This window comes from Oryza sativa, chromosome 6 (genome assembly GCF_034140825.1).
Source record: "Oryza sativa Japonica Group chromosome 6, ASM3414082v1".
In the NCBI taxonomy this organism is placed as follows: Eukaryota; Viridiplantae; Streptophyta; class Magnoliopsida; order Poales; family Poaceae; genus Oryza; species Oryza sativa.
The window spans coordinates 31,174,335-31,303,593 of NC_089040.1; the positions used below are offsets into that span (position 1 = coordinate 31,174,335).

General features: G+C 42.6%; 21 protein-coding genes and 1 long non-coding RNA gene across 33 annotated transcripts in view; 11 read left to right on the forward strand and 11 right to left on the reverse strand.

Moving 5' to 3' along the window:
* LOC4342059 (CDPK-related kinase 3) overlaps nucleotides 1–3,144 on the forward strand; it is a 6,668-nt gene extending 3,524 nt beyond the window's left edge. Inside the window, exons 5-11 of the mRNA XM_015788742.2 lie at nucleotides 8–86; nucleotides 419–715; nucleotides 825–934; nucleotides 1,611–1,715; nucleotides 1,846–1,908; nucleotides 2,411–2,578; nucleotides 2,756–3,144. Coding sequence (XP_015644228.1) covers nucleotides 8–86; nucleotides 419–715; nucleotides 825–934; nucleotides 1,611–1,715; nucleotides 1,846–1,908; nucleotides 2,411–2,578; nucleotides 2,756–2,893 — 960 coding nt within the window. The 3' untranslated portion in view covers nucleotides 2,894–3,144. The remainder of the gene's footprint in view (nucleotides 1–7; nucleotides 87–418; nucleotides 716–824; nucleotides 935–1,610; nucleotides 1,716–1,845; nucleotides 1,909–2,410; nucleotides 2,579–2,755) is intronic.
* A 6,348-nt stretch (nucleotides 3,145–9,492) lies between these two features.
* On the reverse strand, nucleotides 9,493–10,412 carry LOC4342060 (auxin-responsive protein SAUR32). Its single transcript, XM_015785936.3, has one exon. It carries the CDS (start codon nucleotides 10,234–10,236, stop codon nucleotides 9,811–9,813), a length of 426 nt encoding a protein of 141 aa, XP_015641422.1. The 5' UTR covers nucleotides 10,237–10,412; the 3' UTR covers nucleotides 9,493–9,810.
* An 11,029-nt stretch (nucleotides 10,413–21,441) lies between these two features.
* On the reverse strand, nucleotides 21,442–22,583 carry LOC9269319 (uncharacterized). The gene is made up of 2 exons (XR_001546508.3): nucleotides 21,700–22,583; nucleotides 21,442–21,577 (listed from the first exon to the last, which is right to left on the reverse strand). It is a non-coding gene; the product is annotated as an uncharacterized lncRNA (long non-coding RNA).
* A 4,853-nt stretch (nucleotides 22,584–27,436) lies between these two features.
* On the forward strand, nucleotides 27,437–30,994 carry LOC4342062 (uncharacterized). Of its 2 annotated transcripts, XM_015787193.2 has the most exons (6): nucleotides 27,437–27,837; nucleotides 27,926–28,226; nucleotides 28,317–28,475; nucleotides 29,812–30,107; nucleotides 30,430–30,567; nucleotides 30,675–30,994. In XM_015787193.2, the coding sequence occupies exons 1-6, from the start codon at nucleotides 27,640–27,642 to the stop codon at nucleotides 30,681–30,683; spliced, it is 1,101 nt and encodes a 366-aa protein (XP_015642679.1). In that variant the 5' UTR covers nucleotides 27,437–27,639; the 3' UTR covers nucleotides 30,684–30,994. The 2 variants fall into 2 exon arrangements, with proteins under 2 accessions (XP_015642679.1, XP_015642678.1); XM_015787192.3 differs by having other exon boundaries at nucleotides 30,430–30,994.
* LOC4342063 (ras-related protein RABA3) lies at nucleotides 30,963–32,849 on the reverse strand. The gene is made up of 2 exons (XM_015787200.3): nucleotides 32,797–32,849; nucleotides 30,963–31,937 (listed from the first exon to the last, which is right to left on the reverse strand). The coding sequence occupies exon 2, from the start codon at nucleotides 31,929–31,931 to the stop codon at nucleotides 31,254–31,256; it is 678 nt and encodes a 225-aa protein (XP_015642686.1). The 5' UTR covers nucleotides 31,932–31,937; nucleotides 32,797–32,849; the 3' UTR covers nucleotides 30,963–31,253.
* On the reverse strand, nucleotides 32,650–41,455 carry LOC107278395 (uncharacterized). Of its 5 annotated transcripts, none has more exons than XM_015787206.3 (3): nucleotides 41,250–41,455; nucleotides 41,005–41,147; nucleotides 32,650–32,854 (listed from the first exon to the last, which is right to left on the reverse strand). In XM_015787206.3, the coding sequence occupies exons 1-2, from the start codon at nucleotides 41,321–41,323 to the stop codon at nucleotides 41,009–41,011; spliced, it is 213 nt and encodes a 70-aa protein (XP_015642692.1). In that variant the 5' UTR covers nucleotides 41,324–41,455; the 3' UTR covers nucleotides 32,650–32,854; nucleotides 41,005–41,008. The 5 variants fall into 5 exon arrangements, with proteins under 5 accessions (XP_015642692.1, XP_066167587.1, XP_015642697.1 ...); XM_066311490.1 differs by lacking the exon at nucleotides 32,650–32,854 and adding an exon at nucleotides 34,322–34,340; XM_015787211.3 differs by lacking the exon at nucleotides 32,650–32,854 and adding an exon at nucleotides 37,839–38,254.
* Nucleotides 33,409–34,252, reverse strand: LOC4342064 (uncharacterized). Its single transcript, XM_015787203.3, has one exon. The coding sequence runs from the start codon at nucleotides 34,201–34,203 to the stop codon at nucleotides 33,685–33,687; it is 519 nt and encodes a 172-aa protein (XP_015642689.1). The 5' UTR covers nucleotides 34,204–34,252; the 3' UTR covers nucleotides 33,409–33,684.
* LOC4342065 (FCS-Like Zinc finger 1) lies at nucleotides 35,441–36,464 on the forward strand. Its single transcript, XM_015787204.3, has 2 exons — nucleotides 35,441–35,836; nucleotides 35,945–36,464. Exons 1-2 carry the CDS (start codon nucleotides 35,643–35,645, stop codon nucleotides 36,159–36,161), a joined length of 411 nt encoding a protein of 136 aa, XP_015642690.1. The 5' UTR covers nucleotides 35,441–35,642; the 3' UTR covers nucleotides 36,162–36,464.
* Nucleotides 41,456–41,834: 379 nt separating the features above from the next.
* On the reverse strand, nucleotides 41,835–45,076 carry LOC4342066 (probable serine/threonine-protein kinase PBL19). 4 transcript variants are annotated; one of them, XM_066311489.1, is made up of 5 exons: nucleotides 45,034–45,076; nucleotides 44,209–44,552; nucleotides 43,134–43,397; nucleotides 42,509–42,631; nucleotides 41,835–42,410 (listed from the first exon to the last, which is right to left on the reverse strand). In XM_066311489.1, exons 2-5 carry the CDS (start codon nucleotides 44,548–44,550, stop codon nucleotides 41,994–41,996), a joined length of 1,146 nt encoding a protein of 381 aa, XP_066167586.1. In that variant the 5' UTR covers nucleotides 44,551–44,552; nucleotides 45,034–45,076; the 3' UTR covers nucleotides 41,835–41,993. The 4 variants fall into 4 exon arrangements, with proteins under 4 accessions (XP_066167586.1, XP_015642683.1, XP_066167585.1 ...); XM_015787197.3 differs by having other exon boundaries at nucleotides 44,209–44,574; XM_066311488.1 differs by having other exon boundaries at nucleotides 44,209–44,593.
* A 2,912-nt stretch (nucleotides 45,077–47,988) lies between these two features.
* LOC4342067 (vacuolar protein sorting 38) lies at nucleotides 47,989–52,030 on the forward strand. 2 transcript variants are annotated; one of them, XR_001546652.3, is made up of 6 exons: nucleotides 47,989–48,430; nucleotides 48,808–49,014; nucleotides 49,402–49,588; nucleotides 50,352–50,512; nucleotides 50,794–51,020; nucleotides 51,677–52,030. XR_001546652.3 is itself a non-coding variant. In XM_015787194.2 (6 exons), exons 1-6 carry the CDS (start codon nucleotides 48,170–48,172, stop codon nucleotides 51,791–51,793), a joined length of 1,164 nt encoding a protein of 387 aa, XP_015642680.1. In that variant the 5' UTR covers nucleotides 47,989–48,169; the 3' UTR covers nucleotides 51,794–52,030. The 2 variants fall into 2 exon arrangements, 1 of the variants encoding a protein (XP_015642680.1); XM_015787194.2 differs by having other exon boundaries at nucleotides 50,790–51,020.
* Nucleotides 52,031–52,696: 666 nt separating this feature from the next.
* LOC9267986 (novel plant SNARE 11) lies at nucleotides 52,697–56,196 on the reverse strand. The gene is made up of 10 exons (XM_015787198.2): nucleotides 55,825–56,196; nucleotides 55,444–55,536; nucleotides 55,064–55,157; nucleotides 54,930–54,967; nucleotides 54,664–54,752; nucleotides 54,433–54,512; nucleotides 53,985–54,041; nucleotides 53,802–53,894; nucleotides 53,639–53,713; nucleotides 52,697–53,072 (listed from the first exon to the last, which is right to left on the reverse strand). Exons 1-10 carry the CDS (start codon nucleotides 55,896–55,898, stop codon nucleotides 52,980–52,982), a joined length of 786 nt encoding a protein of 261 aa, XP_015642684.1. The 5' UTR covers nucleotides 55,899–56,196; the 3' UTR covers nucleotides 52,697–52,979.
* A 1,547-nt stretch (nucleotides 56,197–57,743) lies between these two features.
* LOC4342069 (uncharacterized) lies at nucleotides 57,744–58,805 on the forward strand. The gene has a single exon (NM_001421915.1). The coding sequence runs from the start codon at nucleotides 57,780–57,782 to the stop codon at nucleotides 58,359–58,361; it is 582 nt and encodes a 193-aa protein (NP_001408844.1). The 5' UTR covers nucleotides 57,744–57,779; the 3' UTR covers nucleotides 58,362–58,805.
* A 243-nt stretch (nucleotides 58,806–59,048) lies between these two features.
* On the reverse strand, nucleotides 59,049–61,657 carry LOC4342070 (endoglucanase 18-like). Its single transcript, NM_001421909.1, has 6 exons — nucleotides 61,156–61,657; nucleotides 60,792–61,075; nucleotides 60,276–60,710; nucleotides 60,016–60,160; nucleotides 59,728–59,894; nucleotides 59,049–59,581 (listed from the first exon to the last, which is right to left on the reverse strand). The coding sequence occupies exons 1-6, from the start codon at nucleotides 61,349–61,351 to the stop codon at nucleotides 59,252–59,254; spliced, it is 1,557 nt and encodes a 518-aa protein (NP_001408838.1). The 5' UTR covers nucleotides 61,352–61,657; the 3' UTR covers nucleotides 59,049–59,251.
* Nucleotides 61,658–62,322: 665 nt separating this feature from the next.
* Nucleotides 62,323–65,706, forward strand: LOC4342071 (uncharacterized). 2 transcript variants are annotated; one of them, NR_185470.1, is made up of 4 exons: nucleotides 62,323–62,508; nucleotides 62,653–63,506; nucleotides 64,976–65,210; nucleotides 65,332–65,706. NR_185470.1 is itself a non-coding variant. In NM_001421914.1 (3 exons), exons 2-3 carry the CDS (start codon nucleotides 62,659–62,661, stop codon nucleotides 65,145–65,147), a joined length of 1,020 nt encoding a protein of 339 aa, NP_001408843.1. In that variant the 5' UTR covers nucleotides 62,323–62,508; nucleotides 62,653–62,658; the 3' UTR covers nucleotides 65,148–65,222. The 2 variants fall into 2 exon arrangements, 1 of the variants encoding a protein (NP_001408843.1); NM_001421914.1 differs by lacking the exon at nucleotides 65,332–65,706 and having other exon boundaries at nucleotides 64,976–65,222.
* Nucleotides 65,707–66,087: 381 nt separating this feature from the next.
* On the forward strand, nucleotides 66,088–69,529 carry LOC4342072 (translocon-associated protein subunit alpha). Its single transcript, XM_015787837.2, has 8 exons — nucleotides 66,088–66,224; nucleotides 66,915–67,076; nucleotides 67,362–67,412; nucleotides 68,085–68,173; nucleotides 68,528–68,605; nucleotides 68,707–68,910; nucleotides 68,997–69,068; nucleotides 69,158–69,529. Exons 1-8 carry the CDS (start codon nucleotides 66,152–66,154, stop codon nucleotides 69,200–69,202), a joined length of 774 nt encoding a protein of 257 aa, XP_015643323.1. The 5' UTR covers nucleotides 66,088–66,151; the 3' UTR covers nucleotides 69,203–69,529.
* Nucleotides 69,530–71,354: 1,825 nt separating this feature from the next.
* On the reverse strand, nucleotides 71,355–76,347 carry LOC4342073 (uncharacterized). The gene is made up of 14 exons (XM_015785700.3): nucleotides 76,118–76,347; nucleotides 75,959–76,046; nucleotides 75,710–75,890; nucleotides 75,363–75,453; nucleotides 75,065–75,100; nucleotides 74,885–74,983; nucleotides 73,716–73,846; nucleotides 73,500–73,548; nucleotides 72,962–73,051; nucleotides 72,834–72,887; nucleotides 72,579–72,644; nucleotides 72,005–72,102; nucleotides 71,848–71,925; nucleotides 71,355–71,744 (listed from the first exon to the last, which is right to left on the reverse strand). The coding sequence occupies exons 1-13, from the start codon at nucleotides 76,229–76,231 to the stop codon at nucleotides 71,856–71,858; spliced, it is 1,167 nt and encodes a 388-aa protein (XP_015641186.1). The 5' UTR covers nucleotides 76,232–76,347; the 3' UTR covers nucleotides 71,355–71,744; nucleotides 71,848–71,855.
* Nucleotides 76,348–78,022: 1,675 nt separating this feature from the next.
* On the reverse strand, nucleotides 78,023–81,897 carry LOC4342074 (probable magnesium transporter NIPA6). Its single transcript, XM_015786195.3, has 9 exons — nucleotides 81,550–81,897; nucleotides 80,754–80,810; nucleotides 80,579–80,669; nucleotides 80,313–80,473; nucleotides 80,089–80,216; nucleotides 79,876–80,013; nucleotides 79,561–79,653; nucleotides 79,356–79,473; nucleotides 78,023–78,478 (listed from the first exon to the last, which is right to left on the reverse strand). The coding sequence occupies exons 1-9, from the start codon at nucleotides 81,671–81,673 to the stop codon at nucleotides 78,354–78,356; spliced, it is 1,035 nt and encodes a 344-aa protein (XP_015641681.1). The 5' UTR covers nucleotides 81,674–81,897; the 3' UTR covers nucleotides 78,023–78,353.
* Nucleotides 81,898–82,648: 751 nt separating this feature from the next.
* On the forward strand, nucleotides 82,649–89,393 carry LOC136357052 (uncharacterized). The gene is made up of 4 exons (XM_066311782.1): nucleotides 82,649–82,663; nucleotides 82,891–84,992; nucleotides 85,121–89,015; nucleotides 89,376–89,393. Exons 1-4 carry the CDS (start codon nucleotides 82,649–82,651, stop codon nucleotides 89,391–89,393), a joined length of 6,030 nt encoding a protein of 2,009 aa, XP_066167879.1.
* Nucleotides 89,394–96,307: 6,914 nt separating this feature from the next.
* On the reverse strand, nucleotides 96,308–97,928 carry LOC136357053 (uncharacterized). Its single transcript, XM_066311783.1, has one exon. The coding sequence runs from the start codon at nucleotides 97,926–97,928 to the stop codon at nucleotides 96,321–96,323; it is 1,608 nt and encodes a 535-aa protein (XP_066167880.1). The 3' UTR covers nucleotides 96,308–96,320.
* A 5,714-nt stretch (nucleotides 97,929–103,642) lies between these two features.
* On the forward strand, nucleotides 103,643–109,507 carry LOC4342075 (protein PSK SIMULATOR 1). Of its 2 annotated transcripts, none has more exons than XM_015787770.3 (12): nucleotides 103,643–104,050; nucleotides 105,715–106,028; nucleotides 106,123–106,215; nucleotides 106,320–106,410; nucleotides 106,687–106,780; nucleotides 107,057–107,151; nucleotides 107,328–107,397; nucleotides 107,478–107,587; nucleotides 108,041–108,157; nucleotides 108,462–108,538; nucleotides 108,634–108,678; nucleotides 108,803–109,507. In XM_015787770.3, exons 1-12 carry the CDS (start codon nucleotides 103,889–103,891, stop codon nucleotides 109,326–109,328), a joined length of 1,794 nt encoding a protein of 597 aa, XP_015643256.1. In that variant the 5' UTR covers nucleotides 103,643–103,888; the 3' UTR covers nucleotides 109,329–109,507. The 2 variants fall into 2 exon arrangements, with proteins under 2 accessions (XP_015643256.1, XP_015643257.1); XM_015787771.3 differs by having other exon boundaries at nucleotides 107,487–107,587.
* A 1,743-nt stretch (nucleotides 109,508–111,250) lies between these two features.
* Nucleotides 111,251–113,763, forward strand: LOC4342076 (chaperone protein dnaJ 11, chloroplastic). Its single transcript, XM_015787773.3, has one exon. It carries the CDS (start codon nucleotides 112,731–112,733, stop codon nucleotides 113,130–113,132), a length of 402 nt encoding a protein of 133 aa, XP_015643259.1. The 5' UTR covers nucleotides 111,251–112,730; the 3' UTR covers nucleotides 113,133–113,763.
* A 1,013-nt stretch (nucleotides 113,764–114,776) lies between these two features.
* Nucleotides 114,777–117,542, forward strand: LOC9269346 (pathogenesis-related thaumatin-like protein 3.5). Its single transcript, XM_015787772.3, has 3 exons — nucleotides 114,777–115,127; nucleotides 115,329–116,073; nucleotides 117,195–117,542. The coding sequence occupies exons 1-3, from the start codon at nucleotides 115,073–115,075 to the stop codon at nucleotides 117,349–117,351; spliced, it is 957 nt and encodes a 318-aa protein (XP_015643258.1). The 5' UTR covers nucleotides 114,777–115,072; the 3' UTR covers nucleotides 117,352–117,542.
* The last annotated feature ends 11,717 nt before the right edge of the window (nucleotides 117,543–129,259 follow it).

Sequence of the window (129,259 nt, forward strand, 5' to 3'; positions counted from 1 at the left end):
TGTCCAGAATTTCCTTTTCACAACCAGGGATGAAAATGCTCCCATGAAGTTGATTGATTTTGGTCTCTCTGATTTCATTAGACCAGGTAATAAACTAGTCTTCATCTTTGTGTGTACTAACATGCATTCCGTATTAGGTATGGCTTGTGGATAATCTTGATTTATATAGACTACCTTGGCTTGTTGTTCATGCCTATTGTTTACATTCTGTGCTGTGGCATCCTGTCCTGGGCTAATTCATTTTACGTTAATCTGAGTTATCTATATTCCAGGTTGACAATGCATCATTCATTTTTTGTGGCTTGTGTCCTGATGCTTTTAATGAACTTTGGCTAACTATTTTTCTCTTCACTGTTGCTTGGTATTTCATTAGCTGACCAGACACCTTGTTCTTTGTATTTTGTGCTATATAATGCAGATGAAAGGCTTAATGATATTGTTGGAAGTGCATATTATGTTGCCCCAGAGGTTTTACACAGATCATATAGTATGGAAGCAGACATTTGGAGTATAGGTGTCATAACGTACATTCTGCTCTGTGGCAGTCGGCCATTCTGGGCACGAACAGAATCAGGAATATTCCGATCTGTGTTGAGAGCTGATCCCAACTTTGATGATTCACCGTGGCCTACAGTATCAGCTGAAGCTAAGGATTTTGTGAAGAGATTTCTGAACAAAGATTACCGCAAAAGAATGACCGCTGTTCAAGCACTGAGTAAGTTGTCAACATTATTATCTATAACTGTTGTGTAGTATGGCACTAGTTGTTTTATTTCTCTATCATAAATCGTATATGAGAGGATGACACTTGTTTTCTTTGGCAGCTCATCCTTGGTTGCGAGATGAACAAAGGCAGATCCCGCTGGACATACTCATCTTCAGATTAATTAAGCAATACCTCCGCGCTACACCTCTTAAACGGTTGGCATTAAAGGTTCGTTATAGATTATCATGATCTTCTCTGCATCTGTAATTATTATTTTGATGTTTCACTGATTTTACTGATATGTACTCTGGCTAATAAATTTGCATGGACTGGCTAAATGTTTTGTTATATGCACAAGATCATGGCTGGCTGGCTGTATGTAAGATGCAAGGGCCTAGTTTGGTTAGGACTGCATATCTTATCTCTTGCAAAATAATTGTCAGCATCATCGGTGCATATGTTATATACTATTGTCAGGTTGTTAGGGATGTTCATATATTAAGGAGCTGTCAAGTTCCCAAGTTAGTCTCCCTAGACTAATTTGGGAGAAAAATAATAAAATGATAAAAATAAAAGATGAAGGCTGTGTTAACTATTAACTCTGCCAAGTGGAAAAACTGAATATGCTTGCAGTATCATTCCTATGTGTGGTATAAAGCGTGTGGATCCCTTTCCTGTCCTTACATGTGCTTTGGCTAAGCTTTTACTGATAGTCAAGTTGTGTCTTTCGTTTATGGCCTTGCATTTTTCCATGTGTTACTGTGGGGGTGGTATCAATTAGTGGACATGGTTTTGCTCAAACTTGTGCGTTAAAAGTCCTTGTTATAAATTTGCTGATGCCAGCAAATTGTGGTGCAACTCAACCATATATTTGTTTATTACTGAAATCTGAGTACTGTCACAGGCACTATCCAAGGCTTTAAGGGAAGATGAACTTTTGTATCTCAAACTGCAGTTTAAACTGCTCGAACCTAGAGATGGGTTTGTATCACTTGACAACTTTCGGACGGTGAGTTTACCATATTATTTCTGACTACCTCATTGAGATAAAGGCACACATGACACTTGTCATCCAATGTGCATTACATTACCTGTAAGTAAATCATAGTTTTAACCTCTTAATTCACTATCTTATTCAGGCACTAACGCGATATTTAACTGATGCTATGAAGGAATCGAGGGTTCTTGAATTTTTGCATGCGGTAAGGAAATTTCACCGACGACTTTAAGTACTAGGAGAATGTTCAATTTGTATTGACCTATATTCAAAGTACAAGATCATGCAAAGTTACCAGAGAGCATAATTTCCAGTTGTCAAGCAAAGGCTCATTTGGCATGCTGGATGGCTGTTTATCTTGTACATGTAGTAGAAATTAACCATATTTTGATTGATATTGACCATAATGTGATTAATTTGTGATGCACAACAAGAGTTGTACTATCACCCTTCTATGGTACCTGCTTAAATATTTATATTACTATACGAATTCCATCATTACCTTTAATGCTGAAAGCCATATACTGAATTTTTTTGTTGCAAAGCCATACAACCAAAGCTATTATGATGAACTGATGGCCATTATTGCTTTGTTTGTTTCTTTTCTAACTCCTTGCATCCTGTGTTTTTTTTTAATTTCTTAAAATACATCTCATTGGTGGTTGAAGTTGCTGATCTCAGTGTTGTGTATATTGATTCTATCCCAGTTGGAACCACTTGCATACAGAAGAATGGACTTTGAAGAGTTCTGTGCCGCAGCAATCAGTCCTTACCAGCTTGAGGCACTGGAAAGGTGGGAGGAGATTGCTGGAACAGCTTTCCAGCAATTTGAACAAGAGGGCAACCGAGTCATATCAGTTGAGGAATTAGCACAGGTATTTATGATGATTTCCATGATCCCATCTGACACCACAGCTGCCTTAGTTGGTAGGGTAATGTTTGTGTGGATAATATTGTTGCAATTTCACTACCATGGTTTGTGGGATCCATGGAGAAGTAACATTTTTTCTCGTAACTATAACGGTTACCCTGACCAACCTTTCTCTGTACAGGAATTAAATCTTGCTCCAACTCATTACTCCATCGTTCAAGACTGGATCAGAAAATCCGATGGCAAGCTAAACTTTCTCGGGTTTACCAAATTTTTACATGGTGTCACAATAAGGGGCTCAAATACAAGACGGCATTAAGCGATTTGCAAAAGAAAATGTATTCTTTTCTCTTCTAATTTTAAAGCCGCTCATTATGTGACCCTGATTGATGTTTTCCCCTCCTGCTCCTATCCCTCTGGTCAATATGATCATTATTCTTGTTCGTGCTGCTGTCGGCTGTTGTCATCATAGTTTTTTGTAGAGAATACATGTAAAGATCTTTTGTAATGAATCGAATGATATGTTTGTTCAAGAAATATAGTGTCATGTTGTTCTTTTTTGCCCAGTAATTTCAGACCTTCCTACAAAATACAAATCATTTGTCCATGAATGCATCATTGTCGATACATTTGTTAGCTGAATCTTCTCTCTTAAGCTGTCATTCTTCATATTCTGTTGCAAACGAGCCATGGTGCAGACTGCAGAGCCCAAAGGGAGATTCTTCTATGGCCGTATTGCAGCATTGCAAATGGGCCTGAAGATGGCAAAGCGAAGTGCACCAACTCTTAGGGCTGTTCATATTGAAACCAAAATAAATCTAACCAAATTTTGGTAAGTTGTCAATATTATCAAAATTTTGTCAGGATTTCTTATGTATTTACTAAATTTTAGCAAGAAATTTAATGTATGTATATTTTTAGCAACTTTACAAAAAATGGTATGGTTTGAAATGACATAAATCTGAACAGCCCCTTAACCACTTTAGTTAGATCAAGCTTCAATCAACAATACTCTGTCTGGATATATTTTTTAACATAAAATTAAAATTATTATATTCGTATTCAAAAGTACTTACTTATATTATGCTTTTGTATCACATAAATACTTGTAATTATGTTTTTTTATCACACAAATAATATCATAATGGACTAATTATCGATCAAATTGTATTCTAATGAAATAAAATACGTCCTATGTTTTGAAACCGGGGAGTACTTTCTTTCGGTAACTGGGTTGGCTCTTTGCGCTGAGAATACAAACCGCGACATTCGTTTGCGATGGGGGTAATTGTCTGAATCCTGAAGCTGCTGCTTAAGGCATCATCTCAGCAACGCCACGTTCGTGTGTGATCCTCCTCTGAATCTCTGACGAAGCACCTGGTTGCTACGAACTCCCTTCTGCTCATGGCACCATCTTCATCACACGCTCTGTCGTCAGTCAAAACTAAAACTGATGCTTACTATAGTATTCACTATTCAGATACTAATGACATCTCAAAGTTTTCTCCCATGGTGTCCAGTTCTACACGCAAAATTCTCGTCGTGCCAAACACGGTCTTGGAATCGGATTATCTCTGCAAGAACTCAGCTCCATCCACTGCACGCCATCGCCATCATCATCATCATCATCATCGCTGCGATCTCCAACCTGCAATGCCATTGGAGCAGAGAATTTTTTTTTTCTCTCTATGCTGCTCTCGCCATCGATCTTGCTGCTGCCTGTGTACTGACGAGATGAAGAAACAAGAACAAGTTTGCTGTCCTACTCATGGTGCTGTCACTGAGTACATATTCTCGTTTTCGCTTTCATGGGTTCCAGAAATCGACCGGAAATGGGATTAATTCTGCAACTTATTACTGTGTTTCCAGCTGGGAGATGGCTACACACACCCATCTCATCAGACTACGACGTACTCCCTCCGTCCTAAAAAAAAAAAGACAAACCCTAGTTTCCGTGTCCAACGTTTGACCGTCCGTCTTATTTGAAAAAAATATGAAAAAATTTAAAAGATAAGTCACGCATAAAGTATTAATCATGTTTTATCATCTACAACAATGAAAATACTAATTATAAAAAATTTTCATATAAGACAGATAGTCAAACGTTGACACGAAAACCTAGGGTTTGTTTTTTTTTTTTGGTACGGAGGGAGTAGGAGTACTTGTCTGTTCATCTTATATAGTATTATATAATTGAATTATACACCAAATTGCTTTCCCACTTACTCTGTTGCTGTCACCGTGAGCTGCAATGCCGCGTCAGATCGTGCTCGGTTCACTTGTAAATGTCAGACAGAGATGATCTCTCCTATCGATCGCGTCAAACTGATCATCACTCAAGCGAGAGAATTACAGTTAGAATCAGAATTACTCGATCGATCGGTGATGCTGCTTCAGTTGTTCATGAAGGAGCTCACTTCCTCTCGTTAATGAAACCATTTCGATGAGAAAAGAAACGGGCCGATTAATCAAAGATGGTCTGTTTTTAATGATGATTTCATTGTCATAAAAAAGATGTGGTCCTTTCAGGCTTCAGCCCACAGGAAACAAGATGCAAGTCTTTTGTTGTATTTTGTTCTTTCGAGTTGTTCTCCTCTCCCTCTCCTTCATCTGAACTTCTGAAATTTCTGAACCAGATTATGCACAGTAAAGCATACATATCCCAAATTCCTAGTCTAGAGGTCACAGTATATGATTGGTGCGTTGCTATCAATTGAAGTGATTATATCATCTACACCCTCCGTCGCAAAATAAGTTTATTTGTGGGTTTTTGTGTTCAATGTTTGACCGTCCGTCTTATTTGAAAAAATATAATTTTTTTTAAAAATGTAAGTCACACATAAAATACTATTCATGCATATTTTATAATCTAATAACAACAAAAGTACTAATCATAACTTTTTAAAAATAAGACGGACAATCAAACATTGAACAAAGAAACCTACAAATGAACTTATTTTGGGACAAAGGGTGTACTTAATGCCATCTCTTTCTTAAATAAAAATGATTATATCTAAATACTGTGCAAAAGTACCGTCGCTTGACAAGGTTGGCACGCATGATATTGCGACTTCTTCACAAGGTCAAAACTGAAAGAGAGAGAAAGATCGAACAACTGTACCAAATTCTGAAGCAAGATTCAAAAAATCTAACCACTTGTTTAGGTGATGATTACTCGCTTGGCGTTTGGATGAATATACTCTTGGGAATTCATACCAATCGCCAAATTGCGACCCTACCTCAGCTAAAAACTATGTCTAGTTCACATCTATGGAAATGGACCATATGAATCAGATAGCCTGAACCTACTAATTGGTTTGTAGACGCAGACAAAGAAGCTAGGTCATCAGCTTGGATGAACCAAGCAGCAATCGTTGAACTTGAAACTGAAGCCTCCAATTTCAACCCTACTTTATCTGCTTCAGAAACCAAAAAGAAAAAAGAGAGAGAAAAACTCATTCTTTATCAGCATTTTGCAAAGAATAGGTTACTGTTCATGATCACTGAATATATTTTTGTGCATGTATATACAGAGAATGACAGCATCTTTACAGGAGAATTAACTGATCGATTGATATTCTGCCATTAGGAACAGATAGTCCGTGTCCGTGCAATGGAACCGTCCTTGAACTGTACCTTATCAAACTTGTCTGACAGTGACGATGAAGAAACTTGTAAAGTAAAATGTTTGGTGATGATCAGATTGGATGAGAATTAATGCAACTAACGTGGATGAATACAAACCTGTCAATGAAACCCCGTCTTAATCAGGTCGACGTGGTAATGTCGACACGAGGGTGTTAGTGAGTCAGTCCGTTCATTTTCTTCTATCTATAGCTGACGCGTTGTTGAGTTCTTTAACACAATCATTCATGATAGATTGATATTTGATCAAGCTGGTCTTATAAATTGCCAACCACACACTAAATTAGATAGAAGGGACATCTTGAATTCAGCACTTTCCATCAAACTCTTCTGGACTGCAAGTCCATGAGACCATGACTAACTGCACAAGAGATTGAAACCTCATCTGAACTATTGTCATGGACTTACATTTTTATTTATTACGGTTGTTGATAAGGTACCGATGGGTGTCACGTTTTCTAGTGTTAGATATCGGAGGTACCAGCTTTTACACTAAAAATATTCTAGCTCCTCTCAAAGACCAAAAAAAGATGAAATTGTTCGGTTTTTATACAAACGGTGACAAATTCCCATACATGACTCAATTAAGCTGTCCTAAAGAATATATTGGAACCTCCTCTGAACTATTGTCATGGTCATGGACTTATAAAATTTGAGTCGAAAATTGTTCAGTTTTTATACAAGCCTGGAAAATTCAGAGATATTGCCTCAAAGTCAACATCCAGGTGGTGAAAGGAGAGGCAGTGGAGGCCATTCCAAGGCAGAGGCAAAGATTGCAAGGGAATGGAAGAGTCCAGAATGGAATCCATGGAATACTCCACTACACAAGATAGTCTCATCACGCATGGTACAATGCATTTGTCCTTTTTTTCAGGCAAAAACACAATGCATTTGTCTTGTTGTAAGAAAAAAACTATGGCCTTCGCTTTGTCCACCTGCTGCTTCTTTTGCCGTACACAAAAGGATGCTCTCCGTATCCCCTCCATCATCTCTACCACTGTTCATGCTTTGTACTAACACCATTGGCTGTTTCAATCATCTTTAGTTTTATTCTATTTCTCCCGATGTGTTGAACCCAATAATTGGTGATTTTTCGAAGGAAAAAGTAGTTGGTGCCGTCGATAAACCACTCGATTCGACTGTGTCTCATGTGCACTTCTAGAGGTCAATAAAACTATTGGCAAATATAGAGCATCCCTCTTTATTCTTTCATTTTAGATACGGCGAGATGGTATACTATTAGAGTATGTTCTTACTATATGAATTGATGATATTCTGTTCTCACCTTTTCTTAAAAGAAAATTCTTTCCTTACCTTGATCGCCCAAGAATGTTTTACTGTGAGTAGATGTTTGCTTATTTTACCTCTTATGAATAGGGAAAGAGAAGGCATGAAGAGAATATAGTACATAAAGAAAGGAAGAAACATATGGATGGATGACGAGGTCTTCATTGTCAGCTTGTTGACTTATTAGCCGCAACCAAAATTTGAATTTTGAAAGTTATTTTGGGTTTTTCTACCATATATAGTCTATTTTTCAGCCTTATTTTTAAAATTGCTAATAATATAAATATAAAAAAATCATAAATTATTTATGTTTGTCATTCATTTTTTGACAGCTTATTCAGCTATAGTTCAACCGGTCATAGCCTTAAATTTTGGGTTCAACATCATTCTAGTTCCTAATTTCACATGCTTAATCGATGATGAACACTAATGAATAATGAAGTGTAGCTTGTAGAATGACATCTCTGAGGACAAGTATGCTGCCACATCAATGGCCTAGGGTTTTAATAGCAGCTATGGAGAGATCCAAATCGAACACAACTTTCAAAAAGAAAAATCAAGCACGATTCTATTTCATTCTCCACATTACATGGAGTTCTGACCTACGCACACATACACATCTCTCTTTCCCTATTGATCACCAAAAGTGACCTACCACTAACTAGCTGCTAGTACTAGAGTATCAATTCTTGCTTAATTATTTGTGAAAACTTAATTTGGTGCCACTAGCTAGATCTGGATTGGATTTCTCCGAATTTCGGGAATGATCTGGATTGGATTTCTCCGAATTTCGGGAATGCTAAAAACTATACACCTCTCATAAACATGATGACCGCATAGCACTCTGATCAGTTTGATTTACTTTTACTTTTCACTGCACGTTGAGATGAAAAAAAAAATCTAATCTGGCATGTTCAGTGGATCATAATAAGAGGTAGTTTTGCAATTAACTAAAACATGTATCAATCCGTTATATTTTGGGATGGTGGGAGTAATTAGCAAGGGGAGAAAATCACCAAGAAAATAAATTAAACTAGATTATCTGTCTGAATCTTCTGAATGTGTACGGTACATGTGTGTGTGATCTGCAATGCTTCTCAGTTTCTCGTACTGCCTGTCCTTTTGGCCAAACAACGTGTCCTTTGCTTGTTCATATCCATCCCCTTCTCCATTTCCTACTGCGGCGCCGCCCTCCCTACTACCATCTCGAGATTCTTCTCTCACTCTCTCTCATCTCATCTCTGACAGTGCCAGGTCTATCTGCCACAAGAAGCTCTGACAACTGTTGCACTACTGCCTTCGTGATGAACGGATAATGGATTAAACCGGACGTTTTTCAAACTAAACAATATTACAAATCCATTTTCCAACTTCCTATAATAATTATCATAAATAAGCTATTTAGCCATTCGTTCATTCTCGGTTTCTGTTTCACCAACAACTTTCACCAACTAAAAACTCTGAATGTGTTGGAATGCATTGGGTAGTGCTGGCGCCTGTCGATCAGTAGGCGATTTATTGTCCTAGTAAGTTTTCTTTTAGAGAATAACGATGAGTAGCACTAACAGCTGGAGTAGCTAGCTTAGCACTAAGTAAATTCTGATGATTGTTGTTTAGTACTGAGAGTGGACAAAACCAAGAAAGTAAGCTAGAATCCTAGAAGAGATGAAAGAAAAAAAAAACAACATTTGCTATCTAGCTAGTTAGCTGGCCCTCTTTGTTCTTGTCTATGGAGCTAGGTTCTTTTTCTCCACTCTTTTGGAAGCCAACATATAGATAGACATGTTTAATTTGTTTCTGAAATTTCATATATTTTTTTCATCCCTATACCATATATGAATCTTGATCAACAACCATTAGGAAAAGGATGTTCTTTCTGAATAGAAAAAGGATGCTCTTTCTGAATAGAAAGAGAATACTACCAACCATATATATCATCTCAAAAAATTGAAAAAAAAACGGAATTCACAAATAAAGAAAAAGAAGAAAGGGAACATCTTTTGTTTTGATTGAACAGATCCTTTGATCTCCATTTTCATCATCATCATCATCACAATCTAACTTAACTAGGAGAGAGAGAGAGAGAGAGAGAGAGAGTCCTATAAGGATGAACAGAGAACAACCCGCAGCTGCATGACAGATCTGCTCATGCATGCATGATCCTTTTTGATCATCATCACAAACCATGACTAAATTCCTAACCAAAAGGAAATTAAAACCCTAAGTATTATTAATCCATCGATCTAAGAGAGAGAGAAGCTAGCCAAAGAAACACCATGCATCATCATCTGATGATCATCTCAATCAGGCCCTGAAGCAGGCGGCGATGTGGAAGTTGTTGTGGTGTCCCGACGAGCCGTGGCCGGAGAGGAGGCCGCCGGCGCCGGCGCCGCCGGCGCCATGGGAGCCGCCGTGGTGGTGCTTCTGGTGGTGGATGATGCCCTGGACGCGGCGGAAGTGGTCGACGCCGCAGGGGATGGTGATGGCGCCCTTCTGCTCGAACCCGAACTCCTCCTCGGCCTCCTTGAGGAGCCCCACGAACAGCGGGTGCTTCAGATAACCCACCGGCACCACGAACCTCTCTCCCTCCGCTCCTCCTCCGCCGCCGCCCACGCCGCCGGGCCCCACCACCCTCACCGCCATGCACCCCTTCGGCGGCATCCCTCCCCCCGCCGACGAGCCCCCCGCCGACGCCGATGACTGCTGCCTCTTCAGCAAGTGCACACCCATCCTTCTACCTATATAGATATGACTATATCTAATCGAAGAAACGCTAGCTTGGTCGATCGATCTCTAGCTCCGACGACGAGCAAGAACGCGCCGCCGTTAGAGCGGCGGGATCTCCATGGCGGCCGGTGAGGTGGCCTCGCTAGCTTGATGGTTTCTTGGCTCGAGGAGGAGTTGGTGGAGGAGGAGAGCGTAGGGTGCGCGTGTATATGAGGAGGCCGGTGACTGCGCCCTTTTGTTTCTATCTGTGAATTTTTTTTTTACTCTTTTTTACTATTTATGATTTATTGATTTCCTTTTTCTTCTACTGTTTCTTTTCCTGCAGCTGCTGATTTTCCTGGTGAGAAATAAATGTCATATCTCTCCCCATAAATATTACTCCACCATTTCAGGAGTGATATTAATTAATCCAGAAATAATTATTTATCTTAGCTTTCTCTTTGGGATGTTTAAAAGAAATGTGTTTTTTTTTTGTGTGTAGCTAGCTGTTGGAGATAGAGCAAGGCACTAACTCTACAGCTTTGTATTAGCTACAGCGGAGAGGGCATCTGATCCCTCCGTAGAGTGTAGCTGGCCAGTATGCCCTGGTGTTGCCTAGGCTTTGTGTGCTTACAAGTGTCAGTGAGAACACCATGTGTTTGAGATTTGAGAATGTGGTACCATACATATTAGAATTAGTTAGAATCAATTTACCATGTTGTATATTAACTCTATTATTCAAAGCAAAATATTTATATCTTTTTTTACTGTAGGTAATATCTATATCTTATAGCTTCGTTAATTCGAAGTAATTCATACATTTATTATACCCACCTACACCTACCTCGGCCTGGTAGTAACGGATATCTCTATCTCTCACTAGAGATGTTGCCGGTCAACTTTAGGAGACATCTGTGGTTCCTATAAACGACATAGGAAAGATAGAATTTCGTGTATGCTACTGTCACATATTACACCAAACGCTCGCTCATTGTATCTGTGCAGTCTCTCACAAACGACATAAGTAGTGATCTGGCAAGCATAAAAAAATTTAAAGCCTAGCAAAATACGCAATGGAAGTCTCTAGACGCCGATGACCAAGGTCGCAGGCCTTAAATCTATCCAAGGCGATAGAATACATGTGGTATACATATTGCTTGCAATCTGCATAACCCATGGTATATATACATGTTACATGCAACCAAAAGCTCATACCCGTGTGTAATTTACTATATTGCCTTGTTATATGGACTCATATGTTATCCAAAGAAAAATATGTAACATTATTTTGTTGTGGTAGGTAGATACTATTTTTATTTGCTTTGCATGGTTAATTCTAAGTAATATGAATATTCATTTTATATATCCATTATATTATCTCTATGTGTTGGTAGACAAATCATCAATAAACTTACAAAGATATTTACAGGTTATAGATGATGGAAGAAAGATAAGATTTCATGAGTGTTATCGTCATATATTACACCTAACACTCAACGTGTAGTGTGTGTATCCTCAACATAGGCGGTGATATGGCAAGCCCAAAATTTTATTAAAAACTACTAGAATATATACACAATATCTCTACTACCTTAATAGCGAAGTCGTCTTCCTTCTCTCCCCTCCTTCCACCGTGCACACGTGTAACATATGTACGTAATCACCAGATCCAATGTTTTATCTCCCAATCTATCACACTTATAGCCCATCTCTACTTACATGAGACTGACCTATTACAACTTATGAGCACGTTACTCCTAATCGTGAGTGTCTAAGAATACTGGTTGATAAGGTTACTAGGCTTAAGTCCGTCTCATGAGATGGTACATGGATCCAATGTACAGAAAATATATGTGTGATCCTCTGTATAACACCATGATGTAAGTGTTACATATGCAGCCATAAGCGCAGAATTTTATATTTGCAGTCTACTTTAACCATGTATGAGTGCACCACGGTCGTAGCAATAACTAGCAATATTCCTGGATGCATATATATTTTGGATATACATATAGAATATCATATCCTCTAGTTCTTCATGTAGATTGTTACATACTCTCTGTTTTTAATAGATTGTGTTGTTAATTTATATATATATATATATATATATATATATATATATATATATATATATATATATATATATATATATATATATATATATATATATATATATATATATATATATATATATATATATATATATATATATATATATATATATATATATATATATATATATATATATATATATATATATATATATATATATATATATATATATATATATATATATATATATATATATATATATATATATATATATATATATATATATATATATATATATATATATATATATATATATATATATATATATATATATATATATATATATATATATATATATATATATATATATATATATTTGACCATTCGTCATAATTATTATTACTTTTGTTAAGACTTAGTTTATTACTAAAGGTATTTTATGCATGACTTATATTTTATATATTCGCATAAATCTTTTGAATAAAACTGACGATCAAATATATGTCTAGAAATCAACGACGCCATCTTTTTAAAACTAGAGAAAGTATATATTTATAGCTAGCTGATAGTTAAATTATGTACATAGGTGACAAAGCAAATTACAATGCAGACTAGTTATGACCTATGACCATATATATATTGGCAATAATTGACCCATACAAAATTTGCTAGCTAACCTGCATGACTACAAATGATTGCATGTTTTTCTTGATTAATTCCACTCTAATGGCAGTCCATATGTTTACTCAGTAGGGACATGCAGATGCAGGCAGAGGAGGACGGAGCTGAAGCCACGGATTCGATCTCATCAACAAGTAAGGACAGCAAGGACAAATTGGAAAAGAAGCAGGTTTGTTATGTCCCGACACAATTAATGTTTTGGCACCGTTGATTTCTTTTTCTTCTTAAATGGCTTCTTTTGGGACTCAATGCATCATTTCCAACGGCTCGTGAACCGGCTGATGAAGGCTACCTTTGATTCTTTGATGTGGTAGAGGCTATATAGAGCACTAGCTAGCTGCAGTGCTTCTGCTACTTTCAACACTAATAATGAGCTTTATGTATTCGTTCTCTTCTGCCAATAAACTGTTGCATAATGCTAGTGCTAATCTAGCATCAATACAGAGCATATTAACTTGTCTTTGCCGACATAAGTATGAAATTTGTTCTTGTCGATAGGGACACCTTCTCCAACTCTCTGAATATAAACACTGCATCATGCAGGAAAACCTTTCAGACTCTGCACACAGGTAGTCCAAATTAGTTAGATGTTTGCTGTAACCATCAGTTCCTCCACAACAGAATGAAACTGTGAGAATATGATGCAGGATGATTTCAAATCATATTTTTGCATTTACTGAAAAAGAACTCCAAACTAGAAATACATTGAAGGAAAGATGGAATCCTGAATTGTACTGCAGGCCACCGTGCACACCAACAACCATTAGTATGGTCGGCTTGGAGGTCACTCACAATCACTTTGCTTTGCTTTGCTTTGGCTCCAATAATTTAGCCAAAGTTATCTGCATAGAGAAAGCTAAGGTTTTTCCATGGTGGGTGGTAGTCAAACATCCAGCCCTCCCCTCATGCGGCCTCCATTATTATAAAGCCTCAGTGACAACAAAATGGAATTATTCTCTTCAGGATGTGGACTTTGGAACTGTATAGCATAAAGTCTTTTTTGTCAATGCACACCTCTTTCGTTTGCGAAATTTGTCAAGTACAGAAAGTACACAGAGGACTACTATGGCCGGCTTACCGTACAGAATTCAGAAGAGGGATCAAAACAACGTTGCGTTTGTCTTCATGAAAGTAAATTGCAGGGATGCTAATTAAATTGTAATTGAGTGGTTATTACTTATGGATTGGCGAAACCGTGAAAATGAAATTTGCTCTCTGGTTATCTATAGCATATAAGATGCTTATTTTTACTGTAGCATATCCGGAAATATTTTTATCCCAATAATTCTGGCTGAAGATACAAATCTCTAAAGATGCTAGCAGCTTCTGAACTCAATCCATATCTGAATTCTGAAGATCTTGCTTGCACAGTACTACAATATACATCCCTAAAACTTTGGGGACAAAAATCTGCAGGCTTAATTTGAAAGATTGCCAGAAAGGACAATTGCGATATGGTAGCAAAAGGGAGATCAATCTAATAATGAGCAAGGGTATTAAGCATGGAATGGGACCTGACCATTGTCACCATGGATGGTGCCGGTCTTCGCCTTTGATCTGAACTTTGGAAATAATGGCTAGGAAAGCAAAAGCTCCCAGCCATCCATTTACCAACTAGCTAGCACACCAGTACTAGTACTGCATCTGCATCATGGCTGCCTGCCTAAGCTACTAGCTCAATCAAACTCTCAACAGTGACAATTCTTTACTTGATTATCTTTAGCCCATAATCCCTTGCTGGCTCCTCCAGTGGAGTATAGCCTGACGCGCGGATGCATTTCTGATACAGTGCAGGAACTGTTCCGATTGAGATTACGACACCTTTTCTCCTCCCCATGATCGTCGATTCGATTTATCTGGGGGAGTAGGGGAGATCTTTTTTGAACTAAAGGTCAATGCATAATTGGAGCACTTTGGGTGATGGATTTCGCATGAAAAAAAATATGATCATACATGATATCTCTGCATGATCAGGTGTGCATTCTTGTCTGACTAATATTGGATGGTTAATAAACCGTTGTAAAAACCTTGGAATTATTCCATCCTCTTTTGGACAGACACTGCAAATGGAACGTTGAGGTGTGGGATCATGATGATGCTATAGCTAATTAAGCATGTAGTAATTCAATCTCTCTATCAATTGTGGATCATATTTCAGAAGTTCAGAGAGGGTAGGGTACCTAACTACCTACTAGTAGAAGAAATGGTAACAAGTCTGAATCTCAAATCTGAATCAGTACCTTCTGTAGATCGGATTGCCCATTCTGAACTTGAAGCTTGGTGCATCGATCGATCATTTAGAGATCTGATTGACCTGTGTTCATTCAACAGAATCCAATTTTTTTTTTAGACTGGTCTGCAGAATCCAGATTTGAGCGAACGAAATCAAGAAACGTAAGAGCCTGAATGCAAACATGAGAAAATACTGGACGAGATCCGATTGATATTTCTCGAAAAAAAAAGGAAAAGATCGGAAGCAATGATGCATAGAGCTCCAGAGAAAGCGGCGACGGCGGCGCTCGGAGTGGCGCCGTTGCAAGTCACCCGTTGCGCTGACGGCTGGGACCCACGTGTCAGCGTTACCATGCCCACGCGGGTTCGGTGAGGAAAACTCCGACCTCCCCTGGATCTCTGTGAGACGTCCGATCAAGGATGTGCGGTAGAGATTAGATAGGAGACAAAATTTTCACATTGGTCCTTTGCGTATCATGAATTTCCGCCTTTTTCATATGGGCCTTGAAAATCGGGGTAACTCGATCCATTTACGAGGCATTTGGGCCTGAATGGTTAAACGGGCCAAATTTACTAAAGGCCTCAAGGGGATAGACAAGAAAACTAAGAACCCTTCGGATATTTTTTTTATCGCAAACGCGTAAAAGAATTGCACGTTAATATATTAGAAGAAAAAAGAGTTTTAGTTACACAATGCAATCAGGTTCAGATAAGGGCGGCATGCCCATGCCCATGCTCGTTAGGTTCTGATAAGTACGTAGACGAACATAACAGACACATTTTACAGACTAATTAACATGTATGCAAATCTGGTTTCATTTTTGTGTATATACACACACATTCTTTTTGGGCCGAAGTCTTTAGGTGGGCCGGATTAACTCAATGGCTAAATCGGAGAGCTAGATGGTGATCCGAGGGGATTAGGAGAAAAAAACTCCGACCCTTTGGATCTCAGTGAGACGTCCGATCAAGGATGTGCGGCACAGATTATCGCGTCAGTCCTTCCCTCTTCTTTTTAGCTGGGCCAGGCAAATCGATCCATACCACAAGGATTTTGGGCCCGAACGGTTAAATGGGCCGAATTTACTTCGGGGCTTCATTTCAAAACTGCCGAGATCAAGAGGTTCGGAAAATAAAACTCCGAACCCCCTTGCAGAAGAAAATCGGTCGCGTGTTTAAACATTGATCGGCTTCCGTTTGTAATTCGGCGAAAACATATTCGAGAAATCGAAGGCAAATGAATCCGAGAAATCTAAGGGGGTAGAAATCAAGCAAGGGAAAAGGATCAATATATACAATCTGCAGGAAATGGAGAACGCCATAGGGGATACGGAGACGAAAACTCCGAACCTATTTGGATAAACTGCAAATTTACGTATTTACATCAGCAAATCGTCTTACATTAATTAACGACGTCGGCACCATTTTCTGTAAGCCGTACATGTGCAAATTAATAAATCTAGTGTTACTGGATGCATCAACCAAATTAAGACAATCCCTTTTGCCTCTGATGATTAACAAGCTACAGGTAGCTAGCGATCTTTCTCTTTTTCTTTTTTTTTTGACACGTACGCTTGTGTTTAGAATTTTTTTATGGGCCGAACTAAAGTGGAGAAGACAAAATAAAATTAAAGAGCCTCTAAAAGAAATTGTAAGAGAAAATGGCAATTCATGGGGGTTCGGAGAAGAAAACTCCGACCCCTTTCGATCTTTTCATCTTTGGTACTTGTCATATACGGAGCGGTATATTCAGCAACACACTTACACACATACTGTATCTAATGATCGTATATATATATGTGTGGACTAATTGATCTGCAATTTAGTGCTGAAATATAAATACAATTCTAGATGTATGTATATCATCTCCGTAAGGCGCAGATTGAACTGTGCGAATCTGAAGCTGTGAAACTCTGAAGACGTGCAGTATATTTCATCAAGTTTTTCAGTACTCCAAACAGAAACGATCTACAAGTGCGGATTGATCATTTAGTATAAATTGGTTGCTTCTGCGGTTGCAAATTAAAGCACATTTGCTGGAGTGTATATGAATTGGATTGCTTCATGGGCCAGTTATTAAGAGCGTATGCAAATGCAAGCATAGGATATGCAAAACTAAAGCAGAAAAGGCTGGAGTAGCTGATGGATGCATGCATGCAACAGCCATGAACTGTGTTGGTGACATGAAAGAGGCAGCCAGATCAGTATGCATGGATATGGAAGCTGCTAGCTGTTGCATGCACACATCTTAAAAATTGGCTTCTGACATGAGTGTTGCTACTGCTTCCTTCTGCATCTCAGCATCTGCATGATACCTCATGTCAAGACTGCCATCAACGTACGCAGATAGTATGGCCCTGTTCAGATCTCATAGTAAAATTTTACACCATATCACATCGAATGATTGGACACGTGATATGTATAGAGTATTGGAGTATTAAATATAGACGAAAAAATAACTAATTACACAGATTGAATGTAAATTATGAGGCGAATCTTTTAAGCCTAATTACGCCATAGTTTAACAATGTGGTGCTATAGTAAACATTTACTAATGATGGATTAATTAGGCTTAATAAATTCGTCTCGCGGTTTACAGGTGGATTATATAATTTATTTTGTTATTAGTCTATGTTTAATACTTCAAATGTGTGTCTGTATATCCGATGTGACATGTCAAAACTTTACACCCCTAGATCTAAACACAGCTTGTATCGGAGTAATACTACTGCGTACTCAGGTGGTGTTTGGATCAGGGACACATCGGATGCTTGGACACTAATTAGAAGTATTAAACATAGACTAATAATAAAACTAATTGCATAAATGAGAGCTAATTCGTGAGACAAATTTTTTAAGCCTAATTAATCCATAATTAGCACATGTTTACTGTGGCATCAAATAGGCTAATCATGGATTAATTAGGCTTAATAGATTCGTCTCGCGAATTAGTCTATAGTTATGGAATGGATTTTCTGATTAGTGTTGCATGCATCATCCATATGTACTCCTACGCTACTCCCTCTAGAAACACAATATTAGGGATGAGTATTCATCCTCTGAATTGAACTTCTTTTAAGAGAGGGACTACTTCATTGGATTATTGATGTACGCTCCCTCCGTCCTTAAAAAAAACCGCACTATAAGTGAGCTTTTTTTTTCTCACGGAGGGGTAGATTATTTGCTCTACGCTTCTAAAAATATGTTTTCTAAAAAAAACTACTATGTTGGTTAGATCACTTATTATAAACTACTCCATCCGTTCCACATTAATTATATAAGATGCATTGTTTTTCTAAATTTGAATTTCTTTTATGTTAATTATAACTATAGAAAAATATAACAATATATATTTTCAACATCAAACAAACATACGTAAAGTTTAATAAAACTAATTAAGTTTGATTTTAGAAAAAGTTAAAGCAAAATGGAGGAAGTAGTTCATAAGTTTATTTTTAAAAATATTTAATATTTAGATTTCTTATAACCAACTAGATAATCCGCTATAACAATAATCCAGCGAATCATCTGTCAAAGAAAACCAAGTATTTTTCACGAACGCGTAAAATAATTACACGTAAATATAACTTAACAGATGCGTGTGGAATCCACTTGTTATCTGCAAATACAAATGCATACTCAATCAAACCAACTTGAGAAAACACCAGTCCTGTTGCTCATACATGCAGTAGTCAGTAGTCTTTTTTTTTTTAAGAATCACTATTCACACACGCACTTACTGCTGTCAACGTGTAGATGTACTTGTTTACAAAACAGAGAGGAGAAAGGTTACCAATTTAGATGTAATCATGTACTACACTATTATAATTGTAATTAAGTAGCTATGGCGACGCATGCAAAGGCATCTATTCACACGTGTGCCCTACTCAACGAGCTGTACATGCTTTGACTGGTCAGTGCTCACACGAGTCATTCTCTGCAATTAACGGAACCTCTCTTTGTCAGACGTAATAACCGGTTTTGTACACTTATATCGCTAATTATCACCTCTCTGAAATGAGAGATAGATGTGGATATATCTATAGACGCAATCAATATATATTAGATTAATTAGTTGGTTAATTTTTCTGATCGATTATATATACATCCTCCCTGGACTGAATGATTTAGCGTCCCTTTAATTGATTTCATATATAATTTGCAACTACACGTATTAGCTGGCTGTTATAGCTGCCTAGCTAGCATGCATGTATATATGGGGCTAATTAAAACACCACTCCTGATTCATATTATATTGCAATAGCTACAAAAGGGATTACCTTTTTTTTTATGAAGAACTATATACATGTTCACTAGTACAGCTAACAGTCTGAAGAAAAAAAGGAGAGCAAAACTGCCAACAGAGAGGCAAAAGGGAGGTTCCTTTTTCTGAAAACATTTGAACATGAGAGATCCTGAAAGAATTATAAAAAAGGAGTAATTAAAACTTAAGAGCTACTATAGCAATCAAAGACAATGTACAACATAACAAGAGAATCTTTAGGGATTTGGGATCACTGGAAACACCATTTTGTACATGCAGCACGCACTACATAACTCAATGTATGAGCATCTCGACACAAAAAATAATGGGTGTAGTACTGTATGGGGAAGCTAGAGCTCAAGGCTTCAAACAGGAAACAACTCAGAGTTGATACATAACAACAAGGTTTACACCAACACCAATGCACTGGTGTCAAATATACTCCCCTGCAGCTAGCTGATCGAGAATCAGCTAGCTAGTGCCCTGACAAACATATACTGTAGCTATATCGATAATATTTAAGTTTTCAGATTAATCAAAAGTCCGATGTTTACTTTTGATTAGTGTTCTAAGAATTGAATGAACAAAATTAAATCTCATCATCATGATCAGCATGAATGTAGCTTGCAAATTAATATAAAAAATCAATATGTAGTATATATATTGTCATAGAAATGCACATCTTATATATGAACTTGTTATTGTTTGGTAAGATCATGATCTCGTATATATGCACAACGAGAAGACATCCACTCGAGAGTTTAGAATAGTTTCCCGCAGTTCCATTTCATTTATTAGAAGGTAAAAATCTACGTGCCCTTTGCAGTATATTCTTTCTACAGCATTTATGGTAGCTACTGGATCATAAAGTAAACAGAAGAGAAAAAAAAAGGCACAGTAATTAACTACTTGGCCGGTTTAGCTGAAATTATATATAGTTACCACCAAAAATTAATAAAGATATATCTGCTCTGCTGATCTCAAACCCTTGTCATGATTTGACCATGAATGAAGAATAGAGTCCTACTCTGGTGCTTTCTACTCGGAGTAAAAAGTAATCTAGGCCCTTGATCATATTTAATTGTAGGGTTAAGATCTAGTTTTACTCCTACCAGAATTAGTGGAAGTGAAATGTGGAGGGGTGTTTTTGTCTAGGAAAAATAATTCGCGAAGGGGTATTATTGTTTTCCGATCCATAGATCGATCACCATGTCATCCTCGTCGGAGTTGGTCGTGCAAGATCTTAATCGATCCATGTAATCCATGAAACAACACAGTGATCGGAAACGGCAAGAAGACGAATGAGCCGAGACGACGCTGCCAAGCAAATGACATTGCGTGCGTGCGTGACGCTGCCGCCGAAGCCTAGGCTGGAATTTTTACTACCGCCAGAACTCCTGCTCAAGATCGTCACTTGCTCGGACGCCACCACACTCGTCCGCTCCCAGACGGACGATGCGACTGAGGAAGCGGACAAGGCGGCGACGGCGGGGAATACGGATGGCGACGGAGGGGGCGGACAAGGCGGCTAGGCCGGGGGAGGAATAGCGAGGTGACTGCGTGCAACGGAGTTCAGACCTGATACGATGCGAACAGAAGAAAACATCCCATGCCAAAATTACCCCTAAACGATATTAGGAGATTACTTACCTGCTCTTTAAAATAAACGGTCAAGATTATTCTACTTGGAGTAGAATACTGCAAGTAGATTGCACCGGAGCATTACTCTGAAGAATATGAATCTAGCTTGCCTTTTCTCTTGAACAGTGTGAATCAGTTATCGGAACAATTTATAGGCAATTAATTAATTAACCTCAGTGACCAAAGTATAAATGGAAATCTGCTAGCTACCTATTAATTCCCTTAAACTGGAATCAAATTAATATGTCCCAATGCAACATTATTTGGAGAGAGACAAAAATTGAAGGAGAAAAAGGTAAAGAATCCACGCACAGTGCAAAGAGTTGGTTTTTCTCTCTAGATCTACTCCAAGCAACAAATTAACAGGAAGTAAATATCCATATATTTCTCCCGGAGTGTACTACAGAGCATGATATATGTACTTCATGTTTCATTATCCTACCAGGCAAGGTAGAACATGAAGAAAAACGAAGATGAAAAATAGATCACCAAAAACTATAAAAAAAAAAGCATTTTTTAGATCAGTCAAGCTAGCTAAGAGTTGTGATACCCAAGCAAAGGTAAAGATCAGATGAACATACATATGAAAGAAGAAAGATTAAGCAAGGTATTTGTACCTGATGAATACAGACTAGCTAGTTCCAACCATGAAGGATAGGATCTGCATGGAACAAAGGCCTTTAATGATGACAGCCTTTTCCTCATCACCCTTCATCTCATCAAAGGCTAATTATTGCAGAGAGAGAAGAGAAGAGAAGAGATCCCAAGTAGCTCTGATAAGTGTGCAATTGTACAGTCATGCAGTCTTTCCCCCCATCATTACACCAATCTGCATCTCATGCAGTTCATGCCACCAAGATCTACTCCTCCTATCTATCCATCAGATGAAACAAAAAGCTGATTAGTTAAGCAATATTCAGTTAACTTACCCAGTTCATCAGATTTGGAAGAGGCAAAAGCAGGGGGTAATAAGCTAGCTCATGATCGATATGCATGGGAGCCCTTCTGTTTGGGGGGAATGAAGCCTGGTCCGAGATCTACAGACATCTACTCTCATCTCTTTGACTGATCTTTTTCTTAAGATCGATTTGAGAGATCAAAAGATCAAGCTAGGAGATCGAGAAAAGAAGATATCAAAAGAGAGAGAAATTAAAAGTAGCCCCGAGCCAGACAACATTCCCCTCAAAATGAAAAGGCTCCCTCTTTAGCTAGATAACTTTTGCTTGCTTGCTTGCTTGCTTGATCATATCTTTCTCTCAGCTTCTTCTACCTGCAGCATCTTCCTCACCTCACACCTCTATTTGACTCTCACTTTTTCTCTTGATATTTGTATCATTACTAGAATGAAACTAGCAGCAGCTAGAGCTTTCTGTGTAGGGATGAGTAGTGAGCATGCAGGAGAAGCCATGGTTTTCTGGTTCCAAATGGAGAGGGTGGAGATGCATATGGTTGCAGATGGAGCTAGGTAGAGGTGTCCAAAGCTAGTGTGGTGGCTGTGTCTGTGGCTGCTTGGGGAGGAGGGGATCAATGGTCTTTTAATTGGGGCAGTTAGAGTGGACCTCTGCCCACAAGAATTGCTATCTTCACCTACCCACCCCCAAGCCGGCCTACCATCCATGCATTTTCCATTCTACTTTCTCTTCTCTTGTCTACTATTCCATTATTTACAAACCTAATGTGTTGAAATTTACAACTGATGGAATTATTAATTAGGCATGTCTGAAATTGGATTTCTCATATGGATTTTGTAGGAACTAGAACTCCCTCAATAACACAATTAAAGAGATTTGTCAACACTATATATGACCCTATTCTTTTCTGATTATACCACTAGATTATCATGTGCATGCTTCCTAGCTCCAAATAATTAAACAGTGTGATTTTTTTTTGCAATTTTTTTCTTTAACAATATTTCTTAGATTTTTTTTAAAAAAATAACTTGTTGGCTTTCTAATCTTCCATTCGTTCGTTTGAGCCCTCGAATAATTGTGAAACACTTAATTTCATCTATAGTTCATCATCCATCATCACTTTCAAACATACACGAGATATATGATGCATGGATATATACCTTTGCCCACATGATCAATGGTGGTTTCTTGATTTTTAACTATAAGAAACATTTTATTTTTAAAAAGTCTTCAACATCAAGATTTGGTTTTAATTTTTCATAAAATGTTCTCCTAATAGCTTTAGAGCCAAATTTGTGAAAGTATTTTGAAATATGAATCTACCAGCATAGTTTTTATAAAGTAAATGTACTTTACAATTCGACGAATTATTGGTGAAAATCAATAAAGAATGACTTTCTACGATTAAAATATATATGTCTTATAAAACTCCATGAATGGAGCACTTACTTGAGACTAATCTTGAGTATGTATACCACTTGTAATTAAGAAAAGCCAAGAAAGAAATGTTATCACTATCGCCTGTTTGCATCAACCATAGGATTAGCTAGCTTAGAAGCTTGTGGTCATTTGTTTGGGGGATGGATGATTGCTGACCGCCACGCAATCGATGGTCAAGATTCAAAAAAGGCATCTCTACTCTACAGTCTACACATATAAACCTTTCCTAATCCTAGAGAAAAAGGCTATATGTAATCAGTGCACATTTTCAAGCTCTAACCCCATGCCTGACCCCCACCCTGTCAGACAGGCCAAGAAAAAGGTTTCAGAGGAAAAAAGATCACCATGAGGTCCATCCATGGCAGCAGCTAGCAAGAGAGAGGGAACATGCACCCATGACTCACATACTATACACTTGAGAAAGTTAGTGCAGCCTTTTCTTTTCATCCATTTCTCTAGCTTTTCATCCATCCCTCTACTGTTTCTTCAGAGTTGAGACACAAGTTTAAATGCAGAGTTTATGATGAAGGACATGATTGAGAGAGAGAGAGAGAGAGAGAGAGAGAGAGAGAGAGAGAGAGAAAGAGAAGAGTATTTGGGTGTGTTTGGGGGGGGGGGGGGGGGGGGCCGGCTGGGCCTGTGCCTGGTTGGAAAGAAGACGAAGCAGTAAAAGACAGGACGAGGAGGGGCAGGACGCCATGGCCATGGCCTGGCCTGGCCGGGTATTGCATGATCTTACTGCCAATTTTTCTCATGTTTTTTCTTTTGTACTCCAGAAATATATTCGTGGTTTCGTGGACCAAAAGGAGAGAAGACACACACATGGAGTAGTAAAGCGCAATCTCTATCGCTTTCTTCTCGGACGAGGCATGCAGATGCAGAGAAACGGGAATACGCAATGGCAAATGCAAAGCAAATTTGTTTTTCCGTCAGAGAGACTGATCGATCGATAAGTTGATGGATGTGACCACGACGCAGGACGAAGCCCCATGCCTGCGCTGCTGCGCCGGCTGGCCGGCCGGCGAGCTGGCCGCGGCGCCATTGCCACTTCAACGCATGCGACGCAGCCCCCCTGATGCAGATGCCAAGCTCGCTCTGATGCCAAACTGCCATACCTTGCACTGCTCACACACGAGCATATATATATACTGATATGTGTGCAGATAAATATATTCGTTTCAGAGCTAGCTATCTCCTCTCATGGCAGCATGCTGCAGATATATACAGTAGTATATTCATTCAGAGCTAGGCCAGCTGCTCTCACGAGTCACTCGTCCATCGATCTCCTTCTTCCCTTGCACTGGATGCCATGCATGCTGCTACGTGCTGCTGCTGCTGCTGCCACACTTTAATTTGCCTGAAATGTATGCATCGATCAGACTCAGTGCATGGATGGTTACAGGTGAATTTCTTGCATGCAGGAGGCTGTGTATGATCATAATGGAGTAGAATCTGTACTCCATTCGGCACCAGATTCTTGCTTTCGCCGCATCACGAACGCATGCATCGCTTGATACTAGTACCTCAGGAAAAAAAAACGGGCATTATATATGCTCTGCTGGCTGACTTGACAATTCCTTTTCAGTTTAGCAATGTTTCAGCTGCATGCGCTAGCTTCGTCTCAAAAGGAATGCAAAGACCCTGAAATAGATCGATCACAGACGTGTACTATATCAGAGAGGTTGCAATCCTACGCCCTATTAAAATCCGCGATAAATTAATTAAACAGTAGTTTAATTCTTCAGTTCTCAGCAGGAGTTGGGTTTCAGAGACTTTCAGTCTATATATCGTGTATAGCGAATTCCTTTACTGAAAATGTGACATTCTTGTTTTTCTTTCTTTCAGAAGAGAGAGCGTGGAATTAATATTGCAATTAATGATCATTACATACATGCATGCAAAACAAAACATGTTTTCAGAAAGCAGCAAAACCTGTTTTCAGAAAGCAACAATTAATATTAATTGATGGTGTTTATTTTCTCAAGAAATCAAGAGCTAGGCAGTTAATTGGCTGGCTGGCAATCAAAGGGTTAGCTAGCTAGATGGACGCAAATGATGGGGTTCTTCCCCTGGTCTGCTAGCTGTTTGTCCTTACATACATGACATCGAACTGCTTTTTTGGAGAGTGCATGTCGCATTGCATGGCCTGTCTGGGCGTCTGTCCGTTTTTATTCTCGATCGACCAATTGGCAAGATGATGATTTCCTCTCTTTTCTTCTTCTTCGTCTTCGCGAGTATCGAATGCAGTACGCGATCAGTAATGTCATATGTACTCTAGCTATAGCTAGCTTGAATGATTATATGATTCCATAACGGTTTGTGGTTAAAAGTTCAATTCAATTCGATCAGCATTGTACTGGACCAATTAATTAAGTAGACCAATAATCGCATATCGAATAAGCTACTAGCTAGGCAGTAGCTAGATATATATATATATGGGAAATTTGTACTACTCCCTTCGTCACATTTTAAGTGCAACTTTCCGTGCCCAACTTTAATCATCCATCTTATTTTAAAAAAATTATAGTTAGTATTTTTGTTGTTATGAGATAATAAAATATGAATAGTACTTTATATGTGACTTATGTTTTTCTAAATTTTTTTTAAAAAAAATAAATAAGACGGACGGTCAAAGTTATACACGGAAAATAATTATGGATAAACTTAAAATGGGACGAAGGGAGTCCTAACTAACTTAGGATTCTGTTTTTGTTGTTCTTTTCGTTCCTGTCCAGAAAATGTATATGCTGCTCTATCATGCTACTTATTGCTATGGCAGTAGCATGAGCTTTATGTTCCTAGTTCTCCAATGTTACACGCCACACAGATGCAGCATATGCTGTACGGCTGATTATGCTTGGCGTTTAATGGGCCGTTGCTGGCTAGGCCGGTGCAGTTGGAGATCAAACGGCCCAATCAGCCCATCGGGATGTCCTGGAGATGGCGTGAGCGGACATGGGCCTCTGTTTATTCGGTTGTACGGCCATATTGGGCCGACGTGGAGCACATCTGCATCTTTGTCGTCGGCCGGCCCAGTGTCATCTCTGACACTGTATTTTTTTTTCTCCCTTCAAAATCGCTCGAACTGATGTTATTCCTGTAGAAAATCTGAACTTGGGAGCATAATTTTCAAGTTTTATCCTTGCCAAATTTTTATAAGACCACAAACAAAATATACTCTGCACACCTCTATTATGTTACATGAGAGTAGTATTAGTAAGGACATAATACTCTATTCTCCTAAAATATATAGTAAATGTACAAAAATACTTGAATAGACTATTATATATGCATATAATACTACGAGTCTAAACTTTTGACTGTCCTATTCATAAAATAGAAGTATAAAATAAGAGAAAGACTTCAGAACGGTTTGTAACGGAATAGTTGATGTCAGCACGATATCGTAGATACCGATCTAATACATTCGATACCAAATATGATACCATATAGATATCAGATTCAATATGATGTAAGTTGTCTCGTTGAATTGTAATACTCCTTCCATCCACAAAAGTTACACATATTACTTTTAACACCAAGACTAAGGAGAAATTAAATCACCTTGAATGTTACAAAATTAAGGAGTGAATACAAGCATGCAACTAATAAGTATTTAGATGACTCCTTGGGTTCTAATAAAACATTTAATTTATCTCTTCATTTAAGTCTTGAATGCATAAAGACTACAAATAGGAACAACTTATTTGAAAAAAAAATCAAATGTGAAATAGGTGTAACTTTTGTGGATGGAGGGAGTACTACCATTTTGTTGTATTTCTGATAAAAAAAAGGATACATACAATTAATTAACTATTAATCTACCACGGAATAAGAGACCAAGTGTGATCTTCCTTCGAGAAAAAAAAGGACAGGTGTAATCGTAATCCAATCCAATGGCCCAAGGCGACTCGTTTCCGTGAAGGTTGAGGGGCGGCAAACAGACGAGAGACCAGAAGCATCGGAGGAGAGGCAAAGGCAACACAAACCCCTTCCCCAAGACGCCTTCCCGATAAACCGACTAATCCCCCTTCGTCTCTTCCTCTTCCTTTTCCTCTTTTCCCATCCCATCGATTCCCCTCCTCCCGCTCCGGCTCCGGCGGCCGCAGATCCATCCGGTGTGTGGGGGGAGAACCTCTCCCTCCTCCCTCCCTCGCCGCCGGCCGCCGCCCGCAGATTGGATTGGATTGGGTTGGATTGGATTGGATGAGGTCGTCGGAGTCGTCGCGGTTCGTGCAGGAGCTGGTGCTCTACGCCGCCAGCGCCGCCCTCAGCTGCCTCGTCCTCTTCGCCGGCCTCCGCCAGCTCGACCCCAACCGCGCCGCCTCCCAGAAGGCCCTCCAGCACAAGAAGGAGATCGCCAAGCGCCTCGGCCGCCCCCTCGTCTCCACCACCCCCTACGAGGTTCGATTGTTTCCACCCCCAATCCCCAATCCATCGATTCGATTCTAGGGTTCTCCTCTCTCACCTATGCAATCTCACTCTACCCTAGGATGTGATTGCTTGCGATGTCATCAACCCCGACCACATCGACGTCGAGTTCGATTCCATCGGCGGCCTCGACCACGTCAAGCAGGCGCTCTACGAGCTCGTCATCCTCCCCCTCCGCCGCCCCGAGCTCTTCACCTTCGGCAAGCTCCTCAGCCCGCAGAAGGGCGTCCTCCTCTACGGCCCCCCCGGCACCGGCAAGACCATGCTCGCCAAGGCCATCGCCAAGGAGTCAGGCGCCGTCTTCATCAATGTCAGGATTTCCAACCTCATGAGCAAGTGGTTCGGCGACGCCCAGAAGCTCGGTCAGCTCCGCGCGCAAATCCTTCGGTTTAACTGCCGCTCCTTTTCATTTGTTTGTTGTTATCGCTGCTGATTTATGAAACATCTTGCAGTGTCTGCTGTATTTAGTCTCGCACACAAGCTGCAGCCGGCTATTATCTTTATCGACGAGGTCGATAGTTTCTTGGGCCAGCGACGGACAACGGACCACGAAGCTATGACTAATATGAAGACTGAGTTCATGTCCCTCTGGGATGGCTTCACCACTGATCGTAAGTACACACTCTGCTTCAAACTTATACATGAACATATTCCATGTCCAAATTGCTAGTAACTATGCAAATATCCTATTCTCTTTATTATGTAATGATATACCTTTGCCACTTTGAATATTTGGGTTGGCGGCCACGAGGGTTGGTTCTAGAATTCCATGTTACTCGTTCTCTCAATATGCCCCTGATTCCCCACAACGCGGACTTATATCTACATTCGATTTTTATATTAGTAGATATAAGATATATCAAAAAGACCATGTATAGTCTGGAATACTGTTCAGTGTGCTCCATTACCTAAGAGAAAAAGTATGTTGCAACACACAAGTGCACTATGCAGCTCGCTTATGATGCCGCATGACATTCCACTGTGCATTGTGACATCGATATGCTATTTAGTTCGGGTTTCTTGCATCGCATATGGATTCTTGCTAAACAGTGCTGTCCAAAGCTTTACTTCCGTGTTGTATCAAACTTGAGCCCATTTCCAACCTATATATAAATTTATCTCTCATAACCTTCAATTTTATGCTCAAGTTTTCTTATGTTAGAATATCAACATGCTTAATGCTTTGTTACGTTGAAGTCTGAACAAATTCATATTTCATTGTTGGCATTCAGCACAGAATATTCTTCTTAAACCTTGCACATTAGTTCAAACATATGTAAGTTATGTAAGTTAATTGTTAGATAGGTTATCTTACAAACATACAATGATGTATTGTGCACAATATTGTTAATTGGGGTGATTTTTTATAAGAAAGTTTGAAAATCGCTGCCTGCAGGCACAGGTGGCAGTGGTTCATAAGGGGAAACAATTGTTACAATTTAGAATTTCGAACTGGAAGTTAGTACTAATAATTATTCCAGTTACCACATATCCCTGCTATTATGGGCATTGTTGTAATCTGATCAATTGCTTGTGATAACCATGCACCCAAAGTGGCAGACCGTTAGTGTATAGAGTTACCATGCAATCTGAATATAATGTCAAATTGGTGAAATCAACACATATAAACTTCAACGAAATTAATTGAGTTGGACCTTTTTCCAATCTTTTTAGCTTTTGTTTTTTTCTTGAAATAACTAATTATGTCTAAGCTGGACATGAGAAAACGATTTTTTTTTTACAATACACGGACCGTCACATGGCTTCTCTCTCAAGAAATAGAAATCGATGTATCAACTGTCGTAATTTGTTTTGATCATGTCTTATTATTTAGGGTGCCAGACATAGTCTCTTCAAACATAGGGAGCAACTTATTTTGTAACTAGCAAACAAGTTTCCTGGTTACTCCTGTGCAACATCTTATGATTTATTTATATGGCTTTGCAGAAAATGCCCGTGTTATGGTCCTTGCTGCTACTAACAGACCCTCTGAGCTAGATGAGGCTATCCTCAGGCGCTTTACTCAGATATTTGAAATTGGGATTCCTGTTCAGAGTGAAAGAAGCAAGATACTTAGGGTTGTATTGAAGGGAGAAAATGTCGAGCCTAACATTAATTACGATTACATCGCCGGTCTATGCGAGGGATTTACTGGATCAGACATTCTAGAACTGTGCAAGCAAGCAGCATTCTACCCTATCAGGGAGCTGTTGAACAATGAGAAAGATGGGCGAAAAGCAGATGTGAGTATTCATTCCTTCTTGTTGCTTACTGTGTTCACTGCTGATTTTTTTTAGTATTACTACCACCATTAATTAGTTCATTATTACTTCCTTTGGGTAATGTTTGTCTACACCAGTTGACCTTGCGAACGGCAAACCTCATGCATGAATCCACTTGTGCCAGCATAGCCGCTGATTCTGTTTAATTGGATTTCATGGTCAAATTTCATTTACAGTTTCTAGTTGGACTTTAATGATACAGTAATAACTGAAACAACATCAGATTGATTATTGCCCATTACATGTTGGTTCTGACTATCTTGCCTCCTGATTGCTGGTTCAGAAACCAAGACCCTTGAGGCAATCGGATCTGGAGAAAGCTTTATCAACGTCTAGAAAGGGGAAAAGGGCCGCGAATGGAACATCTACGGGGTTGCAGTCACCGGTGTGGATTCGGCCCTCTGATTCAGAAGACGATCAGGTACAGAGCGCAATTTTTGAGATATCTAAGCTGATGTCTCGAATAGTTCAGAACAGTCAGTCGGAACCGCAAGAGCCATCTTCACCTTAATCTAATCCTTTTGCTAGATCTCATGAAAATCCAAAGGAGTAAGCGCAGGCATTACCTCGATATCGTTAGGTTTTCTAATGCAGCTTGCAAGATTCAGGGTTTGTATGGATTCATTTAGCGTCGCGAGGCTGCGCTGGTTTTTGAAGTTAATGGCAGCTGGCAATGCTTTGCACTGATGTTATAAGTTAAATTCAGAATTATATGGCCCGAGTCAGGATTCTATGGTTCTGTGAAATTTGTTATCATCACCTTGTATTTTAATTTAATTAAACTACTTTAGGGTAGACTCTATACATAACGAAGAAAAGAAAGGCCCGCTTGCATGGTTTACAAACAATCTTGTTTTTTTGTCGGAGCACTCTGCTGTGACTTGAAATAGATACACGATGAGATGAAACTAACGCTTGCTTGTCACCCAAGAGCTGAATTAATATATACTTTTCCCTTCAATTATGTGTCTTGGAAACCAAGATGTCTCAGCTTCTGCAGTAAGATCTGTCATCCATGTATATTATGAACTTGCGATGATGATGATGATGTCAAGAGCATGAGTACTCTCTCGATGGCGATGAGCCGATGACGTCTAAAGTAAGTAATTAAGAGCATGAGCACCTGCTCACTCTCTTGATGGCGCTGGTCTCCATGATGGAGAGCTCGTCGGAGAGCGAGAGCTTGGTGCCCCTGAGCATGAGCGCGGCGTTGGCGTTGGCGGCGGCGTCGCCGTTGATGCCGTCCATCTCCAGCAGCGACCTCCGCGAGACGATGGCATGGATCTCCCGGAGGAGGCCGAGGAAGGCCTCCTCGACGTTGTCCCCGCTGAGCGCCGACGCCTCGGAGAAGAAGAGGCCCTGGTCCTCGGCGAAGGCGGCGGCCTCGTCGGCGGCGACGGCGCGGGCGTGGGAGAGGTCGGCCTTGTTGCCGATGAGCATGACGACGATGGAGTTGTCGGCGTGGGCGCGGAGGTCGTGGAGCCAGCGGGCGGCGTGGTGGAAGCTCCGGCGGCTGGTGACGTCGTAGACGAGCATGGCGCCGAGGGCGCCGCGGTAGTAGGCGCTGGTGACGGCGCGGTACCTCTCCTGCCCCGCGGTGTCCCAGATCTGGGCCTTCACCCGCTTCCCGCCGATCTCCACCGTCCGCGTCTGGAACTCGATGCCGATGGTCGACTTGGAGTCGATGAAGAACTCGTCCTTTGTGAACCGCCCCAGCAGCTGCGTCTTCCCCACCGCCGAGTCCCCGATCACCACCACCTTGAACACATAATCCTCCTCCTCCATCGATATCTATCAATGGACTAATCACTAGCTTGCTTAGCTTGATTGATTGATCAAAATATGCAAACTATGCACAGCTGAGCGAGGTATTGTGTGCTTATATGGAGCTGTACCTTTCTTCTGAGATCACGTATGCGGTATGCATGCGTTGATATTGATTGATTATTGTAGAGTAATTAAGATGCTGGCGTATGGAGATTGGAGATGTAGAGGAGAGTGGTTGATCTTGCTCCTACTGTGGATGTATATTGTCTTTCCATTAATTTCTTAATGGATTCGATCGGAGGCGGCAAATCAATTAACTTAACAAGATTGAAAAGATCAGTTCCTGTTGGCTGTCAGTCATGGGGGTTAATTACTAATTACTAATGGTAGACAGGTTGTGGCTCTCTTGCTCCTGTATATATGTACTCTCCCTTTCATCATTCATTTGTAGAGTACCTGAGTACGTGCTAATAGCTAAGCTAGTAGTGTGTCACAAGCAAAGGGAGCACTGCTGTTACTCTTTCAAGATTGATCGTTCCTTTCATGAACTTGCACTCGCGTACATACATATATCCATCAATTAGTGCTTGTAATGTGCTTCATGAATCATGCCTTATGTCAGTTTTCATAGGATCAATAGTGTATGAGCAGCGTATGTATACAACTAAAAGATACTCCATTTGTCAAGTCTTACAGAAGCACAAAAGTTAATCCAATGAAATCAGGGATATGCAGCTCATGCTACGCTACTGTATATATATATTCTTATAGCTCAACTGCTCAATCAATATGTAGTACATTGCAGAGATGGATTACGTGTGCGTTAACATCATTCAACTGCTCAATTAATATACAGTACAGGTTCTCAACTGCTACTACGTACCTTCCATCACGCTGCGGCAGTGTCAATCTCCCATGGCGTCTCACGTTCCTCTGCTTTCCTGTTTCAGTTGGTTGCACAACCACAACTTTATGACTCAATTATTCTATTGAGAATTATGAGTTTGGCATTATGCATAATGTGGCTAGTGCATCATCCAAACCAATATATGATTGTCCTTTTTATTATGTGAACTCATTTATAAACCCCAAGGCTGTGACAGATGAAACAGCTTGCTAGCTTCAAATTTTTTCTGTGCAATAAAGATCAAGGTCCCTGAATTATTTAGAGGTTGGCAGCGGTTTTGCAGCAGAAGAACTGCAGAACCACAGTACAACATACTCTCTCCGTCCCAAAATAAGTGCAGTTATGCACTATTCACATTCAACATTTGACCGTTCGTCTTATTTGAAAATTTTTTATAATTAGTATTTTTATTGCTATTAGATGATAAAACGTGAATAATATTTTACGTGTGACTAAATATTTTCAATTTTTTCACAAATTTTTCAAATAAGACGGACGGTCAAACGTTGGGCACAAATATCCACGGCTGTATTTATTTTGGAACGGAGGTAGTATTTAGAATTGAAGGTCATGGTACATGATGTATGATGATTCAGGAATAACATTATGTAAATTACTCCATTCGTTCTAAAATACATCAATCTAGAATTCGTAGCATTGAGATATATCCAATCCGATCCTAGATTACTATATTTTGGGACGTAGCATGTATGGCCCGACAAAAAAAAAAGAGTAGAGATTTAAGCTGATATTTTACTGAGAAATGAATTGGCAATATGCAAGTGTTGCAATGAACAAGCAGCAATTCTGAACATGCGAGGTTTAATTGCAGCGTAGCAGAGTCTGACAGAGTAATGTAATTCTTTAGTAAGAGGTGGCGGCGTGGGGGCGCGCGGGGAGGAGGAGGAGGCGGTCGCAGATGGCGACGAACTCGGCCATGACGTCGGCGACCATGGCGGCCTTGCCCTTGCCGACGAGCATCCTCACCAGCGCGACCACCCGCGAATCCTCAGCAACGTCGACGGCGGCGGCGGCGTCCGAGACGAGCAGCGCGCGCGCGTGGCGGGCGGCACTGGCCAGCGTCCCGGCTCGGAGCGACGCGTCGGCCAGCGCCGCCGCGTACCCCGTCGCCGCGCGGCTGGACGACAGGCGGTGCTGCTGATGAACGACAGGGGGAACTGGCGGCGCCGACGCCGCCGCGGCGCGCGCGCGTGTCCTGCTGCTGGGCCGCGCGGTCGTGACAGCTAGGCGCGCGCGCGGCTGCTGATGCTGCTTGGCCGAGGCGGCGGCGGCGGCGGAGGAGGCCGGGTTGAGATGGTGGAGCGCGCGCGAGGCGGGGAGCGGGAGCGCCCCGTGGAGGTGGAGGGAGACGGCGGCGTCCATGGCGGCGAGCCACGCGGGACACGGCGACGAAATGAGTGGCTTATCGCTTGGCTTGGCTAATCCTACTACGGCGTGATGTGTGGCTGTGATGCGATGGACCGGCCGGAGGAGTCGGAGACGCACACGTCACACGCTACCTGTATATGTGTGGACAAAATTTTCTTTAAAAATTTTATAGATGTAAAATATAGTCTATAATTATAATGTAATTGTATTATAAATTGCATATAACGTACTTATATGTAGCTTTTAAAAATTGTACGGCAAACCCACTATTTTCATGAAGCGAGCAGCCCTCACCCGTACGTACGGACACTATGATTTTTTTTTCCTTTCTCGCTTGCACGAATCTTAAAATGAATCTACGATTTAACGGATTAAATTATATGAAAGTTACCGTGTAATTACAATGATGCTATATATATTTACATATGACGAAGTTTTAACTATAGTAAAATCGAAATTGCAATTCAAATCGAAATTGAAATTGGAGCCCAAAACATACTAACCCAAATCTGGCCCAAAATGCGATCGCTACCAATGGTCTGGTCTGCGATCCAAATTTGGCCCAAAATGATAGCCGTGGCCCAACTTACGGCCCAAATCTGCGAATGCATCGCGCAGCGCTTCTCATGGGGCAGTGGAATCACATGGGCCTCTCTTTGTTGAATTATATGGGCCAAAAGATGGATCACTACATTTGGCCCAAAAAAACTGTAAATGCAGCGAGAGATGGTGATGGGCCCTGGTCGTACAAACGGATGCCGCATGAGAACGGCTATATGCCGTGCCCATGCCGCCTCGCTGGCCGATGTGGTACAAAACATTTTTCTATCGCAAGGATCAAAGGCAGAGTTTATAAAAGCTTAATTTGTCGTTAAGCACCTGCAGAGCTCGCATGACTGACCCAGAAAATACTTTAATAACACTGCTAATCAGTAATCTGGTTCCATTTTCCACGCACAGGAGAGTGATTACTTTTGCATTATTAATTGATGTTGTGATATTTATATGAATACATATATAAATGATATTTCTGCAAGTTGGGTGCAGTTGCAGAGTAGGTTAGTCCCCCCTAGGCCAAGGTCACTCGCACACATCCAGCCCCAGCCAATAGGTTCCAAGGGCCCATTTGCTACTCCACCCACGGTTTTCTCTCAAACCTTCGGCCCTCGAATCAGCTATGTGCCAAACAAAATGCTCATATATACCCATATATATGCACACATCTTTCATTGCATTTGGCCTCCATCTGCCAACAAACTCGCTAGCTACCAGGAGAGGACCATTAACGATTTAATACACTGACACACACACACATATGTGCAAGTTCGATCGATACAAGACAGGAAGAGATCACCATGTCTAGCTAGCTAAATTAATAAGCTAGCTAGAGCTGGTTGCATGGTTGATTAGCTACGACGTGCAGTTGATTAGAGATGGAAGAGATCGCCGGTGGTGGCTCGCCGCCGGCGATGGAGGAGGAGGAGAGGTATGTGGAGGTGGCGTCGAGGTTCTACCGCGTGAAGCCCGGTGCCGGCGGCGGCGGCGGCGGCCGCCGTCTCCACTTCCTCGAGTCGTGCTTCCTCTGCAAGAGCAGCATCGCCGGCGACCGCGACATCTTCATGTACAGGTAATTCAGTTCGCAAATCAATTGATATATATCCTTAATAAATTTCACAGAAATTTTGTGTGTTCAAAGTTCAACAAGGAATTGATCTTGATTAATTTGCATGTGTAGAGGGGATGCAGCGTTCTGCAGCGACGACTGCAGGCAGGAGCAGATGGACATGGACGAGGCGCTGCAGGCGGTGGCGCGCCGCCATCGCCTCCGTTCGTCGGCGGCGCCGGCTTCCGCCGAGGCAGCAGCGGCGGCGCCGGCGAGGTCTCCGATGATGCACCGCCGGCCGACCATCGCCAACTTCGCGGCACGCACTCCAGTGGCCGCCACCAGCTAGTGTTGTGTACTCCTATACTAACATGGTCGAGAGATGAATCTGCCGCTGCGTTCATGATCAACTGCATGCATGCACGCATCGCTCATCATCATCAAACGCCAAAGTTAAATTAAACAGTGTGGATTGGCATATATATATGTATGTAGCCTAGGTAGTTGTAGATCCATGGAATATTACATAGATCCGTGTTTTTTTGCCATCTTCATTTTGTTTGTTTTGTGGTTTTCACACGGTTCCATGTGTGATCAGTTGAGGCTAGCTACGGCCATGGATTGGTAAATTGTTAATTAGATTTTGGGATCAGATCTTGCATAGTTGCATATACATATGCAGGGTTTGTTAATTTCTCTTCTACACAAGAGATATTCAGATAGATGGAAGAGAGATCTGCAGGGATATGAAATTACCACTTAATTGCAGCAACAGCTACGGTGAGAGATTATCAGATGAATAACTGGACATGTTGTATGAACAACTTGTAATCTTGGACGTGGTCTGATCGATATGTGTGCAGATCATAGAGACTGTTTCATCCATGCATGTTACCAGGAGCAACTCCTAACTTGCATGTACTATTCGTTTTGTACATACTACTACAAATCATCAACTTAAATTTTGTATGCTACGAGAGATTATGAGATCAAGATTGCTCTTGTTTTCCTTAAGTTCTTGCTCTTCTCACTTTTCATTTCTTGATCAACTTAAGTACGATTATTATGCAACAAACTAAGGATGGAGATGGCACAGTACACTTGGCCTTCAAGTCCGGGCGATGCCAACTAACTTTATCATAGAACTATCGTACAACTTGGTCACTTTTTCTAAGGCTTATGTTGGAAGACTAGTCTCCACTCTACAGTCATGTTCTCTCCCGGACTTCACATCCAATTTGCCAGTGTTTTATGTCCTTACTTTCCCATGACTCATCATCGCACCAAGATATTTCTGCAATCAAGGTACTATTGGTACGAGATACCAAAGTTGCGTATATACGCATCATGTTGCCTTCATTTTGCAGCAAACTGATTAAGCAGAGAGCAATCTTGCATGTTCCAACCAGCCATTTCATGATCACGACTTGCATGTTCCAAAAAAAACTAAAACAGAGAGGACACTTTACGTCCCATCGCCTAGAGCAATCAATAACATGGGCAGAGGTAGAGTTGATGTCTTATCTAGCTAATTGCACTTTTTTTCTTCCCTTTGACATCATGTTTTATCCATCAGTTAGACTATTTAGCACGTCATTTTGGTTTTTTCCAAAGAAATCCTAGGAGAGTAATTTTCCAGTGTTTTGGCAGTCAACACAATAAATCATTGTGCCGGAAGAGATAATGGAACAAAACTAACACACGTTCATGATCCTATTACTTGCCCAGTTGCACTTTTGGGTTTTGACTAGAGAATTCCATGCACAAATTAGCAGCAAAATAATAGGTAAGTGGCACACCCATTTTGTACTCTCTTTTTTTTCTGGGGGCAACTGATTAATCTTATGCATAATCCAAAATAGTCTAATTCAAGACATCCTAGTAGCCAATGAGTGAAGACAATGAACTCTCAACAAACACACACAAAAGAAAGGAGAAGAAACCATATATTTACTGGAAGTCCCAGAAGCAGATACAACTAAACAAGGTTACGGAATGCGTCATGGTCTCATGGATGCTTCAGAGCTAGATCACAAATCGATGGGCCATTGACAATTTATATTTAGTGACATATGCGAATTCTGCATAGTGCCACGGCACTGGAGATTATTCCAAAAGATGTAGTGTGACTGCAAGAAAAGAGCAAAGTCAAGGGCCCATCCTGACATGAGCTCACCACCATGAGAAGGACAAGAGAGCCTATCAAGGTTGTATCAAGTGCTTGAAAAGGAGAGGACTGAAAGTGCACATCAATAGGGAGAGAGAGAGAGAGAGAAAGAGAGAGATTAAAGAGCAAGAGATTCCTCTACTGATAGCTATGTCCTCTTTATTCAAACCTTTTCTTATGAAGTGGTTATCTCTGGTTGGCCTTGTTATCACCTCAAGAGAGGGACATTTGAGGGTTCTTCATTGGTGGTAGTCCCATTCTAGGATTCTGTAGCACTGTGCAGAAGAACTAGAAGTTTCAGAAAGTATCACGCGTTCTCTGTAATCAGATTTAACTAGGTTACTTACTGCCTGTAGTTTCTCTAACTTACATATATCTCTCAGTCTTTAATCATGTGTGTGTTGACAACAGAACTCCAGTTCTTAGTGTATGCTAAAAGAGAGGTATGAAGAAAGCATGAGAGAATCGTGTTAGCTAGAAGATTTTTCAAACTATATGGTAATGTGGTAGTGGTACACATGTTGATATATAACAGATGAACAATGAAACAATAACAGCAGAGCAGGACACAATCATGCGCTTTTAGGATTATGAGGCCAAAACCAAAAGGGAAAAGATAAAAAGGTAACACAAGATTGCTCTATTCAGTACCAACCCATCCAATTCTGGCCCAGTCAAGCTCCTTTCTAATCCAAGAGAAAACGATGTAGATAAGAACTGATATGTTTATCCAGAGCAGAAAATTTCAGCACTGTTCAGCTGTTTTAATTTGTTCAAAATGGTGTATAATCATGAAATTATCCAAGGAACATAAGGCAAATTGGATTTCTGTGGCTAGGATTGCCACAACATGGTCAATTTTTCTAGAATTTTCAAATAAGTTCAGAGATCTAAATGAACAAGCAACTAGATGCTTCGGTCCCTGATTCTAGTCCATTTCCTAACCAAAGGCCAAGTTCCAAAGCAGGAATTTCTATAAGGCAGCTGTAGCTCACTAGAAAGACTAAAAGGTCCTTTTAACATGGGCCATGGGAACATAGTATATATTCCTGTAAGGCTGTAACCTACTAGTTGATAAGCCGCTAACCATGCCGGTTTGATCTGCACTCAATGGTCCAAATCATAACAGTGGCAACTTATATCTCTAAAGGCTTTAGCATGTGGGCTGTGGCAATTACAACATACAAGTCCAACTGGCAAGCTCAAGCAAGCACATAGGAAAACACTTCAGCAAGAAAGATGACAAAAGGTACACAGAGCATGAATCAGAACAAAATTCCCAAGCTCCACTAGCTACACAAGAAACTGAGTAAGATCAAATTATTGTCCTGAAGACAAGATCTGTATTTAAAAGGGTACAGCCCATAGAACAGAAAAAAGATTGCAGGTACTTACAAGATATCTCTCGACCTATGGATGGCTTGTTCATACTAAAATTATTCTTGCTTGTGTAGGCAGCCATGGACAGATGGATTCTAGGTTGTTTAGCAGAGTTTAAGGTTGAGGTGGAATTACTTCGATGCCTCTAGGAGTTTACTTGATTGGGAAAGATCACGCCTAAGGATGAAACTACTGGTGAGCAATAAATGCAGTGGTTGGATGGATTGAGAAAGTAGTACTCTAAAATCCCTTAGATTTGTGGACAAATAGAGAAGCCTAAAATCCCTTAAATCATAACTTGTTTTCAGGCATTTGAAGAACAGCCATGGTAAAACAGAAACCTACTAAACAGGATAACAGAAGTTCACTTGGTTAAATCTTTAACAGAGTTCCTCCCTAAAAATCTCCTCTGATATCTCACCTAGTCATTTATGATGAACATACATTCTTGTTCTGGATATTGTGAAACAGGATTCGTAAACATAAAAAAGTGACCAAATTAGTCTTTCTGTAAACTCTAGCAGTCTTTACTCTTTATTAATCTGCATCACTTATGGAAGCAAAATATTATGTTGAATAAGCTGGAGTAACCCTAACCTAACATGATGAACATCAAATATCCTTAGTGATTTTTAGAAGTCATACAAATTACCACCCTAATAATCATAACCACAAGCAAACCTTAGATCTAATTACCAAGCAATTGTTCTTACAAGTCTGAGTTTTTTCAGTTTTTGAGGTCCTATTGGCCGCAAGAACACACATATCAAAACCCAACTTGATTGAACTTCTTCTCCTAGATCCTAATTTGTATGTAGTTATATTCCCATGCTTGTCCATCACAATGCCATTATCCCAAACTTAATTTTCAAGCCCTTAGGTCCCAGTTCAAAATGTTACCATGTAAAGTTGTAGTTTCATCCTAAACATATTGCTAAATTAAGAGCAAAAAATTGGTTAGGCTCACTACTCAGTACGCACCCACAAAAGGCAGCAAGCATGAATGAACCAAAACCTAGATCCTACTGCATCTACACCTTGTTATTGCAGTCCATATATGTGTCTTAGTAGAGCTATGTAGGCATTATACAAAAAAACTAAAACTCAAATACCCTATCCCAAAGAGTGATGCACAGATCACCCCTGACATTACTAGCAGATCACTCCGAAAAATCTGAGCACATTTAGGCATATCCATACTCTTGAATCTCGAGGAAAAGAAAAGAAAAGAGTAAATTTCGTAAAACTACACGTTTTGTGGTTCAAGTTACAAAAAAAAACCACACACATTTTAACACTTGGCACTTGAGTACATATATTTTGGTTGTGTAGTTTCACAAAACTACACTATCGATAAATGGATTCACGTGCGAGATGATGTGGCTGTTTCACCTAGGACGAGGACATGGCATTCTATTACCAGCCATCGCGCGAAATTAATGAGATGCCACGTCCTCATTCTAGATGGAACAACCACGTCATCTCACGGGTGAATCTATTCATCGATAGTGTAGTTTTGTGAAACTAAACTACCAAAATATATGTACTTAAGTGCCAAGTGTCAAAATATGCGTGGTTTTCTGCGACTTGAATCATAAAACATGTAGTTTTATGAAATTTACTCAAAAGAAAAAAAGCAGCATACCGAGCTAGGGTTTGGAATGAGCGTCAGAATCGGGGGAAGCCGCGGAGTTGGTGGAGCAGCCACTGCCGCCGCTGCTGCGGAGGTCTTCAATGATTCCACCAAGCTCACGCCGCGCAGACTCCCTCCCAAACATGAATCCATACCTGCAGCGGCGAAAGAGGGGTGGAATGAAATCTAAGACGCTGCTAACCTACGGGACGCAGATTTTGGCGACGACGGGATAGTATACAGATCAATCACGGTACCAGCAGGAGACGGCGGAGAAGACTCCGGCGAACGCCACCGTCTGCAGGAGCGTGATCTTCTTCGCCGGCGGCATCGCTGGCACGAGAGGAGCTGAAGCGGCGAAGCGCGGGAGGGAGCCGGGCGGCGGCGGCGGCGGATGCGTCGGTTTCCCAGGGAGGCGGTCGCCGGCGAGGGGGGTTTGCTTGCTTTTGGGGTTAAGGCCCACGGGGAGACCATGTGTTGGGCCGATCGGTTTGCCATTGCGATTTGGGCCGTCGGCCGGCCCAACCTCTCCACAGGATTGGGATTACCTTTTTTTTCTTTTTTTTTCGGGGAAATTTTTTTATTCAAGTTTTTGAGAAAAGCTTTCTAAAAAACACCCTGAAGTTCAAAAGTGTCCTAGAAACGAATTACTATGCATTATATGTTCCTACTTTCCCTAAAGTTCAAAAGTGTGCGTAGAAACGAATGTTCCCACTTCCCCTCAAGTTCGCATGAATTTCACATGGTTTGCACGAATTTCACACGGTTTACGTAGATTTATAGGTTTTTCATAAGAACTCTACAGAACTGTAAGATTATATCTTGCAGCAAACTGGGAAATCTTGTGCAATCGAAACACTTTGCATGCTCCAAATTATTCGCATTGATCATCATCTCTCTCTACAATACAAATGAATCAATGATCGATCTCTCCACAATTTGTTCCTCACGCACTGGTTGACCGTCGTTGACCGCAGCCTCCTCCGGTGACTGATCTGACGTCACCTCTTCGCCGGCGGCAGGCGGCGGTCGCCGTCCTTGTCGGCCGCCGTCGTCGTCGGTGGCTCCATCTGGAGCACCCTCTCGAGCTCCTCGACGACCTCCCTCATCGCCGGCCGCTCCTTGGGGTTCTTGACGAGGCAGCGGTCGGCCAGCCGCGCCACCTGCCGCGCCGCCGCCGCCGGGTACCGGCCGCCCAGCCGCGGGTCCATGATCGACCGGAAGCTCTGGCTCTCCGGCGGGTGGCGGCGCACCCACCCCAGCAGCTTCTGCTCCTCCGCCGGCCGGCTCCGCTCCAGCGACCGCCGCCCCGTCAGGATCTCGTACAGCACCACGCCGAAGCTCCACACGTCGCTCTTGGTCGTCAGGTGCCCCGTCTCGATGTAGTCCGGCGCCGCGTACCCGTGCGTCCCCACCACCTGATCGCCGCCGGCGAGATCGCCATCATCATCATCATCACTCGGGCTCATGGATCGGATGGGATGAATTGATTGTTCGCAATGGATTTTACACTTACCGCGGTGGAGACGTGTGTCTTTCCTTCAGTTGGCCCCTCTCTTGCTAGCCCAAAGTCTGAAAGTTTTGGCTTGAAATCGGCATCAAGAAGAACATTGGCTGCCTTGAAATCCCTGTATATCACCTGCCAGACTAAGAAACTACGGATCAGAATTCAGATATTTGGCACAGATTTCAGATTGATCATATCGTTCTTGAACCTAACAGAATTCAGATAGGACAATGCTTACTAGTAGCAATACTACAGATGCTAAACTAATGGTTCAGTTAAGAGTTTCAGAGTTCAGAATTCAGATATTGGGACAGATACCAGATTGATCATATCATTCTTGAACAATAAAGAATTCAGATAGGACAATGCTTACTACTAGCTGCTACAGGTGCTAAACTAATGGTCCAGCTCAGAGTTTCAGAGTTCAAAATTCAGATATTGGGAAGATGCCAGATTGATCATATCATACTTGAACATTAAAGAATTCAGATAGGACAAGGCTTACTACTAGCTACCGCAGGTGCTAAACTAATGGTTCAGTTCAGAGTTTCAGAATTCAGACAATGTATCCTGTGAGGCATCTATATTTTGAGTTTTATGGATTCAGAGAGGAGGACAATGCTTTGGAGGGCACCTGAACTTCTTGCAGGCCTTCATGGAGGTAGTCTAGGCCCCGCGCGGCGCCGATCATGATCTGCAGCCTCAATCTCCACGAGAGGGGAGGATGAGCTCGGTTGAACAGATGATCATCTAGGCTCTTGTTGGGCATGAACTCGTAGACCAGCAGCCTGTGCTTGCTTGTTTCTGAATCCACTGCACAATAGCCAACAAGCCTCACTAGATTCGGGTGCTCAAGAACACCTAGGAATTGGACCTCAGCCAGCCATTGCTTGTGCCCCTGAAATCAGAAAAAAAAAGAAAAACATAACTTTCAATCTGTTGATATTTAAAAAAAAATGCAATCTTTGATTTAACAATTGAAAATTGCATGGATTTTGTCCTATGCACTGGCAATCTGGCATCAAGTTTTGGCGTGATTAAGCTTGGTACGTTGTTTATAACGTGATTCTGAATTCTGGAATTTAGTAGGTTGACTTGGGATGCTGTCCGGACCATTGTTCACGTGGTTTGGTGTGTGATCTGTGGTTGAAGTTGACATGTGTGGGTGTCCTTGTCCTACGGGATGTGTTTATCTATTTGTTGGAATTGTCACGAGGCTAAGAATTTCATATGATTTCGGTGCAAAAGAACAATATCCTGAGTTTGATTTTAGGTCTCGATCCAAATCCAAATCAGGATCGCTTGTTGGTAACTATTGCTGGTTGAAGAACATTTTCAGCAGTAGTAAATCTGTAGTGTTAGCATACCAAAATGTGTGAATCCGAAAAATATATATTTAAGTGCATGCCGTCTTTCTGAATCTTCTGTGAAGATTGTACGCTACGAGTCTTGAATGTAGTCTAGAGAAAGTAAAAGCGAAGTTCTTTTTTGAAACTCTGAAAAAACATGCAGCCATGTGGTCAGTGCCCAAGCTGAAAAGACAAAATCTTCAAGTTCTTCTTTTGCCATTCAATCGTCCTGATGAACAAATTCGGTACGTTTTGACAAATCTAGCCAAAATCAAATGCACCATGGCGAATTTTCGAGAGGAGCAAATGCAAATCAGAGGGAGGAGAGATGGGAGTACAGCTAACTGATACTGTACTGACCTGCAGGCTGCGCTGGTTGAGGCGCTTGACGGCGAGGACGACCCGGCCGCCGCCGCCGCCGGCGGCGGAGCGGAAGAAGGCGCGGTAGACGGAGCCGAAGCCGCCCTCGCCGATCTTGAGCGCGCGGCTGAAGCCGTTGGTGGCGCTGCTGAGCTCGTCGAGGTCGAACACCCGCAGCCGCTGCGCGCCCCTCTCGTCCGACAGCTCCTGGATGCTCCTCGTCGGCGTCGACGCCGATGATGCCTTGCTCTTCTGCCCGTCCGACGTCGGCGCCGGCGACCTGGCCCCCGACGCCGCCGCCCGCTGGTTCTTGGCCTTGCTCTTGAACGCGAAGCACCCCATATCTGATGGGCTAGCAAATTAAACCTGAGAGGAGGCCTCCTTGCTGATTAAAAACACCAAGAACCAAATCTTTGGAGAGTAGCATCCGAAAAAAAAGACCAAGAACTCTACTAATTGGAGACACTTTTAATCCCAGTGAGCAGTGACAAGATGCTAAAGCTGTTCATGGAGTAGAAACGAGATGGTATGATTCAGAGAGGCAAATTAAGAAGGTAGAAGGAAGAAGAGAAGAAATTCAGAGAGCAGAGCAAGGAAACAAATAGAATAGAGAGAGAGAGAGAGAGAGAGAGAGCTCAAATTAGCTTTGATAAAGACAGCTAAAATTGCATGGAAAAATTAACACGAGGAGGAACTAGGAAGACGACGACGTCATATGGATCATGTGGTTGGAATCCATGAACAAGTGGGGGGCGAGAAGAAGAAGAAGAAGAAGAAGAAGACGACTCGCGTGGAATCAATCGAGAGAGAAAAGAGGACACGTACCGTCGCCTCGCCTCGCCTCGCTTCCGCGTCGTTCGTTCGCGGCGATCCCAACGCACACGCCGCGTCTCCCACTTGTACCATCACACTAACTGTACACCAGTCAACAAGATCAATGAAGAGAGAGTGTACTGTTCTTAATTGTTTTTTTCTTAGGATAAAATCATAAAATAATAAGGAAATTTATTGTTACAATCAACATAGCATGGAGGAATGAATATACTTACCTCACCTGATTCATTGCTCCATATCTGCATATCAGCATCTTTCTTTCTTCAACGTGTTCACGTCAAAATTGAAAGTTTGATTGAAATTGAAACGATGTGACGGAAAAGTTGTAAGTTTGTGTGTAGAAAAGTTTTGATGTGATAAAAAAGTTGAAAGTTTAAAGAAAAATTTTGGAACTAAACTCGGCAGTAGTAGTAATAACTGTTTGGGTCAAAATTCAAAGTGTTTGTTGGTGGTTGAAATGGTCAAACCAAAAGCTTTTTCTTCTACCTGAGAAACAAAGGGGCCATCAATCTAAATGCTGAGTGTGCAAAATATGCTCATGCCTCTTTACAGGAAAGGGAAGGTGCATGTTGATCTTTTACCTGCAAAACTGATTTTTGACCAGGCTTGGGACAAAATGGAAAATTGGATTTGATTCAACAAGCGGCAACCAAGGACGCGAGGTGTGAAACGGTAGGAGATGTAGCTGATGATCCTTCCAGCAGAATTGAATTTTTTTTGTCTGACCTTTTTGCCACTCTCGCCATCGTCGTCATCTTCTCCTGTCGATCGGGGACGAAAACAACTTGGCAGCTTGACTTGTTTATGTGGACAGTCTTGTGCTTGTTTCGTTCATTCACATCATCACAGTCCTTGGCGCGCTCAAGAATTCGAGGCCACACGTCGCACTAATTCTGCACCTTCTTTTTCATTTTTTTTCTGAAATCAATTATGCAATTCGATTTGGCTAACAATAGGTAAAGGAAGCTCAAAACAAAACCCTTATAGCTGAAGCTGAAGGATAACAAATGAAACATGGTATTTGTATCTGACTAAGTAAATTGTGACCATTTTGGGGCCTAATATTGTTCAAAAGATGTCTGAATCATAGTTGTACTACCTTAGGGGTCCTTTGGAACACTGGAAAGTAGAATGATTTCACGTGAAAAATCCTATAAAACTCCTGTGTAATCGCAGGGCACATCTTCATCTTTCAGTGTTCAGAGTTCAGTTGCAGTAGCCGGCACTTGCCGCATCATCATCATCTTAATATCATCGAAAGTAATAGCACTCACTAGTCTACCTTGTAGTATGGTCATGGTGCAACCAAAAGTCCCACATGATCTGAAAATCAGTTGGAACCTCAACCTGATCCAATCGTCTGAACCTCAAGTGCTTGCAGTTACAGAAGCAGACAAGTAAACCCTCCTGAAAAACAGATTTTTTTCAGACAAGTCACCATCAAGCCATGACCTGCTGAACTTACTTTACAGCCACATCTCCACCGAACCAGATTAAAAATCAGTGCTCTAGATTTCTTCCCCTACAACAACTTGGTGATCCAATATTTTTTTTCCTTAATGTGCATTAGAACCTTCTTCTGATGGGATTAGTGTAGTGAGTAAGATGCTAATTGAAGCTGAAGAAAGTAGTCAAAGGAGAAGATGGCATATGGTCTTCGTTCCAGACGACGGTGGAGTGGACGATGCAAACAAGATTTGCCGACTTGTTGAGACTTGTGTCATGAGCAGTAGAACTAGTGTACTGTACTGTCTTTGGCCATTTAATTACAGGATGTGATTATTAATTCTAAGACGGCGAATAATAAGCCACTAATTAACCAAAGAAGAATATTCGCCGTGGAGATTGCAACGAGGACCATCCCCCTGAGCTGTCGTCGGTCGCCATTTGTGCTACTCATTTCATGTAGAACCCGGCGGCAAAGCGTGGTGAGTTTGGTGACAACTCTGACAATTCTCTCGTCATCTTCAGAGCTCGATCCATCGCCAATTTCTTCTTGTATTATCCTTTCCTAATTCTCTCTTCAGATACAATGATTCAACGATAGAACCTTGAAACTCAACCGTCACCGATGGATACGCTTGCCGGAGAAGACGTTGCAGCGACGGGTGAAATGTTGACACGCCATTTCCGGCCGCCGCCTTGGTCGTCCCCCCGGACTCTGGCAGCTTCCGCGATGGCTCTGCCGGCCACCACCACGCCTGCGGCTTGAGCTGGGATGCATGGGAACTAACCCGCCAATCTACTTACAGACATATTTAGTGGGTAACCCGGGGTTTAAAAAAAAATAATGGGTAACCCACGAATTGACGGGTGAGTTAACTACTAACTAGTAATATGCCCATGTTGAACATTACGTGCAATTTCATTATCTCTAATAACTTTTTAAATTTAATGTTAGAAAAAAATATTTTTATATGATATGTGCATCGAATCGTTTCACCTTTCTTTTTTCCCCTCCATATCGGCTCACCTTTCAATTTTTTTCTTCATAATATTTTCCTCCTATCTGTTCAGCTTCCATTTTTCCCTAATATATTTAGGTTATGTTCTCCAAAAGAAACCCGTACCCTCCACACGAAGAACAAAACTATGAATTAATACGTGATTAATTAATTATTAGCTAATTTTTTTTAAAAAAAATAGATTGATATAAGTGAGTTCAGGTCAACTCGGTATGGCAAACCAGACTTTGAAACGAAAGTCCACCGGTTACTATTTATTTGACCTATGTGGGTTGACCCACTTTGGTCTCTACCCCTGAGGCGCTTGCCGGGGAAGGACAAGTCTACATCTCCGGATGGCAATTAGGCCTTCTCCTGCTAATGGGCCGGACACGCATCGCTACAAAATTCGGCCCAATTTGAATTCAACGGGCCCGGTGCTCCCGGGCTGGGCCGGCCTCTTCACACGCATGGATCCACGTGACGTCACGCCACGTCATCCACCATTCCTCCATTCTTCCCAACCATCTCCACCTTCCCCGCATCCGCAGTCGCCGCCGATCTCCCTCTCCGCTGTCGGAGACGACGCGGCCACCAAACCCTAGCCGCAGCAGCAGCAGCAGCCGCCCATGGCGAGCTCACGCGCGGATCCCCGCCCGCTGGCATGACCGCAGCGGCCGCCGATGGAGCCGGGGCCTTCGTCGCCGTCGCCGTCGTCCGCGTGCGCGGATCACCCCACGCCGGCGCCGGAGGAGGACGAGGAGGGGGGGAGGGGGTGGGTGGTCGTGCCGGCGAGCGAGGTCCCGGGAGCCGACGCGCCCAAGGTCATCGACTGGGAGGACCTGCAGCAGGAGCTCGCACGCGTCTGGAGCCTCTCCGCCGCGCTCGCCACCGCCAGGGAACGCAAGGCGCTGCTCGCCGCGCGCCTCCAGTCCGCGCTCGAGGTATTTGCTCGATTAATTTGGGTTTATAACTCCTGATGGAATGGGCGGATCACTGGGCGCGTTCTATAGCTTCCGAATTCACATTCTATGCGGATAGTAGGAACCCTAGGTGTCTTCTAACTTTGATCTGGAACCGGAACGATCGATGATTTACCTTAATGTTCTCGAGTAGTAGTCTCTGGGGGATAATTTGTTAGCTGTGCTGCTGCGTGGTGCTCTTTTCTTAATGTTGGTGTCGTGTTACGATTATTGTTAATCAGGAGTTCAGGGTTAAATTCTGGATGCTACATGTCTCATGAGATGCTATGGATGCATGGATTGTATTGCGGTTACTAGTCCTTGCATGGATGTATGACCTGCTATGTGTTTTTGAGCAGGCAAGGAAGGCTTCCGTTCAGCAGGATAATGAGTTGGCGGAAATCAGGGAAAGAGTGCAAGCACGTGCTGATTTCATGTGGGATTTGAAAATGCACACTAAGAAAATGACCGAGGATGTGGATGATCGAAGAGAGGAACTCCGCATCAAGATCCGAACCTTGTCAACAACAAGCAATACTCTTAGCACAGCGCGAAATAAACTTAAGGTACAATTACTTTCCACATAGGAGATGGATCAGTGGCTAGATTGGTGACATGCATTTTGAATATCAACTGTTAAGGTTGGTTTCCTGTTAGGCATCCTAGTTCATCCTCTATATAGGTATAACTCTTGTATTCATTATGATTAAGCTAGAAGAACAATGAATTAATCCTTCTCCTCAAATGCTGTATCATCTCCTTTTTCTCTTAATTCCTCCTCTTCATCCATATTGTCCCAGTGCCCTTTAGTAGTAATGACTGTTCCTTATGATATAAGAATTATCACATCTAAATGTGTGGTTTATAGAACAAGAAAGATACGATGTGCTTTTAAACTGTATATGATGTGCCTTTTTCTATTTAACTAATTTTTCTTGAACCTATTTTTGTAGGAAGCTGATAAATTGCTGTCAGGGGAAAATGGTCTCCATGTCCGTCTTAAAACTGTGGAAAGGATGTTGCGCACAAGACAGCAATATATGACAGCACAAGTAGCACATTTATATCCTGTGAGACCCTTGATTGAGCGATCTCCAGCTAACAAGCCTAGCTTCTTGAACTCCAGTATTCTCAAAACCAGTATGTTACCTTTTCCTGTTACAACTTCCAAGCTCTGTCAAGTTGGTATACCTGCTTTATATCCAATGCTGCCTATGCTTGATAACATCAGAATCTTGCTATCCAGAACATTCACTTGTAGTTGATGTAAATCAGATTTATTTGGACATGCTCTGTATGATGACAATGTTCTTCATCACCTGATGCTGCAACATTAGATTCATATTTCTTCTATCGTTGAATAGCATTGAAGCACTTTGAGAATATTTGTCTGATTACTAATTTTGTCCAAACAATATTGCACACACAGGCCCGTCGTCACACATTTTTAAATTATTTTTTTTAAAACAATTGAGATGCCCCTTTTCATTTTCAGTAGTAAGAACCAGAATTAAGGTCTGCCATGAACTATTGTAATGCATGCCATTATATGTTAGAAATAAGTATCATTGGTGGTTAGTCATGAAGTAGTCCTTAGATTTTCGTTGCTAGGCTACTGGCTGTATCTCTGATGTGAAGATAACTATAGAAAACCAATTTTACCTTTGTTGAGATATCACCTGTTGATAACATCAAACATGAAGTCATTTGCACTTTTTAGCTTCCAGTTTCTGGCAACTATACTAGTCTACAACTCTACAATGGATGAGCCTTAGCCAAACAAGCTGAAGACTTGGAGTGATCACTTACTTTTTTCTCCCATAGCAAAATGTTTAGATTCTTCGGTATGAGATGGTAATCTTGAAACTATTGTCAAAAATTTGAATGCATCAGAATTTTGCAGGAGATGCGGAATCAATGGCTCCGAATGGTTCTCAAAATGGACAGGCACCTTTGGCAATTTTGGGTCTCCAACTATCGAAGCTTACGATGAAAAAGACTGGCTACTTTAGTGACAAGACTGAGATTCAGAATTCTGCCACCGCATTGGGTTATGTTGCACATGTATGTATAATTGAAACTGAAATATATGTCCATTGGAGATTGATTTAGGCATTCAAATTTGATTCCAGTTTCTTTCTATAAGTTCTCTGAATTTTGTAGGTTATATTCTGTTATAGATTGATAGGATGAAGAGACATTTAGACCAATTTGACATATATATAACCCAATATTGCTGGTCATACACATTTTAGAATTTTACAGTGATAGACGTGGCACTACGCTATGCAATTCTTTTTACTTACTGCTGTTTTTTTATTCATTCATTTTTGGATCATAGGCAGTGTCCCTTATTGCATCATATCTTGATGTTCCTCTTCGATATCCGCTGCGGTTGGGAGGTTCACGGTCATATGTTCTTGATCGCGCGCCTTCAGTTGAGTCATCGTCCTTAGCTTCTGCTATAAGTTCTGCTCCTCTGAGTACAACCATGCGAACAATGGAATTCCCTCTGTTTTTTGAAAGCCAGGAGACAACAAGATCAGCATATGCAATATTTTTGCTAAACAAGGTTGGTCTTCTTGCTAAGTTGCGCGTTTATTTAATGAAAAAGTGTTTGATTAACATGAATAGCTATAACCATGATGGAGTAAAATGGCAAAAGGAAAGATATGCCTTTCCCTTGATGCCCTCTTATTGAAGATCTGTAAATTGTTTTCCCAAATCACCATATCACATTATCACTAGAAAAATTGGAGGCTAACTACAATCAAGCGAAGATTATTTGTGAAAAGTCGCATGTAAGTCTATTTTCTAAGAGAATATTTTCTAAGGCCCTTGAGTTAGCTTCACGTTGGTGATTTAGAATCCTATTCCTAAGAAACCATTAGTTGTGTTTGCTATGTTGATCTAATTAGGATAAATGATCAGCTCAAATGAATTTGACAGCATAAGAAAGTAATAAAAGTGTCAGCTTGTGAAAATTTTGGCTTGTTGTATGACAACATGCATAGTTCTGAAGAACAAAAATATCAGTGCACCCTTTTAATAACAAATCATTATGCGATAATGCAGTTAGCAGTTTAAAATTGGAATTTTCATGTGAGTAATTCTGAGTCAGCTATGTAATTCCTATACGTAATTGGTTATCAAAATTCTTGCAACTTCGATAAAGTTGTGCATGGTTATTTTTCATTTGGTCATCCCTCCCCTTCTGTTTCCTTGCAGGATATTGAACAACTTCTGAATCACATTGGTGCTGAAAGTCTTGGCCCGAGGCATGTATTAGCTAACCTCAAGCAGCTGACTACTATTGTCCAGTCACAGCAGTACATTTCTAATTAATTTAGTCCCAGAAACATATTTGAAGTTCTGTGAGAGTTTTGCTTACGGCTAAATCCAGAAGCGGTTGGTGCTATTTTTAGCAAGCACCTTTGTTTTCCAGAACACAGATGAGTTAAGGTTTTTCTTTGCTGATATGTTCACTGTAAAATGGATAAATGGATTTGTCACTGTAAAATGTGCTCACTTGGTGTACAGGAAATAGATGAGTAATAAATGAGAAATAGTTTGCATGTTCAACTTACTCTTCTTGTTACACTTGTTAGTAATTCTTTGTTTTTTCTTGATGTACTACTTATTAGTGCTGATTTATTGGAAGGAGGTACGATTTAATTTTACTGCTGTTGTGAGCTTTCTTGTGCCTAGTCACTTTCTTTTCAGTTCTTTACAATGGTTTGGAATGTTTTCTATTTTCCTACAATATTGTGCTGAAACAATTCGGGAAATATAGGAGATAAGGCCTTGTATGGCATAGCTCCAGATCAAATCAACTGTAGATTTGATATTTCTATGTTAAATTATAGCGGTTTAAAATTTTAAATTTTATCTAAAATAGAGTGAAATGATTTATCCAAATGCTAATCGCAAACTAGATCTATGAATTTGTATTTGTGAAGCTAGTAATACTCAGCTCTAAGAAATCTTGGATTGGAAGCTGTGTTAAAGAGAATCTAGGTTATGTAAATTTGAAACAAAGGTTGCCTATGCGTAGTTTTCATAGTAAGGAGAGGCAAGTAGAAATCCTAAAACAGAAATGAACGTCCTAACTAAGCTACACTTTGCTAACAAATCTGTTGTGTAAAGTACCCGATCTGGTAATCCGATGAGAAGGGTATGGAAACGACGATATAATCGAAACCCATCGTAACAAAAACATAATACATATCACACCGATATCCTGTAATCTATTTGCAAAAAACGCTGTATTATTGGATGATCCATACGCTGCTGTCACTCTTAAAAAAGATTGATATGCTCGTGTACATATGTGAATGTTCACAGAATACAGTTCTTACAAGCAAACCTGCTTGTCAGAGTCATAACATACTCGTACAATTTTACAGTACCTCGCACACGGATCCCATGGGTATAGTATTACAACACTGTGCATCATGTTCAAGTAGTAGTTGCGACCTTCGAGTTAAACAGCACAAGCTGCTCTTGGTTGATTTGTTCACATGTATGAAGTTCAGATGTCTTCTACAATACTCAATAGCCTTCTGCTAACTGGTGGAGCGAGACCAGGAATGTCTCGGATAGTCTTGTTCTGTGGGTTTACAATCTGCAGTGAAACACTATGATCATGAACCATTCACCATAAAAACTGAATATTCCGACCAGAAGAAACCCAGAAGAGGGCCAAAAATTATTTTTCCTTTCTGGGTTTTTTTTTAGCTTCTCACTAGGGGAGGGCTAACAGCTGTTCACCAAAGCAAAAATAATATTGATGCAAGGGTAGTTCTCTCATCCCCTCATCTCGCCTTATGACCTCTTTGTTTACTACTAACTGTACAAAAAAGTTCAATCCACAAAGGACGGAGATAGACACCATGATAAGGGAAGTTCACCAAGGATAAATTGATCGAGAAATGGTTGACTGATCTCATCTAAAAACCTTACACCGTTATATTGAGAATAAATGGAAATGTCTGTTCCATAGCTGACAGTGGGGCCATGAACTGCTTAATTGGCACACTTCTATCGCCATTTTGTTTTTGTTTTTTTTTAAAAAAATATATAATAAGCAGTGAAATGGTAAGATTGTGTGAAGGGATTCCAAGAGTGGAAGAATGGAATGCCAAAATTAACTGTCAGGTAAGCAGATATATGGAAAATCTAAGCACTCACCTTAACGACTATTATTGCTATGACTCCAGCAACAATGAGAAAAAGCAAGGCCATGATGCAGCGATCAGTTGCAACCTACATTTAAGAACAGTATGAATAAACAATAATGGGGTTGACAGATTATCGGTGCCTTTTTAATAGATATCGTTGAGAGGGTACTTACCTGCCTACCAATTTCTTTCACCATTTGTGATGCCTTTTTAATGGAGAAATGAATGGAATCCAGCTCATTAACAATTCTGCTCATTTGCTCTGTCTGGTCAATAAGAAATAACCGAAGTTAGCTCTGGTATATCCAGGTTACACAGCATGATTGGCTGGTTTGAGAAGAACAAAGAAATCCTGCCTGTGATTTGAGAGCAGCTGCAGTTTCTGTACCTACATTGATGGTCTCTTGGACGGTCTGCAGAAGTCAGCAACAAATCAGTGCCAGAAAGCAATGATGTGACTTAGTTTGTGGGAAAGAGCACATCAATTTGCTGTAAGACTTAAAATTACACCCTAATAAAGAGTTTTTGTATAAGCTAAAGGAACTGAAATAACAAAAAAAGATCAATACGTGCTAAGTTGGAAAATGATGCAACAAGCTCAGTTAGAAGCCATATATATAAACTGAAAGAAGCTACATTTTGTACCTATAGGAGGGACAAAACACAGAAAAATTACATGATACTAAATGCAAGAAAATGCCTAGTTGATCCAATAAGAAATAAAAAAATTATGCACTTCTCTTTCGAAGATATATCAAGTTGCTTAGATCTTGTCTAGATCTTGCACAACATAGTAAAGATAACCTGTTTAGATCTTGCAATAGCTTGATCAGTCTCATCCATTAGTTGGTTTCCTTGATCCATTAACTGTTGGTTTGTCATATCTACAAAAGAAATAATTGACCATTAAATCTAAAGAGGTGCATATATTCATGCTAGTGATGGCATATCCGCCAGAATATTCTTATCATTTCACCTGAGAAAAAATAGACCACCTCCATATGCACTTAAAAGGGCCCTAGAGTTGCTACTTACTTGATGCTAACAGGACATTTTCTTCACCAAAGCCATCTTCAACACTTGGGCCATCAAAAAGATCAACTCGCTTATTTTCACTTGCATATCTGAAGTCCAAACGATCTTTTGCATGTAAGTATCATGTAATGTTAGCCAAAGCAGTATCTGTCAAGTTTATAATAAAGACTAATTTGGTGAAGTGATTATTAGTTCAAGGGCAACCCCTTATAGGTTCATGTCCATTAATATGAGCCTTTCACATCACGGGATAGGTATAAACTCACTGTTTCTTCAAAGCAACATAGGAGTTCAATTCTTTGATCTGCAAAACACGAAGAGTCAGGTTAAGAGGGAGTTGAGGACTCAGGAAAGCTGAATGTATAAAATTATATCATAGTATAAGGTTCTGCGGTGGTACCATTGACTGTTTCCTATCATGAAGCATCCTAGCAGTCTCAGGATCGGTACTTCCTGCCATATCTTTGACAACTCGCTCAAAGTCCTTGATAAGCCTAAAAATGTATACAGAGAAAATTAAGCAACCAAATGTCTGTATGATTGTATGCCGCCACTGCTAGATCCATCCTTTCCCAAAAGAACAAAAATCAATTGCATTTGGAGATACTGATCAGCATCAGAACTTGTATAATACTGAATTCAGTAATGCAATGGCTATGGCCAAATCTCAACTCTTTCCAAGTGACACATTTGTAATCATAGTTTTCAACTGCCCACATTCTGTACAAAAGATGCTGTTCTACACTAAGCAGCGTAATATGTGTGAAAAGAATGGATAACCTCTTGCAATCCCGCATCTTATCAGTGAGCTCTTCGAGTTGCCTGCTCCGTCGATTGGCATCCTTGATCTTATCCAGCTTCTGGAACCCATTTCTGTGGACAAATGAAGCAGATTAATTATCAATCTATCATCTAAGTCAAACCCGTCTTTTTGCCGCATTACACTACAAAGATTTTATTTTTATTTTTTGCAGGTTAACAGTCTGATTTCCAGGCTCGCATTTCATAAGCAAACATTACAGCAAGCAAGCAAGCAAGAGATCCAATGAATATTACCTCTACTAAAAACACACATAAACCACAAGCGAAGCGATCGAAATTTGAAATGGAAAAAATGGAGAAACGGATTTCAGAACACGGCGGAAAAGATTCGGAGCTTACTGCAATGCGCGGAGGATGTCGCCGATCTGGCCGTCGATCTCGGCGAGCTCCGGGTTGACCGACTCCAAATCCATCTCCCCTCCCCTACACCGGCCGGAACCCGAGCCCCACAGGGATCACAACAACCAAAAGCAACAAAAAAAATCCAAGCAGAAAAAGGAATCGTTCACGACGGCGACCACCACCACCACCACCAGAGAGTACCAGACCAAACCCCACGGCGGCCGGATCGACGGGGACCGACCAATGCTGTGGGATCGCCGGGATCGAGGGGTCGCGGTGGTGGTCCGGCGGTGGTCTCCGACACAGCGCTCTTGTTTTTCTTTTTTTTTTCCCCTTTTTGTTCGCTTTCGCTTTACTACTACCACTAGTATCTAGCTCGTTGATGCTGGAATTATTTCTTGACCATTTTTTGTTGCTGATGCATCGTATCCTCTCTCTCTCTCTCTCTCTCGGCCGTACGATCTGCATCCGACGGTTGAGGTGAGATGGTCAGCATCAATCAAATCGCCCTGAAAGATTTTCTGAATTTCCGTTTTACCGTTTTTGTTTTCACGGGATATATCAGGCGGTATGTTGGTGAAGCAAGTAAACAACAGAGCTGGTGAATATTTACACAATTCTGAAAAATAGAATGTAAAACAGTTATTAAAAAGATATATTTACACATGGTCCAAGATAAAATGTTTGCACTCTTTTATAAGTGTCCTTTATGAGGGTAATGGATCTGGTCTTGGTTGACTTGACATTTTGTGTTCTTCTTTTTTGGAGATGATGAACGTGCACGGTCGGTAGAAGGTGCCAATCCAACCTAGCATGAGCTAACATCACATCAAGCAACCCCGGAAATTCTGCTGTTTTAGCTGACCATCGTGTCTAAACTAACTAATCACTTAGTACTAATCAGGTACTAGAACTCTAGAAACATAATTCCCCTAGTTCAAACTACTCCAAATAAAAAAGAGGATATAACTTACTACTATGGAGTATATGTTAAAGGTGAGGAAACCAGCATAACATTGAGATGAATAAACAATATTTCGCTTTTTCTTCTTGCTACCAAACCATGTCTTTACAATTGTGGCATCCACATGCAATGCTTTCATATTATCTTTTAGATAATGATAACGTCTTGAAAATATATCATTAACTATATTTTTTATAATATATATAATAAATATATTTATAGTTTTATTATAGTATTATATTTTAAGACAAAACAATATATGTTATTATAGCGCTTCTAACTAAATATTAGTTATTGCCAGTTAAAGCTAGAATTAAGTTTTACCTCAACCTTATATAAAACATCAAGAATTATAAAACCGGAGGAAAAATTTTGAGAAACTTTCTCAAGCGGAACTGAGAACATGTCATATGACAATTAACACGCGCGAAGAACCTAACCTAAGGATGAAAATCGATCTTTTGATCCTTCCTGCACACTCTCCGCTTTAAACGCACACGCGCACATCTATCCGTATGAGTACATTTGAAAGACTAGCCCAGTATATATTGGAATTAACGAAGTCACCACAAGCATATTATTGCCTATATTAGTTTACAGTGATAAGTACGCGCTCATGTCTGCATTATACGGGTGTCTAGTTTGTAACTTTTGAATAATGGAAATGGAATATATTTTCAAGTTGTGTCGTGAGATATAATATAACCATAAGTTTGTAAAATAAGAAAAAAGAAAGATAAAAATAAATGAAAATAGGACAAATCCCCTTTATTACTTTCTAGTTTGTAGTATTTGGAATTGAAAAAAAAAGTATTTTATTCATCAGATAAAATAGGTTACGATTTTCCATACCAGTGGATTAATCCGAACCGTTGAATTGACCATCGGACGGTCCACAGCTCGTGCAGTTGATCATCCCGTCCTGAAAATCCCGCGCCACCCAAACCCCATCGTCTTCCTTCCAGAGCCTCACCTCGCCATCGTCGCCATGGAGCACCTCCTGCTCCCTCTCCTCCCCCACCGCCCCTCCCAACCCCTCCTCCTCCTCCTCCGCCATCGCCGCCGCCCATCCATCCCCCGGGCATCATCCGGCGACCCCTCCCCCACCGCGGCCGATGCTCCGACGGACGCTCAGTCCGCCACGCCTCCCTCCTCCGGCGCCAAGCCCACCGGCGTCAAGAACCGCCTCCGCGCGAGGAACCAAGCTCGCCGCGTCCAGGAGTTCACTCCGCCGGCGCCGTTGGGGATCACCATGAAATCCAAGTCGTCGTCGTCGTCGAGGCCGGCTGCGTCGAAGTCGTCGGCGTCGGCTTCGGCTTCGGCGGCGACGCGCAGGGAGAAGCAGACGAGGAGGAAGGAGTGGGAGGAGATGAGCATGGCGGAGAAGGCCGGCGAGCTGTACGTCGGGGAGAAGGGGCTCCTCTTCTGGCTCAACAAGTTCGCCTACGCCTCCATCTTCATCATGGTCGGCGCCTGGATCCTCTTCCGCTTCGTCGGCCCCTCCATTGGCCTCTACCAGCTCGACGCGCCGCCGCTCGCGCCCACCGATGTCTTCGCCGGCTCGCCGTGAGCGCGTCGCCGGGGGCGTGTTCTTGATTACCATCGAGATCGAGTACTCTACTAGATTCTAGGTACCTAGTGTATAGCAGATGATTAAGGAAAATGTGGATCATTTGGTCGAGGAAGCAGAGGATGTAAACTAGTGTTGCTGTGTTGGCGAAGATTGGTCGAGGAATCAGAATGTATAAATTGCACTGCACAATTTTGGAGTTAAAATGTTTGAGATATTTTGCTGCGAATTGTGGGTGTGAGTATTCCTGCTATCTTGCTACAATTATTAACCAGGAAATTGTTGTGTTCCTCCCTGGTTATCTTCACTTTTTGCATGTTCTTAGTTACCTAGTGTAGCGTATGATTAAGGAAATGTGGATCATTTGGTCGAGGATGCAGAGGATGTAAACTACTGTTGCTGTGCTGGCGAAGATTGATCGAGGAATCAGAATGTATAAATTGCAGTGCACAATTCGGAGTTAGAAAGTTCAGATCTTCTGCTGGGAATTGTGTGGGTGCGAGAACTCCTGCATGCTGAATTCCTTGTTAATCTCATCTCACCGTGCAGGTTCCAACCATGCTTCGTTCTTTTTATTTTTCTTCAGTCAATTGAACTTGGGATATATGTAACATCTTAAGTGTAACAGAGAGAACTGAATGTGCTAAAATGATTCAGAGTTCAATGATAGTATAATGAGCACCAATTGAACAAACAAAAGTAGTTTCTAATGATTATTTTTGTTAGTAAGTATAAGTACTAGTACAGTACTAATTACCCTTTTCACATACAGATCACCGACTTCTTCGATCCATGATACAACATCCTCCCTACCATTTCTTCATCAGTTTGAGCCAGCATTTGCATGCCATCTAATGAGTGGTAAACCGTCAGAATCCGAGCAATGCAGATCATGACAAGGATCGCGCGAGGGAGGAGGTGGAGACGAGGGCGGAGAGCAAGCCGGCGACGAGGGCGCTGTTGTAGGTGGTGGCCTCGTTCTGCATCACGTTGTCGCGCTCGTCGACGAAGCTGTCGTTCTTGTACGGACCGCCGACGAGCGCGCCGGTGGCGACGTTTGGGTTGGGCTTGGACGTCTCCAGCCACTTGTGGCCGTCGCAGCCGGTGTCGACGTCCTCCGGGATGGACGCGCCGCGGTGGTGCACCTTCTCCGGGTACCGGTCGCCGTACCCGACTAGGTAACTAATCTTCATCGGGTTGCTGCCTAGCAAGTAATCCGCCTGCCAAGAACAAAGATCACTGATCAGTGCGTGATCACATCCAAGTTACGTACTGTATTTCTGAACATTTCTGTTCTCTCTGAACATATGTTAGTCTGAACAATTGTGAACTCTGGTTCATGGATGATTCTGAATCTTGTTACTACCTGGGACTTGGCGAATTTGCGCAGGTCGGCCGGCGAGAAGCCCTGCCCGCTGCAGCTCAGCTCCGTCTTCCCGGAGCTCTGCATGTAGTCGCTGTAAACCGCGGCGAGGAACGCCGATGCCACCGGGTGCTGGAGTGAGTTCCACTCGGCAACGTACAGCAAACCACCTGAAATAAATCGTTGCAAGCTATCTGAAATACTACTGGATTATTATTATTACCAGCTACACAAATGGTGAACCTGAGATTGCTTTTTTTATTTTTGCTTCTGAATCTTGTGAATATTTACCTTCTGTTCTGAAAGCGGCGGTCTCTGAATCCGGCAGGAGAATGCACATGACGGCATCAGCAGTCTGCTTGTACATCCCAAGAACATCGTCTTGTGCAACGTCTGATCCTTGCGAAGCAAAGAAGCTCACCCTCGACAAAAGAACCTGAAACTCAAACAAAACACCACAAAAATTCACTTCATAACCATCCCAAGATTTCAAAATTTGCCATGAACAGTGGAGTTGAATCAGTGGCGGTGTCACGGTCATTATCACCCACCTCGGTTCCGGCGCGCTTGTCGTCCCAGCTGAAGTATCTCGGGTTGCCCAGGTCGGCGAAGTCCTTGTTCTTGCCGGTGGCGTAGGCGAGGTAGCTGTGGTTGCCGGTGGCGTGGTAGAGCCAGCTCGCCGCCCAGAGGAGCTCGTCCTGGTACGTGGTGGAGTTGTAGAACGCGCTGAGCTCCGGGAACGTCCGGGTGTAGGATCCCCGGTGCTTGTCGGCGAAGGCGAACAGCCTCTCGCCGTGGTCCAGGAGCGACGACGAGTACGTCTTGTTGATCGTCTTGTACACCAGCGACGCCGCCGCCATGGCCGCCGCCGTCTCCGCCGCCACGTCGCTGCCGGGGGACTTGGGCGTGATCTTGGTCAGTGGCCTCTTCTCCTTCATCTTCTCCGGCCGCTCCCAGCACTTGTGGTCTGCTTTAGGATCACCCACCTGGAGATCAGAATGCCAGAAGAAATTAATTGATTTCCCAAGAATTGGATAAAGATTATTCGATCATTTGATGATGATCACCTGGATGTAGAGGACGTCGTCGGAGGGGTGGGCATTGACGAGGTAATCCATGATCCAATTCAGCGCGTCAATGGCGGAGTCGCGCTGGTCGGCGGCGCGCATGGCGTCGCCGTACTCGAGGACGGACCAAGAGAGCATGGTGGCCGTGAACGCCATGGGGAATCCGAACTTCATGTGGTCGCCGGCGTCGTACATCCCCTTGGAGAGATCAATCCCGGCCTCCTTGCCGTCGTCCAGCGCCGAGTCACCTCTCCAGTGGATCGTGTTGTTCACCAGCTTCCCGGCTTCATCGATCAAGAACTTCCATGATCGAGATCAAACGCAAAAAAAAAAAATGCATGCAAAGTTGAGAATAATTCCTTACATTTCTGGACCTGGAAGAACTGGAGGGCGACGGCGAGCGCGTCGGCGTACTTGTGGTCGACGGCGCCGGGCACGCCGGGGAAGGGGAAGACCCCCTCGCCGTTCTTGTAGCGGACGAACACCACGGCGGCGGTGATCGCGAGCGCCATGAGCATCAGCACCAGGAGCCAGCAGCAGCACCGCACGCAGTTCGCCATCGATGGCGCGCCGCCCCGCCCGGATCGCTCGCGATCACGATCTCCTCCTCTCGATCGAACAAGAACGCCACTCGCATCGATCAAGGGGATGATGATTGATTTATCAACTGGAAAGCCGCGTGCAATGCAACGCCGCGCGGCGAATCGGCGGTCAACCGCCTCGATCGATCGCGCTCGAAGGTTGCAACGGCGAGGAAGAAACCGATCGGCTGGTCGGAACGGAATGCGGAGGTGGCGCCGGCGAGGCGAGGCGACGAGAGGCGGCAGTTGGTGGGGAGTTAGAGGCTCGCCATGACCGTCTCGACCATCCGCCACGTAGGAGTTCGTTGTTGCTTATATTGGGGGTGCAAAATTAATTAAAGCACCGGTTGGTTTATCTCACGGTTTAGTTTTAACCACCGACTCTCAAATCTCAATTGTTCAGGAGACGTACATTACCAAACCAAAACACTTTTGAGAAAAAAAAAACAGGTTTAAATTTTCTGTTTGCCAAATTAATGCATGTCATTTTTAGATGTCGGTAGCCATAATGCCCTCATTATTGATAGTCCAGTAACTTGGGTATGTGGGGAAGTGGAATCCAAGGGTATGCTTTACTTCACCTACCCTTTACATTACCACTCGACTACACATTTATTAAATATTTTCTAATCAGTTCAACTGGTAGTACAGTTTTTACCTCTTAAATTGTGAGAAAGTATATATCTCTTCAAGGATACGAGAAAAACTCTTCCTACAAATATTGACGTTCTCTTTTACAGTTGCTATTGTTGTGCTGCCTTACAATGCTTCTCGGGCACAAAAACAATGGTTGATTTTTGTGTTACAAATGTGCTCAATTTTTTGGAAAAAAAGCCCAGAAGAGGCCCAAGGCCCATACGGATGCTTTAGCGCGTCCGCATTTATTAATCTTTCTTTTTGCCATTAGCGTACTCACCTAATCTAATCATCGGATTAGGAAATAAGTAAGCAAACAAAATGATTTCATTTCATTAGTTTGGGTTGGGGGAAGAAAGGGGAAAGGCGAGCGACTAGTTCGCGAGACGCGACGCGAGAGCGCAACCCAACCCAACCCAACCCGCGGCGAAGAAAGCGAGGAGCGCCGCCGCAGCGGGAGTTCGCCGCCGGCGACGCGCTCCTTGCCTCCTATACCGAAGGTACATGGCTCCCCAATATCCCCACCGTCTCGCTCGCAAATCCGTCTGATTACGCGTTTATTATCCGGTCGAATTTGGGGGGACGAATAGATCCATTTCTAGCCGATTTTACATGCAATTTTAAGGGGGGTTTGAATTCCGTAGGGTTTCATGGAGCGTGCCGCTGCTGATCGGAGTGGCGCGGAGGAGGGGGAGAGCGAATGGAGGGAGGAGCTGCGGCAGCAGCAGTCGCAGGTCGACGCACTGCGGGAGAGGCTCGTGGAGGTCAAGGTCGGGATGAAGTGCTCCGAGGAGGACTCGAGGAAGGAGCTGGATCACCTCTGCCGCAGGGTGAAGACCATCGCCACGCTGCTGGCCTACCTCAAATCCAAGGCCAGGATCATGGCGATACCGCACCTCGCGCACACGTCCTGCGGGATTAGGCACCAGGATGGCGTGGGGTACGTCGACAGGAACGGGGTGCCACTGGCTGATTGGTCCAAGGGCGGCGAGTCCGCTTCCTGCGAGGGTTTAGATGATGAAACGTCGGCGGATAGTAGTCGTGTTGCCGAACATGGCGATGCCAATGAGGGGGATGTAGATGTCGAAGACATTCTGAAGTCGATACATGTGGTGACCGATGTCATGGAGACCCTTGTGAAGAGAGTGATTGTTGCTGAATCGGAAGCCGCTAACGAGAAAGAGAAGGTGAGGATGGGTCTGGAAGAGATTAGGAGGAAGACCATACAGGTTGAGTCCATGTCGGCCAAAGTTGAGGAAATGGAGAAATTTGCAGTGGGTACGAATGGTATGCTGAATGAGATGAGGCAGAGGGTTGAAGACATGGTGTTGGAGACCACTCGACAAAGGCAACGTGCGGCTGAAAATGAGCAGGAGCTTAGTCGTGTGAAGCATGACTTCGAGTCTCTCAGAACCTATGTCGGCACTCTCGTTAATGTCAGAGAAACTCTTCTTTCATCAGAGAAGCAGTTTGAAACAATGGAGAAACTCTTCGACAGGTAACTTCACAAGTATCATGATATTTTTAGTAACTATTATTTGTATGAAGTGGGTTGTACAGGATTCATTTCCGAGTGCAAACTTTATATTAATTTTTCAGAGCTTTGCAAAAATATCTTTCATCTTCCCAATCCTGTCATTATGTAAACACTGCTGCTAGCAAAATCATCATTTTAGGGCATGCTGCTGTAGTTTAATTGGACAATAAATCCTGCACATGCACTGTAATCCCTATTCGTCATGTAAATTGATGATGCTGCCAACACCTTCATGCTAGGACATGCTGCTGAGAAAATTGTTAAGACAACATTTCATATTCTAATGCATTTTGTAAAGCACGAGCCGCTTAATGATATGCTCATCAGCTCATGAAACCAACTGCTCTGCAGGCCTTGAACTTTCCTTGTGACACTGCATATACACTAGTATCATTAAAACACAGCATGGAAACCTATTTTTTGCTGGCATATATGATTGACATAAACTATGTCACGCATTCAAGTGTTTTTCTTTTGGTAATAACGTTGGGCTGTCATTGACTAGGAGAGCTCTATGGTTTATCCTCAAGGCACAAAGCTACATCTATTCTGTTATAAATTAGAGTTTACACTGCATCTCCAGAAGCCTTCTTTTTTGTAACAACTATGACCTATCCCCACTGTGTTGATCAATGGTAAAGAGTGTTTTGTCAGATTTGTTGATAGTTGCTTTTAATCATGCTAAATATCATTGAAATGAGTCATCTAGAGTATTTAAATACTTTGTCACCTTTTGATATCATAGAGACTATTGTCAGCTGATATGGTGTTACGTTAGTGTAGTATAAATCGAATCATCAAGTCTAGGAGTTGGTCCCCAACTTCACATTTAACTGCAGAAAAATTGTGTGTTTTGATCATGTCCAAAATTTCGTATGGATGTTCAGTTGTCAAAATGATGCATGCTTTTGTGGATATAGAATTGACTAAGTCTCAGTATGTTTTCTACTGGTTTGCATTTCAGCACTTAGTCCAAAACACTTTTTCTTGCTGTCCTCTAAACATGTAGTTCCAGTTCCTTCACCTTCTGATTTGAGTGATGCGCATCCTAATGTTAAGGAAATGCCCATGACTGATTAAAAACATAGAAAATTACATTCTTGGCTGAGGGGAAAATCATATGCTGTGTAGGCTCATCTTTTTGTCTCCTTTTTCCACTTGATACAGATATAATCATTTTTCATGGTCTTGGAATCATGCAGAGAAGGCTGCTGTAAAACCCATGATACCTCAAATAAGTTCCCTAACAGTCGCATATGAAACTACATATTCGTAAACATAACATAGCATTGACTTATAGTGTTCCTTCTGTTAATCGCCTAGATAAGTACGTACTCATGGGTGATTTATGAATTGGTGAAGCAAGTGGTATCCAATCCTTTCATTCCAAACAATCAATTTGGTATTAAGTTTTGTGTTCTTGTGAACAGGCTAGTTGCAAGAACCAACCAACTTGAGAGTGAGAAAGCACAAAAAGAAGCCGAAGTCCAGAAGGTGGTGGAGGAGAATGTGAGGCTGCGTGCGATGATTGATAAGAAGGAAGCGCAGCTTCAGGCGATGAGTGAGCAGTGCAAGTTCATGGCGCTGAGCCGTCCCAACTAGCTGGATACTTCCTCCGTCCCAAAAAAAAAGGCAAACCCTGGGTTTTCGTGTCCAACTTTAACGGTCCGTCTTATATGAAATTTTTTTATAATTCATATTTTCATTATTGTTAGATGATAAAACATGATTAATATTTTATGCGTGACTTGTCTTTTTTATTTTTTTCATAATTTTTTCAAATAAGATGGACGGTCAAACGTTGGACACGGAAACCAGGGTTTGTTTTTTTTTGGAACGGAGGGAGTACATATGACAAGCTGTTACGCTTGTTCAATGATGCCACTTACGAATTACCGTCACTGCATTGTTGCAACAAGAAGAAGAGCTCCAGATAGATGTGGCGAAACAACGGATGGTGCCAACTGCTGGCGAGTCCGTTCCAGGCACTCTGATTGCTGCTGCTGCAAACAAATTGTTTACCTTAATGTAGGTGTGATGTGTTGGGACTGTAAACCTGACATCTTTGTATTCTTGTAACTTGGAATTTGTGTAAAAAAAAAAACCAGGGCACATTTGTCCGAATCCATAAATCCTCTGAAAAATGAGCTGCAATTCATCGAATCTGCTCTAGTTGCGCTGCATTTCCATCAGGGTGAAAGTTGTCGCGTATATTTTGCATCTTTCCAGCTACAATTTCATCTGGTTGCTGAAGTGATCTTGCAACTAATTATACGGTTGTGGACCCCACTGTCAGTGGATCAGTGGATGAAGAGATTAATCCTATAAACGCTTTACAGCTCGGATCACGAGACCATCGTAATTGAATGTGCCAAACAAACAATCCATGTACAGTAACAAACCCAGCTGCGACTCGACCCTGAAGCCTACGCGGGCACGCGGCGCAGCGCCCCACCCAAGTCGTGGACCTCGTGGTGGTGAAGGGTAGTAGGCGACGGCTTCACTACTACTACTTGTACTGCGAGCCACACGCAGCCACCGCGCAAAACCCACGCGACCCCTTCCTCCTCCGCCTCGACCCGATCCGATCTGAGCCAGAGCCAGCCATGGCGGCGACTAGGGTTTGGCTCTCCGCCCTCCTCCTCGCCTTCCTCCTCGCCGCCGCCCCCGTCGTCCAAGGTAAACACCCTCGTTGCGCACCGATTCGTCCCTCCCTTTCTCTTCTCTGCCCCGCGCCCCGCCGCGTAGATCCGGGGCCGCGTAGATGAGCGCCGATCTCGATAATTCGCGGCGGGGCAGCGGTAGATCTGCGCGCTTTGCCCCTCCGCGGGTGTGGTAATTGAGCCGATCGGGCTCTGTGGTGTTGCACCGGAGGAGGTTGATGTTTGGAGCAAGTTTAGGTGGGTATTATATGAATAGATCGGTGTGTGGGGGCGGGATTCTAGACGCGACGTCTTGGGAAGAGTTTGTTGGTGTGCAATTTTCATGATAAAAATGTTTCTGCGTTTGCATATTTGTTATCAAAGTAACGCAGCCATCTGAGGCTGGAGCTTTCTGAAATTGAGACGGGTTTTTCATGTATGGTTAACGATGGTAGATTGGTAGGATAGGTTTCTATGGTAATTTTTAACACTGTAAAATTTTGGAACCATGCCATTTAAGATTGGTTAAAATTGAGAATACCATGCTGCTCCAAGCCTCCGACAAGCTCTTTCATAATTGGAAAATTGGGATGTATTATTAGCAGAATCTCTGTTTAGAATAGCCAACCAAGTGATGACGTATATTCTAAATTTACCGATGAGGTTCTAGGGCTGAAAATGGTACTGTTTTCTCTGCTATGCTCCTTTGAACTGAATTTTCCTGCAGTTGCCAGAGCTCAGTCCATGGAAGAAGCTGCTACAGCTGAAGTTGTTGATGGGGCTGATCTAGGAATCGTCAGTGATGATACACAAGTTTCCAGCGATGGGCCTCTAAGTCCGGCTCCTGGTGTGGAGACAGTATGTGTTTTTCCCAAAAACGCTGGCAAAAGTGAGTGTCAAATCACAATCTCAGCAAAATCATTTATTTGAAATTCACTCGCTAGTACTGTAATTCATTTGCAATCATTTCCCTTAATGTTTAATATGAAATATTCTAAACTAAATTGCTAGTTCTGTTCATCTGATAGGATTCTATTCTATGCATATCTGTAGGATCTTGTCTATTCTTAATATTTGCATGCCATGTTTGGAAACATGTTTTGTTTAAAATCAGCATCATATCCTTGTTGACTTCAATAAGCAATAATGTTTCCCTTTTCTTGTTTTATTGTAGTTGTGCTAGCAGGTGAAGAAACTGAACTACTGGTTGGCCTGCAAAACGAGGGTAACTCATGCTGTTTCTTTCATGAAATATTCCCGGTTGCCACTTCAGTTACTTAGCTATGATTAGTGTTTGGCTTGGGCTATCTCTATTTATCTTAAATCGACCAGTAGATTTGCACTTCATCTAAACAGGCCATGCATATTTGTCTCAGTTATTTGCTTTCTGTGTAGTAAGTTATTGCAAGTTCATGTCCATTTGGCTTAAGTATCATATCCAGGTCATGAGATTGTTTCAATATGTACTAGGTTGGTTGAAACTGCCATGTTTTCTATATAGGATTAACTAATAACAGATCACCAAATGGGCAATATGAGTTGTAAGATGCATATGTTCACGTCCCTTAATAGCACTAGTTTTTCAGCTGCCTTTGATGCAAATGTGTCTTTCATGTATTTTCCTATATCATGTAAATTGATGCGTCAGAGCAGATGCATAGCCATATTAGTGTGTTCTTTTGTTGCCAAGAATATGTGGGTCCAATAAGGAATAACCTTATGTTAGAGATCACTAGTTTACCGTACATGACATTTTCATAAACGAGCAAATTTTTCTTGTTTTGGCAATGTAGATTCTGAGTTCAATAGTTTAATATTCTTTTTACCATGCTAGTTCAAATGTTTTGTTCTTAGTTTGCTTAGAGTCAAACACCCTTTGCATATGTTGTGTTTACAGGTGAATCAACTTTGAATGTTGTTGCTATCCATTCAACTCTCCATCTTCCTTTTGACCATAAGATGTATGGACAAAACCTTACTGTTCAGGTGAGGAAATGTGGGAGCGTTCTTGTTTTTACTACCTGAACAGCTGAACTTCTGAAATTAACCTATTGATGTGTGCACCATCAAACTTTCCTATTTATTGATAATTTATTTAATCCTGCCTGCTCTAGAGATATAATGTATTTTGTTTTAACTTTGAACACCGAGAAATAACTGTTCGGATCTTGTTCTGTTATGTTTTCATTAGATATCTGTATTTCTGCTTCTCAGTAGTATTATATGTTATTTGTCTTTAAGTGAAGTTGAATCACACAATTTATTGAGTCAAGCACACATTCTTGGAATGCTATGTTCTAATTCATAACTATGCTTATTTTGTGGTTTCTTTTTTTGCAGAACTTCTTCAATGCATCAGTTCCTGTCTCTGTACAAGCAACCTTTCCGTATACATTCGCCGTGAGCAAGTTCTTGCAGGTTTGTTAATTCACAACGCTAACCATTGAAACAATCTTAACTATAAGATCAAGTTGTGTACATTTTGCATTCATGACGTCCTAATGCCTGTCTCCTTGCAGCCTGGAGCATATGATCTAGTTGGTTACATAGTGTATGAGATTGATCAGAACCCATACCAGAATGTCTTTTACAATGGCACTGTAGAGGTTGTTGAGGCTGGAGGTTTACTCAGCGTTGAGTCTGTGTTCCTTATTACCCTTGGAGTTGCCCTTCTTGGTCTCTTCGGATTGTGGGCATATGGTCAAGTACAACAGCTCTCAAAGGTATGTTTCTAATTTGTTGCGATACAGGTTAGCTGGACATTTGAGCTGTGTACGTTTATCTCATCAATCATTTCTGCGTGCTGTAGAAAACAAAGAAGGCCCCCAAGGTGGAACTGGGAACTGGAACTACTGATGCCAACATGGATGAGTGGCTGGAGGTTTGTTTCGCTGCTCACCGAACATCATATTGATCGATTATTGTGAGCCCCATGCAGAAGATTAACTTTTGAGTTCATTGATGTGGCAGGGCACTGCATTTGCACAGGGAAGCAAATCCAAGAAGAAGAAATAGATTGGAGGCCCTTGAACTCTAGTTAATCATTTTCAGGATCTAGAATGAGACAGTTGAGGGTAGCCCTTCACAAGTAACTTTTGCAGACGATAGATGAGAAAATGGAGGTGTTTTAAACCGTAGTTTCGTGGCTGCTGCACATGTTTGTTGACACCAAATTTCGACCTTGTTGTGTACTTTTACATGAAAGTTTTTTCTTGAAAAACACAGTTTTGTTCAAGGTATATGCTATGGATGTGATCTCTGATCTTATTTGATCTGTGACATGCCGAATAACATAAGTTCGATCTGAGAGATGCTGAATCACATAAATTTTTATTAGTTGCATACTTGCAGTGTCAACTCTGGGATTTTCTCAGAAAATACTGGAATGATACATATACACGCTCTGCTGTTTTTGTTTTTGGTTTTCTGTCTGTATCGTGGTACGCTCTGCTTCTGCTTCTATGGAATGAAGAGTGTGTGTGTGTTTTCCCTCTGGTGGAGTATGTTGCAGTTATATATACCCACTGTGTAATAGGCTTGGCTTGTAGGGCTGGTTTGGTTAGGGGCCTAAAAATTTTTGTGAATGTTAAATTTTAGTAACTTTTGGCATGGCTAATTTTGGCAAAGGTAAAATTGTGTTTATATTGAAGCCAAAGCCTAAATTAACTGTTGAAATGGCCTATTTTTTTAGGCAAGCCAAAATTTGGCTCCAAACCAAATAAACAATTAACACTATTGAAATTGCTAAATATTGGTAAGACCAATTTAGACCTCAAACCAAACCAGCCCGTAATATCTCTCTTTCCTGCGTTCTTTCAATTTTCCGTTTCTAATGACGTTGAGAACTCCCTCCGTCCGTCCTATACTCACTCTCTCTCATATAGAAGTAAGTGATTTTGAAGGGATGTAACATATTCGTGTTACAAATCTGACAAATCCCCAATACTACGGAACTGCTTGTTAATCGCCGTGTAGAATGTCCATCATGTATGATGTCACTGGCCGTTAATGTCCTGACGTCACTCCACGCGGCATTAGGCCCATTAATGCGCAACTAAACGTCCGCCTTCTTGGGCCGTAAACGGGCCTGATGCTCTGATTAGCTTTTGAATGGGCCTTTAACAGGTCCTGACGTTCAGTCATTAGGCCTTATTTGCTTTTACATCTGTTCTTTATTACTCTCCCCATTTCAAAATATAAGACACAAAGAAATAATTATTATCATATTATAATTTGGATCATCCTAATAAATATAATGCATGCATTCAATAGAGTTAGAGAATGTGAGAGAAGAATTTAAAAAGGTAGTAATTTAATTTAGAATATGTCATAGTTAATGGCATACATGCATGTCATAGTTCGTGCTACAGCTGGCTACAGATCCGTAGTCCACTGCTCTTCTATTTCATCTTTTATCTCATTAAAATATGTTTATAGCTGGCTAATAGTCTGTTATAATACCTACTCTTGTATTATGAAATGGAGGGAGTAATTTTATAGATATAAAATCAGGAAGAAGAAACAGAACCATAAACCATAATCCATCATCAAGAAATCCCACACCCGGAAAACTTTAACTGAAGGAGTGCACAAAACCTGCCTCTCATGTCTGTTAGTCTGTATCAAGAATCAACTCAGATTAGAGAGCCAAAGACCAATAGACGGAACAAAAAAAAAAAGGAAAGGAAACCGGAGGTAGCAGTGAGGGATACTGCTACTGAGAAGAAGAGCATCAGAGTCATGGAAGACGAGCAACACAGCTTAGCAAAATAAAAATAAGCCAAGCTTCTGCTTCTCAAGCAGGATATACATGTCGTCATCTGCACTTCCTTCTTAGCAGCAACAGCAACTTACCCCCACAAAGCAAATAAACAACCAAATCATAGCACAAGTGGAGCATACATACTACTACTAGTATTTTAGTAGAATAGAAAAAAAAAAACGCAACTTGGCGACGAATTAACCCAAATTAAAATAACAAGAGAGAGCAACTCGGGCAGAGGGAAAAATTCGAGCTCAGAAGTCAGAACTGATGAGCAAATTAAATACTACTCGAATCAAGGAAGAAGTTAATAGTGATCGACTGTTTTCACTCGTAAGGCAAGCGGCTAAACGCCAAAACGAACATTCTAACGGGGCGACCAAGTTGCCAGTTCACCATCCGAAATGAATGTAGTACTAGTAAATCATTAAGTACAGTAAACCATAGCAGCCAGAGGTCACTTGCATCAAACTTTACAGTGAAAGAAACGGCCGGTGGTAAACGTGCGGTATCTGTATGTACATGGCAGGAGCAATTGGGTTGCCATTTATCCCAGCAATCACAAGGTAGGAGTCTAGGACCAGCAGCAATGGGGTTAACCAACAAAACATATGCCCAGCTTTGCTCTAGTGTACACAATTTACTTGTCAAACAGAAGCGCACCTATCCAAATCTTATGGATTCTACTGCCTGACTAGGCTTCTTCTTGAGCTTACAAATTTACTTGCCAGGTTGGGGAATACAGGTTGCAACTTGCGAGCAGACCGAGCAAGCCGGCAGTAACAGAGATGCTTCCTGATACACCATATGAGAAAAAACGGTCTGTGGTTATAGTTATGCAATCAGTGAAAGGAACATGGGTTAACAGTAGCAAGAAGTTCTTTCTTGATAAAATCACCTTATCAGCTACTTCTGTTGAGGGATAGAATCGCTGCAAAACTTCTTGAAAGTTTGGCACTCGTCAACCAAAAAGTCACTGCAAATTTTGGCACAAATCAGCAAATTGGACTCATGAAAACTTCTGTAGATGCAATATAGGAGAACTAGAAACTTACTAGATGCGTTCAACCATTTCTGTTGGATCCCATCTAGGGCTCCAGGGATAGTCATTTACTGGAGCTGACATGATAGGTAACCCCTGGGCATTGAAGTGCTGCGGAGGATTCACCACAAAAAAGGTTATTTCCCCACACCTTGAAAGAACAATTTAACATACAGAGTAACTTACAAGGGCAACACCTGCCCTCTCTAGCCAGTAGATGCTAAATCAACACTACAAGTCAATCAATAACAAAAGAAGGTTAACACATCATAGTCTTGCATGTTTACTTTTTTATCATTTTCAGGAAGAAAATGGTCCATCCATTAGAGAGGTGAATTGGAAGGGGTGAAATGAAATGGAATAGTATAACAGCTGTTGGTCTCATTTTTGCCTCCCCATAGGATCTCCAAAAAAGAAAAACGATGTGTCTGTGTTTCTGTGTGTTTTGTTTGGGTAGATGGGCTATAGGTATCATCCTTGTTCACTTCTACTGACTACCCAGCTCTAAATGCTGATATCAACAACAAGACCTCTATTGAGCATGTAAGTTACAACTAGCAATAAGCAGTGACAAACCAAATAAATACCTGAGAACTCTCTAATGTCAGCACAGGTTGATGCTTAGGGAATTGGAGGGGAATGACAAAGTGGACCTGCAGCAGTTACATGATATATATTGTTAGTAATATACTAACTGGTAGAAAATTAAAGTCATATTCCACTAGTACTTTTTCATTACAGTTCTAAAGCTGTATCAGATCGCTGGTCAGATTGGAAAACAGATAGCAGTCATGTAATGGAAAAACAGAGAAAGCACTAGATTCACAAATTTTATGACATACCAGAAAAGTGAAAATCCCTGAGATGGAAAGAATCGTAGCTTTTCTGCAAAAAATCTGAAGTGTGGACAGGTTGGTAGACAATTTGGCAAAGCAGACAATAACATACGAAAACAATGGCAAACAAGTACCGGATCAGCCTCTAATGGCCTTCCAAAAGTAGGAGCCAATGCTTCAATGAAACGTCTTCTAGAACCAATTGAAGCTGATGCTTCCACAACCTTCGGTATAGATTAGAAACATAAGTTTTGTATAACAGACACGAGTTGCACGATTAATGCTATGCCATGCTACCTTTAGCAATACCTCATCTAACTGATAAATGATTCAGTAGTAGCTAGTTTCCAGTAAGTCTAGTATGCTTAAAATAATGGGAAAGGATGTACATTTTATGCATAAAGGTACTTCCACTAAATAATAAGATTGAAATACAGGAAATTTTTTCTTGCTTGAATCACCTAAACAATTCAACAATAGCATCAGATCTACTGTCTATCCTTTTCTTTTATTCCTCAATCCTCACTTATTTTCCGCACACTATTTTTCAAAGGATGATTAGTCATTCCATTAACATGACAACTACACTACGATGTAAAGTAGTAATACTATCAACAATAAGAGCAGGCAGTCAAGACCAACAGTTACATGCAAAACTTAAAGCTATAGTACCTGGATTTTAAGATTTTCTTCCAAGTTAGGAAGATACTCAGCCATGCACCTTCACAATTCAGGCCAAGAAAGGAAGCACACATCAGCGACAGTTACTTTACTTCTTTGAAATGTTGTAACAGAAGAAGAAAAACACTGGCAAATATGTGTGGTTTGTGCTGACATATAATATATGCAATGAGAGACAATCTTCATGTGCAAGTCTGGCAAGCTTACATTCCATCTAACCATGGAGGGAGTTTAACATCATCAACTGAGAAAAATGACTTCAAATCTGGGGTTGAGACTAATTTGAGTCGTGGTGCAGAAGGAACAGAGGAGTAACTTCTGCTAATTGGAAAAACAGCCTGCATAGCAACCAACACATTTTCAACACAATAGAAAAGTAATAGGTTCCATAAGATTGTACAAACTATAGATACAGACATACAGTGAACAGTTGTGCCCCACAGAAGCACAGGATGTGTATTGCAACCTTTTTTTTCTTTGCTAGAAGTTTACCAAGTTTATTTTCGTTTTAAACCCTTGCCAATCATATCATATACTCCCTCGGTCCCAAAATATAAGCATTTTTAGAATAGTGTCAAGTCAAACTTTTTAAATTTTGACTATTAATAACAAAAAAAAAAGATTGATCATGTATATTTGATATTACTAGATATATCATTAAACAAACTATCATAATATACAATTCTTTTTAGTTAAAACATCTTACTTTTGTAGATATTATTGGTCAAAGTAGCATCTTAAAGACCATGTTGAAGTCCAAAAATACTTATATTTTGGGACAGAGGGAGTATTTCTAAATTAATATATGCTGGCACTGATTGGGAAGTTTCCATAAAGAATTTTCAGTTCATTTGCATATTTAGTACTTCTCTTTTTGCAGCGTGCATATTGAGTACTTGATAATCACATCATGTATTTCTACTTTAACATCCAAGTGAGATCCCATAACAACCAAGACACTCATTTCTAAAATATGTTAATACATATAAGGGATTGTTAAGCGTGAAATTTACATCCTTATTTTCAGGAAAACTTATGATCAATTTGAATTTCATGTACTGGTGTTGTGCTTTGCCCAGTATAATATGCAACGATGGGACTATTCTAGAGCAGGAGTAACCATAATAACAGAGAGACAGTCCGTCTGTGTGTACTATCTTGTTAGAGAAGATGGAAACTATCTTTGCTACATGAGATTTACCAAGTGCTGTTCCAGAATAAGATATGGACGAAAGGCCTTCCTACAATCATTACTTTAGTGCATTTCAAATTTCAACAGATCATAACCAGCTAAAAATTTGCTGAATGGATTCCTCGTCATCATCACTGCTACCATTTTAACTATGCCCATGGAAGGAATGGCATTAGAAGTTAACCTGCAAATGGATCTTTTGAGGAAGTTTCCAAGGACATCCAGGAACCAGTTTGGCAAGGTCCAGATCCAGAAGTGGGACAGCAAATTTCACCTCATCTGGCTATAAGTGAATATATTAAAAATAAGTAAGAGCAAACATCAATTTTCATGAAAGAACAGATATGGAAACTAGTAAACTTACTCTACCATTGGACGATACCGTGCAGACTTCAATCCCCTGTTCAATGTGTCCATTTTAAAAAGTTGTTACTGAACCATCGATTATCATAAAACAAGAAAGTTAAATAGGCAAAAATAAGAGGCGATAAGCTGTAGAATGGATCAACCAATTATGAGTTACGAATACATGGTTCTTCTTGGGATATTAATATTCCAGAATAACTGCTAGTCTTCTACTTAAAAAATATATACGCTCGGTGCATTAATTAGATAATCATAATGCCCATAGGAAGGAAGATGTGCTGAATGTAGTGCATTACCTCCTTAGACAGAACTGTGCTTATTTCAAATTTCAGTCTTGCGTCATCAACCTCGGCTGCCCGCTTCTTTTGGTATTCAATATAAAATTCACTGCACCAAAATCAAGTGAAGAGCAACCAGTTTAAAAGCGAGTTTAGGATCAAAACTTCCAGAACATTTTTTCCACACTGACAATCCAGGATCCCAATATATCATCCACAATAAAGGCATATGCAATCGCCGTCGCGTACAATTCCCTTGCGTTTGCAACTCTCAGCTCCAACTGACTCCAATCATCACACACGCGAAGCGCGATTACAGTAAGCAACTAAGGAGCAACATCGCTAGCATACAGAGTTATCCTTACCGGAGCTCTTTGATGAGAGAGAGGAGGGCCGAGGTGTCCCGGCAATCCCAATTTGCCAAGCAGCTCTTCTCCCCACTCCCGGTCTCATCGAAATCGACTAGCGGCTGAAACCCCTCGTCGTCCGGGCCGAACACCACATCCGGCGCCACCTTCGGCGACAGCGCATTGTACAGGAAGTCCCCTGCGATTGCAGAATCATCAGAGACATGAAACCCTAAACCATTGGAGCCAGCGAGCGGGAGGGTTTACAGTAGACGTAGTCGAGGCAGAAGGGGATGGCGAGCGTGAAGCGATCGGCGTAGCGGCCGTCGCGGCATCCGGACCAGATCTGCCCCACCTGCAAGGAAGGAGAGAGCGGGGGTGAGGCGGGAGCGGAGGAGGAGAGAAGCAGTGCGCGGGGGTACCCACCCTGATGGGGAGGTTGGCTTGGGAGAGGACGAAGTTGAGCTGGGCGGCGACGAGGGGCGCGAGCGGGGCGCCGGACGTGGAGGCGAGCGCGGCGGTGTCGGCCGGCGGAGACATCGCCGGCGGCGGCGGCGGCGGCGATGGATTCGGGAGGTTGACGCTTCCCCTCTCTCTCTCTCTCTCTCTCTCTCTTCTGTAGTTGTGTTTTTTTTTTTACAAAGGGAGAAATGAGTCAAAACACTGATTCATGTGTTTTGCTTTAGGACAGCCAACACACTGTGGCCACTGTGGCCGAGTCTAGTTCTGAACTTTTTCTTCAAACTTCCAACTTTTTCATCACATCAAAACTTTTCTACACACACAAACTTTTAAATTTTTTCGGCACATCGTTCCAATTTCAACCAAACTTCCAATTTTAGCTTGAACTAAATACACCCATCACAAAGCAGTAAATTTGGCAAATTTCTTTTGATCTTTCCAAAATATTGATGATATATGAGAGCATGTCTAGTAGGCCAACCTGGACCTACGATAGTGTTATCATGTCAGCTTCACTGTTGTGCTAGAAGATGGAATGGTAGAGAGAGAACACGAGTCGACGATAGAATTATCGCCAGCTGTAGCACGCGGTACAATGAAGAAAGAGAAATAAGCCTAATGGAGATTGGTTCATGGTTGGAACAATGGTAAAGAATGCAGTAATTAGTGGGACCCATATCAATTAAAAAATATATTAGTTGTTACTCCGTAGTTATATGAGCAACCTATACTAACGGGATATAGATGATGTGGTTGTTTTATAGCCAGCAAGTTGATGATATTATTAAACCTGCTCTGATAGGTGAGAATTCATTCTAGTTTTTGAACATGGTGAGAATTGTTATGGTGTTCCTCATGTGATTAACTAGTTAGGAAATATGGTTGACGGCCAACAATCCGTAGTAATGGGGTGGCCGAATCAAACATTCGACACACGGTAAAGGAACCCTATTAAGCATATGTGTTTTTACTCTCTAAATTTGGATGCCGGTTTATCGACGCTCTGAAGTCCTCTATTCACAAGGGACGATGGATTTGCCTAGTAGATCGCCATGAGGAAACTTATAATTGTATCTTGCTAAATCAAGAAGGAATGAATGTATGCATATTTTCAGGCAGCGGTAGAAATCACTACTTAGTAATGGGCCGTACTAGCCATGTGGCAGTGCACGAAGCAAGACAGTTATAAACGAAATTTCACCTTGCACTTTGTAACTTATTATAGTCATTTAGCCATACAGTTTGTGTAGTCTCCACGGGAACGATGTATTCCCTAGATTTGATTTGCTTTGTTGTTCTAAGTCTCGTGGCACCTTGTGTTATATTTGTACTACTTTGCTCTCCTAATCTAATAAAATTGACCGGCGACTCTCCGCCGTTCCTGATGAAAAACAAACTAATAAAATTGACTAGCGACTCTTCACCATATAAGTGAAAAAAAGTGATGGTGTGAAATATGGGAACAATTCATTACATATGGGAATGGTCGGATGGGCATTCACCACCTTTATCTTTTTACCAGTATAAATAAATCATGACTATGCCTTTTGCAAGTATAAACAAATCAGGACTACGCAAAATAACTTAGATGGAAATTAATGGCCCCATCGTTTGGCTTATTTACAAACGAAAAATAATGTGAATAAAACTTTTATATATGTGTTCTTGGCGAACTAAAAGCAAAAGTTGAAAAATAAACTTCGATGAAAAAACTCCAAAATCAACTCCAAATTTAAGGTTGAAAATTTAAATTTTGACCGATAAGTATAAGTATAAGCGAAAAGATGAGGTTGTAAATCGAATCAGTAAAATAAGCGAGATTCAAACGAATCCTGAAGATCTTATTTCACTTTCTGACGACAGCAGCCATGCTGCCCATGCACCATACTTCACTTTTCTGATTCATACTGCACAACATTCAGCGAGCAATTCTGCTCGCTCACTGTCAAACAAACAGATTAGGTAACTGGGACAATCTGGTTCCAAGAATTTCCTAACATCGTGTGGTTCCAAGAATGGTTTCACAAATTTTACAAGTCCTTATGTACAGTGAAAGAATGTCAGATAAAATCTTCTACAACAAAACTGCCAGAATGTTGGCACTGCTAAGGTTCCTGTGCAATTTGCATGATATTTTGTACATCACTCTATAAGTTTCTTCGTCAATGGAAGTAAAAGGAAATTACTTCCAAATGTACAATTAAACTGGCGCAGGAGAACTTTGCAGAGCTGCAAAGTAGTCCTCATTGACATTCTTCAGTAGATTGTCGCTCCCTAAACTGATACACCAGGATATGGACCCTCTATCCAAAGGCCATGGCAAAGCTGAAACAAAATAAGGAAAGCATACTCAGTTCAAAATTTAAACCATGTGCTACAATAATCTATTGAAAATACACACAAATCTTAGCATATGATAGTTCTGTTCTACAGCTTAGGGAGGAAAAGAAAAATCAAGGCTCCAGTGAGCTCCAAAATAGGAAAAGGTCTAAAGCGTACTACCTCCGTCGCGATTTTTGTAAGGTGTATCTTATTTAAAAGTCATTGTCTTTTTGAGAATAAACTTTGACCATTGAATACCCATACAATATGAGTACTCCCTCCGGTTTCATAATTCTTGACGTTTTAGACAATAACACGATCTTGAAATATATCTTTGACTATATTTTTATATTAATATGTACAATAAATACATATTTTTTTTATTTTCATTATAGCATTTTGTAAGGCAAACTATATATGTTGTTTTAGTACCTTAAAAATAAATATATTTAAGTTATTGTTAGTCAAAGTTATAAAAGTTTGACAAAAAACTTGTCCAAAACGTTAAGAATTATGAAACCGGAGGGAGTATATTGGTATGATTTTTAGACAATAAATTTTGGTCCAGACCTTAGGGCTGGCTGATTAGTATGAAAATCAACCGAGGGAGTATTTCTTAAGTAAGATTTCCCGAGAGAACTGATTCAACAGGGCCTTAGGGCTGGCTTTAAATAGAGCAATATTGTCATTCCGCACACAATTGTCAGCAGAAAATGATAGCTTAGGAAAATTTGGAATGACATAAGATGTTAAGTACTTGCAGGAAAGCCCTTATTTATCATTTCTTTCATGAAATAGAGGGTTTAAATGATCCAGTTGCACACAGTTTTTTTTCTTTCTGACAAGTGCCATGTAAGGTAAAACAAGGAACAGGGGATACCTGCAGAACTGCCTGTTTCTTCCTCCTTTGCTGTGTGTAACATAATTGTTCCGGTAAGAATTGTTATCAGACCACAAAATTCAGAAGCAATGCTACTGAAGCTTTGACCAGCCCAGTCCTGCATTTGATAGTAAGATGAATTAAGTCGTGAGCCCCATCCAAGGGATCAGTCTCAATTAACTAAACCTTAAATATTTGTTTCTACCTTGAACATAATTCCACTTGCCACTATTGTAAGAGTCGTAAACATTACATAATAAATTGGAGAAACAACAGCTAAATCAAAGGTATCCAGTGCCTGCAAAGTGGGAAAAAAAATCATGATTACATGAAAAGTGAGATACACTGAATGATCAGAATAGCACAGAAACATTGCACCACTCAAGGTTTTTTAGCATTTGTGGTAAAAAAAACAAATTTATTTTTCAAAGATTTTCAAAAACTGAAAAATAGATCATGAGGAAGCAATCGAGCAAAACATACTTGCACCAAGTAATTGGTAGCCAGGAAAATGTGTTACCTTATTGAGGTAATTTATCTGAGAAACCACACAGATGATTGCAATGATAACAAAAAGCCATGTGTGTGGATAAGCAACCTGGTTCATTCCATCCAGCGTAAGCTTTATAGCAACACCAATGGCTTTGATGCTAACGACCTACAGAATACCAATGGTTCGTTAACCACATATGCCTACCACTAGATTGTGCATCCAATAGCAAAACACACTTACTGTTAGTGATCCCATAGAAGAGCAGATGCCCAGATATATCATGATATTTGTCTGACCATATCGAGGTTCAAAGAAGAGAACTAGTGCTGCCACGACTACTAAGGTTGCTACCGCATATGTTAGAAATCCTGGAGGTGTTGAAACCACAATATGTTCAGAGAAAGCATGTTAGTTATATAGCTGTGACCTATACAGTGTTGCAGAAATGTGTGTCAGTGACTAACCTGGTTGAATGGCTAAGTTCCAGATTTCCTCTACAGAATTAGGCATATGTTCTTGAGGAGCATGTATAACAACAATAACTGAACCGACAATGCATGATACACAACCAAGAACACCTAGCTTCTCAAGCCGTTCCTTCAGCACGAAATGTGCTAAAAATGAACTGTCCAAATTGGAGAAAAAAAACAAAATGTATGTCAACCATATATAGGAGAATCAAAGATAGTGCTGACTACTGAACTTAAGGCTTTGGTTTGAAAAAAATCACCTTACGATTATGCTTAGTGCCCCAAGGGGAGTCACAAGTACGGCTGGTGCAAAGGTATAAGCAACGAAGTTTGCTATCTCCCCAAGCAACACTTGTGCAATCAACAGAGATGACATTCAGCTGCATTGTCAAGTTTAATTAAGCTAACTGTAAATGCTGTGTAGAGTGAGCATACTTGTCATCATTCCAGCCCACCATAGAGGTTCCAAAAGATAAGTGTATCCTCCACCACCTGTAATGTGTTAGAAAAGAAGCAGGTAAGATGAAATGGGAGGGCAATTACCCACAAAGAGTCATCAGAGTAAGTAAAAAAAAAGAAAAAGAAAAAGAATCCATGTTTAGATTGGCAACGGAGATGAAACAGTAAAAAAAAACATTTGCTTTTACATTGCCAAAATGCCAACCATGGTAATTGAACGCAGGGGGATAAATAGGGAGCACGGCATCTGAAAGTCAAGATATCTGGGTTCAAATTTTAGAGATCCGACCCAAAAGCATTTGAATTGACAAGGTCTTCCAAGACGAAACAGCAAGAGTTTCCGTTTGCATCTAGAAGACAGCGACAATGGCGACGACCGCGATGCTGATTTGCACGCACGAGCAGGCTTACGACTTGGACTAACCAACCGCAGCCTCGTCAAGATCTAGAAGCGGAGCAACAGCAGCCGCCACCCAATCGCGGCGGCGCAGGTAAGCAACGATTTGTCAAACAAAAAAACCACCCTAATCATCAGGACAGGATGGGATCCAATTGCAAAAATGCTCTGCGTAATCCATAATTCCAGGTGTTGCTGCATACGAATCAAGATCCACCAAAGTGTTCGATTATTCCCCAGAGAAGGGATTGAGATGCGGGCGTCGTCAAACTAAGCGAGATGCCGTGCGACCAATTGAGCTAGGCGGCGACCAATCCCAAGAAGCAAACAACGGTTGACCTGAGAATGAGGCAGCAAAGCAAAGAGAGAGATGACCTGCGCGGACGCCGCCCTTGCCGGCGCGGATGAGTCCGATCTTCTTGAGGATGAAGCTGGCGCCGATGAAGGCGCTGGACGCCACCGCCAGCGAAAGCCCCACCGTGTTGTCCGACACCCCCATCCCGGCTTCCTCCTCCTCCTCCTCCTCTCGCTCTCGCGCGGCGACGCAGCGAATCCCCGGCCGATTCCGTCCTCCCGCGCGTCGCCTCCAAAATTCGAAGGCGCACAGCGCGAGGCGCGCCAATTTTCTCTCTCTGTGTGTGTTAATGTGTTTGTATTAATTCGCGCGCGCGCGCGGTGGGCGTGAGTTGCCGGCGGCCACGACGAGTCGACGACGACGAAGACGAAGACGAAAGGGAAGAAGAGAAAGAGAAAGAGCAGGGGTGGGGCCAGCCAGGTAGGACGTGGGGCCAGCCTGTCAGTCATTGTCATGTGGCGCCACCCCGGCATGTACGGGGGAATTCTCATTGGAGCCTTCTTTTGGCTCGTGGACAAACTGGCAAAACAGTAGAGATATGCCACTTGGCATCTTATGTTTTCAAATTCCATCGCATCTTTATATGCTTGTCCTATTTTGTTTGAAACCAGCTAAAGAATTAGTACAGCGGTTGAGAACTAAACCGGCATATGTTTTTATCGATGTGATCCATAACTTATGCTGTCATGAACTAGAATCAGTGGCGGATCACATCGATAACTTATGGTGTCATGAACTAGAATCAGTGGCGGATCAATAAAGAAATAGCAATGAGGTCTAAACAAACTAGATAAAGTTATATATGGTAAAAAATTTTAGTGGGGTCTTTGTGGGGGCTCTCATAGTCTTTACATCAGTAGTAGTGGAGGCTCGAGACCCCGCCGCCCCACGCTGGATCCGCCCCTGACTAGAACGGTAACTCTTAGCCTCAAGGCTACTATACAGTGGCTTCCTCTCCTTTAATACAAGTATACACTGCGGGGTTAAAAAAAACTGTAACTCTATCAATCTAAGTTTTTATTAAGTTTTATATCTGATGCACGTGCTCGTATTTACGATTAATTATTTTTTAAATTTTATTGTTGCTATCTGTGGTAATAAATTTGTCAATATTGAGAAATGACAGTCTCTCCGGTATGGTTATAGGTGGTGCGCGTGTATGTGCATCAATGTATGTGAGCATCTTCCGTGTTTTGAAAAAATAACTCGGGGTCATTGTCATCAAATTCATCACATTAACATTTATTAGGTTTTCTTTTTATCCACTCTTATCCAGACAACTGATGAATGTATGAAAGGTAAGCGATATTTCAGTGATTTAAGTTTGATTGGTGGTCATATACTCCTATATTGTTTTCAAGTTGCCTTTAACTTGTACAAACATGTTTTGGCGTGAGTTAGGGTCTGGGCGGCACCCAGGCGACTGGGTTGCGGCAGCCTTCTCCTCCCATGAAAGGAGGATCTGGATGGAGGTTCTCTCCGATCTGCTCAGAAAGTCTGCGGAGGTCACGTCTGCGATCTGTAATTGGGTTGGTGATCAGGTTAATCGTGCTGGTTCTGGTTGGATCTGGCCTAATGCTTTTCGACATCGGGCAGGATGGAGGCTTATCATGGGACAATGGAATCCTAATCCGAGGAGGAGGGCGGATATGAAGTTTGGTAGAATTACGCCTGTTGTCAAATTCTGGTACGGCAAGTTCTACAGGGGTCACACCAAAGATATCATTGATGTGGATCTGTTTTGGCGATCAACCGTGAAAGAAAAGGACTCGGAGCTGCTGGGGTATAAATTCAGGTACAAGGAAGGGATAAAATCAAAAATATCTCTCGGGTCACAGATATCTAGTGCAGGTTTCAATCTAGGGTTCGGTCATCTAGCCCTTGTGCTTAAGGTCATGGCGGCTGCCGAGGGTGGGGGTGATCAAGGGACTATCAATGCGATAGTTGCCCACCCGAAGCCTTCCGGTGCGTCGTCGTTGCCCCCAGGGAGCAGGTTGGAATCTGAACTCCAAGCTGTACTAGTTCTGAATCAAAGCGTGGATGGGATACATGATCAGGCAACAGGTTCAAGAGTGCTGCCATCGTCTGGAAATCATGATGGTGGGTTGGCAAGTAATAACCTGAGCAGTCAAGGCCCTACAGTTTTCACTGAAGGAGAGGTTGTCGATGAGGAGGAGGATGCGGTTGAAATTGAAATCGAAGAGAACGAAGTTCAGAAGGCCGGTCAATGGACGATCCTAGCGAGGTTCTACTCGCTCAAGTTTCCTAATCAGTCGGCTCTGTTTGAGGATATGAGAAGAGCATGGCGTTTGCGGGCGGAGATGAGTTACAAGTCCCTAAAGGATAACCTCTTCATTGTGTCTTTTAATGCAGAAGGGGACTATAATTTCGTGCTGCAAGGAGGTCCATGGTTGCACAGAGGAGATGCTTTATTGGTGGCGGAGTTTAATGGCTTGTTAAACCCTTCCATGGTGAACTTGGATACAGTCCCTATTTGGGTCAGGATCTATGACCTTCCCCTAGTTATGATGAACAGAGCAAGAGGTGAACTCTATGGCAGTAAGATGGGCAAAGTTCGCGAAGTGGATGTCCAGGAGGATGGATGCAATAAGCATGATTTCTTCCGTATACGGGTGGATCTCCCAGTCAATCGCCCCCTAAGAAGAATGCTAGCTATTAAGATAAAGGTGCAAGGCAAAGAGGAGACTCGCAGATTTCACCTTCGATATGAAAGAGTCCCACACTTTTGTTTCTTCTGTGGGTTTATCGGACACTCAGATAAAGAATGCGAAAAGAGACTGACAAATGAGAATGAGCCTTTAGTATTTTCTGCTGAACTCCGTTGTTCGCCCTTAAAACCCTTTGAGAGAAAAGTGGGTAAAGTAAAAGCAGTTCATTCTCAAGGTGTTCAGAGAAAATTGTCTTTCAGGGGCCCAGGAAGTGTGAGTTCTTCGTCAGCGGGTATTAGACAGGATGCTAAGAGATATGAAGATCAACCCACAAGGGTGGATGCTTTTGATGGTTTTGATATTAGAGAAGGAAAAGGTGAAGACTCAATAGATAGTCAACTTGCTGACCAGACAAATATGCTGCACGTCTCGGAGGTGTCAAGCCTTGGACAGAAGAAGGGCAAGGATTTGGTTAGTAAGGAAACCAGCTCAATACCTTCAATGGAGATGATCCCAGCAATTAGAGACCTGAATGTACAGCAAGTTTCCTTTGGAGATGGCTCTACTGAAGAATTTGGAAGCCCAACAAAGAGGAAAGCTTTGCCGACAACAAAGAGCTCAGGCATTGTCCAGCAGGCTGTTTTGGAGTATGGCCAGAGAGGAGCGGAGGAAACGGCAAGCTCAACACGGGCAATGAAGAGGCTCAAGAAGGGAGTGGAGGCAAACATTGGCGTGGAAGACATGGAAGCAACCAGCCCAGGGGCTGCTGGTAAACTGGCGGGACCTATGAGAGGGTCTCGCCAGGAGAAATGAGTTGCCTAGCCTGGAACTGCCGTGGGATGGGGAACCCTGCGTCAGTTCGAGATCTGTGTGCCTTATCAAAGGAGGCGAGTTCCCGACTGGTTTTTCTATGTGAAACTAGACAAAGTGTGGAGAAGATGAGTCGCTTAAGAGGGAGACTGGGTCTTAGGGGTTTTACTGGTGTTAGCAGTGAAGGTATGAGTGGTGGTCTTGCCTTGTATTGGGATGAGTCTGTTTTAGTCGATGTCAAAGATATTAATAAAAGATATATTGATGCGTATGTGCAATTGTCCCCAGAGGAACCACAGTGGCATGTTACTTTTGTGTATGGTGAACCCCGTGTTGAGAATAGACATCGAATGTGGTCGTTGCTGAGAACAATCCACCAATCTTCGTCCTTGCCCTGGGCCGTCATTGGTGATTTTAATGAAACTATGTGGCAGTTTGAACACTTCTCAAGAACCCCACGGGGTGAACCCCAAATGCAGGATTTCCGTGATGTCCTGCAAGATTGTGAATTACATGATCTGGGATTTAAAGGTGTATCACACACTTATGATAATAAGAGGGAGGGATGGAGGAATGTTAAAGTTAGGCTTGATCGAATAGTGGCAGATGATAAATGGAGAGATATATACTCTACCGCTCAGGTTGTGCATCTTGTCTCCCCATGTTCTGATCACTGCCCAATTTTGCTGAACCTGGTAGTGAAAGATCCCCACCAACTTCGTCAGAAATGCCTCCATTATGAGATTGTGTGGGAGAGGGAACCAGAAGCTACCCAGGTAATTGAGGAAGCCTGGGTAGTTGCGGGAGAAAAGGCTGATCTCGAAGACATCAACAAAGCCCTGGCAAAGGTCATGACAGCGCTGCGATCTTGGAGCAGAGCCAAAGTGAAAAATGTAGGAAGAGAACTGGAGAAGGCTCGGAAAAAATTGGCGGAACTTATAGAATCAAACGCCGACAGAACGGTAATTCGCAATGCGACAGACCATATGAACGAGCTGTTGTACAGAGAGGAAATGCTGTGGCTGCAGCGGTCCAGAGTTAATTGGCTAAAGGATGGGGATCGAAATACGAAATTTTTTCATAGCCAGGCAGTATGGAGAGCAAAGAAGAATAAAATCTCCAAACTACGGGATGCAAATGGAACTGTTCACAGTTCGACAATGAAGTTGGAGAGCATGGCAACTGAATATTTTCAGGATGTGTACACTGCTGATCCAAATCTTAATCCTGAAACCGTTACTCGTCTTATCCAGGAAAAGGTTACGGATATCATGAATGAGAAGCTTTGTGAGGATTTTACGGAGGATGAAATTTCTCAGGCAATTTTCCAAATTGGGCCCCTGAAATCACCTGGTCCAGATGGCTTTCCAGCCAGGTTCTATCAGCGCAACTGGGGCACAATTAAAGCTGATATAATCGGTGCAGTTCGCCGTTTCTTCCAAACTGGACTGATGCCTGAAGGGGTCAATGATACGGCCATTGTTCTTATCCCTAAGAAGGAACAACCAGTAGATTTGCGAGACTTTCGGCCGATAAGCTTATGTAATGTTGTCTACAAAGTGGTATCCAAATGCCTGGTTAACAGATTGAGACCGATCCTAGATGATCTTGTTTCTGTGGAACAAAGTGCCTTTGTGCAGGGAAGAATGATAACTGACAACGCTCTCTTAGCCTTTGAATGTTTCCATGCTATGCAAAAGAACAAGAAGGCAAACCACGCAGCTTGTGCATATAAACTGGATCTATCAAAAGCCTACGACAGGGTGGATTGGCGTTTCTTGGAGATGGCAATGAATAAGTTGGGTTTTGCTCGCCGATGGGTTAACTGGATTATGAAGTGTGTTACCTCGGTGAGATACATGGTAAAATTCAATGGAACCCTACTTCAATCATTCGCTCCAACTAGAGGTTTAAGGCAAGGAGATCCTCTCTCGCCCTTCCTATTTTTGTTCGTGGCAGATGGACTGTCATTGCTGCTGAAGGAAAAGGTGGCCCAGAATTCTTTGACCCCTTTTAAAGTCTGCAGAGCTGCCCCTGGAATTTCCCACTTACTCTTTGCTGATGATACCCTCTTATTCTTTAAAGCACACCAAAGAGAGGCGGAAGTGGTAAAAGAAGTGCTCTCATCCTATGCCATGGGCACTGGACAATTAATTAACCCAGCCAAATGTTCTATCCTCATGGGAGGAGCCTCGACCCCGGCTGTCAGTGAGGCTATATCAGAAATTTTACAAGTGGAAAGAGACAGGTTTGAAGATAGATATCTGGGATTTCCTACCCCGGAGGGACGGATGCACAAAGGACGTTTTCAGAGTCTGCAAGCTAAGATTTGGAAAAGAGTGATCCAATGGGGTGAGAACCATCTCTCCACGGGTGGAAAAGAAGTGTTGATCAAGGCTGTGATTCAAGCCATCCCAGTATATGTGATGGGGATTTTTAAATTACCTGAATCTGTTATTGATGATCTAACGAAACTAACAAATAACTTTTGGTGGGATTCCATGAACGGCCAGAGAAAAATGCATTGGAAAGCCTGGGATTCGTTAACGAAACCAAAAAGCTTGGGTGGCCTTGGTTTCAGAGACTATCGGCTTTTCAACCAGGCACTTCTGGCCCGGCAAGCATGGAGGTTGATAACATACCCAGATAGCCTGTGTGCTAGAGTTCTTAAAGCAAAATATTTCCCCCATGGTTCCCTGATTGACACTTCCTTTGGGAGTAACTCGTCCCCAGCATGGAGAAGCATTGAGTATGGCCTAGATTTGTTAAAAAAGGGCATTATTTGGAGAGTGGGTAATGGAAATTCAATTCGGATCTGGCGGGATCCATGGCTGCCAAGAGATCACTCAAGAAGACCAATCACTGGGAAAGCAAACTGCAGACTAAAGTGGGTGTCTGACCTAATTACAGAAGATGGATCCTGGGATGTGCCGAAAATCCATCAGTATTTCCATAATTTGGATGCAGAGGTTATACTGAACATCTGCATTTCTTCAAGATCGGAGGAAGACTTCATTGCCTGGCACCCTAATAAGAACGGTATGTTCTCAGTTCGAAGCGCTTACAGATTGGCAGCTCAGTTAGTGAATATAGAAGAAAGTTCTAGCTCTGGGACAAATAATATTAACAAAGCATGGGAGATGATTTGGAAATGCAAGGTTCCTCAAAAGGTCAAAATCTTTGCTTGGAGGGTGGCCTCCAACTGCCTGGCGACCATGGTAAATAAAAAGAAGAGAAAATTGGAACAATCTGATATGTGCCAAATCTGCGACAGGGAAAATGAAGACGATGCTCATGCTCTCTGCAGGTGCATTCAAGCTAGCCAGCTTTGGTCATGTATGCATAAATCGGGAAGTGTTTCAGTAGATATAAAGGCCTCTGTTTTAGGAAGGTTTTGGCTGTTTGATTGCCTTGAAAAAATTCCAGAATATGAACAGGCCATGTTCTTGATGACTCTGTGGCGCAACTGGTACGTGAGGAATGAGCTAATACATGGCAAGTCAGCCCCGCCGACGGAGACGTCACAGAGATTTATACAGAGCTATGTCGATTTACTGTTCCAGATCCGACAAGCTCCTCAGGCTGACCTGGTAAAAGAAAAGCATGTGGTGAGGACTGTACCTCTGAAAGGAGGGCCTAAATATCGAGTGCTTAACAATCACCAACCATGCTGGGAGAGACCAAAAGATGGCTGGATGAAATTAAATGTGGATGGATCCTTTGACGCTAGCTCCGGTAAGGGGGGTCTTGGAATGATCCTCAGGAATAGCGCTGGTGATATCATCTTCACTTCTTGCAAACCCCTTGAAAGATGCAACAACCCGCTAGAATCAGAGCTGCGTGCCTGTGTTGAAGGGCTTAAGCTGGCGATCCATTGGACTTTGCTTCCGATTCAGGTGGAAACAGATTGTGCCTCAGTGGTCCAGCTTCTGCAGGGTACCGGTAGAGATTTTTCTGTTCTAGCCAACATCATTCATGAAGTGAGGCATCTGCTTGTGGGTGAAAGGGTGATTTCTATTAAGAAAATATGTCGTAGCCAGAATTGCATTAGCCATCATCTTGCAAATACGGCTAGAGCTGATTTTCTTGCTGGATTTTGGTTGGGAGAGAGTTGTAATCTTATCTCACATTTATTAAGCGAGAACTTTATGAGTGAGTAATATATTTCTTTCCCCCCGCAAAAAAGAAGTTGCCTTTAACTCCTGCAACTTCTCTTTCGTTGCGTATTAGTCCTGCCATCTGGGTGCACAATAAAATTATGACAACTTAATTACATATATATCTAGGCTAATACGCAACAACTTCAAAGCATTAATAAAGAAAGAAATGAGACTTTTTTTTTCTTTTGCTATTGCGTTCCGGAGCAGGGTCATCCATGTGTTTGACAACGTGTGTATCGTATGAAACCAAATGCATATATATGCATGATTAATTGCTGGGGCTCACAAATCTGAACATTTGGAAAACCTGATCCATCTCGCCTTGTCGGCATCGATATACTCCCTCCATTTTTTAATAGATGACGCCGTTGACTTTTTATCACATGTTTGACCATTCATTTTATTCAAAGATTTTATATAGATGTATAAGATATAAATCACACTTAAAGTAATATGAGTGATAAAACAACTCATAACAAAATAAATTATAATTACGTCAATTTTTTAAATAAGATGAATAGTCAAACATGTGAGAAAAAATCAACGACGTCATCTATTAAAAAACGGAGGTAGTATATACATCATCATGTGCTAGCTCTATCAGATCCTTGAGATCGACATCCAATTAATTAAACGGTGAAGCAAAAAACTCCGCGTGATTAATAATTAGTTTCATTACCAAATTGCCGTGGCCTAATTAATAAGTGAAACTCTTATTCGAAAAAATAATAATAAGTGAAACTAACTACTCCCAGAGTAACCAGTGCAGAGGATATTGCTAGATTTTAGTCACCTGTAATCCTTAAAAAAAAGGGGACAATTTGAACCATGCCACACAAAATTTACAAAATTTGTGATATGCCACCCTGACCCACATGTTATTGACTCATGTGGGTCCTACATGTCATTGAGATACGGGTAGCATATCTCAAATTTTACAAATATAGGGTGGCATGGTTCCAACAAACCAAAAAAAAAGTCAAGCCGAATTCACGAACGTGGATATACATGGAAGTTCATGTACCTCCTATTCTCTGATGAGCACCTTTCATCCTCTGGTAATGACTTGAATATGGTAATTATAACTATGAATACAATAAGTTAGATTCCATGGGTTTTTTCCGAACGCACAAAAGGATTGCACGTCATTATATTTGAAGAATAAGAATTTGTTTACACAACGCAACCAGCCATACCGGATAATGCCATGGAAGGGAGAAAAAAACAAAAGAAACCAGGGAAAAGAAAGAAACAAAAAAGAAATGATTTCATGGGTTAAGAGGCAAAGGGGTTGAGCCTTAGGGGGGATGGAAGGTATGGTGGGGTTTTTTCGAGCTTAGATGATGGACCGGAGGAGGCATCCCTACACCATGAGATATAAGCATTAATTTATAGTATTCAAAATTTTTACTACTTCAATATAAGCATGTCTAGGACACCGATTTCAATGAAAAAAAAGATTTATATATCTTCAGCAGATTGTATACTTGAGAAGAAAATTTAAGCAATTCAAAATCTAAATTTTGACCACTGAATTGATTAAAAGACTATAGCTTCTTATGTGATGGGCTATGCCCTCTCCCTACTCCCTGATGACCACCCTGGCGTATCACAGTTGTATGCTATTTTCTTCAATATATTGATGTATAAAAAAAATTATGCTTTTGTTAAAAAAATGATTAAAATAAAATATTGTTTTGTGTCTTAGTTACTACTAGAGGAACACTTACATTTTGAAATGGAGGGATTATTTTTTTTAAGAAACAAATGGAGGGATTACTTAGGAGCAAGTGGTCAAACATATCTGTAATTATTTACAGAAATCTAAGTTAATAAATCTTTTTACATACACGTGTTCGTTTTCCATGTGGCAATGCATGCGTAGGAAGCTGGTAGCTAGGACACTAGCCCTCCAGCCTTGACCGCTGAAGCACATGCAGGACGATAATATATGATGCAATAATCGATCGAGTTGACCGCACGTCTCAATGTATCATGCATCAGCTCCATTAATTTCGATCGACAAATATATATATTAGTGCATGCTCTTCTGGTTATAGATATTTATGATTTAATTAAACTTTTGAAATTATGACCATCACTTATTTCTCACATTTTAAGTTGTTTTTAAAGAATATATATATATATATTTGGCTTGAAAAGAATCATCATAGTATCACAAATATATTATATTTATGCATATACTCTAATATAAAATTGATGGCCAAAATTTGACAAGTTTAATCAAACTTTTCCTAATCAAGCATCAAAAACATCTGCGCGTCATCAGATTGATAATTCCTACCAATTATTATCAATTTGACCATTTGCCACACGGCTTATCAAGTAGGAGTAGGCCGTGCACATTACATAACCCTTCATCTTATAAAAACCAACTTCTAATTAATTTTGATTTTAGACATAAAAAGGATGCGTCTAGATTTAGCGTGACCTATCGAAGGATTTGATTAAGACACACGCAAATGCACGGAAAAAGGAGGAGACCGGAGGAGAAGAATAAAAGGCAACAAACTAATTAAAGTTGCATTATATTGATCGATCTAACTAACAGCAACTTTGGAAAGCCTGGAACTACCTACATGCATGTAGCATAAAAAAAACACGAATATTAGGAAAGAAACTAATATCAAATAATTAGAAGGGGTGAGGTTTCAAACCTAGTTCGTCTAGCCCAAAGTTAGACGGAAGACTCCTGGGTGTTTCTCTATGCAGCATGCCACGACGATGTTGGAATAGCTATCAGAATGCCTCGATCGATCGGCTTCTTTTGAAGGTTTGAAGCGTAGTTCTTTTTCGCGTATTCTCAAAAAAATAATACCTCAATCGACGACGTTAGCATTTTACAGCTGAATAAAGTCTTATTTTGAGGATTTCGATCGAGATTATAAAAATAATAGTTAAACGTGTGTGTAAAATTAAGTTTTTTTTGCGGGGAAAAGGAGATTATATTACTCAGAAACTAGCTCCTCGTTAACGAGGGCCGCTAAAAAATTACAACTATCATCAGGCCAAAATTCGGTGCAATACTCACACCGACCCTTATTGGCTAAAATATGGCTACAACCATTCTGATTACGGTGTATCTTCTTGATGATAATCTCCCTGTTCCCAAACATCAACTGTTTGATGTCTCTGACGATAAACGCCACTTCTGTCTCTGACGATAAACGCCACTTCTGATCTCCCCTTACTGACCGAGGAAATAAGCTTCACTGCTACAGAACAATCTAGCTCCACAACGATGGGTAGCAGAGTCCATTGAAGAGCCATATTAATCCCTTCTTTGCAAGCTAGAAGCTCCGCCTCCAAAGGACCACTGCAATGATCAAGAAAACCGCAGGCAGAGAAAATTACTTCTCCTTGGCTATTCCTCAGCACTGCACCAATACACCCCTTACCGGAGCTGGCATCAAACGACCCATCTACGTTGAGCTTCATCCATCCCTGATTTGGTTTCTCCCATCTCAGAATCGCTGGGGTTGAAGCAGATGGATCCTTCATTTTCGGCATTCTGCTATACTGGACGATATGCTTCCCTTTAATTAAATTTATCGATTGGCACTGTCTAACTTCCAGTAAGGACGAGATATAACTTTCAAGGAATCTCTTAGACACTCCAACAGGGGGAGGATTTTTACCATGTGTGATCTCGTTACGAACATACCAAATACGCCACAACACCATCAGGAACATAGCATGTTCTTCCCGCGGAACTATCTTCAACTGATCTAGTATCCAGTCTGCTCCTGTACAGTTTCCGACAATGTCCTTTGCTCCCTTCCCTACTACTTGCATAGCATCCCACAGCTTTTTTGCTTGCGGACATCGACAGAGAGCATGTGCAACGTCCTCTGCCTCCACCCCGCAGATACCGCAGGTGCCAGAAGCTTCAAGCTTCCTCTTATTCTTGTTTTCCATAGTTGCAAGGCTATTGGTTGCAGCTCTCCAGGTGAAAACCTTGACTTTTTGCGGTACATTGCATTTCCAAACCAAATTCCATGCCTTGGATATTTCAGCTTCAGAGGACCCCGACCCATTGTCAATAGCTGCTAGCTGAAGAGCGAGTTTGTAAGCCGATCTCACCGAGAAAATACCCAACTTATCCGGATGCCAGGCTAAGAAGTCTTCCTCTGCTCTTGCCGAGGGTCGGATTGTCAAGATCAACTCAGCATCCACTGGCCAGAAGATCCTCTTAACCACCTGTTCATCCCATGTACCATCCACTCCCATTAAATCTGCAACCCATTTGGTTCTACAATTACCTCTCACAGTAATAGGTCTTCGCGAGTGATTCCTCGGCAGCCACGGATCACGCCAGATTCTGATTGAGTGACCATTACCCACCCTCCATATAACGCCTTTCTTTAGCAACTCAAGACCATACTCTATTGCTCGCCATCTGGGTGAAGCATTTCCCCCAAAGGCAGTTGTCAATTAAGGAACCAGAAGGGTAGTATTTAGCCCTCAACACCCGAGCACAGAGACTTTCCGGCCTGTCAATCAGCCGCCATGCTTGTCTAGCCAAGAGAGCTTGGTTAAACAATCTAAAGTCTCTAAAACCCAGACCACCGTTTTGCTTAGGTTTTACCAGCTGGTCCTAGGATCGCCAATATGTTTTCCTCTTGCCTCTATCAGCACCCCACCAGAAACTACGAGAAATTTTATTAAGATCCTCACAAACAGAATTAGAAAGCTTAAACAAGCCCATAACATACACCGGTATGGCTTGGATGACTGCTTTTAGCATAATTTCCTTTCCCCCACTTGATAGGAAATTCTCTCCCCACATGATGATTCTTTTCCAAATCTTCTCTTGTAAACTTTGGAATTTACCTTTACTCATTCTTTCCTCTGGCGTTGGAAAACCCAGATATTTATCCTCAAAGCTTTTATTCCCAAGCTGTAAGCAATTCCTGATCGCAGTTTGGGTATCTGCTGGGCAAGACTCACCAAACAGTATAGAGCACTTCAGTGGGTTAATTAACTGCCCAGTCCCTGCAGCATATTGGCCAAGAACTGACTTGATTGTCTCTGCCTGCTCGACTTCTGCTTTGAAGAATAAAAGCATGTCATCAGCGAATAACAGATGTGATATCCCTGGTGCAGATCAGCACACTTTAACCGGAGTTAAATTCCCCTGATTTACCTTCTCATCCAGCAATAACAAGAGCCCATCCGCAACAAACAAAAACAGAAAAGGCGATAACGGATCTCCCTGACGTAGGCCACGAGTTGGAGCGAATGTATCGAGGAGGGTTCCATTGAATTTAACAACGAATCTCACCGTGGTTATACACTCCATAATCCACTTAACCCATCAGTGAGCGAAACCCAACTTGTACATGGCTTGCTCCAAAAAGACCCAGTCCACACTATCATAAGCCTTCAAGAGATCAAGCTTATAAGCGCAAGCTGCCTTGTTCTGGTGTTTGTTCTTCTGGATAAAGTGAAAACACTCGAAAGCAAGGAGTGCGTTATCCGTTATCAGTCTTCCTGGCACGAAGGCACTTTGATTAACCGAGATCAACTCATCCAAAATCGACCGAAGTCTGTTTACCAAGCATTTAGAGACGATTTTATATAGAACGTTGCATAAGCTGATAGGGCGAAAGTCTTTCAGCTCCACAGGCTGATCAATTTTTGGGATCAACACAATAGCAGTTTCATTTGCCCCTTCTGGCATGATTCCTGAATGAAAAAATTCCTTCACTGCCGCCACCACATCAGACTTGATAGTAGCCCAGTTCCTTTGGTAGAATCTCACTGGGAATCCGTCAGGCCCAGGGGCCTTCAATGGGCCAATCTGGAAGAGGGCATCGGCTATCTCTTCATCTGTAAATTCCTTGCATAAGTTCTCATTCATCGCTGCAGTAACCTTCTTCTGAAACAACTGGGACACACTTGCCTGATCGAGATTTGGGTCTGCTTTGTAAATCTCCTTGAAGTAATCAGTAGCCAACTTTTCCATAGTTGTTGCCGTATTATGAATAGTACCATCACTAGCCCTGAGCCTAGAGATCCTATTCTTTTTTGCCCTCCACACCGCTTTACTATGAAAGAACTTTGTGTTGCGATCCCCCTCTTTCAACCAACTAATCCTTGATCTTTGCAGCCAAAGCATCTCCTCTCTATACAACAGTTCATTCATGCGGTCTAAGGCCTGACGGATCTCTCTACTGTCAGCATTTCATTCCATTAACATTGCCAGATGTTTCCTTGCCTTTTCTAGCTCTCTACCAATGTTCTTAAACTTCACCTTACTCCAAGACTGAAGAGCCCCCATAACCCTTTTCAAAGCTTTGCTAATATCCCCCAGATGCAACATCTCATCTGACTCTACTCAAGCATCCTTAACTATGTCCTGGACTGCTGGTTCACGTTCCCAACATATCTCATAGTGCAGGCATTTAGCACGGCACTGTCTATCACTCCCGGTTGTAAACTTAACTAGGATGGGAGAATGATCAGAACATGGCGAAGTCAGATGGACCACCTGTGCATTGGTAAAAATATCCCTCCAACTTTCATCTGCCAAAGCTCTATCCAGCCGAACCTTTACATTGGCTGAACCTTGTCGCTTATTATCATACGTATGAGGTACCCCTGAAAAACCCAAGTCTACCAGCTGACAAGTCTGTAACACATCTCTAAACGCCTGCATTTGGGCATTACTCCTTTTCCTAACAGAAGTATGCTCAAATTGCCATAGAGCTTCATTAAAATCCCCTACGACAAGCCACGGCAGAGAGGAAGTCTGTTTAAGAGCATTTAGATGAGCCTACATCCTGCATCGATTTTCCACTCGTGGTTCACCGTACACAAAAGTCACATGCCACAAAGGACCATCCGAGGACAGACGCACATACGCATCAATAAATCTTTCATTAATAGAAATTATTTCCATGTGGATAGATTCATGCCAAAACAAAGCAAGACCCCCGCTCATCCCCTCATAGTTAACCCCCACAAAACCCTTGAGGCCCAATCTTGATCGCAGACGTTTAACTCTATCGACCTTTTGTCTTGTCTCACTGAGAAACACGATATGGGAACCCGCCTCCTTAACCAAGGCGCAAAGGTCATGAACTGACGCAGCGTTCCCGATACCGCGACAGTTCCAAGCCATGCAATTCATTGCTCCTGACGGGACCCGACCATCGGTCCCGTCAGTTGACCAGCGGCCCCAGGGCTGGTTGCCTCCTTCTCCTTCCCGGTTACTACCCCTTCAGTCTTCCTGGCTCTCTTCAGTGCCCGTGAAGAAACGCCCGATTCAAACACAGATTTGCTGCTTTCTTCCACCATTTGTTGATATTCCAGCAGAGCTTGCATGACTCTCCCTGACTTCTTTGTTGCACCCTGTGTTTGAGGTTCCCTCCTGTCCTCTCCACTGCAATCTTCAGACAATTCATCACCGTAGGAAGCTTGCTGACTTATAGTCTTAATAGCCGGTATCATCTCACAAGAAGGTAATGAAGTTGTATCTTCCACACCATCCAACCGAATCTCAGGTCCACGTTTATGGCTTGCTCCCTCTCTTCCTGGGAGAGAAACCTTCTGTACTTCTGTCTCCCCCACCTTCATTTTCTCTGCATAGCCCGCCAACTGTTCATCAATCTGTGTGTCCCCTTCCTTCTTTGCAGACTCAAAACCATCATGAGCGTCCACTCTTGGTGGAACCAAGTCCTCCCCCTGATCTCCTTGTTTCTGTCGTGAGGACAATGAACTTGCACTCCCTGCCCCCCTGAAGAACAGGTTACGCACCACCCCTGAAGATGATGGTACTTTCACCTTACTCACCTTCCTCTCAAAGGGTTTTAGAGGGGAGCATCTTAACTCTGCCGAAAACTTGAAGGGCTGGTCATTGTTGACTCCTTTCCTATTGCACTCCTTGTCAGAGTGTCCCAGATATCCACATATGAAACAAAAATGCGGCACCCTTTCATACCAAAGATCAAAACGCTTTGTGACCTCTTTGCCCTGTGCTAACATCTTTATAGCCAACTTCGACTTTAACGGACGCTTGACAGATAAGTCCACACGAATCCTAAAGAAATCATGTTTGTTCCGCCCATCGTCACCCACATCCACCTCCCGAACTTGTCCCAATTTGCTGCCGTATAATTCACCTCTTGCTTTCATCATCAGTACTAAAGGTAGGTCATAGATTCTAACCCAAATAGGGACTGTCTCCAGTGGAACTTCAGATGGCCTCGACAGACCATCAAACCTAGCAACCAATAGAGCATCACCTCTATGTATCCATGGACCACCTTTCAAGACAAACTCATAATCTCCTTCAGCACTGAAAGTTATGATGAACATATTATCCCATAAGGATTTATAACTCATGTCAGCCCGCAATCTCCATGCTCTCCTCATATCATCAAACAAAGCCGCCTGATTTGGCACCCGCAGAGAGTAGAATCTAGCAAGGATTGTCCACTGTCCTGCCTCCTGTACTTCCCCTTCTTCAAGAATCACTTCAACTACATCTTCCTCCTCCTCATTCATCTCTCCTTCAGTAAACTTCTCTGGCCTCAAAGTATTATCTCCTGAGCCCGTGTCCATCTTCAAAGCCTGTGACGAAACCTGCTCCTCATGGCCGTCCTCCACAGGAAACAATGCCCTTGAATCCGGTGCCGCACTCATCGGACCAGCCATGGTGCTATCTGCCGGCTTCGGGTGGGCAATCGTTTCACCAACGATCCCTAAATCACCCCCACCGGCGACAATAGACATGGGTCCTTTCAGTTGCGGAGAGAGGAATAGCCCTAATTTGCATATTAGATTGGCAAGGACCTTTTGATCTTTGAATCTTACCTTTGGCCGTCCTATTTCCTCATATATGTAGTGATTCTCAACAGAGTCCATAATCTGCATCATTACCACCCCAGGAAACCGACTCGGATCACACTTCCTCAATTCCAATCATTCCCAAAGATGAAAGATTGCAGATACTTCCCAAAACAACCGAGAAATCAACTGACCATCCAACTTGATCAAGAACTCACCACATATTCCGTACGCAGGCAGAAACCCTGCAGACCTCCTTAGCAGATCGGAGATAAACTCCATCCAAATCCATCTCACAGCACAGGAGATAGCCGCCGCCCCGCGATCGCCTGGGCGTCGCCCAAACCCTAGCTCCGTCATTTCCGGCAATCACATTTACTATAAAAGCTCTTGTTTGACCATGTTAACTTGTAAAATTAAGTTAATCGTGCTATCTAATTAAAAATGGTCTCATCAATGGCATGCAGAATCGCAGAATAATCGTGGAAGGATATAAAAGGAGGGGGCATCATGGCCACGTCGGTTTGTCGTCGGAGACCGGAGCTGACTTGTACATATACCGGCTGGACTAGTCAATCCAATGACTCTGACCAATCGACGATGGATATTGGGATGGGATCGGCATCGGACGGCCCGGATCACGCGGCACAAGGGCTAGTCCTTTTCACATGCACTAATTAATCATCTGTAGTACAGTATTACTCCTGCTTCTTAATCAATTTCACACTCTAATTGACACGCACGCACATGGCCATCGTTGATCATCGATGCTATGAAAAGAATATACTCCCTCCATCATCCATAAAAGTTAGAAATATCTCACTTTGAGTTTTTCTAAATAAGTTATTATTATTTATAGTCTTTATACATTCAAGACTTAAATGAAAAAATAAATTAAATGTTTGATTAGTATCTAAGAAGTCATCTAAATACTCATTGGTTGCATGCTTGCATTCACTTCTTAATTTTGTAACATCTAAAATGATTTAATTTCTTCTTGTTCTTGGTGACAAAAATAATAGGTGTAACTTTTGTGAATGGAGGGAGTATAATCGACATGGATGCAATGATGTATGCATGAGATGGTGATAAATATGATGATGCCAACACATCCACAAGACTCCACTAATTAGACCGCTTGACCAGCGCTGATTTGCATAAAACCAGCACAGATAACGTCCACCCACCACCGTACTTCTGAATATAAGATATCCTATATATCAATATTTGTTATATTAGAATATGTCACATACTATTACAAAGTTGATTTTTTAGACGGAGGGAGTGCGTGTCTCACAAGTCACAAGTACAACTCCATAAAGAAAAAACCAATCTTATCTATATGTGTTCAAGGATTGACACTAATAATACCCCATCAGTGTCGGCAGTATTAATCGGCATTGATTAATGAGGAGACTATCAGTGTTGGTCTTACTGTATCCACGATACTTTAGACGGGAAACCTATTTTTGGTACGGCCCTAAAGTGATTAGAGAGACTAGTGTTGATTTTACAGTGTCCATAATACTTTAGATGGGAAATCTATCTTGATACAACATGTTTAGTTGTGTTTAATAGTTTTAGCATGCAATAATATGTGTCGTCTTTGCTGGTTAATAATCTTAACCGGGACTAAAAAGACCTCTGCAACACCTACCTAGCTATAAGGCTCCTCCCATGAGTTATCATATCATTGCTAAAATTCTAGTGTCGATTGGGAACCCGACAATGAGAGCAAGTTTAATAGTATAGCCAAATACTAGCTCCAATTCATTTATAGCCAATCTAATAGCTCATTCATACAATAGTACACTATTAATATCTGGTCCCATCTGTCATACACACAGCGTCTTGGAGTCTGTGCTACAGTCTATAGCCCGCTGCTCTTCTCTCTCCTCATTTATCTACTTAAAATATGTTTACAGCTGGCTTTATAGCCTGCTATTATACCTGCTCTGGTAGCCCTTTGTAGATAATAGTGCAACAGTAAACACATGAATTTCGTATTTGTATACACCAATGGGAGAATTGCAACAGTATAGTACATACAAACAACTACTACATGCAAGGAATATTTCTCCTTTTCCTTTTCAAAATATCGAGATCAGTCTACCAGCTGTGTATGACCACTACATATGGGGAAAAAAATAAACCGAAAAGAAACAACCTCTGCAGTGTGCAATGTTGAATTCTACGACGATGCTGCTGCCAGAGTGTGGTTGTCGTTGGGATGTGACACGACAATTTATATTTGCAAGCTAGCAGCTGGATGTACGAGTAGTCAACACATTATTACGGTTGCAATCCTTGACCGGATTAAATAAACAGACTTAACTTAACTTCTTGAGATGATTCACCTAATGACCTAATTAAGAACATCGTCCCTGTGCCCACCTAGACCTAGCTAGTTATAATCTCTGTTCGTTTAAACTTCCGTTTGCCGTGCGACTAATGACACTGACCGAGCTGGTTCAAATATATATTCACTTGTCATGATCGATTTCTAATATGTGCTGAATAATATAATGGCTTCTAAGGCAATGTTTCTTTCAGCTTGAGATTATTATAATCCAGATTATTGGGAGTAAGCTGAAAGAAACATACAACTTATTAAAGTAGCTTATTATAATCTGGAGCACAGCTTATTATAATCTAATAAGCTCATTTAGGTGAGCTTTTTCCAGATTATTGGGTGAAAAATTACCCACCATGCCACCCACTCCCTCTTTAGACTTGCAAACCCAATAATTTAGGCTCTAATAATGTAGGAAAGAAACAATTAACCGCTTATTCTACTACAGATTATAACAATCTAGCTTATAGTAATCTGACTCAGTAATCTAGATTATAATAATCCTAAGCTGAAATAAACAGAGCCTAATACTGGTTGGTAAGCACAAACGCTTTGATTGCAATTAGTTACTCCTATACGTGCTTACCAGCTACTTCATCCGTATCAATTTACTGTTCTACTCCCTCTGTCATATGATATAGCAACCAATAACTGAATGGAACGCCTCCCTCCGTCTTATAATATAGCGTAGTCACATCCGGTTTTAGGTTGTTGTATTTTGGGACGGAGGGTATAATAAATTTCACACTAAATTAAGAACAAAAATCATAATAAAAAGAACATGACATACTACTCTGCAGTATATACTCTCTTCGGCATAAAGAAAAAAAAGGTAAGGATTTAAAAATTTCTATAGCTTTCATTAATATGGGGAGAAAAATTTATGAGGAAGAGTAAACCAGAAGAATGAGAGAGTACTGTTGGGTTGATGGTTAAAATAATACTTCCTCCGTTTCACAATGTGAGTCATTTTAGTATTTTTCACATTATATATATTTATATAGATTTATTAACATCAAGATGATTTCTAAAAAAAACATTAAGATGAATATGGAAAATGCTAAAATGACTTACATTGTGAAACAGGGAAAGTAATAACAATGATAATATCATAGTATTAATGAGATTTTAGAAAGCTAAACCGATAGTATATACTTTACGCATCTGACAAGCATATGCAGTCCTATTTATAGTAGGAGAACAATGACTTTTGTTTGTGATCAAAGGACACGTGCGGTTTTTCCATTGACGGTACCTGCATTAAGGTCAAAATTAAGCGTGTTTCGGTTTTGAAGAAGCCAAATCCAATTTTCAACTATGCACACATAACTACCATTTCGTTCGGAGACTAAACCCAGCAATTTAGCATACGTGGTCTAATCCTACCATCGACAATAATAATATAAATTAATAATAACAGAGGAAAAACATTCAGCAACAGTATTACTCACAGCAAGACTTTTTAATCTTGCTGTATCTGTAACAGTACACCCTTCATCCAAAAAAAAAATAATTTCAACAACAAATCTAAATATAGACTATGTGTAGATTTATAATAAAAAAATTGATTCTTTTAATTTTGAATGGAAGGAGTATGCAGTAGTAGTAAAAATATCTCCTAGAGAATTTTTATTCTATGAGAACAAATTATATATTAAGCTCTTTTTTTTGCCCTATGAACACACGCACGCAAACCCTACCCCTATGAGCATCTTCAAAGACTGGGCCGGACTGGGCCGGCAAATCCTGGAGAGATTGACGAAGTAAACCCTACCCCTATGAGCATCTTCAAAGACTAGGCTGGACTGGGCCGGCAAATCCTGGAGAGATTGACGAAGTTACCACAGGCGCCTAGCTGTTGACGGGTACGTCGCCTACCACTGAAAGCACAACGCCGATAAATCCTGGAAAATTCGCTCCCATGGGGAGTCGAACCCAGGACCTTAGGTGCTACTGAGGCTCTTGTAACCACTAGGCTACAGGCCGATATTAAGCTTTTGAAACAAAAAAATTGGTTACTATTAATATTTTGAAGTTTCTAAATGATGGTCAAGAAATTAATCGACTTAATTTACCCTATTCATTTTCATATTACAAGTTGTTTTGATTTTTCTAATCAAGTTTGTAAAAAAAAAGTAACATCTAAAACATCATATTAACTTCATCAAATCTAACATTAAATATACATTTTGATAATATGTCTATGTTTATTTTAATTAAAAATATTACTATATTTTTAAAATTTTGGTTAAATCCAAAGAAGTTCAACATCAACTTATAATATAAAACAAAAACAGTAGTAGTAAGTAGATACTTTCTCCTTAAAAAAAATCCAACCTAAGATAGGATATGATATATCCTATTACAACGAATTTGATATTTTAGGTTAGACTTTTTTTTACTGAAGGAGTAAATCTGATATATGACCATTTTGGATTGATGCCAAAATGTGCCCTGCCAATTTATTGGTACCTTCAATAGTAATAGTATAGGTTTGGATTGAAGCCAAATTGTTTGGCTATTCCTATGATCAATTTGGCACTAATCTAGAGTCTTCTTCTCTGTATCATCAACATTTGGCAACATATTAGTAGCAATCCAAACATGTATAATAAATCTCTACCTTACAAAAAAAAATTGGTAATACCAAAACATGCCAAGAATTTGGTAGATACTCTCTCCGTCTCATAAAAACGAATCTAGGACCGGATGTGACATATTCTAGTACTACGAATCTGGATATGATATGTTACATCCGGTACTAGGTTGGTTTTTTATGGGACGGAGGAAGTAAGGTAGAGAACAAAAGAGCCCCATAATTTTTAGCGCAGTGGTAAACTGGGGAGTGGATTTTCACCCCTCGAGGGGATATCCTCTTGTTGTTTGCACATCACTCAAATGGTTATGAAAAAATTTGAAAGAAATTGAGAAGATGTATTAACATGTGATATATCACTCCACAAACATGCAACTTCTACATCTCGCAAAAAAAAATAAATTCGTTTGTTTTTTCGTTGCGAGATGTAGAAGTTAAATTTGAACATACATGTTTGTAGAGTGATATATCACATGTTAATACATCTTCTTAATTTTTTTTATTTTTTCCATAACAAAGTTACATGTAAACAACGAGATGATGAAAATAGTTTCTCCGGTAAACTGTGGTGGAGAAGTGGAGAACCGAATAGGCCTTGCAGAGAGAGAGGGGGAGGCGCGTGGCGTACGTGAGCGTGGCGTGGGCGCGGGAGAGAGAACAAGTCAAAGGATGCGAACGCAACAAGACGAGCACCAGCAGCATGGTCAGGACGACACAACACAACTAGTCTCCTCGACTACTCGTCTCTCGGTCTTCCTTCCCTCCCCCTCTTCCTCCTCTTGCTCTTCCCTTCCAATTCCAATCCCGCGCGCCGATCCGATCCATTCCCACCACCACCACCGTCGTCTCCCTCACTCCAACCTCCGCCACCTGCGAAACCTAAGCTTGCTGCTCCGCCGACGAGGCTGATACGTGCTGAGATACTACTAGTAGCACCTGTACGTCTAAGCTAGAGCTATGGGGTGCGTGTGCTCCAGGCGGTTTCGGGACGACGCCGCGCCGCGCTCGGTGCAGCCGCTCGCCGCCGCCTACGAGGCGCGCCGGGGTCGCTACGGCCCTGGCGACTTCGACTCCGGCGAGCTCGCCATCCCGCCGCCCAAGCTACTCACCTCCCACAAGGTACTCTACTACTACTACCACCGTAATTTTCTATGCATCATGTGCTGCATGTGTTGGAATTTTCGAGCTCCATCGATCCATCGAGATGTGCTTCAGCTCAACTCTCCGCCCTGCTTGCCTGCAACTTCCATCGGACAGCTGCATGTGCTGCTCTCTACTTCGCGATTTGTTTCTGCTTAGTTAGGTAGCCAGCCGGTGAGAATTCTCCACGACTTGATGCACCAAACACGCGTTGCCGCAAACGGAGCGCTTTGTTTGGGTTCGAAATCTCAATCCGCCTTCCACGTCCAATTCCTCAAAATCACAAGTTGGGGGTATTATTGATTTGATGTTATTTTTTGCTGCGTTTCTTCTCTCGCCGCCGTGTTCAGAAATTCAGAGAAGCCGTCAAACTGAGCATCACTGTGAAGCTTTAATTGAGCTGCCTTTCGCTGTCAAGGCTTCCATGGGGACTTCATCTGAAGCTGCTCTCTCGTATTTCAGTCTCCGCTTTGATTAACTCAAATCAAACTAGATTGGCAGTGGTCTGAGGATGCAGAATTTCACAAACCGTGGGGAATCTGCACTGCATCTTTGCATGAATTCTTTAAGCGGATCAGGGGAAAGAGAGGGACACAACAATACATACAGCAAGTGAAAACCAACAGCTTACACACACAAAAATTCATCAAGTCCGTGTAGGATGCAGCAGAGTCAATCTTGGCGGCCCTTGGTTTATCATATTGTAAGCACTATTGTCCTATAGGAGGAGGATTCCGTCCTTTTGCTCAGATAAGTGAAGAACTGCCGTGCTTATTTAACGTTCACGTTGCTGTCAGCCTGAGTCTACTTCTTGGACTGGTCAAGCCAGCGACCCAACCATGAGCTTCTGCTTTTGTTCCTTCCTGCTGACCACTTTTCCATGCCAACCATGGAGTTTGGGAAATTACATCCTTCACTTTTCTTCTTGCAAAGACATGAGTGATCTGCTTAGCTTCTACTTGGAAGAAAACACTAAATGTGCAGGAGCTAATAAGTGAGACAAAGTACAGACTGTATAACTGGAAAGAAGCTGACTTTGTTTATGTACTCTCAGCATGTTACTAGTGTTATAATTCAGGCACCCAGTGATTCGGCAGTCATCCTGGAGATGGAAAAAGATATAGACAGATGGTTACTAAAGTATCGGGTTAAGAAATACACCAATGCGCAGCCTACTTTGATCTGGCCAATGCGCATCAGGGGTGATCGTCTATATATCATCAGAAAAATGAAAGGAGGCCATCTCCCCCAAAGTGAAAGGACTACGGAATAGCCTTAGAGGAGTGACCTCCCCATTTTGTTTCATTTCACCCGTTTCATTCATTGAGTCTATGTTTTCATCGAAAAGCTTGCACTTCAAATTGGCTTGTTTCATAATTTTGCAATAAGATTGACAGGAAAAGCACTGCTAGTTCAAATAAATATACCTTCTTTCTTAGGTTCTTTGTTACGACGAAACATCTGATATTATTCTTCTTAGAGGGGATAATACGTTTCTCTCGCTCTTCCTTTTGCTTTGTTTGTGCTATAACTAGTTGTCTTTCTATTGGAAATTGAAGGCAGCAAAAGCGGAGACTATATCATTAGAAGATAAGAGTAGTCTTTTCCTTTCATATTAACTCTGACATACTAAGTTGTGACAGGTACCAGAAACAGGTACACTTTTAGGAAGAGCCAGCATTGCTGCTGTCGAGGTGTTAGATACCCTCGGGAGTAGCATGACAAATTTAAATCATGGCAGTGGATTTCTCTCTGGGGGAACAAATCGAGGCAATAGAGTCTGTATTTTAGCATTTGAAGTCGCAAACACAATAGCTAAAGCTTCCAATTTGTGGAGATCTTGCTCCGACACGAGTATAAAGGAATTGAAGGAAGAAATATTGCGTTCAGATGGAGTGCAAATATTGGTCTCCTCAAATTCCAGTGAACTATTGTATATTGCTTATGTTGACAAAAGGTATGATTGGTTCAAGAAGGAAGTTGTCCTATCGTTCCTTTTTTTTTTTGTTGTTAATGCGATTGGCTGACATGGATTTGATGGAATTCTACAGGGATGAACTTGACATCTTTTCAAGAGAAGTAATTCGATTTGGTAACCTGTGTAAAGACCCAACATGGCATAACTTAGGACGCTATTTCAACAAGTAAGAATCTGAGAAGTATGCTTTTCATTTAAGATGCTATTTACAATCATATCAGCACTTCCTGTACTTAACACTATGCTGTTGCTGTGAATTCTGATGTGCAGATTAACGACAGATTTTGCGCCTCAGGATCATTCAAAAGAGCATATGGAAACTACTATCCAGCAATTGATCAATTTGGCTCAAAATACTTCTGTATGTATCACTTGATAATTTCTGTATTTTGCCGTATGTAATTGATAATACTTATAATTTTTATGGAGTCAAGATGTAGGATTCATTAATTTATTATTATTATTCTCCCTTCAAATTATTGAACGGTTAAACTGCTGTAGGAATCAGGATTCAAGAATTTTTCATTAGGCCTTAATATCTTATCATGAAGGACTAAGTCTCGTTGCATAACATAGAACCACAGTTTTGAGGTGCTGGTTCGAAGGATATGCTGATGGGCTTGTTTTGTAATTGCAGGAACTCTATCATGAATTGCATGCGCTGGACAGGTTTGAGCAGGATTTTCAAAGAAAATTTCATGAAGAAGAGTCAGTGCCAGCAGCCAGACGTGGTACAGTTATACTGATGTCATTTTTAAGAAAATATATTGTTGATAGATGCTAGAATTTAAGCAAGAGGGTTTTCCATTAGCTCACCTTAATTAGTGACGTGCTGTAGATTGCTCTTTAAAATACTTAAAATGGACAGACGTATCATGTAACCTATTCGGTCACGAAGTGGTTTTCCTTGTGTGTCTTCTTTTTTATGTTTGCTTCTTTCACACAATGTTGTTCAAAGTATAGAAAATGGTGATGCTTATTGTTTTCAATCTTCTTGTTCTTGGCAGAGAGTGTTATGATCTTGCATAGTGAACTAAAGCGCCAGAGAAAGCTTGTGAAAACTCTCAAGAAGAAGTCTTTGTGGTCTCGAACTTTAGAGACGGTATTCCTTAAGCCACATTTTGCTCTGTTGCTTCATTACTTCATACCACGTGTTTGCATTTATTGGATTATGTCCCATTGCTAAGCAATCGAGATTTGATGAATACTCTGCTCATAATATCCACACATTTTCATTTTGAAGAATGCTAACACTGAATTCTGTCATTGTCTATCCAGATTGTGGAGAAGCTTGTTGATATTGTCGTATTTTTACATAAGCAAATTCGGGATTCATTCAGTGAAGCTGGTAGGTGATACTCAGCTGGATGGTTTGCAGTAGCTTAAAATTTGTGCGACGATATGCTAACACCTCTCTAATTAAAAAAGTTTCTGTAGGTGCTGACCTTTTCAATTCAGAGCAAGCTCAAAACAAAAGACTAGGTTCCTGCGGTCTAGCCTTACATTATGCGAACATAATCAATCAAATTGAAAATATTGTAAGTTGTTTTGACTTTTGATGATCCATACCCATGTTTTTCATCCCTTCTGGATGTACCACTTTCACCGTCTACACGTTTGCTATATCTGATCTTAAGACTCAGTGCTCTCATAATCTACTGTGTCTGCTGGATATGCCCCACTTCCATAGCTCACATGCTTGCTATATATAATCTTAATATTCAGCATTTGCATAAAGTTTTGATTATGTTGATGAATCATTCATTTATTCATTTTCCTTAAGTTAACTACAACAGTCAGTTGTAATGAATATTTTATGTTTGGTCAGTATAAAGTATCTATTAGTTTCTTAGCTACTGAGTACTAGTTCCAACACCATAGTGCATAGGTTGTATTACCAAAGTCTAGATGTTTAATCCTTAATCTCCACTACAGCTGATACTTGATTGATTATAGAGTCAAAGTTCTCAAAACAATGTGTAATTATGCAGGTTTCTAGACCACTCTCTCTTCCTCCTAGTGCTAGGGACAATCTGTATCATGGTCTGCCAGTAACAGTGAAGTCAGCTCTCAGATCGCGATTGCAATCAGTTAATGCCCAAGAAGAGGTTTGTGTTCTCTGCAGCCCTGTGGTGGTAAAACGGTTCATTTCCTATATTCTTTATGCACATGGAAGCAGTAGTAGTATTTAGATATGACTAGCTCAACACTAATAAGATCTTGTTACATGCTAGTTTCCATAAGCATATTTTGCTCCTGAAAAAGGTGAAAGTAAAATAGTCCATGTAGATTGAAATCTTAATATGATAATAATTCTGTATATATCATGTTAACAAAGTTGAGGACTTTATATTTCCAGTTGTCTCCAAAGCCCGCAAACTGATAAATGTATGCTGTTTTCATTATGTGCAGCGTACTGTAGCTCAAATTAAAGCTGAAATGCAGAAAACTCTTCGCTGGATTCTACCGATTGCTGAAAATACAATAAGGTGGGCGGAACTTGTTGCAAAGTCCTACTGACTTCTGAGCTTAGGGTTATTTTCTCCCTAAAATTCATTCCTTTGTGTTTTCATACTTTTACCAGAGCACATCAAGGTTTTGGATGGGTCGGCGAATGGGCAAACCTTGGGTTAGTATCAAATCGTGATTTGCTTATCATATACCTTGGAATTTCCATTGATAATATAACATGAGATAAAATAGTAACAAGTATTGCTCCTTGCAACATAACCTAACATACTGCTATTTTCTAGTTGCGAAATGAACAAGAAATCAGGCTCCCAGCTCAGTATCACCCGTGTCCAGACTCTTCATTACGCCGATAAGGCAAAGACGGAGCAATACATGCTCGATCTGGTGGTGCTGCTCCACCATTTAGTTGTCCAGGTGAAGAACAGAGGCTATGGGAGCAAGTCCTCAAAGCACGACCAGTCCCGATCCCGCAAGGGAATGGATCTTCAACCTGAATCCAAGCTCAACACATCTCCAGTGAACAACGCCACATATCCGAGCCCGTTGTCGGAGTCCGAACGCGAGACGCTGGACCACCTGAGCTTCAAGAGGACGGGCTACGGTAGGAGCAAGAGCTGCGAGCCTCCACCCAATAGAGGGAAGAAGGCACATCGAACCTGGGATTCATGCCGGAGCCATGGCAGCTCGCCGGCGAGGGAATTCGGTAGGAACTCAGCTTCAGAGCTTGACAAGACGATGGACCTGGATGTAATAGATGGGTTAGATAGACTGACTTCTTACCACCCAACATCCCCCACATTTTGTTAGGTATATGCTGCACAAAAATAGGTATTCTTTTGGTGTTCCTACGGTTGATTGATCGTATATATATCTTGTAAATGTGTGTGATCTACCTATATATTCTCTTACATGTACATATATACATAGCTTAGTAGTACAGCCCTGAGTTTGAGTGGAAATATAGCAAGATCACAAGTGATGCTCTATGCCTCGTTCCCATCTCTCCTTTTGCCTTACAATTTGTGCAATGTAAAGGGGAAGTTTCAGCACAAAATTCTACATCATAGTGTTACTTTTTTTTTTGAACGACTCGCATGAGACGGTGCGAAGTTCTATTGATAGAGCAGGAAAAAATTACAAGATTACAACCGTGGAGGGTTGTAACCAGGAACAAGAAAAAGAAAACCATCACCCACACACCGACAGCGCCAACACACAAGTCCGGAAGAAGACTATCACCGGACCGGCCGCCGCTAGACCAACAAAAGGAACACAGACGAGATCGCCCCCGAGGGGATGCCAAAACGACGTCTTCAAGAAGAGAAGCGACGGAAAAACCGCCGCCGCCGTCCGTCGGGGCTCAAAGGAGCCAAGACTGGGCTTACGCCCAGCAAGCACCCTTGAGGGGTGAGACAGCACGACAACGCCCTCAGGAGGGGGAACATCGATGTCGGTCCGGTCAAGGCCGGGCTAGGTTTTCACCCGCTGCTCACCACCTGCGAATCCACGACTGACGCTCCGATGCTCCACCACCGCTCAAGCTCTGCCGACATGTGGGACCCCTGCACCGGCGGCCCCCACCCGCTAGCCTTCGTGCGTCGAAGACCGCGCCACACCCACCGGCAGCTCCTCCTCGCACCGAGGTCGCCTCCTCCACCGCCGGCCGCGCCTCTCGCGCCAAGCCGGCCTCCTCCACCGGACGCGCCTCTCGCGCCAGTCCGGCCTCCCTCCATCGGCCGCGCCTCTCGCGCCAAGCCGGCCTCCATCTCCGCCGCCCGCGCCGAGCCGGCCTCCGCTGCCATCGGCTGCGCCTCTCTAAGCCAAGCCGATCTCCGACCCCTCCTATAGTGTTACTTATCAAACTCCTGTTTGGGGGAGCTTCTTGTTAGGGTTCTCTCTAGGATCACCTAGGTTTAGATCTAGTCGGGTAGTACTCTTGGGTGGATGAACAACATTATAGAGATGAAACGAGAGGGTTTAGAGACCGACCGGTTGAGGTGTTGGAGGATGAAGAGGTGCCGGACATCATCGTTGTTGTCGCGTGCTAGACGTGGGCGGCAGCAACGGTGTGCTCGATGGTGATGGCGGTCGTGGCAGTGGCGGTCGTAGTCGATGACGAGACGTGGTACAGCGGTGAGACTTCCCGTCACTGGCTACGCCCCCTCTCGATCGGTTAGGGTTTGCGGGTGGAGATGGCGGCGGCAGCGAACCTCGTGTCGTGTCGCCCCGGCCTCCATCCCTCTTTATATGGCGCAGGATGACGGGGGCCCACCAGCCATTGGGCTGGGCGCCCCCGATCAGGGCGCAGGTGAAGGCCACCTTGAGCCGTTGGGTTAGGGAGGGAGATCCATCTAACACTTCTGGCAGCTGCAGCTTCTCATAGAATCTCCAGTTACCAGAAGCTCCCCCAAACAGTCCAGCTTTTTACCCAGATTCTTAGAATATGTAGTTGTAGAATCTGGAAAATGAACTAGAAGCCAAAAGCTAGGTTTTCCAACTTCTTCAGATTCTCACCAGCTAGCTTCTCAACAATTGTTTCTCAGGATATTAAGCTCCACCAAACAGGCCGAACTTTGTAGCAGCTGGCCTCCCATCGTTTATCTTTTAGATTACTCCAACTAAAATTTAAATTAAACTTAGTTTTAAGTTGATTCTAAGGGTTTTTTTTAATCTTAGTTTATTTTTTACAGTGACTTTTAGATCGATAAAAACAAACATAAAAGTTTTACTCATAAACTATTTTCAGTTGTTTCGTATAAATCTTTTTTACGGCTTAATAATAGCTGTAGAGCAAACAAAAGAGAAACGATGAAGCAGACAACTGAGAAGAGGTCTTGGCCACAAATTGCAGCCGGGTCCAACAAGTTTATCCAGCAAGATTATCTTTCTCCAGTCTCTCAGCAATCTTATCCAGATGCAGATATAGCAGCAGCATTTCTCGCACAAGCTCATTCCGGCGATGTCCATGTCCACCACCCACCTGTACGCGGCGAGAGAGACCCGACCACCGCCTCCTCCGCCGCTCGCCGTCGCCGTCGCCGTCGCCGTCGACCCGCCCGCCGAATTAATTAATACGGCCACAGCCCACAGGTTTAGTACCCCGTTTGGATTTCTCCTTTCCAAGAGACCAATATGCCAAAGCCGTAAGATGAATAGTGTCCTAGAGTTGTTCTAGAGGAAAAGGATAATTGACAGCAACTTTTCTCCAACCTGGCCCTTGTCGATTGATCCCCATGCTGTATATGATGATGATGATACATCTATGTCAATTGGGTTCTAGAATGAAAATATTGTATGTGAATCTTGTCGGTGCAGATGCCAGCCTTCTAGAATCTAAGATACACTAATGGGATTGTACAAGGTCAGGCATGTGCATGCATAGTGCATAACCCCAGACAGCTCTAAACAAGTTATAATACATTAACATGCAGCATATCCTATAGGGGTTCTATATTTCTCTAAATAAGATAATAGCAGTACATCTGTTCTAAAATATACAAGTAACTTTTAGCTATGAATTTTTTAATGGAGGTATAGCTATGCAAGCATATATAAACAAGAAAAATGGTCCCTATGTCCAAATAGAAAAAAATGTAAAATTAATCTAGAAAAAATGTCATGTCTTTGTCATCACAAGCATAACTTTCAACCGATTAGTGGGCGAAAAGCACTGGATCCAGATAACCACAAAGAAGAAGAAAATCACCCTCCCCCAAAATCATTCCAAAAACATCACCTTCTCCAGCAATGATCTGATCCACCACAGCACATTGGCCTCTCATGAGATCAGCTGGCCTCTGCGAAAATTACTGGGAAAAACTATGAGGCTACGATCCTGACCGTCGATTTCGGATCGGACGGATGGATCACCATGGATACCATTCACCGTGGAAGAAGGAAGGTTGGTCTCCACCATGGCGCCAAACTGTGAAAGCAACAGCCATGGAGAAGGAGAAAAGGACATGCACATACTACTCTCTGACTCAGCAAACAATCACATAATCCTCTAAGAAAATAAAAAAAATGATTTCTTCTAGAGATAAGATCAAGAACTCAACGTCCAAGTGGCACCACTAAAATTCCTCACCCCCTAAACTCCCTATAAATAATTCACCTTTCTTTTCTTTTCTGATCTCATCGACTCGACGACGACGACGCATTCCGAATTATTCAAGAAATTCAAGAAGTGAACAGAGGAGGAAAGGAAACATGGCTTCGTTTGCATCCACGGCGGCGCCTTGGGGATGCGTCGCCGGAGCTCGGCGTGGCGGCGGCGGCGGCGGGCGGTGTGGGGTGCGCGCGTCCGCGGCGCTGGCGGTGGCGGCGCCGGCGGCGAGGACGCACTACGAGGTGCTCGGGGTCGGGGCGGGCGCGAGCAGGGGGGAGATCAAGGCGGCGTACCGGCGTCTGGCGAGGGAGGTGCACCCGGACGCCGGCGCCACGGGGGACGAGGACTTCATACGGCTCCACGCCGCGTACGCCACGCTCGCCGACCCCGACGAGCGCGCGCGGTACGACCGCGCCATGGCCGGCCCGGCGGCGTCGGCGTTCCGGCGGGCGCCCGCGTCGTCGTTCCGGCGGCGGACGTGGGAGACGGACCAGTGCTGGTAGGGCAGAAGCACAACTCCGGTGCTCCCTGCCCTACTGCGCCGCGCTCTCCGCCGCCGGAGCTCCGTCGGGCACGGCGGTTTGCCGGCGAGTGACGTGGGATTCTGTCGGCCGTCGGATCCATCATAGAAGGCCCAGATCGAAGAGGAAAAGAGGAAGCGGAGCGAGATATTTGCAGAGGAGCCCTCCATTTACCATCTATTGTCAACAAGGTCCTCCCGCGACCATCTCGGCCGTTCGATCGACTTGTGCGGCGCAGATTGAGCCAAAAAGAGAGGCGCAGTGCGGATGTTTTCCTATGGGACCCTCAAGTATTCGGTATTATCAAGCATACCCCCATCCCGCCGCCGGCGGCGGCGGCGGCGGAGCAAAGTGTTGCCGCGCCGGCGAGTACTGCGGTGATCGCCGGCGTTTCGTGGGGATAACACCGCTAATGCATGGTTCTTCTCCTGCAATCCTGTGTATATGCTGTAACACGAAGAGAGGCAATTTTAGAGAACTCTTTTGTGTGCTGATTAGCTTGTTTATATAATAGGTTTTAGCTCTGTCTCTCTCAACTGTAAATGATCAAGAAACTATTGTTTCTTCTCTTTCCTTTTCAAATCATCATCGTTGAGTACTAATTTGAAGAACACTCGAATGTGTATCTTTGGTGATTCAAGTTTTTTAATTTTTGCAGTTACCTGAATAAGCATTTCTAGTTTTTGCATCACTTCTAGTGTCAGAGACAGGATACGCTGTCCATTCTGCACTCTGAATAAGATAAAATATAGACATGACCTAGTTTCCAAAAAATTAAAAAAAACATGACTTGAACTGAACTGCTGAAGAAGAAGCAGTATACGCCTACTACTTAACAGAGTGACCAGATTATAAAAAGGGATTTTGTTCACTTGAAATCATCTTTAGGATCAAAAGAATTGTGTAAAGAACACCTGCAAATTGCGATTAACTGGGAGGACAATTTTTCCTGTGAACCATAAGATGGGATAAATGCATCCCAATACAACCATTTTGTGATGATTCTGCTAGTGCTATCCACAGATGATGTCTGTTAGCACAGAACAGAAGGCGATGCAGTCTCGGGCTTGTTTGGGAGGCCTACAATTCGGCCCACCAGGATTCAGGCCTTAGCATGAATTTCTTTCATGACACCAAATTGAAATCTCTTGCACCAAATTTTTCGGTTTCATTCGCCAGCAGTAGCCGTTGCCATGCCAAGATACAGGACAGCATCACAACGCATCATCGCAGCAAGTCAGAAACAGCCAATCACATGATGCCACGTGCATATAGATCGATCGGGTTCAGAGTTTCTTTTTTAATTCAGACCATATGCATGCTATTATTCTGAGTTCTGAACAATATTATTCTGCAGTACAACAAACATGATAGTACTTGAAATCATCTTGAATTATATAAGCCCAGTTGTTTATAGCTACTGTATATACACTATACAGCTAGCTACTATACAGATATAGGTGAGGTCTGATGAACGGCTCACCTCACATATACAGATCATAAGTTTTTTTTGACGCAACAGATCATAAGTCAAAACAGAATAGCATTGACATCTCCATCTCTGACAGAGCACAACTACTGCTCGCGTATAAACGATCGAGTATACAACAATTTTTGCTGCTCACCTACTCGCAACTAAACCTTTCTTGTACTATCTGTTTAATGTCTTAACCTCTCTGATTCTCTGATTGATTCTGCAACGCATCACACGCATGTTGACTCTTTAATTTCTTTATACAACAACTTGTAGGTTTCTCGGAAGGACCCATCCATTCATTTGACGAACTATTTTCCTTAGAAAAATGATATAAAATAGTGAAGCCCAGTAGAAGCTAGCTTGGTTATCTAGCTGATCATGACATGAACAATCAAAATTTTTGCATTTGATTTGTTCACTATCTCCTCTCTGTCTCTTCTCATCCATGGGAGCACTTCTCCATTTTCTCTCCCTACTACTCTTCCTCTCCTTGCTCCAAGGTAAGCTTAGCTCAAAAACAAAATCATCAAGCATATGCACATTTGTAATTTAATTCAGTGGACGACGCAGCTATCTGTTTTTAAGCTTAATTGTTCACATGATTTGCTTGTAATTTCTCTAATTCAGTGCTCGAAATGTTGTTTGATTAAGCAAGAAATCACTGATCAAGATGAACTCAATTGTGATCAATATATTACCAGGAGCACAGGCTGCGACGTTCACCATAAGCAACCGGTGCGGCTACACGGTGTGGCCGGGCATCCTCTCCAACGCCGGCGTCGCGCCGCCGTCCACCACCGGCTTCGCCCTCTCCCCGGGCCAGACGCTCGCCGTCTCCGTCGCCGCCGCCTGGTCCGGCCGCATCTGGGGCCGCACGCTCTGCGGCCAGGACTCCTCCGGCAAGTTCACCTGCGCCACCGGCGACTGCGGCTCGGGCGCCGTCGAGTGCTCCGGCCGCGGAGCCGCCCCGCCGGCCACGCTGGCGGAGTTCACTCTCGCCGGCGGCAGCGGCGGCGGCGGCGGCGATGACTTCTACGACGTCAGCCTCGTGGACGGGTACAACCTGCCGATGCTTGTGGCGCCGTCGACGCCGCCGCCGGCGAGCGGCGGCGCGGCGAGTAATAACGGGAGCAGCTGCCAGGTGACGGGGTGCGTGATGGACCTGAACAAGTCGTGCCCGGCGGAGCTGCAGGTGGTGGCGGCGTCGGCGGCGAGGAGAGCGGTGGCGGCGTGCAAGAGCGCGTGCGAGGCGTTCGGGACGGCGGAGTACTGCTGCAGCGGCGCGCACGGGTCGCCGGCGACGTGCGCGGCGACGGCGTACTCGAGGTTCTTCAAGGGCGCGTGCCCGCGAGCCTACAGCTACGCGTACGACGACGCGACGTCGACGTTCACCTGCGCGGCCGCCGGCGGCGGCTACGACGTCGTCTTCTGCCCCGGCATGTCCAGGTAAATTGATCACAAAATATTTCTGCACGCACGTCTTGGCATGCATGCATGCGTGCTTTTTTTTTTTCAATTTCACATTGGCCCTATACAATGGCACGTCGTGTACATGTGCATGCCATTTGGCATAGCCTAGACGGTCCACACCCTCTATCATAATGGCACTACCACTACAGACACTGACGTGTAAGATAATAGTAGGGTGAGACCCATATATCAGTGTTGTCATTGGCAGTGATATTATGGTAGAGGATCCTCACCAAGCTTTTGACCAGATTGACTTCGGCGTCTCGTTTCTAGGCTTGTTTCTTTTTCTTTCTTTTCGATTACACGGAAATCGTATACGTGCACGCACCACTTCTATGAATGCGCCATCTAACACGTACATGAGATTAGAGGTGGGAGACCTCTCGGTTCTGACTCTAATAACTATAAAATTGATGTCTTTATCCACTGATAAAAATTTGCTGGCTATATTTTTTGTCTGCTTTTCTAATTTTAATCAAAGAAACACGCTTTGGGTATTAGAAAAAAATTGTTCGTCTGTGTCTTCGGTTAGTTGGCATTGGTAATAAGTTTTAGTTTCTGTGACTCCACAGGAACTCGAATGACAAATCACAACCTGAAAATGATCAGATATTTAATCAAGCCTTGATTAACTTTTTCTCGAGATTACATAATTTGGATGACATAGACGCCTAGGGTCGTGACAAAAATTTTAAACCAAATAAGGTTCAATCGGGACATTGCGTCCATCTTAACCGTGTTGTTCCTGATTGGTTTTGCAGCACAAGTTGCTGATATAATTTTTTAGTTCAATCATTTTGGTGCATCGATCACTTGAACGTGACAGCCAGTGCTGGCATGCACCACGCATCACTTGAACAAGTTTAGTATGAACAAAACAGAGTGTCTCTCTCTGTCTCTGTGGGAAAGAAAACTTGGGCGTCGTCTGCAGAATTGGCTAGTTTATATATCGTTTTTGGCTACAAGAATGGCGCCAAATTTTTTTTTTCTGTTTACAATTAATTTTTAGAAAGTTTCTGTTTACAATTATGGTTAATTAATATAAAACTAAGTACATTTTTATTTGCTAATGTTGCGATGATTGCAACCTGATGCAGCCTAAAATCTGGTGGAAATCCTGAGGCAGTAGGCTTGCCACCTACCTACTCAACAATGGCGTTCACTGGAAATGCAGAGAGCTTGACGATGAGCAGGAATTCGCTTGTGATCCTCCTGATGATCATCAGCTCAGTGATATCGACGCTATCTTGGTGATGTCAATTCAAACATTGTATTTGCGTGATGTATCCCATTCATGATTATAGATTTAGCAGCATATTTTTGCCAGTTTTTCTTGGAGGAAAACTTCATTCTTTCAGAGCAGGCAGCAGGTTCATCCACTGCTAAAACTATAATGCACAATGCTTCAAGATTCGCAAATATATAAAACATACTGTTTCTGAAAATGCGGATCCAGATCAAACTATTTCTGAAAATGTTCACAAATTTCAAAAACTAAAGCAAATTACATTGTAAAATACTGGGCGAGCTTCTTCTTCTTGACCTGTACTTGTTTACCGAAGCACGCTGACGTCCGGCGTGCCCACTTTCTGATCTTCTTGTCTTCAGCAATGTCGGAAAAATCACAGTGATCATCATCAGCCAATATTGTGTGGGGTTCAATGGACATAAACTCCAGGGCAACGGCATTCTCAAGGATGAAATAGACCAGCTCCTCCTGAGGACGGTAACACCGAAACCCGCTCATGTAGACCGTCTTGAGGTGATCATGGCGGCTCAAGCGATAGTCCTCCCTTGCTACCTTGGTCTTGCGAACCCGACATTTGTACTTCTTGTAATAATACATCTGCATAATTGTAAACTCTAAGCACAAAAACATGAAAGCTCTAGCTGTTTAATCTATGCATCACACGAAAAATACTACCTAACAGTATCTAACGCATCAAAAGCCACACATTTACCAAAAGAATTTCCATTTAGTTGGATTCTTGTTTTTATCCCTCTAACAAACAATGAAAGCTTGATCTAATTCCCACTGGTTCTAGTGCAATGAAGGAAAAGAACGACAGAAAAACACAATTCAATTTTGTTTTTCTTCAAACATTGATTATTATAGGTTTAAAAAACATTTAGTATATCATAGATAGATTGAATGCAATTGAAACCGCGCTAAAAATTTTAACAGGTGTACATAATCTCAAATGAAAATGAGTGAAGGCAAAGGAATTATAGCGCACTTAATATGACTGGGTAAAATGGATCAATACTCACATGCCATTCTAGCACCTCCAGTAGAGGAGTGAATTCCAAGTAGTGCGCCAATTGAACAACTCCCTTACAAGTATTCGGAGCACTAGTTAAGACATATACCTCACACTTCAGATGCCTCAAATGCATAAACATGTTGCGTGGTTGTCGAAACTAGATTTCGACAATAATAAAAGGGGGTGGCTATCAAGCTTGGAAAGTGTATGGGTTTGGAGACAAAGGATTTATACAGGTTCAGGCCTTCTTATAAAAGAAGTAATACCCTACTCCTGTCCGGGGATGAATCCGCCGAGTGTATTATTGATTGTATGATTCGGGAAAAATCAGCATATGCCCCTAGAGGCGCCCGGACCCCCCTTATATCTTGGAAGGAGTCCGGATTACAAAAGATAATCTATATTCCTAACGGAATATGAAGATAAAGGTAAAATACAGTCGTAACCGACTAAGTCTCAGGGTGTTTCCTTGATACACAAGTTAAGAAACAAACCCGAGATACAGATAAGATATTCTATCTACATTAGGTATCCTGTACCCAGTTCGAATACCATCGCCGTGTAGATATGGGATACCCATAATCTCCACAGTAGCCCCCGAGTCCTTTGCAGTCGACCATCGTAACCCTCTCAAAGATGATAATCCGAGTACTTCAAACTCTTCAAGCCAAAATCTGCCGAGTGGACTGTAAAGGGCGAAAAGATAAAGAATATGGTGCATCGAATAGATGCACCTAATTAGGTGTAGCCCCCAACTATGTGATTAGTTAACAAACTAAACATATAGTTGAAAGACAAAATAATAACACTATTGTGCATTACATGACAAAAGCGTACGCGGCGCCTAAATAGGCATGCTAGCCGACTGCTTTTTAGCCACAATAAAAGAAATCCGAGTGGTTTACACTCTAAAAGGTTCACGAATGAACTCACTTGACAGGCATCCGAATAAAAAAACTCTAAAGATTACCCATCAAGTACCATAAAGATTATGGTAATAAATAAGTCAAATAGCCTAGGCCATGACTATTTACCATGAAAACTGGCATATAACACGCCAAGGAAATGACTATAATAAAAACAAGTCATTCCTAGTTAACCCAAACAGCTTTTGTAGCCTAAAAAAGCTTGCAAAAACAGCATAACGCCTTTCTGTCGGACACCTTTTTAACTTGCATTGCAATAATTCCAAAGAATTATATGACCGCATAAAAAGGATTTCATCAGCATTGGGCAACACTGTTGTGTGCATAATATTGCCAAAGCAAAATATGCCTAAGTCCCTAAGGAACACAATGGGCCACGCTGTTAAAAGTATTGGGCTGAAGTATTGTTCAGGCCTAGGCCCATTAGCACCTCCGATACCCTTAACTGAAAAATCCGATATCCAAGCGGCGCTTCGTCTTCCCCGCCGGAACTCTCGCCATTTTCCCCACTCCCTGCTACAGTGCAAAGCTGCGCCGGCGAACTAGGGTTCACAACTCCGGCCAAATCCACCTCCGAAAAGTGCATCAAAATCCTTCTCGTGATCCACCGCCTCAATCCCTCACCTCTCCCAAGCCATCCCTCGAATCAAATCAGCACATTTGAGTGAAACCGATGGCGGAAGAGAGAGAAAGCTTCGAAGGCCAATGGGCGTCGTCCGACGTAACGGAGGAGGATCTTAAGGAGATGGTGGCGCACGGCGTTCTCCCTGCCAAGGAGATCATCGGGTGGCGACCAGCGCACGGTGAGGCTTTCCCGTCTCCGGATACTCATGAGATTGTGGTCTTCTCGCATTTCTTCTACGGCGGCTTTGCTCTTCCGACCTCAAAATTTTTCCGCGGGATCTTGAATTTCTATGGAATCAGCTTGCATCACCTAAACCCGAATTCCATAGTGCATATCGCCAATTTCGTCCATGCTTGTGAAGCCTTTTTGGGGATCAAACCTCACTTTGCCCTATTCCGCCGGATCTTCTTCCTCAAGCCCCAACCAAACAAGAACAAACCGTGTGTAGTCGGGGGGGCAGGATTCCAACTAAGGGGAACTCTGAGCCAAAAATATTTCTCGATGCCCTTCAAGACTTCGAACAAAGGATGGCATGCAAACTGGTTCTATGTTCAGAATCCCGAGCCTGCTCTTCCCGGGTACTCTTGTCTTCCTCCAGTGTACCAAGATACTTGGAACTCTCTTCCAATCGGAGATGAAGCAGTACAAGCCTTGGAGTTGTTGGATCGTATGTTAAATCTTAAAGAACAAGGCTTACAGGGAGAGCAAATCACTCGGCACTTCATCAAATGCCGACTGGCGCCAATCAAGGAAAGATCCCGCACAGCATTCGAGTTCGACGGCAAACATGATCCCAACCGTGAAGAACCAGATTCCCTGGATTTCAAAATCATGAAGGAGAGGATGTATAAAATCTTCTCAAATGCAATTGTAGTCAGCTACTCTCATCAATTGCCAGTTGTGCCATATAATGCATTCAATCCGCCTCCACAGGTATACATCGGAAACCCTCAAACCGTGATCAGAACATAATTTTATCTTCATGCTGAGTTGACTAACTATGGAAGCATCTTGTTCAGGGATATGCATTGATGAAGTCAGATCCACCAGTCACTCAGCGCCGGTCTCCTCGCCAACACACCGCGCAGGGAGGTGGAGGGCCAACGATCAGACCAGATCCGCAACCTCAGACCTCCAAATTGACTGGTCAAACAGGTCCTCGCAAGAGAAAGCTGGTACTCGATGATGATGAAGGCGACGATGATAAATCTGGGGATAAGGGCTTGCCTAATAAACCCCCAAAGCGCACCATGCCCAGGAAAAAATTGGCTGGCCGTGCAATGCCAAAGATCAGAACATCTTCCAGGTATTAGATCTCTCGGTATGATTTCCGCTTCGGCATGTTTTCCGATGAAGATAATGCCAAATACTGAAAGAACACTCTGCAGGAAACCATCTGATATAGATCCATCTGGAAAAGACCCCGATCCTGCCATGACAGAGCAAAATATATCCAAGGACCCCGAGCCGACTGCTGAAAACCAGCCGACCGCTGAAAGCCAGCCGACTGGCGCCCATGCTTCGGGCGATAGGGCCAATCCGAGTGACCTGCCGCCGACTGGAAACCAGTCGGCAACAACTGAAACGGCAACAACTCAAGAGCCCCCGACTGGAAACCAGTCGGACGCAGGCCCTGATCAAGAGATCCCCGAGGTAGAAGCGCAGACGACGACTTCGCAAGGACCAGAAGCTGGTAACGACTCGATAGCTGGGTCTTCAGGTAAAGAACAAAGACCACCTCACGCTCAGCTAGGTACATCTTCAGGTTAGTTGTCTTCTCGAACAATGGTGATTTAAATAACCTCAGTATATCCGTCTAATGTCTTGGAAACACATCAGGACCATCAGGTGATGACGGAGAAGAAATCCCTCGTATAAAGGCGACCGACGACTCTCGTCCTCCTATCTTGATCAAATGGTGGGACGAGAACTCACAAGCCGCCGGCATAGTCATAAACCGTCAAAAAGAAGATGAAGAAGTGTGCCAGCTGAAGAAAGCGCTCGGAGAAGCCACTCGTATTGTAAATGTAAGTCTTCCGAGTGACGGCCTTCGGTAACTTTGTTTTCTTTTTAGCAGGACTGAACCATGATCCATCATGCAGAGAATCCATCTTCGCAATGAGGCCAAGACTACAACTTTGGAAAAGCTGGTTCCTCATTTGGGAACTCTAGAAGCAGTTAGGGACCAGCTGCATGAGACCAAGGAGTGCGCCAAAAAGACAGAGAAAGAGTTAAGGGACCGAATCGCCCAGCTCCAGGATGCAAACTTCGAACTAAGTGGTTCATCAAAAGGTAATCATCCAGATCTGTTCCATTGATTTATGCTGTCATAATTGCATCCTCAATCATCTGGATTTCAAACAGCGCAAGCCGCCAGGATGGAACAGATGGCGAAGCAAATTGAAGCCCTGGAGAGAGACAAGACAGAACTGGCTGCGCAAAGGGACTCGGCCTTGAAGGAAGTCGAAGGTAACGCCAGCTAACAATCTGAGCTTCTCTCCTTATAACGCAACAGATGCTCATCATAAATGTGTTTTGCAGATCGCAAGATCAAATCTCAAGCTCAGTTTGACGTCCTGGTTGGTAAGATCAAGAGGCTTGAAGGAGCAAGGGATAACGTCGCCAATGCCGCTGCACCAATTATCCAAGCTATGTTCTTCAATAATGGTGGTCCGAGTGCACTCGACGCAACCGAAATATTTGACAAGCTGAGTGTTGCTCCGGAAGTATATTTCAAGAATATCAAGAAAGCTGGAAGTATGGGAGCTGGCATGGCCTTGGCGATGACAAAATCCTTGTACCCGAGAATTGAAGTCGACACCATTGATGGATTTGCAGACGGGACAAGTGAAGAAGCTGCCCTTGATCTTATCAGCAGTGCGCAAAATGCGGCTGATAAAATTGCGAGTGATGTTGTAGAGCAATTTCGCAATGACGACCTCCAACCGAGTAATGAAGACTCTGATGATGAAAGGACTGATTCTGACTGAGTTTGAATGTAATACATGGAGGCTCAATTTGTACAATACTGGTGTATTTATGCTGTGCTTGATGATTCTTGCGAAGTTTTTGATTTCTTAAAAGTTTTTGCTAAGCTTTGTTGAGCCTAAAACCCAAAGGAGCTATTAAAAACTTTCAGTCCTCGCAAACTAAGTAGAAAAACCAAACAAGGCAATGATAAACCAAGTAAGCAAACTGAATTGATAAAAAATCACACTCCATTATTATGATGATAGCCCCCGACTGACAACTTCAAGGAGAAAACTTGATGTTTGACAGTCAAAATAGGGAAATACAATGAGAAAGTTAAGCGTAGAAACGACGAAGATGTTCAATGTTCCAAGAGTTGTCGACGAGAGTGCCGTCTTCGCGCTTGAGTCGATATGAACCTGGCCGGGTAACTTCAGAGATAATAAATGGCCCTTCCCATAGAGGAGATAACTTGTGCCGATCTCGTGTGGTTTGAATTTTCCGTAAAACCAGGTCGCCGACTAGAAAGGCACGAGATCGAACATTGCGATTATGATAACGTCGCAACCCTTGTAAGTACCGAGCTGACTGAATCAAAGCTGCTTCGCGGACCTCTTCCAGTCGGTGCAAGTCGTCCACTCGGTCTTCTTCATATCGTTCTTCACGGAAATTACGGAAGCGCAAAGATTCGAACTCGACTTCACTCGGCAACATTGCTTCTGCCCCATAGACAAGGAAAAAAGGTGACTGGCCTGTGGCCCGACTGGGCGTGGTACGCAAAGACCAAAGTACTGATGGTAACTGTGACACCCATTTGCCGGCATAGGGTTTAAGCCGGTCAAAAACACGAGCTTTAATCCCTTGAAGTATCATGCCGTTGGCCCTCTCCACCTGTCCATTGCTCATTGGGTGTGCTACTGAGGCATAGCAAATCTTGATTCCAAAATCTTCACAAAAGTCTTTGAAAACTCCGCCGGTGAATTGTGTGCCATTATCAGTGATTATCCGATTGGGCACTCCAAATCTATGCACAATGTTGATGAAGAAGTCTCGAGCATTATCTGCTGTAATCGTGACAACAGGCTTAGCTTCGATCCACTTGGAAAATTTGTCAATGGCCACGAAGAGGTGCGTGTAACCGCCGACTGCCTTTTTAAACGGGCCAACCATGTCGAGCCCCCAAACCGCAAACGGCCAAGACAGCGGGATAGTTTGCAACTCTTGAGCTGGTAAGTGAATTTGTCTGGCGAAAAATTGGCAACCTTCACATGTGCGCACAATTCTGTCGGCGTCAGACACTGCAGTAGGCCAGAAAAAACCCTGCCGGTAAGCTTTGCCGACAATGGTGCGCGCAGCAGCATGGTTTCCGCATATCCCAGAATGTATGTCTTTCAGCAATTGTCTCCCTTCCTCTAAAGATACGCAGCGTTGCAGAATTCCTGAAGGGCTTTTCTTGTATAATTCAGCTTCATGCATAACATAAAGTTTGCTCCGCCTTGAAATCCGCTCGGCTTCATCTTTATCTTGAGGGAGCTCTTGAGAAGTTAAAAATCGTATGAAGGGCTCTCGCCAGTCGGCTTCAACCGTAGCGACATCATGAGTGCCCGCAACTTGAGTGGTATCTTTGTGAGGTACCGTCGGCGTATAAAGGTGTTCGACGAAAACATCAGAGGGCGCCGCCTCACGCTTGGATCCAAAGTTGGCAAGTCTGTCGGCGGCTTCATTGTTGTGTCGAAGAACGTGACTGAGCTCGAGTCCATCGAACTTGTCTTCCAACTTGCGTACCTCTTGTCGATATGCCATCATATTGTCATCAAGGCAGGACCACTCTTTCATAACTTGGTTGACAACCAGCTGCGAATCGCCTCGAACTATTAGACGCTTTATCCCTAGGGAAATTGCAATCCGTAGCCCATGAAGGAGCGCCTCATACTCGGCGACGTTGTGAGACGCCGAAAAATGTATCCAAAGCACATAACTTAGTCTTTCTCCAGTCGGGGAAATTAAAACCACTCCAGCTCCAGTGCCCGAAAGTCTTTTTGACCCGTCAAAATGCATGGTCCAGTGCTCTATTTTCTCCACGGGGGTATCCTCTTGGCACTCGGTCCACTCGGCAACAAAATCAGCTAACGCTTGAGACTTGATTGAAGTGCGGGGCTTGAATGATATGTCCAAAGACATCAACTCCAAAGCCCACTTAGCAATCCGCCCATTTGCTTCGCGATTGTGCAGAACATCGCCGAGTGGAAATGATGTGACCACCGTTACCGAGTGACCTTGAAAGTAATGAGACAGCTTCCTGGTAGTAATTAAAATACCATATAACAGCTTCTGAACCTGAGGGTACCTCGTTTTGGAATCGGTCAGGACCTCGCTGACGAAGTAGATTGGTCGCTGAACTTTCTGGACATGGCCTTCTTCCTCACGCTCGACGACCAAGACTGTGCTCACAACCTGGGGGGTGGCTGATACATACAGCAACAACGGCTCCTGCGGGTGTGGTGAAGCTAAGACCGGTGGCTTGGTGAGGAGTTGTTTGAAATCTTCGAAGGCCTTCTGTGCTTCGGGTCCCCACTGGAAGTTATCTGTTTTCTTCAGCAGCTTAAAGAAGGGCATCCCCCGCTCGCCAAGTCTTGAAACAAATCGGCTGAGCGCCGCCATGCATCCAGTCAGCTTCTGAACATCTTTCTGGGTACTTGGCGGTTTCATGTTGAGGATAGCAGTAACTTTCTCCGGGTTGGCCTGGATGCCCCTACGAGACACCATAAAACCAAGCAGCTTCCCTGACGGTACTCCGAAGGTGCACTTTTCAGGGTTTAATTTCATCCTGAAAGCGCGGATGCTCGCGAAGGTTTCTTCTAGATCCAAAATTAAATCATCCTTTTGCTTGGTCTTGACGACTACATCATCCACATAGGCTTCAACGTTGCGGCCGATCTGTGTTGAAAAGCATCTCTGGATCATGCGTTGATAAGTTGCTCCTGCGTTTTTTAATCCGAACGGCATGGTGACGTAGCAGTATGCCCCAAAGGGCGTGATGAATGAAGTCTTCAAGCAGTCGGATTCCTTCAGTCGGATCTGATGATACCCCGAGTAGCAATCCAAAAAACTGAGAAGCTCACAGCCGGCGGTCGAGTCGACTACCTGGTCAATGCGAGGCAACCCAAAAGGATCTTTGGGACAAAACTTGTTGAGGTCGGTATAATCGACACACATGCGCCATTGCCCTGTTTTCTTCCGAACTAGAACCGGGTTTGCCAGCCAGTCAGGATGAAGGACTTCTTTGATGAAGCCTGCTGCTAACAGCTTGGTTAATTCCTCCTTGATCGCGTCCTTCCTGTCTTGTGCGAATCGGCGGAGTCGTTGTTTGATAGGCTTGGCATCTTCTTTGACATGTAAGGAGTGCTCAATCACCTCTCTGGGAATACCGGGCATATCCGAAGGTTTCCACGCAAAGATATCTTTATTATTTTGAAGAAAGGTGATGAGCGCGCTTTCCTATTTACAATCTAACTCGGCGCCTATTACAGCAGTTTTAGTAGGATCAGAAGGATCTAAGGGAATCTTTTTAGTCTCGGCTTCGGCTTCCCCACTTTTTGAAATCTTGGCAGCGGGCACTTCTCCTTCGCTCACCGTGGTTGCAGCCAGTCGGATTTCCTCTCGGGCAGACACTATCTCGCGGGTTTGGGCCATGTCGCAACTCTCCTTGTCGCATGTGACAGCTTGCTTGATGTCGCTCCGTAGGGTTAGGACTCCTCGGGGACCAGGCATCTTCATCATCATGTACGTGTAGTGCGGGACGGCCATGAACTTGGCTAACGCCGGGCGTCCGAGTATGGCATGGTATGCTGTCTCGAAATCGGCAACTTCAAAGCTGATATTCTCTGTGCGGAAGTTTTCCCGAGTGCCAAAAGTGACCGGAAGAGTGATCTGGCCGAGTGGAGTTGCGGATAATCCTGGAATTACTCCATGAAAAGGCGCATTGCTTGATTTTAACTCGGAGCGAGGGATCTGCATATCATCCAAAGTCTTGGCGAAGAGGATATTGAGCGCACTGCCGCCATCAATGAGGGTTCTGCGAAGCTTGACGTTGCGGACTACTGGGTCTAGTACCAGGGGGTACCGCCCCGGGTGGACCACTCGGTCAGGATGATCCGAGCGGTCAAACTTGATTGCAATCTCTGACCATCGAAGATATTGGGGCGTGTCGGGCTGAACAGCGTTGATCTCCCGTTCAGTCAACTTCTGCTTCCGTTTAGACTCATAAGCCATGGGGCCGCCGAAAATATGGTTGAGCTCTTTGCGGTGGTCTTGAAATCCAGCCGGGGTGTCGCCGTCGTCCTTCTTCCTTGACGTGCTTTGTTCCTCGTCGGAGTTCTTCCGAGTAGACTTGGTGTACTGCTCCGCGAACTGCTTGTAGATGAAGCACTCTTTGGCCACGTGGTTGGAGTTTGGATGATGCGGGCATTGGGAGTTCATAATCTTGTCGAAGGTGTTGACGCGCGAACGCTGTCGAGAAGAGTGAGCGGCGGTTGCAACAAGTTCCTCAGGCTTACGCTTGCGGTCCTTATGATTGTTACTTCCACCTCCTCCCGTAGCCGGCGTATTTTTCGGCTTCCAACTGGGACCCGACTGCTTCGATGCGGTGACGGCGTCTTCGGCTTTGGCGTACTCGTTGGCTTTTTCAAACATGAGCTTGACTGTTCTGGGAGGTTTGCGCCCAAATTTGCCGACCAATTCTTCGTGGCGAATCCCTTTGGTGAATGCGGCGATGATGACGTCGTCGGTGATGTCGGAGATCTTGTTACGTTGTTCAGAAAATCGCCGGATGTAATCTCGAAGGGATTCTCCGGACTTCTGAATGACGTTGTAAAGATCATATTGCGTGCCGGGACGCTCGAAGGTGCCTTGGAAGTTGGCGATGAAGTGGTCGCGTAGTTCGGCCCAAGATCCAATTGTACCACGGGGCAATCCATGGAGCCAAGATCGGGCGGAATCCGCTAAAGCCACTGGTAAATAGTTCGCCATGGCCTTGTTGTCACCTCCTGCTGCGCGGATTGCGAGACCGTAGACGGTAAGCCACGATTCTGGGTTAGTGGTACCGTCGTACTTCTCTATTCCAGTCGGTTTGAAGCCGGCTGGCCAATCCACTCGACGCAGGTCGTCGGTGAAGGCTGCTACCCCATCAAGGTCGTCGTCGTAGCGGTCTGGCGAGTGGTGACGGCCTCGAGCTGCTCGGCGCTGCATGATTGTGTCGCGAAGATCGATGGGGCGGCGACGAGGCGGTGAACGTGGCCGTTCTACTCGGCGCTCCCCACGGTAGTCGGGAGGCGAGTGCGCGGACCGCTCGTCGTGACCCCTGCTCCTGCGATTGGATCCTGCGCCGGTGATGCTGAGGCTTGGATGACGGTAGTCCTGAGATCGGAAGTGTGGAACTCGGCTACCAGTCGGCGTGTGGACGCTTTCGGAGTTAACTGGAACCGAGGCCGCAATCATGGTCTTGGTCTGGTTCAGGATGTTGACGACATGATCAGATTGGTTGTGCTCGTTTTCCTTGAGGAGGGTGTCGAGGAGGGTGATCGCGGCAACCGCATTCTGCTGAGGGGTACGGAAAACCGGTATCCCTTCAACATCTTGCTGGCCGATGAGATCACGCGCTCGGCGCCCAGCTTCCAAGGTTCGCTGCCGTCGGTCTTCAGCCTCCTTCGCGTTCCGCTCATGCTCCTGCTGCTCCCGGCGTAGTCGCTCTTGCTCTTGTGCTTGGCGCTCCTGCTCCAGTCGGCGGCGCTCGGTCTCGCAACGTGCTTCGGCTTCCCGGGCTTGGCGCTGCTCCTCCGTTTCATTGTCGGCCATAAAGACGCCGAAGAAAAGAGGAGTGTAGTTGTCTTCTAGGCTTCCGTCGAAGTCGTCAAGATCCACGTCGTCGTAGTAGCGAGAACCGAACTCATCGTATTCCACGATTTCGGTGGGACGTGAGTCGACGGTGGGAGAGCTGTAGTAGCCATCCAGTTGGTCCGTTGAAACCGTGCCGAGTGGTTGGAGGATGACGCCGACTTCCCTGAAGCTAGGCGAAATCGGTGTTAAGACCGACTTCCGCCTAGGCCTACGGGATGGAGACGGCGTGGTGGTGGAGACGGCTGCCGAATCGTCAGGGAGCTGCATCAAGATCGATGGGTAAGGCTCATCGTCTTGATCTGGCGTTGTTGGAGTAGATGCGATCTCGGCCGAGTGGTTTGAAGCCGACTCGATCGAGATGGTCTTGAAGCAACTTTCTGCCGCGTTTGGGAATCCAAACGGAACTGGAAGTCGATTCTCTCCCGACTGGTCTGATTCCGAGTCAAGGAGAGAAATCTTGCCGAAGTTGTTGGTGACGAAGT

Bases quoted from the DNA above. Each gene is read 5' to 3' on its own strand.
- LOC4342066 (XM_066311489.1), bottom strand. From the start codon at position 44,550: ATGGGGTGCTTCGCGTTCAAGAGCAAGGCCAAGAACCAGCGGGCGGCG. The intron at 42,632-43,133 runs GTGCCCTCCAAA...TTAGTCTGGCAG, and splicing joins AAGGCCTGCAAGAAGTTCAG to GTGATATACAGGGATTTCAA. The intron at 42,411-42,508 runs GTAAGTGTAAAA...GGCGGCGATCAG, and splicing joins AGACACACGTCTCCACCGCG to GTGGTGGGGACGCACGGGTA.
- LOC4342076 (XM_015787773.3), top strand. From the start codon at position 112,731: ATGGCTTCGTTTGCATCCACGGCGGCGCCTTGGGGATGCGTCGCCGGA.
- LOC4342072 (XM_015787837.2), top strand. From the start codon at position 66,152: ATGGCGGCGACTAGGGTTTGGCTCTCCGCCCTCCTCCTCGCCTTCCTC. The intron at 68,606-68,706 runs GTTTGTTAATTC...GTCTCCTTGCAG, and splicing joins CCGTGAGCAAGTTCTTGCAG to CCTGGAGCATATGATCTAGT. The intron at 69,069-69,157 runs GTTTGTTTCGCT...TTGATGTGGCAG, and splicing joins ACATGGATGAGTGGCTGGAG to GGCACTGCATTTGCACAGGG.
- LOC136357053 (XM_066311783.1), bottom strand. From the start codon at position 97,928: ATGTCTATTGTCGCCGGTGGGGGTGATTTAGGGATCGTTGGTGAAACG.
- LOC4342067 (XM_015787194.2), top strand. From the start codon at position 48,170: ATGGAGCCGGGGCCTTCGTCGCCGTCGCCGTCGTCCGCGTGCGCGGAT. The intron at 49,589-50,351 runs GTATGTTACCTT...AGAATTTTGCAG, and splicing joins CTCCAGTATTCTCAAAACCA to GAGATGCGGAATCAATGGCT. The intron at 51,021-51,676 runs GTTGGTCTTCTT...GTTTCCTTGCAG, and splicing joins CAATATTTTTGCTAAACAAG to GATATTGAACAACTTCTGAA.
- LOC4342075 (XM_015787770.3), top strand. From the start codon at position 103,889: ATGGGGTGCGTGTGCTCCAGGCGGTTTCGGGACGACGCCGCGCCGCGC. The intron at 106,216-106,319 runs GTAAGAATCTGA...TCTGATGTGCAG, and splicing joins TTAGGACGCTATTTCAACAA to ATTAACGACAGATTTTGCGC. The intron at 107,398-107,477 runs GTAGGTGATACT...TAATTAAAAAAG, and splicing joins GGATTCATTCAGTGAAGCTG to TTTCTGTAGGTGCTGACCTT.
- LOC4342071 (NM_001421914.1), top strand. From the start codon at position 62,659: ATGGAGCGTGCCGCTGCTGATCGGAGTGGCGCGGAGGAGGGGGAGAGC. The intron at 63,507-64,975 runs GTAACTTCACAA...TCTTGTGAACAG, and splicing joins ATGGAGAAACTCTTCGACAG to GCTAGTTGCAAGAACCAACC.
- LOC4342069 (NM_001421915.1), top strand. From the start codon at position 57,780: ATGGAGCACCTCCTGCTCCCTCTCCTCCCCCACCGCCCCTCCCAACCC.
- LOC107278395 (XM_015787206.3), bottom strand. From the start codon at position 41,323: ATGCCGCCGGCGAAGAAGATCACGCTCCTGCAGACGGTGGCGTTCGCC. The intron at 41,148-41,249 runs GTACCGTGATTG...TCGCCGCTGCAG, and splicing joins TTCTCCGCCGTCTCCTGCTG to GTATGGATTCATGTTTGGGA.
- LOC4342074 (XM_015786195.3), bottom strand. From the start codon at position 81,673: ATGGGGGTGTCGGACAACACGGTGGGGCTTTCGCTGGCGGTGGCGTCC. The intron at 80,014-80,088 runs GTAAGTGTGTTT...GGTATTCTGTAG, and splicing joins CTTCTATGGGATCACTAACA to GTCGTTAGCATCAAAGCCAT. The intron at 79,654-79,875 runs GTAACACATTTT...CCCACTTTGCAG, and splicing joins AGATAAATTACCTCAATAAG to GCACTGGATACCTTTGATTT.
- LOC4342064 (XM_015787203.3), bottom strand. From the start codon at position 34,203: ATGGACGCCGCCGTCTCCCTCCACCTCCACGGGGCGCTCCCGCTCCCC.
- LOC4342073 (XM_015785700.3), bottom strand. From the start codon at position 76,231: ATGTCTCCGCCGGCCGACACCGCCGCGCTCGCCTCCACGTCCGGCGCC. The intron at 72,103-72,578 runs GTATTTATTTGG...AATCCTCCGCAG, and splicing joins TGACATTAGAGAGTTCTCAG to CACTTCAATGCCCAGGGGTT. The intron at 71,926-72,004 runs GTAAGTTTCTAG...CAAAATTTGCAG, and splicing joins GAAATGGTTGAACGCATCTA to TGACTTTTTGGTTGACGAGT.
- LOC4342070 (NM_001421909.1), bottom strand. From the start codon at position 61,351: ATGGCGAACTGCGTGCGGTGCTGCTGCTGGCTCCTGGTGCTGATGCTC. The intron at 61,076-61,155 runs GTAAGGAATTAT...TGATCGATGAAG, and splicing joins GTTCTTCCAGGTCCAGAAAT to CCGGGAAGCTGGTGAACAAC. The intron at 60,161-60,275 runs GTGGGTGATAAT...TTTGAGTTTCAG, and splicing joins ACAAGCGCGCCGGAACCGAG to GTTCTTTTGTCGAGGGTGAG.
- LOC136357052 (XM_066311782.1), top strand. The intron at 84,993-85,120 runs GTCTCGCCAGGA...ATGTGAAACTAG, and splicing joins CTGGCGGGACCTATGAGAGG to ACAAAGTGTGGAGAAGATGA.
- LOC4342060 (XM_015785936.3), bottom strand. From the start codon at position 10,236: ATGGGTGTGCACTTGCTGAAGAGGCAGCAGTCATCGGCGTCGGCGGGG.
- LOC4342062 (XM_015787192.3), top strand. From the start codon at position 27,640: ATGAGGTCGTCGGAGTCGTCGCGGTTCGTGCAGGAGCTGGTGCTCTAC. The intron at 28,476-29,811 runs GTAAGTACACAC...ATGGCTTTGCAG, and splicing joins GGATGGCTTCACCACTGATC to AAAATGCCCGTGTTATGGTC. The intron at 30,108-30,429 runs GTGAGTATTCAT...TTGCTGGTTCAG, and splicing joins AAGATGGGCGAAAAGCAGAT to AAACCAAGACCCTTGAGGCA.
- LOC4342063 (XM_015787200.3), bottom strand. From the start codon at position 31,931: ATGGAGGAGGAGGATTATGTGTTCAAGGTGGTGGTGATCGGGGACTCG.
- LOC9269346 (XM_015787772.3), top strand. From the start codon at position 115,073: ATGGGAGCACTTCTCCATTTTCTCTCCCTACTACTCTTCCTCTCCTTG. The intron at 115,128-115,328 runs GTAAGCTTAGCT...ATATATTACCAG, and splicing joins CTTCCTCTCCTTGCTCCAAG to GAGCACAGGCTGCGACGTTC. The intron at 116,074-117,194 runs GTAAATTGATCA...AACCTGATGCAG, and splicing joins TTCTGCCCCGGCATGTCCAG to CCTAAAATCTGGTGGAAATC.
- LOC9267986 (XM_015787198.2), bottom strand. From the start codon at position 55,898: ATGGATTTGGAGTCGGTCAACCCGGAGCTCGCCGAGATCGACGGCCAG. The intron at 54,968-55,063 runs GTACCACCGCAG...CGTGTTTTGCAG, and splicing joins ATGATAGGAAACAGTCAATG to ATCAAAGAATTGAACTCCTA. The intron at 54,042-54,432 runs GTTATCTTTACT...TGACTTCTGCAG, and splicing joins CTATTGCAAGATCTAAACAG to ACCGTCCAAGAGACCATCAA.
- LOC4342065 (XM_015787204.3), top strand. From the start codon at position 35,643: ATGGAAGAGATCGCCGGTGGTGGCTCGCCGCCGGCGATGGAGGAGGAG. The intron at 35,837-35,944 runs GTAATTCAGTTC...TTGCATGTGTAG, and splicing joins CGCGACATCTTCATGTACAG to AGGGGATGCAGCGTTCTGCA.